At 46.5% G+C, this 142,507-nt stretch overlaps 4 protein-coding genes across 15 annotated transcripts in view; 1 reads left to right on the forward strand and 3 right to left on the reverse strand.

The window, feature by feature from the left end:
• Positions 1–14,746: 14,746 nt before the first annotated feature.
• Positions 14,747–31,957, reverse strand: CASP3 (caspase 3). Of its 3 annotated transcripts, none has more exons than XM_079779502.1 (7): positions 31,795–31,957; positions 24,821–24,888; positions 22,633–22,757; positions 19,029–19,157; positions 18,011–18,186; positions 17,619–17,739; positions 14,747–16,468 (listed from the first exon to the last, which is right to left on the reverse strand). In XM_079779502.1, exons 2-7 carry the CDS (start codon positions 24,871–24,873, stop codon positions 16,239–16,241), a joined length of 834 nt encoding a protein of 277 aa, XP_079635628.1. In that variant the 5' UTR covers positions 24,874–24,888; positions 31,795–31,957; the 3' UTR covers positions 14,747–16,238. The 3 variants fall into 3 exon arrangements, with proteins under 3 accessions (XP_079635628.1, XP_079635627.1, XP_079635626.1); XM_079779501.1 differs by having other exon boundaries at positions 31,778–31,937; XM_079779500.1 differs by having other exon boundaries at positions 31,773–31,937.
• Positions 31,958–32,158: 201 nt separating this feature from the next.
• Positions 32,159–74,194, forward strand: PRIMPOL (primase and DNA directed polymerase). Of its 6 annotated transcripts, XM_079778910.1 has the most exons (15): positions 32,170–32,248; positions 33,113–33,187; positions 35,503–35,569; positions 37,044–37,282; positions 40,060–40,157; positions 41,876–42,005; positions 43,965–44,112; positions 49,753–50,049; positions 59,968–60,130; positions 62,329–62,417; positions 65,331–65,420; positions 65,498–65,606; positions 71,430–71,512; positions 71,592–71,642; positions 73,935–74,194. In XM_079778910.1, the coding sequence occupies exons 4-15, from the start codon at positions 37,103–37,105 to the stop codon at positions 74,180–74,182; spliced, it is 1,686 nt and encodes a 561-aa protein (XP_079635036.1). In that variant the 5' UTR covers positions 32,170–32,248; positions 33,113–33,187; positions 35,503–35,569; positions 37,044–37,102; the 3' UTR covers positions 74,183–74,194. The 6 variants fall into 6 exon arrangements, with proteins under 6 accessions (XP_079635035.1, XP_079635038.1, XP_079635039.1 ...); XM_079778909.1 differs by lacking the exon at positions 33,113–33,187 and having other exon boundaries at positions 32,159–32,248; XM_079778912.1 differs by lacking the exon at positions 33,113–33,187 and having other exon boundaries at positions 32,159–32,248; positions 65,334–65,420.
• A 447-nt stretch (positions 74,195–74,641) lies between these two features.
• On the reverse strand, positions 74,642–95,654 carry CENPU (centromere protein U). Of its 2 annotated transcripts, none has more exons than XM_079778916.1 (13): positions 95,542–95,654; positions 93,778–93,826; positions 91,954–92,071; positions 88,880–88,985; positions 85,938–85,998; positions 85,290–85,439; positions 82,994–83,060; positions 81,398–81,506; positions 79,117–79,195; positions 78,858–78,905; positions 78,290–78,351; positions 77,031–77,187; positions 74,642–74,779 (listed from the first exon to the last, which is right to left on the reverse strand). In XM_079778916.1, the coding sequence occupies exons 3-13, from the start codon at positions 92,003–92,005 to the stop codon at positions 74,666–74,668; spliced, it is 1,005 nt and encodes a 334-aa protein (XP_079635042.1). In that variant the 5' UTR covers positions 92,006–92,071; positions 93,778–93,826; positions 95,542–95,654; the 3' UTR covers positions 74,642–74,665. The 2 variants fall into 2 exon arrangements, with proteins under 2 accessions (XP_079635042.1, XP_079635041.1); XM_079778915.1 differs by lacking the exon at positions 95,542–95,654 and adding an exon at positions 95,276–95,369.
• A 9,304-nt stretch (positions 95,655–104,958) lies between these two features.
• Positions 104,959–142,507, reverse strand: part of ACSL1 (acyl-CoA synthetase long chain family member 1) — a 61,213-nt gene continuing 23,664 nt past the window's right edge. For 3 of the 4 annotated variants that reach the window (XM_079778455.1, XM_079778457.1, XM_079778456.1), the window contains exons 3-21: positions 134,994–135,108; positions 131,392–131,456; positions 128,068–128,169; positions 126,187–126,286; positions 125,833–126,011; positions 121,685–121,717; positions 121,484–121,535; positions 120,858–120,931; positions 118,788–118,865; positions 115,740–115,874; positions 114,298–114,432; positions 113,565–113,660; positions 112,631–112,703; positions 110,888–110,976; positions 109,828–109,944; positions 108,280–108,423; positions 107,026–107,127; positions 106,851–106,922; positions 104,959–106,547 (exon numbers count right to left, since the gene is read on the reverse strand). In XM_079778455.1, the coding sequence (XP_079634581.1) occupies positions 106,407–106,547; positions 106,851–106,922; positions 107,026–107,127; positions 108,280–108,423; positions 109,828–109,944; positions 110,888–110,976; positions 112,631–112,703; positions 113,565–113,660; positions 114,298–114,432; positions 115,740–115,874; positions 118,788–118,865; positions 120,858–120,931; positions 121,484–121,535; positions 121,685–121,717; positions 125,833–126,011; positions 126,187–126,286; positions 128,068–128,169; positions 131,392–131,456; positions 134,994–135,108 (1,902 nt within the window). In that variant the 3' untranslated portion in view covers positions 104,959–106,406. Of the gene's footprint in view, positions 106,548–106,850; positions 106,923–107,025; positions 107,128–108,279; positions 108,424–109,827; positions 109,945–110,887; positions 110,977–112,630; positions 112,704–113,564; positions 113,661–114,297; positions 114,433–115,739; positions 115,875–118,641; positions 118,720–118,787; positions 118,866–120,857; positions 120,932–121,483; positions 121,536–121,684; positions 121,718–125,832; positions 126,012–126,186; positions 126,287–128,067; positions 128,170–131,391; positions 131,457–134,993; positions 135,109–142,507 lie in introns of all 4 variants that reach the window. The other variant, XM_079778458.1, reaches the window with a different exon arrangement.

Here is a 142,507-nt window from a genome sequence, read left to right on the forward strand (position 1 = left end):
TCAATAGAAGGGGCATACTTTAAAAATAGGTCCAATTACAAGTTAAGTAGAGAATGGTTGAAAGTATGGTTAATAAAGCAAACAGAAAAAAACTTAGCAAGCAGCATTGTGAAGAGAAAATACCAGTAAATGTGGGGGCCTGAGCTCTGGGTGTCTTTGTTGTGCAAAATGGAAGATGGAAGAGAGGCTATACGCATTGACAAATTTCAGTAAAAAGGAAACTGAAATATATTCATCCTTAGTAGATGAACAAAAGCAATAATGCTTCATATTTGGGCAACTTTGGTTAAAAGGAGGGAAGCAATTTTGAGCTATTTAAAAAAACAATTGACACTAAATTAGGCCAAAATTTAGGATTAATTTAATTTAATTAGGATTTAATTAATAATTTAGGGGAAAATATTACCCAGAGGGGAGGGAGGTTGGGAGACTGGGTGAAAAGAGGTGAAGGATTTAAGAGGTACAAATTGGTAGTTACAAATAGTCACTGGGATGTAAAATTATTGCACAGGGAATATAGTCAGTAATAAGATATTGTAATAACTGTGTATGGTGCCAGGTGGGTCCTGGAAATATTGGGAGGAACACTTTGTAAAGTATATGAATGTCTAACCACTATGCTGTACACCGGAAACTAATACAAAATAATATTGAATGTAAACTATAAATGAAAAGTAAAATTATAAAATTTGATCCACCTGCGTTATCAGGAAAGCGAACCATGTGATGTTTGCATCTATTCCATTGGCAAATACGAAGCAGTTTGACAATACCCAACATGGAGAGATTGTGGATCAAAAAGATCACCTCTCTATTATTTGGTGAAAGCTGACATTAGAACAACCCCTTTGGAAAGCAGTTCAGATAATCTCATGACGTCGAGCATTTTCATATCTTATGGCATAGTAATGCCTCTGCTATAAGCTGTAGAGAAACTCTTGTCCATGCGTACCAGGAGACATTAAAAACAAAAACTCAGTGCCATTCATGATAGCTAACATCTGGAAATAAACCAAATGTTCATGGATAGGAGACTGGGCAAATTAACAGGAAAATGGGTAAGTTTTTGAAAAACAACTAAGTAATATGTAAACAAAACATGTTTTAAAGCAAGGGAATCATAAACATAAACTCAGGATAGGGGTTACTCTTGGGGAAGAGTGGATGTTAGTAGTTGTTAGGGTCACAGTTCTAGCCCTTGGGTGTGTGGTTGGTTCACAGGTGATCACTGAATTATTCAAATACATTCAAACATATTGACATATGGGCCCAAGCACAATCAAGGATGAACTATCAACCAAGATATGCTATGAACCAAGGATTATGATGAGCCCATTTTGTGTACGGAAGTCATTTTAAAAAGAGAGAAAAGTACAATAGAAGAGAATTCTTAACAAATGGAATATAGGGCCTCTTGTCATTTTTCTTACCCTGTAATTTTCTTTGTTGCCTCTTTAGTAAGGTTTTATTTTAAATTTGGTTCTTCATAAAATATCTCACCTTTGGTTTTTTAGATTCTTAAATATACAGTGTTCCCTATTTGTTAGTATCCAGGTGAGAAAGTTCTTTTAAGCATTCAGCTTCTTCAGCATGTTCTAAGTATTATTCAGTATTATTATTTCCTGCCCAATTGTAACTCTCATCTACAGGCATGCTACCCTACAAGTGTTTGGGGTGCTTTTTCATGCAGCTAGGATTGGATGAAGTGCAGGTGTCTAACAACACAGATTCGTCAGTGGCTAGCACACCAATCTCTCAGTTGCTAGTTATCTCTGCATTTTCCACTGAGTTGGAAAGGGAAAGTACACTGTGAGAAGTTAGACGAGTGTGTTACCCATAACATTTGGGGACCTTTGTTTTTTCACCTTTGGCTGCATAACCGTCACACATCGCATCTCGGGTGAAAGGCACTTGTATTACGGGGACTTTCCCTTAGTGCCTTGTGGCACATGAGAACAGATTCTCCATTTAGAAGCATTTAAATATTTGGTATGTCAACAAGACAATTAAAGGAATAAACTGGTATCTTTTAGTTTCTGAAGACAAGACCACAGTGACAGTAATCAGATTAAGATATGGCATCTAGCCCTAACTGATTTGGCTCAGTGGATAGAGCATCGGCCTGCGGACTGAAGGGTCCCAGGTTCGATTCCGGTCAAGGGCACATGCCCAGGTTGCGGGCTTGATCCCTATTAGGGGGCATGCAGGAAGCAGCTGATCAATGATTCTCTCTCATCATTGATGTTTCTATCTCTCTCTCCCTCTCCCTTCCTTTCTGAAATATATATATATACATGTATATAGGAAGAATCATTTAAAAAAAGATATGGCATCTAGAGAGGGTCAGTCTTAGTCTTTGAGAGTGAATCCCCTTTACTTCCCTGTCATGACTCACGGACAAGACCAGAAAGATAGGGTGGAACAGAGGAAACAAATAGCAAACACCACGGTGTGTGTGTGTGATCACTGTCCTGTGCTGCAGGTACTTGTCCTGGTCCCTACACCTGACTTCTTATTGACAACAGGTAGGTTGAAAAATGTCTCCTTGTAGATTTCCTAGGATCATTCCAATTGTTTCAGGATGAACTTACCTACGGTTCATGAAGATTGTTGAACAACATGGGAACACAGGTGGAAGTTTGCTCCTTGGCAGGCCCAGGTTAGAGGAGCAGGCCTGTCCTTTGTCCTTGGATCACCCTTGGGACACATCATGATGCCACCACTGATCTGGAACTTGGTGGAGAGTGGGTTAGCACTCTCCTGTGCCTAGGAGAAAAAGATACCTCAACAGCAAAGTTATAAAATGAGTGGGACTGCTCACGGTGGGAGGCAGGAGTCTAAGATGTAAGAATTTCGTGCTTGACAGCCATATTAGGTAGTGAGGCTTGATAAAATTAATGTGAATACTGATAAACACAATGGTATTTCATGATCATCCAGATCAACTGGTAGGGCCTCTCTTACTTGTGAATGAAATGTCACATCTCATATGTATTGTTATGATACAATACAATACCCTTTAAGCCATGTATATTCTGCCAGAAGTGCCCAGAAGACTCAAAGTTCTACAGATTAATATTTCACATAGGGAGCGTGCCAATCTTTTATAAGCTATAGATTTTATGTTCATAAGAGCTATGGGCAGGGTCAATTTTAACACGTATTATGGCAAGGTTATTTTTCAAAATGCCATTTTGATATCTTACTATTCCTGTTGGGTCTGGATGATGTGGGTGGTGGAGGCATTGTTGGTGTCATACCATCTTATAAAGAGTCCACTAACTCTTCAAGGGCAAGGTTATTTCAAACTTTGGAGGAGAAAGTCTTTGGCAACCTTTGCTGACAGGTATTTGCATATGAGTTGCTTCTACCCACCCTGAAAAGGTACAATTACTAAAGCGTGTGTTTATAAGGGTCACGTTTTCTTTTGAATAGACTGAGTCTGAATAATTATAAACAAATAATCCTTCAGGGAGAAGGATGAGCTGCCTTCTTTGTCTTTAAAGTTTTTCTCATAACGTGGGTCTGAAAAATAGGGCAGTTCTTACAGTACTGTTGATTTTGAGCTACCCTGGCAAAACTGTGGCACATGTTATCATGTGTAATTGTTCTTGGAATTCCTTCTTCATTCCTGTGTGCTGGGCCATGAATTAAATTAATAGTAAGTGGAAGTAAATCCTTTGGCAATACCAAGTGGCCATCTAGGGAAGGCCAAAGAAAACTGGGTACAAAGTCACCCTGACGGTCTGCTAAGTATTTCCCCCTTGAATATAGGGTGTCAGATAAGACTGGTTATTTAAAAAACAACAAGAATCCACTCTGAGAATGAGGAATAGCAAAGAGTTGTATTAGAAATACAAATATAATAGTCATAGTAATATGGAGGGACCTGGAGAGTATCATGCTAAGCGAAATAAGTCAGTCAGAGAAAGACAAGTATTACGTGATCTCACTTACATATGGAACCTAGTGCACAACAGAAACTGACAAACAAAGATCCAGAAACAAAAAAGCATGCAACAGGCTGAGCATCATCAGAGGGAAGGAGGGGGAGGGGGAGACCTCAACCAAAGGACTTATAAATGCATATATGCATAACCCCTGGATGTAGACAATAGTGGGGTGAAGACCTGGAGAGGGGATGGAGTGGAGAGGAGGGAGGCCAATGGGGGGAAGAAGGGAGATATCTGTAATACCTTCAACAATAAAGATAAATTTTTAAAAAAACAAATAGAATAGTCACAGGAGACAGTAATGTAAGGACCATTTGGCAATATTAGCTGCTCCAGAAGTGAGGCACCCGGATGGTTTTATAATCATCACTAGCCATGAATTACCCCAAAGCATAGTCAGCGTCACTTAAAATGTTAACAGTTTATTATTATTATTATTATATTATTACTAGAGGCCCGGTGCACAAAATTCGTGCACGAAGGGGGGGTGTCCCTCAGCCCAGCCTGCACCCTCTCCAATCTGGGACCCCTCGAGGGATGTCCGACTGCCCGTTTAGGCCCGATCCTGGTGGATATAAACAGGCAGTCGGACATCCCTCTCACAATCCAGGACTGCTGGCTCCCAACTGCTCACCTGCCTGCCTTCCTGATTGCTCCTAACCGCTTCTGCCTGCCAGCCTGATCACCCCCTAACCACTCCCCTGCCAGCCTGATTGATGCCTAACTGCTCCCCTGCTAGCCTGTTTGTCCCCAACTTCCCTTCTCTGCCAGCCTGGTCACCCCTAATTGCCCTCCCCTGCAGGGTTGATCGCCTCCAACTGCCCTCCCTTGCAGGCCTGGTCCCTCTCAACTGCCCTCCCTTGCAGGCCTGGTGCCTCCCAACTGCCCTCCCTTTGGCATTCCCTAGATGGCCATCTTGTGGTGGCCATCTTGTGTCCACATGGGGGCAGGATCTTTGACCACATGGGGGCAGCCATATTGTGTGTTGGAGTGATGGTCAATCTGCATATTACTCTTTTATTAGATAGGATTATTATTTTAAAGAAAAATCCATACTCACTTGAGGAAGAGCAGGCTCTGATGCTTGGGGTGCCTTTGCTGACCAGGTCGGTGTGGGCCCTTAATTTTTCCAAGGTGTTTGGCTTGAGTTGGGTGGTTATTGACTAAAAGTTCTCCGTCTTGCTTGGCTGCCCCTTTCCTGGTCATGTGGCCAGAGAGAGCAGGCTTTTGTGGAGGCTTTATTTTTTTGGTCTGTGCCCATTGGCGTTTCTGGGTTGCTGGCCTCTGATATTGGATCCAGGATATATGAGACCGAAAGAAAACTCAAGGAACCCCCTGCCATGTCGCTCCTGGGTTCTGAGTTCGCGCCCCAGTCTCCCTTCCCCTATCCACTTTGAAGACCTTTGTATATTTGCTTTATTTATTTTTAATTTTTTAAAAAATATGTATTTTTATTGATTTCAGAGAGGAGGAGAGAGAGATAGAAACATCAATAATGAGAGAGAAACACTGATCGGCTGCCTCTTGCATGCCCCACACTGGGGATTGAGCCTACAACCCAGGCATATGCCCGTGACCAGAATTGAACCCAGAACCCTTCAGTCCACAGGCTGAGCCAAACCAGCTAGGGCCATATATTTGCTTTATAATGTCCAGGCTTTCTAGCTACACTTAGAAGGAGGTCAGGGGAAAGTACATCTACCCCATCTTGGTCCCTATAGTATTTTTATATCAACTAAATAGGAATCCTATTGGAATTGAGAAACAGCATAACTTTCAGATATCTCTAGAGACACACAGAGTGATCTAGATCACAGTTTTCTCCAGAGGAAACCTGCACCTGGACCATTTTAAAAAAATTAACTTTATTTGGTTTAATATACAAAAATGAATATTTTACATACCATTGAATACATTCATTTTAAGATTACAGTTTGATGAGTTTTAACAAATGTATATACCTGTGTAGCCATCACCATCATCAAGGTATCAAATATTTTCACTACACCCCCCCCCTCCCGCCATCATTTTTTGTGTTCCTTTGCGGTGGATAGAGCTCTAATCCCTGCCCTAGGTGAGTCCTGACATGGCTTCTCTCATTATAGCTTTGTTTTTGTCTGTGCGAATCCTTTCTTTAAATGGAGTCCTATAGTTTGGACTCTTGTGTGTGGCTTCTTTCAACCAGCAAGATGCTTCTAAGGCTCATCTGTGTCGTAGGCATCAGAAATGTGTTGAAAAGTCACCTTTTTATTGGTGACTGCTATTCCATTGCACCATTTTACCTCAATTTGTGTATTCACTCACCTCCCGATGGACATTGTGCTATTTCCATTTCAGGTCATCTATAATAATAAAAGCATAATATGCTAATTAGACCGGATGACCGTCTGAAAGACCTTCCGGACGACCCTCTGGATGACCATCTGGGACCACGCTATGACACCCACTGGCACCAGGCCAGCCAAGGTGGGTGTGATTCAATTGGTCGGGAGCCAAGCCATCACCCTGTGATCACCCCACAGAGGGAGGCCCGGGCTACCAGCCAACGGGACGATCAATCGGGGGGCTCCATGAGTGCCCCAAAGAGGGAGGCCCAGGCCACCGACCAGCAGGCTGTGGCGGGTGGGCGGGGCCTCCCTCTGCGAGGGAAACCCAGGTCCTGGGTGCCAGCGGCCGAAGGGAAGCCCATGTCGGCAGCCAGGGGAAGGAAGGCCTACTCTTGCACGAATTTCGTGCATCGGGTCTCTAGTAATGAATAAAGGTGCTGTGAACATTCAGGTACACATCCTTTGGTGGACAGACATTTTCATCCTCTTGAATAAACACCTAGGAGTAGAATGAGCGGCTCCTACAGTAAGTGTCTATTCGCCTTCCTAAGAAACTGACAAACTGGTTTCCCAAGCAGCTGGCCAAGTTTGCATCACCAGCAGCAGTGCATGAGGGTTCTGATGACACCATAGCCTTGGGCTCTGGCTCTGGTCCATGCTACCAGCACTGGTGAGGATCGCTATCGTGGTTTCAGTGCTAGGGTCAGCCAATGGCACTTCTTACCAAACCAGCCCATTTCGGCTCTTTATTTTTAAAAAAATATATTTTATCGATTTTAGAGAGGAAGGGAGAGGGAGAGAGAGATAGAAACATCAATGATGAGAGAGAATCATTGATCGGCTGCCTCCTGCACGCCCCCTACTGGGGATCGAGCCCGCAACCCAGGCATGTGCCCTTGGCCGGAATTGAACCTGGCAATGCTCTAGCCATTGAGCCAAACCAGCTAGGGCCCATTTCGGCTCTTTAAATTCCCTTTGAACTGAAGAGCCGGGTCAGGTCAGGCTTAGGGATCTTCCCTCCCACACACCAGAATCACTCTTCCCATTTGACTTTTGAATTCTGGAATTTGAATCTAGCAAGTCTGTCTCAAGCCTAACCCCAGGCTTTCTTTAAGGGAAAATTAACACTGCCTGCTGTGAGTAAGAAGCTTTGCCGGAAAGAGATGCAAGCATCTCTTGGAGGGTGAAGTAGTAGAGACCAGTAGACCAGCCAGGTAGCAATAATCTGGGTAGGAAATAATGAACGAGTTAATTTTTTAGCGGTTTTAATTCTAATGAGCCTTGAAAGACTTGTAAATTACTTATTTTCACAAAAAGTGGTTTGTCCCATGGAGCCTATTAATATTAAAACAAAAATTTTTTTATTGCAAATGAGAAAAAGGCTGTACACAAAATAAATATTCCTTGATGAAGTCCATTAATTCAATGTCAATTAATTTGAAAATAACTTTTACCAATCTTTCCCTTTACAGTCATGCAAGAAATTAAATTTTATCTGGAAAATGCCTCAACCCATCCAACACTGGCTATTTTTTTTCCATTTTCTAGTTGTTACCTACGCATTAGATCACCTGCGAGGGATCCCACTCAATTGACATGTCTCTTCTTAGACAGCCAGGCCCAACAAGTCCGTGAAAATTTTAGTCAAGACAAATTCTGGTTTACTGCAAGAGGCCCAGAGCAGGGGCCGGACGAGTTGGTTCTGAACCTTAGTTTCCCCATATTTAGATTGACAGCGTTTCTAGAATCAGATCTCAGGCCATGTATGACCTGCATTCCTCTGCATGCACATCACAACGTTCAGACGTCTGCAGGGCAGAGAATGGAAAGGGTCTGAGATGGTAAGAGATGCTCACTCCTGGGCAAACTATTTCCCAGGATAGTCTTCTTTCAGGGCGCGGTATCCGGAATTTCTGCTGTGATTCTGCAGAATTATGTTAATCTCGCAAGAAGAAAAATCACCTGGCCAATTTTCAAGTGAGTCAAGAGCTGACTCACAAGGTGTCTGCCAAGCGTTACTCACCCCGTGTTAAGACGAGGCCCACACTTGAAGGCCTGGTGTGACACTGGAATAAAAGGCTAATCAGCTCCTGCCCTGGCCACTAAGTCAGAGTCCTCTGATTTGGGGTAGGGGGTGACCTGTGGAGGACAGTACCAGGGGGAGTCACTGGTGTCGGTCTCAGAAGGGGCCCTACTCCTCAGCCCCTTGGACTTGGGTTCTGCAAATGAGAAGGGACTGGTGCCGTTTCCTGCTAGAACTGATACCGAATTTTTGGACTGGAACCCGGGTTCTTTGTCCGCCAGAACCGAAGAATGAATCCAGGAACAGAAAGTGGTATAGCAAAGATGGAGATTTATTGAAAAACAAGTACAGACTCCCATGTGTGTGGGGGGGGAAGAGTCCCACAGAACAGACTCCCATGTAGGGAGGGGGAGAAGGGTCCCTGAACTGACTCCCACATGGGGAGGGGGAAAACTCCCTAAACTGACTCCCACGTGGGGAGGGGAAAGAATCCCACTGGGTACCTCGTCCCAAAGGCTTATAAAGGCTGCAGATCCTGGTGCCTTGATATCCCCTCTGATTGGTCACTATTCCCTTAGTCTGGTTACCATAGTAACTCCTGGGCTCAAAGGTTGAACCCCACATGGGACATGTGAGGCTCTCCTGGCTTCCTTCCTTATTGTTTTCCTATTCCCTTTGGGCTTTCTTCTTCTCCTTCTGAATGAAGGGCTTCCTTCTCTTTATTTTGTAAATATAGACCTTTCTTGGCCACTTCCAGTTCCCTTGTCTTATGGAAATATACCTGTTCCTGCTTCCTTGTCTTATGGAAATGTAGCTGCACCTGGCTTCCTTGTGTTATGGAAATGTACCTTCTCCCAGTCTGCAGCCCAGTGCTTTTTCCCATGGACCCCAATTCTAAAAAAATCCCTAAGCCTGCCTATGTTCCCCCAAAATTCCTGCTTCAGAACCTGGAAGAGAAGCTCGCACAGTGCCCTCTCCATCATGGTGGCCGTAGAAAAGGCTGCATGGTAAGTAGGTCTGAGGCATGCACCCCAGAACAAACGTGTACCAAGCGTATCCCAAGAGTGTTAAGAGCAGGCCCTCAGAAGCTGAGCAATGCTAACGGAGCTGGGCCTGGAACCTTTGTTGTCTGTGGGAAGTAGGGTATACCAAGGCCCATAAGTTGACCTGCTTTAGAATTGGCCAGAATCATTCCTATTTGTTAAGCTATTGAGTCAACAAGTCTCCTTTGCTTTCTTTTCTGACATATAAATAGAGTTTAGGAGGCTGGCCAAAGGTAGGTGTTCTGGAACTTTCTTGGACTCAACTTACTCTTATTGACCTGAAAGGACAGGAAGTAGCCTCTTATCAGATGTTCCCTGTTTATACCACCCATCTCCCCGACAAACTCCCCTAGGGCATGAAACATGTCTTTTATCTCTACAGTCCTAGCACCTAGCATAAGGCCTGGCAAAGAAATTGTAAACTCTCAATAAATGTTTACTGAATGAAAACTTTAAATTCTCCAGGGATTTACTGTATGCTTAGGGCTAAACTTGTTGACATGACTGCCATAGTCAAAGTTCAAAGGGGCAGCAATAGAATTTGGGGAACCGGCTAGTATTGTAAGAAATATGAATCACGCTCTGTTAACCATGATTGTTTTGTTCTGATTAAAAAAGGCACATTCCACCCTGGCTGGAGCTGGAGATGCAGCCTTCCTCCCCATTTGGAGCTGCCTATTATCATGGAAAGATTAACAACTTGGCTGCAGAAACCAGAATCGCCAGCCCTTTGAAGATCCCCAGCCCCTTTTGCATACCTGCAGGCCTTTGCAAACCTCCAGCCTGCTTTACCTGTGAACTGCCCATCTGGCACTCCCTTTTGCTATTTCCTGTGTAACCCCAGTCCTCCCATATCACTGAGCCCTTTGAAGACCCCTAGGCCTTTTGCATATCTGTAACCTGCCCTTTTGCCTACTTTTCCTTTGTGCTTTTGCCATGTAAGCAGCTGGCTTATGGGGGGCTGCAGAGCAGATTTCTCCCATGCTGCCAGCAGTCCTGGAATAAAAGCTCAATATGATTCACCCCTGAGTAGTGAGAGGCAGCACGGACCCATTGTTTGTCAGGTGACAAAAGGGGTTCTCTCTCAAGGTGGCTTAGCACAGTCGTTAAGTGGGAAGATCTTATCAATAAACTCCGGGGGTTCAGATCCTGACCCTGCCACTGACTGCACTGTGTCTGTGCTCAGCTTACTTCATTTCCCCCCTCTGAAAGTTGGGGACACCTCATAAGGTTGATTACATGAGTTAATATTTAAAACCACTAGAAGTGTGGTCGCAAATCTGAGAGCTAGGTGTCTTGATAAGTAACTAGTTTCCCTAGTTCTACTGACATTTTCAGTGACGGCAAACTGACAGATGCCTAAAGAACCTACCATGTTTTCTATAGTGCTTTATTTGTCAACTTTTCCACCATTATCTTTTAAAATTTTGTCATGTCACTCCTACTGGAAGGAAAATGTTATTGCCCCCATTTCAGAGAAGAAGCTGGCGTTTATGCTGGGAAAGAGGTAGCTAGTCAGCCAGTTTCAGAGCTGATGCGAGTCAAACTACATGAAACCCAACAGAGGCAGTGTAATGTGGGAGGTGATGTGGGGGATGGGAGAATTGAGTTGAAATGAACTGGGACTGTTTTGTGAAAAATATTTCTTAGTCATAGTTATGAAAAATGACATAATCCCAGCTATTCCAGAGGAACTGCCTTGCATGTCTTGTTCCTTGAGTCTTGACTGGGCCAGACCTTTGGACTGGGCTAAAATCAACATTGTTTTACAAATCATTGTTTGTAAATCCTGCAGGAAAGCAGACATCCTGACCAAAGGACTCATGATTATGGACTGACTCTCTATCTGAAGATGGAATCAGTAACCATTGCATCGGGCCAAAAATAGCTCAGCTTGTTAGCACGAACAGGAATTCTTTCTTCTTTTCATGTAATCATTCCTTTCCTTTTCAGTTGAACATAGTTTGCCTGTGTGAGAATAAACAAATCATCTTTTCTGTCAAAGAACAGTTTAGACAGCTGCCATTTTGGACTGCGTGACTTGGCAGCCGCCATGTTGGCCGCATGGCTTGCAGCTCCCCTGGGGGCCACCATCTTGAAACAGCAAAGGCCAACCCCTCCCTTTGAATGAGCCAATTGCAAAAGACTGTGTGCCTGAGCTCCAATCAAGAGCAAAGGACAGGTCACATGCGTCAGGGATTATAAAGCCGAACAGCCTGCCTGCTTTGTGTGCATGCGCTTCCAGACCATGTGTGTGCACCCTTCTACGTAGAAATAAATATGTTTGCCTTGCTGCCTGGCTCCCGAGTATGTTTTGTATTCTACCAGGACCCCTGACTTGGGGGGCTCGCCTTATTTCTAACACCTGTAAGTTTCACATGATGAAACATGGGCTGCCCAACAAATATAACCCCTCCAAATATAGTGCAGATGTCAACTCAGAATTCCCTGGATGCAATTTGAAATCATGCCCCTCTCTAACTGAGGTAGTTGTGTAACAGGGTAGTGATTTGATGGGACATTTACTTCAGGGTTTGAACACAAAGTAGATGGCCTAAGGCTCTTAGATAAACTTTCACAATAAGCTTCCATCAGTGACTTGATGAGTTTCAAGAAGAAGTTTGTGAAGGGAACCCATAGCAAATTATTTCAGATTTTTAGTGGTTAACTTTAAGGATATGAATGCATTATATAGTGGCTCTGAGTCTAGCCTATGTTTCTTTTTCATGTTCTCATTGCATATACCAAAACATTGTTTTGATTCAAACATAAAGGGTAGTAGATTAGACAATGGACTCTTTCAACCTCTCAATTGCACTCTTTGCTTGAGGGTGTATTAGCAGATGGGATGAAATGGGGGAGAAAACAGGAATAAATCAGGTTCTAATTTTGTACTTACATTAGAAATTCAAATGAAATATAAAAGATTTTGATTGACTTGAACATCAGAGAGATATACCTGGAAAGTTCATATTAAACTTCTCACATGAAAGATTTTTCAAAATACTTTTGTTTCAGGAACCAAGTTGATCAAGAGGAATAATGTATCCAAAGTAAAATAGAAAGATAGAATCTGTCCCAAAAAACCCCTGATTTTTGATATTTGCATAATTTAATTTTGTATCAGCCTGGTTTGCAACAAGAGAGTGATGAATCAGGCTACAGCTGATATGCATAGTCAGACAAATCTGATCTGCCTCTTGCTCCGAGGTCTCCAGGTCATAGAAGGGAACAGAGAGCCATGAGATTGTACAGATACAGAACAAGATTTGGGTACACACACTGCCTCCACCACTTGCCCCAGGGGTAGGCCAACTCATTCTCACAGATTTATAAACAATAGAAACTCTCTAAAGACATCCCTTGCACACTTTATTTTTCAGTCCTCTCCATCTCAATATGCATCAGCAACAATGGCTCTGAGGTAAATGCTCAGATTAAAACATAGCAGCATTGGCTGGAAATAGGGAACTACTATTTCTACATGGTGCTCTTGACTCTATTATGTTCTGATTAAAGTTGGAAATATAAAAAGGTTTTGAGCAGAATCATCAGTTAGCTTTATAAACTTTAAAAATGGGCAAAAGCTTTGGAAAACTTAAGGGCCTAGGAAGAAAAAGTATAAATGAACAATAGGATCTGGAAATATTAGTCAACTCACTTAGAGGATTGTTAGATAATATTAAATATGCATATGTTAGTTTCTTTCCTTGGCTTCCTCACTCTATACCAGTGGTTCTCAATCTTTCTAATGCTGTGACCCTTTAATACAGTTCCTCATGTTGTGGTGACCCCCAACCATAAAATTATTTTTGTTGCTACTTCATAACTGTAATTTTGCTACTGTTAATGAATCGTAATGTAAATATCTGTGTTTTCCGATGGTCTTAGGCTCTACAGCAGTGGTTCTCAACCTGTGGGTCGCAACAGCTGCCATTTTGGACTGCATGACTTGACAGCTGCCATGTTGGCCACATGGCTTGCAACTTCCCTGGGGGCCGCCATCTTGAAACAGCAAAGGCCAACCCCTCCCTTTGAATTAGCCAATTGCAAAAGACTGTGTGCCTGAACTCCAATCAAGAGCAAAGAACAGGTCACATGCGTCAGGGATTATAAACCCGAGCAGACCGCTCGGTGTGCACTTCCAGACCATGTGTGCGAACCCTTCTATGTAGAAGTAAAGATGTTTGCCTTGCTGCCTTTTCCCAAGTATGTTTTGTTTTCTACCAGGACCCCTGACTTGGGGGACTCGCCTTATTTCTAACACCCCCATCTGACAACAGAATGTCATCAAAATTGAGGATTTTTGCCAATCTGATAGATGACAGGTGACACCTTAGTTTAATGTGCATTTCTCTTATTACGATGGAGCCTAACCTCTTTACCTGGGTGTAAGAGACACTTGGCCTTTCTCTGTGAACTGCCTGTTCACGTCCTGGTCCATTTTTCTGTTGAGTTGTTGGTCTTTTTATTTTTTACACCTAAGACTTCTCATATAGTAGAGATTAGCATGGGCTCAATTTTCTCAACACAGTACAGAACTATAGCCTTAAAAGTCTTTAAAAGTTATTCATGCCACTCCTTGGAAACAGGAATCTCCTATTCCCAATCAGGAGAATTTTATTTAGTTTTCTGACTTCAAAGTAATATCTATTCACTATAGAAATATTGGAAGAAGTCCGGAAGGCGTGGCTCAGTGGTTGAGTGTTGACCTATGAACCAGGAGGTCAGGGTTGGAGTCCTGGTCAGGGCACATGCCCTGGATGCAGGCTTGATCCCCAGTGTGGGGTGTGCAGGAGGCAGCTGATCAGTGATTCTCTCTCATCATTGATGTTTCTATCCCTCTCTCCCTCTCCCTCTCTGAAACCAATAAAAATATTTTAAAAGAAAGAAATATTGGAAGAAATTTAAAACAACTATGCTCACACTTTCTTACATTCCTTTTCTAAGTACGTAAAATCGAAAGGGACCACCTTCCCTGTCACAACAGTGACCATGGATGATTTCTGGCGTGTAGCCCAAGTTCTATTTCCCCCTCTACTAGCCCATACTTAAAACTTATGTGGTGGAAAATGTTTCATTTCAGCAATATCCTTTCTACTGTTACCTTTCCACAAAGCAACAAAACTAACAAAAATATGGCCATATTTAGGGGTTGTGGTTCTGCAAACCTAGTACCCTCGTGGCCGTGGTCATTTTAGGAACAGAGCCTCCTGCGAGGGCCGGAAGAACAGAGGTCTGCTTACCTACTGCTCATCTGCCACCGTCTCAAAATATCTGATTATAGGGTCCTGCGGCATCCTCTCTGGCCCTTCCAATTGAAGCTATTAGTTAAAAAACATTTTAACTTCAATTAGTGGCACAACAACGAAAACAACAAAAGACGCTTGACCATGTTGGTAATTTTGTTAGAATTTATATTTTGAAATAAAAATTCATAACTCTTTACAAAATCATCACATAGGAACACACTTTAAGATACTGTTACATGCTGCGTTTACTTAGAAAAAGTTACAGACATAGTAAAAAAAAACCTGTCATTTACAAATGTGAGCTGCTTTCTTTGAGCAAAAGGAAGCTTGAGAATGAGAGCCAGGCCTCCCGAGTGAGGAGCTGGAGCCCGCCTCCGGGGCGGGGCGGGGCTGCCCTGCTCCCTCGCCTTGTTTCCTGGGCACCAAAGCGGGAAGACTGGAGCCTTCTCAGTCCTGTGGGCCATGGCCCTTGCATTTCGGAGAGCAGTAAGCAATGATAACAGCACTGTTTTCCTTTGATCGCAGACTTCAGCAGAAAAGAACGCGCTCAGGTATTTTACTACAGAGGGCGCTCCGGTTTTTGTTTGACTCTCATCATCTTTGGAAAGCTTCCATCTCAGAGTTTCTGATTTGGTTCCGTGTCTTGGAGAGCCCTCCTCTGGGACAGTCTCCACGCACACAGCCCTTTTCCTGGAGCCGGAGCCTTCGGTCCTGCCTTCATTACACGGGCTGTGCCGTCTGTGCTCAGGCCCAAACCACCTTGTACTGACAAAGGGCCCCGCACTGATTTACTATGTCCTGCTCACATTTCACGGTTTATCACATCAGTTGTATTTTAGTATGTTCCCATGGAATGTCTTCCATTCACGATGCTATCAGCTGGGTCTGCTTGGGTGGGTTTTACCTAACAGGTCTTCAGGTTGCTCAGGGACAAACTGGGAGAACCTGCTAGCTGATGAGCTGCCGTATAGCACCTTAGAGTTCTAGCTCTCTCTCCTGCTAGTAAGGATGCATTCAGCCTTAAAAGTGTCAACTTAGATTGCTCACACTTTCAAATAAAATATTTAGGTTCTTTTTCAATATTAAACATGATTTTTTACAACAAACACATGTTCAGCATAAACATTACCATATGCTCCGATAAATGGCCTACAAACACAGCTAATAGATACCAATTCCAAAATCAAGGTCCTCATGCCTTTGACCATGCACATGGCCCCTAGATTCTAGGACACATTATTCCATCACCACACATTATTCTATCATCATTTCTATAGTTTGACGAAAACTAGAATGCATACTCTTAAATGAGAGCATATCAGTATCAATGAAATTCGTTACTCAATGTTTAATTCCATAATTACTTGAAAATTCAGAGCATAGCACCACTAAAACTTGCTAATTGTCAGAGCTTTTAATTTACAATCAGTTCCTCTCATAATTGTACCACTACCATTTATTTATTCCTAATTAAATTCAATTTCAACTACCCGATTCTGAGTTTGAGGTAGCGTCATAGTGGCTCTATTGCTATGAAGGTATCCCCGGGAATACCAGAGTAGATTTAACTGAGGGAAGACACAATATAAAACCATTTTCCCCACTTGGCAAACAAACTAAAAAAAAAATCATACATTTCTTTAGTGATAAAAATACAGTTCTTTTGTGAGCATAGACACAATGCACGGAATCTGTTTCTTTGCATGAAAAGTTGAGTCAAAGGAAAAGGACTCAAATTCTGTTGCTACCTTCCGGTTAACCCGAGTGAGAATGTGCATGAGCTCCAGCTTGCGCGAGTACTGCTTCAGCATCGCACAGAGCGACTGGATGAACCAGGACCCATCCTTTGAATTTCGCCAGGAATAGTAACCTACAAGGCAAACATAGCCAAAGCACCATGGGTATCCGATTCTAAATTACCACATAACCATGAGGGTAAAACACGCACAAACTTCCATCTGTATTATTAGCCATCAAAAGGAAAAAAAGTAAATAAATGACAGGTTTGGTTTCGGGGAAATGATGCTGAGGGGAAAGAAAACAACAGAAACATGTGTTTTACACACAACGCTGCTTTCGACCAGGAAACAGAAGAAACGGGGATGAACTTGACCACTGAGTTGCTGAGAGCTCTCCTTCCGGGCTTCCTCCCAAAGGGGAGAACGGGTGAACACGCAGACGAAGGGGCAAAAGGCTCATTCTGAGGAGCACGGTCTTCAATCAGACTATTGGTTTAGCCAAGAAATAAACTGCTTATGTAGGCACACATGTGAGTGTCCTAAATTTGTCTACAGGGCACCCGAATAAAGTGTGATACACTCATTACAGAGTATTAAAGTCCACAATGGGAAACAGTGTGTTTATTGTACTTTTTTCAGATTAACTATTGGGTTCATTGCTTTTAATTTAGAAGTACTTTACTTGGAAAAATGCCTAGAGGTTAAAAAAATCATATTCGAAAACGTAACTCTGTCTAAAAATACATTTATCCTGTACTTCAAAACTCTGAGATAGCCTGAGTTAGTTGAATAAATAAATAACTGTACGCACAACAGTTATTTACATGATGATATGTGCAACACATAAACAAAGCAGAGGCTAATAACCTAGTTGTGTATCATTTACTTTATTTCTTTTGCCTCATTCCACTTCTACCCTCCAAGTACGACTCATATTTAACTTTTCAATTTCCCATCTTCCAAAGAATTCCTGGAAAACATACCTCTCCCCTATTCCAAGAAGTGGGTGAAGCGCTGAGTTGGCCTGTATTACAATACAGTATCCTATCTGGCATTAGGGTCATGAATGACACTGTAAGTTGCTTTCTTATAGGTGTCTATTTTCTAGCCAAACTTGGCTAAAAACCACTTTTTGAGACCTTTCTGTGGTCAAGGTACCCTAAAACACAAACAAGTTAGCTATTTTTTATGGATATCAAAATATTGACAGCCTCTGGAACATACTCTCCATTGTTTAAACCGTACCGGTACATGTAACATTTAGGGTTTGTGACTTCTTACCAGGTGCTGTAGAATACGCATACAAGAAGTCTGCCTCCACTGGAATTTTCTGACACGCCATGTCATCATCAATATTACTGTCAGTCTCAATACCGCAGTCCAGTTCTGTACCTCGGCAGGCCTAGCCATTAGAGAAGAAACATTTATTTTTTTAAAATGTGTACACACATAACTGATTTCTAAGAAATGTAAAAGTTGATGTTAATTATGCAGAATCTTTTTAATGCAAGTCTAAAATTAAGATTCATCTGTATCTCCTAGTGGTAATTAAAATGAATAAGAAAGTAACAATAGTTCAGTAGCTTCAGGGAAAATTCCTTTGGCTAATACACAATTGAGTGAATCAATCCCCAATACATCCTCCGTAGCCAAGTTGCTCAGTTATAGATTACCTGAATAATGAAAAGTTTGGGCTTTCCAGCTAGACTTCTACAGTAATCCCCTCGGAAAAAACTTGTTAATTTTCTCAGGTCAACAGGTCCATTTGTTCCAAAAATTATTCCTTCGTCACCATGGCTTAGAAGCACGCAAACAAAACTGCTCCTTTTGCTATGATCTTCTTTAGAAACTGGAAAAATGTTTACAAATAAGAAAACAAACAAACAAAAAACAACACAACTCTATTCAACAATCTCATACATACTATCTATAATAATAAAAGTGTAAAATGCTAATTAGAATAGATAGCCAATCAACCTTCCGGATGACCTTCAGGATGAAGCCGGGGCTGGGAGGGCCGAGACCCTTGCACGGATTTCGTGCATTGGGCCTCTAGTATGGGAAGAAGATGATGAAACTGAGAACAGAACTAAGAGATCATCTAAACCCAACTCGGGGCACGAATAACTCTGATCTTGCCTATATAAGACACATAGAGTAGGATTATGCACAGTATAGTTCTACAATTCTTCTGTTTTATTATTATATGTACTAGAGGCCCAGTGCATGATTTAATCATGCACCTGGTGCACCAGCGGGCTGGCTGTCCGCCGGTGCACCAGGCCTTCCGAAAGCCTCCGGCGTGGCGGAGGCTTTCTAAAGGCCTTGTGCCGGAGCAGACAGCCGGCCAGCTCCCCCGCTTTGGCTTTTGATCGCGGGGGAGCTGGCCGGCTGTCCGCCGGTGCACCAGGCCTTCCGAAAGCCTCAGGCGCAGCCATGACACAGACGCTGAGCTCGCGGCGCCATTGGTGCCAGGAGCTCAGCGTCCTGCTGGCCCAATCAGCTACCCCGGCCACCCTGAGTCCCGCCCCCTGCACCTCCTGCTGGCCCAATCGTGGGCGTAGCAGAGTGATGGTAATTTACATATTACCATTTTATTATGTAGGATAATTACAGCTAGTCCTTGGACAATAAAATTGTCCTTGGATAAAACTGGACAATGAAGGCATTCTTTTATTAATTACTTCTTACCGCTGCACATCAGTTCCACAATTTCCTCCCGGGTAAGATCATTTTTGTTCCTGACTTCGTATTTCAAGCTCGTGAATGTTTCCCTGAGGTTTGCTGCATCGACATCTGTACCCGACCGAGATGCCATTCCTTGGAACAGAAAGCATTACTTTTATTTGGATTTTTAAAAAAAGATTAACTGCTCTGAAATGAAATGAACTTTTCAATAATTCATACAATTGACAATAATCCACAATAAATTCAATTATTCTTATCACAGTGACACAAAGTCGTTTTAATTTCTGAGCACCTGAGACGCTTCCTATGTGAGCTTTCAGCGTGCCATAGTGTAAGCAGACGCCAGTGTGCTAGAGTCACCAGGATGTCTTTCACAGCTGCTAGACGGTGACAACAGAAACAACTCAAATGCCTAAAGGGCGATTTGGTTACATACGTTATGACTCATTTATATAATGGAATACTGTGTTGCCATTAAAATTACTGTAGACAAAATTTTGCCATGGGAAATGGTCATTCCTTAAAAAAGCCTAAAGAATAATAAATAATTTTTTAAAATTTTATTAATTTATTTATTTAGTTGTTGTTAATCCTCGCCCAAGGATACTTTTTCATTGATCTTTAGAGAGAGAAAAAGAGATAGGGAGGAAAGACAGAGAGAAACATCAATGTGAGAGAAAGTAGCCCCAACCAGGGCCTGGGCCAGGGAGGAGCCTGCAACCGAGGTACGTGCCCTTGACCGGAATCGAACCCGGAACCCTTTGGTCCACAGGTCGGCACTCTGTCCACTGAGCCAAACCAGCTAGGGCAATAATAATTTTTTAGAGAAAAAAATTATATGTATCTAAAAATACATACATCTCACACACTGAGAGGAACTGTATTTCTTTGATTGTATGTTCCCCACAATTTTAATATACATCGCTACTTTCACAATGTCTTTTTACGAAATAAAAAATGAAAACACAAACCATTACCAAATGATACTGCTCACCGGCATTCTGCTATGGGCAATCTCCTTTAATCCTTCCACCCACCATGAGACAGTTACTACAACTGGCTTCATCTGTCCAGATGTAGGACACAAACACACAGGAGCTCAGTAGCAAAGCCAGTGTGAGGCCTTGACCCAGGGTCCTGGGCTTTCATCACACCTTTGTAGCACCTTCCCCATAAACGTACAGTTTGATTGTACCAGGCACTCAGATGAAAAATGCTAAAGTGTTGGAGGGAACACACCTTAGAATTGATTAAAATGAAGATGCATGAATGGAAAAAGAATGTCTTTATCTCCAAAATATTATTTATGAGTAGTGTAATTATGAGTGATTTTAATTTTTCTCTTTGACTCATCTGAAATTTCTATTGTGGGCATATATTATTTTTATAATTTCCAAGGGGCTTTTTAAAAATTTTTAGAGAGGAAGAGAGAGGGAGAGAGAAATATCGACGTGAAAGTGAAACAACAGGCTGGCTCCCGCACGCCCCCTACCCGGGATGAAGCCGGCTACCACAGCATGTGCCCCGCCCGGGAATCAAACCTGCAACCTTTCCGTGCCAGGGACAATACCCAACCAACTGAGCCACACTGGCCAGGGCTGATTTCCCCAAGGTTTCACCATTAGAAAGGACATGCACTGTGTGACAAGGTGACCGAATTCTGGTCCTGGTTTGTGGGCACCAGAAGAGAAAACATCAGACTGCCAGAGATTGTTGTGAAAACCTGACCTTGAAATTTCAAAGCAGAAAAGAAGCTCACTCTGAGGCTAAAATCAGGCTACTGGTCTAAGTGTTTTTTAGGGAAAAAGTGGAATGACAACCTTTTTTATAAAAGCATAGGTTCAATGGAAAATTTTACAGGAGAAGGGAATCATTACTAGCAATGTGAGGCACAACATCTAATGGCTGAATGTGGCATCTCAATTTATAGCCAATAAAGGCAGTAAATATGGTGCCATTCAGGCTTAGACATCTATTTTCAACTGATCGCTCCTCACTTCTATAGCACACCTAACATCAAATCCTGCTTCTCTTTCCAGTGTAATCTCACTTCTTGCCATTTTCACCACCACACTGGATCTGCTGTCTCTAGTGTCTTTAAATAAAAATTAATTCTAATATGATTTAATATGCCAATTCAAAGAATTATCAGAGCATCAATTTATAGGTGAAAAAATTGACAAAAATAGCCAAAATGTTCATTCTTATGGTCAATTTTGCAAATCAAGTGAATGGTATATTTAGGGTGTGGAATATTATATAATCATTAAAATATCAGATACAAAAATTACAAATGCTTATATTACAGTAAGTGGAACAAGCAGGATACAATGTTGCTTGCGTATTATGAATAAAATTAAGCTTTGAAAGAAACTGTCAAGGAAAAAATAGCAAGCAATGTATCACGATGTTAAATAGCTTTTTAGGATTGTGAGGAATTTTGGTTTTTACAACTTACTGTTCTAATCTTCTAAAAAAATTCTGAAAGGTATGATTAGATTCAAACTGTACACCATAGAGGCCGAGAAGGGGATTTAGTGATCATGCCACGTGAACCTAATAGGAGTTTCAGTACAGTGTTGGAGGTGGAAAACAGAGAATACCAGTTTAAGGGGGTTGGAGGGAAGTGAAGATGGCAAGCTTAAAGCACAAGTTTTTAAAATGTAGGGAAGGAGACAAAAAATAGATCCAAACTTACGAGGAAGCAGGACAAAAGAAAGGTCTCATTGAGACGGGGAGTCTGTCACCTTTTCAGGGAAGAGGAAAAAGTCAACGGCACGTGAAGACACGGGGAGTGAAGAAACTGGGAGTGGGCTCAGAGCTGGCTGGGGTCAGGCGCCAGGGCTGAGGCCAGCTCAGCCACTAAGTTACCTGTGGGACTCTGTGCAGGGAGCTTAACCTTTAGCATCTAAGAGTGGCTACTTTTCAGGGCTGCTGTAAAAATTAGGTGAGACAATACCTCTGAGGTACCCTGCAGTTCCTGGAAAGGAAAAACACTACTACTTACTATTCGTTGTGATCCTCTCATTAGCATAAAAGAGGGGGCAGATGGATAAGGAAGCAAGGGCTACAGAAGTCAGGGCAGAGAGGCCTACATCCAGCTAGGAGGCTAGGTGTTGGAAAAGGGAGAGATTTTGATGACGGTAGAAGATTAGCTACGGAGGAGTTCACCTGTGTTATAGAGCCTGTAGCATCCTGCTCTATCTCCACTTCAGGGCTATTCTGTGTCATCTATATATATCTATATATATAAAAGCCTAAGCGACCATTACGACGGAACGACCGGCCGGTAGTTATGACATGCACTGACCCAGACCTTCCTGCTGGGGCCCTGACAGCCCCAAATCTGGGTCACCTGCACCCCAGACCCAGACAGGAGGGAGGAGGGAGCCTGATTCCTCGTGGAATCAGCCAACCTCTCTCGCCCTCCCATCCCCAGCCCCCATCAGCCCCGATTGCCGGCCAGGCTGAGGGACCCCACCCGTGCACGAATTCGTGCACCGGGCCTCTAGTAGTGTAATAACATCAATACTACCTTTTACATTATGCCAAATATAAATGGTACAAATATTTGAAGAGTTAAAAAAAATTAGGTCATGATACATACCAGTATTTTTATCGAAGTTCTTATTATTGATTATTATACATAAGCCCATTTCGGGATAATCCATTTTGTAAGTATTGTCCAAGGATATTCCAGAGTCCATTGATTTGCTGCCATGGAAGGGCTTTCTGTTAGGAAATCAAGCAACAGTTTACAAAGGTTGCTGTTCTCATTGATACAACTGTATCGCCCATAAGCACAGTGAGCATTTGTAGAATCCCTTTCGCAGAAGAGGAAATGACCACCACGAGGCTAAGTGAGGTGCCGAAGGTCACTCAGATGCCGTGTCAGCGCCAAGGCTGAAGGTATGTGTTGGCCTTCAGAGTGCAGGCTTTTAATCTCTATACTCTGCTTTCCTCTGAATTTTACTAAAATTCCATCAAATACATTTTTCACTTTAAAAAATTTTTTGTAACTTTGTGAAATAGTTTATCTTTCAAGGTAAGAGTAAGATCTTAAAAATTACCCTGAAATGATAGGAAACCAACAAAAGGCAGCTATGACTCAAAGCACAATATGTATCACAATTCCTAAATTGTTCCTTAAAACCTATGAGCTGAACAAATTAAAAATTTATTAATATATAGAATCACTTGCAGATAATGGAAAATACTCGTCTGAAGGCCACTTATCCAAAAACCTCTATTATCCAGACCAGGGCCAGTCAACTTTTCCTCAAAAGGGCCAAATACTAAGCATTTTAGGCTTGCAGACCACACAGTATCTTCGGCAGCTACTCCCACTCTGCTGGTGAAAGTAGCCCAGGGTGATATTTAAACAAACGGGTGTGGTTATGTTCCAATAAAACTTGACCAAGAGTGCAAGCATGACCCCTGGTCTAGACCGGGAATCAGGAAACAACAGGTCTGGGGACAAACATCGGTATCTACAGTCCACGCACTCTGCACTTTATCTGAGAGCACTGTACATTACACACCGCTCTAAAAAAGTGGTTGGGAAAAGATTAGAACAGTAAGTTGTAAGTTAAGGAAGTCAAGGTCAAAAACAAACGATTATATTTAACTCAAGGTGAAGATCCCGCATTTTACAGATAAGGAAGTTCAAACTCTGAAAGCTGAGTGACTTGTTGAAGGTCACACAGATAATGGATCCCGGAATTAATTCTCCACCACCTCCTGCTGCCCCTTAGGGTACATGCTCCTCTACAGGCAATAATAAAATAGCTAGACTGGTAGGGGACGTACTGATAAACAGCAGAGACTCAAAAACCTTAGGAACATGATGAAACATACCACAGGATCAAAACAGACCTAAATCTATTTTGGGCTCCCATGCAATTTGCTATTAAATTATGTTCTAGTATGATATAAAAAGATATGAAAATGTGTAAATCATTTTGAATGGGTTTAAAAAGAAATTAAAATCCTCTAAAATGAGATTATATACCAAAGTTTAATTTCTAGGAAAATCCCTTTACTAAACAATCATAGCTAAATTCTTATGGGCAACCTGTTAATAGTATTGCTGTAATACTACTATTTAGTACTAGAATTAGTCTGTAATTCCCTGAATGGTCCAGAATAATAATACTGGGTCCCAGAAATAAACTTTTAGAATTAAAAGTATCACAAGAGATCCCAAATAGATAATAAAGACATGAATTAAGAGTGTTTGAGTTTTATCTCTTTCCTTTCTCTATCTGCTGGTTATTGGAAGCATTAACACACAGAATATCCCAAACAGAAAGAATGAGAAAATAAAGGGTAAAAGATAATCTATAACTAGGCAATTTTTCTCCAGATTGAGAACTGGCATTTCACGTTAGCCTTAAAACTCATAAATAAACAGGAGGCCAAAAACACCCCCCCCCCCCCCCCCCGCCAACATGAACCCTCTCACCCTGCAGAGCAGTTTGGGGAGGGTCAGGAGCCTTTGAGTCCTGCCTCTCCTGTGAGGTCCCTCCGTTTCCGGGACGGGGCTTCCGAGTAGGGGCACAGCAGTGGATGTGGTCTTTCCCTCCCGGTTACCCACAGTTCTGGGAGATCTTTGTTTTAAAGAGGAGACTCGGGGGAGAGGTTAACATGCGGAAAGCCACACAGCTGTTGAGGCAGAAAGCCAAGTGGGTCTCTCCGGCTTGGCGCCCCATCCCCTTTCGGCTTCCCCACTCCTCGGAATTTGCTGTATCACAACCGTCTTCCTCTCATTACACGGATCCCATGGAAATACTCACATGTCCGAATTCCTGATGGACTTAGAATCCACTGAGTTTTCAGTGTCCTCCATGGATACTTCTGTTAACTAGAATATAAAGAAAACAGAAATGAGTCTAAGTCAGCCACTATACGATCACTGCCTTATATTCATTATTCCAAAGATTATTTCTCCAAGTTAATGCATAACATGGACATTTCCACATCAGGTTGCCACTCCTCCCTCTGCTCCCTCTGCATGGATAAAGGTTTCTGTGAGTCGAACCTGAGAATAATCCTTTGTAAAGGTGTGTGTAATGCAGCCCATTACTCCCTCAATCTCTTTTTCTTTTTTAACTGAGGAAGAGTAATTACAGTTTTACACCGAGATCTAAATGACAAGAAGGCTACCAGTTGGGGCTGTCCTTGCTGGGGGAAGGACCAGCAAGCACAGAGGTCCTGCAAGGGCCTGGTGTATTCATGGTCAGGAAGGCCAGTTCAGACAGTGCACGGTAAAGGGAGGGAAGGCGCGAAGGGAGGTTACGCAGGAAAGGCGAGATCACACAGGACCTTCGGAGCCGAGGGCAGCTCCGGTTCTGTCCTGGCGGCCAGGGGACACCACGGAGTGTTCTCAGCACAGGAGCAGCCGCTGTAAAGGCTGGCAGAGGCACACAGGCCAGCGGAAAGCCTTCCGGAATAGTCCTGGCAAGTGATTATGGAAGTCTGACCTAGAGCTGAACAGTGGATAAAGGCAGTCAAGAGGCTGGAACTCAGGGACAGATCAGGGCTGGAGGAATACTGGGCACTCCGGTACTTGGAGGGTTCCTAGAGGAAGTAGGCCGAAGAGAGGTGGTGGTGGTCGGGGGTGGCGGAATATGGTGAATGTGGGGTACCAGAGCACGCGGAAGTCTTTCAAGGAGGGTTGCGCTGCTTCAGATCTTGCTAAGAGGTCAGTTCAGAAGAGGTCAGAAGACCATTGGCTTAAAGTCATGCGCACAGTGGGGGTTGTTAGGAAAAACTGTCCAAGACTTGGAAATGGGCAAAGAAAATGACTCGATCTGATTTCAGTGTGGTGCTGGGCACTGCCTTCAGGAATCTCGGGGACGGTCTGGTTCCCTAGGGTGTCCTAGCTCTACTTTCTGATATCAGAGATGAGACAGTTTTGTTTCAGGAAGGTAGTTGGTGGCTAAAATAAAATAACAACATGAATTCTTTCAGAATAGGATTTATAAGAGAGTCTAATTATTTGAGAAGGATTTCTCAGGAACAAACACTATAATATACTTTGTTCCTTCATTATTAGTATCTGAGTAATATATACACCGAGTGGCCAGATTAGTATGTGTTCAGAGATCATAATAATCTGGCCACTCAGTGTATACTGCAACAGCATCAGTGGACCTTCATACACTATGAAAAGATTAGGTAACGGTAAATACAATCCTCATTGCTCAGACAGGGCACATTTGCTCTCTCACTGTCACCATCTGCTTTTCCCACAGGAAGGCACCAGCCCCACTCCTGGGAGCAGGGCCCTCTGCCTGCAGGAGTTGGTGTCAGACTCGGCATTACCTCATGGCCATTAGCTAATGCCTGGCTGCATGCAAGCTGTGCCGGGGCTGGTGATCTCATCTTAGGAGGACAAAAAAATTATCCCCCATGGGAAAATTTAATGCCCTCGATACTAATAGGAGTTTAAGTTCTTAGAACATTTTCAGCTGACAAAACATAAATAGGAAAATATACAGTAGGGGTTTTAAAAACATATCCTGGCACAGCAGTGACTTAACACTATTTGTTTCTGTCATTATGTAATTATTTCCATCAATTCAGGATATTGATGGTATTAGGTCTCGGACAAGTTCTAAGTATGTCTACCAATTGAAATGAGACAACCGGAAATCGGGTCTTAGAATCTCAATCTCCTCTAGTCCCTATATCCTTTCAGCACTTAGCACTAAAGCTACAAGAGTCAGATCTTCAAAAAGTAAGTGCAATAAGAAGTAAAGCAGAATTAATCATCTACAGAGTTAAGGCAGAGGAATAAAAGTTAATTTTTTTTGGTAAAATTGAAATTTTGACTTGAAATTATGAAGTATTAAAATTTGGACGGAAAAAACGAAACCCTGGTATTAAAATGAATAGTTAGAAAGTGTGCTAATGGTAAAGGTTTCAAAATGAGATATTAAATTAGTATAACCAGTCTGAGCGATTCCTACCCAGCTAACGTGTCACCCACATAGGCTGTTCCGGGCCTGGTCTCTGCCTTAATGGGTTTTAAAACTCAAAATGACACATAAGAAATAACGCTGCTCACTTTTGAATCATCTCCATGAATATGGATCCCTTAAAAAAATTATAAGGTTTACCAAAACAGCTAGCCAAAGAAAAGGTCCGAAAACCACACTGCCTATGTCACTTGAGTGTTGGGAACAAAGTGTTATGTAATAACAGTTCCTCTCTAGCAGGCTCATCCGGGCAAGACTGGGGGAAGAGGCACCGTTACGTATAGACTATCTATTTACGTATTTCTGGTCAGTCCTTCGAACCATGCTGAGGCATGATGATTCCCACTTCATAGTTCAGTCAACTGATGCTTAGAGCAGTTAAGCAACTGAGAAGTGCAGAGCCAGGATGCAAACCAGGATCTGTCTGTCTCGAGGGGCAGACTCCCGCGGGTCCACACAGCTTAGTCACATACAGGAAGGGTAATACGATCGATATTTCCAGGGAAGGCAACAAAAATCCCTCACAAGAAGCTCTAATCCCGAGGAGACAAAGGCATAAGTTACATGGAAGAAACGGACTGCAGAGACAGGGAAATGGTACACAGTAGCCCGGGTGGTGTGGGTCAGTGGTTGAGCTTCGACCTATGAACCAGGAGGGAATTTGGAGGGAAAAAACAAAACCCTGGTATTAAAATGAATAGCCAGACCGATTCTCGGTCAAGGCACCTGCCTAAGTTTCGGGCTTGACCTCCAGTAGGGGGCGTGCAGGAGGCAGCCGATCAATGATTCTCTCTCATCATTGCTGTTTATAATTCTCCCTCTCCCTTCCTCTCTGAAATCAGTAAAAATGTATTTAAAAAATAGTACATAGTAGGCTTACTTTAATTAACAAAGGAAACAGAAATGATGGTTAGGGTGCTTCTGATGCATCTGGGTTACTTACTTCTAAAAGTAAAATAACCCATTTCATGTTAAGCAGCCAGAATAAGTCATGAAGACACATTTTCCAATCTTGGTTTCTCTCTACAGGAACCCTCTGTAAGAAGGATTCCTGGAAGACCATGCCTCTGTCAAAGAACATGAAAAACGCCAGGAGTGTATTTATTACCTGCCAGGGGGCAAAGTCTCAAAAGCTGTCACGTTTCCAGATTTAGTAAGTGAAACAGAAAGAACATACTCTGCACAGTAGTTTGGATAAGATTTCTGCTATAATGTGCTTGAGGTTCTGTTGAAATTGTTTCCCATCTGGTCTCTGAATTTCTTTAGGGACTTATAAGAAGCACCCAAACTGGATATTGTCACTGGGCCTGGCAAAGTTGATCTTTTAATATTTATTTTATAATTCAAGGTGAAAACACACCACCGGCAAATAAAATTAAATACAACAAAATTAAGTTTTCGTTGTGCCCTACAAACAAAACCCGAAAAGAAAGACTAGCGTGCTCCCCCACTTCAAAGCCACAAGCCTTGCAAGGGGTCTGTCTTCCCCTCTTCTGAGGCCCTAAGATAGTATTTTTGGGGGGACAAAGGGGGAATGGGAAAGTCCTTGCAGACCTAAATATGTTGTATGGCATCCAGGCAGAGTGAAGGACCTTGGATGCCTTTTATAAAAATCACAGATCACCTAGAAAGCCTCCTTCCTCCCGCTGAGAACCACTCCTCCGTAGAAGTAGAAGCTGATTCAGGTTTACAACCACCTGCCTGCCAGAGCACGTTTGACACTGAGAAGCTAGTCTCAGGGCCACTGATTCATTTGTCCGATAATAATCTGTGTGCAGAGTTCTGAAGTAAACCCTGAGAGTACCGAGTAATGGGGAAGACCAGGATCCTATCCCTATGTGGGACTTACACAATGCTCACTGGTATTCCAAAGTGGCCCAACAAGGCAGAGGCCAGACAAGGTCACGTTTGTGTCAGACAATGTCATCTTATTCCACCCTAATTCAGAAGCTCTGTTAGCAATTTGAAGGCAAGAACAAAATAGGCAGAGAAATAACATTACATAGAGATTTACAAAGCATTGTCACAGATACTGCATTTTATACTCACAACCACCTCATGAAGCATGTATATTACTTATGCCTAATTTATGGGTGAGCTGGTCAAGTGCAGCCCTTGGGATCTGGCCTCAGGTCCTCTGACTACAGAGGACCTATTCCCCAGCCCCCTCCATTACATTCATATTTGTTAAATGTGTACAAAAGAGTATCTAACCGTCTAAGAATTCCTACATCTTTCCTAGCCCCACAAACACCCGTCAGTGCTCCCATCTGTGAAGCAGAGCTTAAAAAACTATCTAATAGTAGGCACCAGAATGGACTTAATGCCATTCATGAAAATAAAGACTGCTTTCTAGCATTAGAAGGGGGATGAAGCCGTAAGAGATTGTTAAATTAGGTTTGATAGCAAAACAGCAAAGAAGCACTGCAAATGTCTTTATCACATAAGATATCAGTCTTTTTAAATGGCAGAGGCAAGGCCTTTTTTTCAGGATAGTAAAAGCAAACCTGATTTAATGAGGTACAGAGTTTCATCTTTTTTACTGGGAACAGGTTTTATTGCCAAACTCCAATAAACTGTCCATTCATTCATTCATTAAAATACGTTATGACTTTCAACAGCCTTCTTTTGCAAAAGAGCAGAACAGAACCAGAGCTCAAGCACTAGGTTGTGATAGGAGTGATTTAAGCTTTACATTTCATTCTTAGAGATCATGTATGTACAACACATTCAAACTGGCCGAGCACACTTTGATACAGGCTGGTCTCACCACCGTGCTCAGCACCTGTTCCAATCTCGCACACTCACATTGTTACAGCCACTCCATATTTCACCTCTACCATTCCTTTCTGATCCACATCTTTTAATTTGCTAAGTCATCCTGAAACAGAAAGCTTTTCTGGATAGGGCGTACCGGTAATAATTAGAAAGCACAAATTTGCAGGGTGGACAGTTCCAGGCCCTGGTATGGGAAAAAAACAGTAAACAAGCGACTGCAAAGGATATGACTCTTTTCTTAGGAAGTGACACGTTGCAAAAGGGACACATAATGGGAAAACTTTGAAGTGTTTAGTAAGAATGGAAACATACATAGGGGTTCCTCAAGCAAATGTGATGTGATGGAGGGAGAGAGGGAAGGCCCAGTGTGTCAGGCAGAGAACAAGTATGAAGATCCCCATGGCTGCCCTGGCCTGTTTAGCTCAGTGGATAGAGCCTCGGTCTGTGGACAGAAGGGTCCCGGGTTCGATTCCCGTGAAGGGCATGTATCCGTGGCAGGCTAGATTCCCAGCCCTGGTTGGGGCTGTGGGAGGCAACCAATTGATGTGTCTCTCTCGGTCTCTTTCCCTCCTTTCTCCTCTCCCTAAAAGTCAATGGGAAAATATCCTCAAGTGAGGATTAACAAAAAAACAAAACAAAACAAAAGATCTGCCTGGCTATGTAGAAAGTGAAGAGGCCCTCTAAGCAAAGATAAGGTGGGGGAGGGGACCAAGGAGCCTACCTGGGCTTGGCTTTGTTAAGAGACTGGGTTTATCATTCGGGCAAAGGAACGGCTTTCTAGGTTTTTATTTTGTAAAGACCCCTCAGCCTGTGCTATCTAGAATAGGGGGCGCGGTGGGGGAGGGCAGCAGGTCTGGAAGTATGGAGGAGACCTGTAACCAGGGGAGAGCCTAGGGGGGCTGAAGCCCGGGGTAGAAAGAAGTAGACAGGTCTAGTGGGCATGCAGGAGGCCAAGGTGGTCTGGCGGCCAACTGGGGAAGGAGCTTAAAAAGAGCTGCGAAGACTGGTTCCTGGTTTGTTGGTTTGGGTGTCACAAGGAAAGCAGCAGCTGCCTTGAGAACAAGACACGCTTTAAACAGAGTGACCCTCTCCTTCCACACGGCCTGGGAGGGGGGTGGGGACGGGGGCGGGTGAGAGCAGATGGGGGTGGGGTTCAAAGCAGCTCCCAGGTGACTTTGGCCTTGGATACAAAGCCACAGGGATGAATGAGCTGGGAGGATGGATGCACGAGGTCTCGAAAGGCACAGGAATTTAAAGCTTCAAATTACTTCGCGGGAAAACTGAGTCACACAATTAACGCGAGAAAAACCTAAGCCCGAGATAGAAAATATCCGAGACCACAACCCCAGTCCAATAAAGGGAGGAGCAGCCCCAGGGCCGGCGCCGCATCCACCGCACCACACCCGCCTCCTGCCCGGCGGCCTCCTGCCCTCTGGGCATTGTTTCTGGCCGCCCATCTCCCTCCGCACCTCCCCGACCCAAAGCTCAGCCCGCAGCCCTGGCCACTCTCCCTTCCCAAGCATCCCGCTGCCCCCCGCCCCGGGATCCAGCCTCCTGCTGCCCGGCCTCGGCCCCCGGCCCGGCCTCCGAGGCCTTCCCCCCCCCCCCCCCGGCCCCCGGGCTCCGCGCCCCGGGTCCAGCCTCCTGCCTCCCGCCCGCCCGCCCGCCTCCTTACCCCTCACCATCGGCCTGGCCGCTCCTGGCCCGGCCTCTGGATCATCGGTCCGGCCTCCACACCCCAGCCCGGCCTCCCCCCTCCCCCCACCCAGGCCGGGACTCCTGCTCCGTGGGCCTCAGTGCAAGTCCTCGCAACCCGCGTCGTGGCAGAACAAAAGATCCGCTGCCCGGCCCGAGCCCTTCGCCTCCGTCACCCGGGAGCCGCTGCAGGCCCGAGCTGGTCCCAGAGGGGGCGCTGGGCTTGGGAGGATGGAGGGAGCGGGCCCAGGACTGCGGGCCCCGCGGGAGAAGGGGCGAGGGCAGCACTCACCGCACCTCCCGCGCACAGCCTCCGCACCGCCCGCGCACAGCCTGCGCACAGCCCGCGCACAGCCACCGCAGCGCCGGCTCACAGCCTCCGCACAGCCCCAGCCTCCGCACAGCCGCCTCTCCGCTCCGTCTCTGCGCGGTTTACGCGGCGAGAAACCAGCGTCCAGATACCGAGCTGGGCCCCGCTGGCCCCGCCCCTCGGGCCCCTCGGGCCCCGCCGCCTAGCTAGGCCCCGCCCCTAGGGCCCCGCCAGCCCCGCCCCTCGGACCCCGCTGGCCCCGCCCCTCGGGCCCCACCGCCTAGCTAGGCCCCGCCCCTCGGGCCCCGCCCCCGCCGCTCTCATAGGCTCGCGCGCCCCCCGCCTTCCTGCCCCGGATGCGGTCCCCGCGCGCAATTTGAAGACCGCACTGGGGCCTCCCCGGGTTGCGCCGGCCGCCGTGGAGGCAGGGCCTTCCGCCCAGGAAGCGGGTTTCGGAGGTAAAGGGAGGTGACCCGAAGGCTGCGTGGGGCCCCGGGGGCAGAGGGAAGGGAAGCCAGGCGGGCCTGACGCCCGGGCTGAACTCCGGGAGGAAGGGAGCGGACCCCGACCCGCCCTGGCATCCTCTCCCCCTCCCTCCCCCCCCCCCGGGTTTCCCGCCAGGTTTGGGTCTGAACGCCTTCCAGGCCTCCATGCCAACGCGCAGTTGTTTTCGCTGAAGAACGTACCAGCGCGTTGGACGACGAAGTTCAGAACCAAAATTCAAGGGCTTCGCGCCATTCTGACACCTCAGGGCTCCCGCGTCGAGAACCAGCGGGCCCGGCGCGGTTCGGGCCCAAGTCAGGGCCTGTGTTTTGTGCGTGAATTTAGGTCGTTCCGTGCATGGCTGCCACTTGTTGAGTGCTTGTTCTGCGCTCTTACACGTTCACACATTTTCTCATTTTGTTCTTTCAACCACCCCCGGAGGTGTGACTCCCATCCGCACTCAGGCTTCACAAAGGTTAGGTGGTTTGCTTTCTGTCACAGGAGTTCCGCTCGGGCCCCAGAGTGAACTTGGGGTCTTTCTTCATCCCCCCCAAATTGAGAGGGGACCAGGGTGTGGCAGTCCTTTTTTCGTTGCTGCAGGAAGCCCGGAGACTAGGACCCACGCCCACTCCTGACCGTGGTTCGCACACAGTTATTCCCAAGGGAGGCGCTGGTGTATCAGCCCTTGGCTGTGCCCAGACCTTCCCCGTGCTAAGCTTTCTTACCGAAGCGATGCTCCAGTTAAAGCAGCAGTTTTCTGTTTTCCCGTAAATGATACTGATTTACTTGGTCTTGTGGCTGGAGGCACCGTCTGATGGGTCAGTAATTTCTTTTTACAGAGGGTCCCACAGGTGGCAGGACTTGACCTGAGCCCTGAAGGGAAAGACTTTGGGAAAGGCAAGTGGGCGTGGCCGGTGAGTGCAACCACAGGGCCGTGGGCCTGGGAGTGGCCAGGTGCAGGGAGTGAGAGGTCATTCTCATTTATTAGGTGAGAAGGCTGGGCAACAGGACGTAAACGGGGTAACTGGTTGAGGGCGAGATTCTGGAGTTTGGTCTTCTTGCGGTAAACCAAACCGTACATTGAGTGATGCTCTGGGTCATGAAGGATGTCCCTATGCAGAGTTATGAAAATGGATGTAAGGGTGATGAGTCTGTTTGGATGGGAGACCCTCTGGAGATAGTGGAAAGAAGGAACTGGGGAAAAGGACCGTGTGTTGTATCTCTAATAGGAGATTTTTGGGAAATTTAAATAGGAGTTACTTCTGTTCAAGCACAGACCGGTGAAGCAATTGACGTGGGGAAGACCCGGAAGTCAGTGAATTAGTTTTACTTAACTTCTTAAGGTGTTATTCATCTGGAAAGCAAATTTCTATAATACTATTACTGAGAGTGAATTTTAATCACATACTTTATTTTGAAAACTTCAGCCGTGGGAGACATAACATAAAATGTATTCCAAAAGGCCATAAAAGGATTATATTAAGAAAACATTGCCCAATACCAGAACCTTACTAAATACTAGAACTAGAACATAAATGCCAGAAAACACAAAATACTGATGTATCTATTCTTGGGGCAGAGGGAAAAACTGGAGTTGGGGAGTAAGAATTGGCTTGTGATTAAACAAACAAACAAGCAGGAAAACTGGGTGGGGCAGAGCCATGCAAGGCAGGCCTCAGATCTCCCTCGGAGCCAGTTGTCACGAAGCACGCGCCCCCTTGTCCAGCTGTTCCTGGGTACCAGGCCATCCAGTGGCACAGCGGGCAAGTCTAGGCATAAACCGAGGAAAACCGGGCTGTTTAGCATGTTTGTCTGTCATCTCTCTCCACCCCACTTCCCACTTCCCCTTCTCCAGAACCTACAGTTCCTCTAACCATTTTAGCATAAGCTAGCCTTTTATCGAGGCTGACCACCTTTCGTTGTAAAATCAGTATCAAACACCATTAAATAAAAACTCTGGTGCAATGTGTAGAAATAAATATAGAGCTCTTAAAGCCTACTAGTTTAAAGTGCAACAAATACTTTTCTTTGGAACTTGGAAACCTAAATAAAAATAGTTACAGTTCCTTACGGTCCCTATGTGAAAAGGGGTTTTGCTGTACAATGATGTAAAAGTAAAACAGAACTCTTTCCCCACCAGGAATGACAAGTGTTTCTGAAATGGCCCCGCAGAGGCTAGGAATGAGGAATACGATATCCAAAACCAGAATGCCCGATGCATTCCTGCTCTCCGTGGCCTCTGCTGGGGTCCTCCAGCGGGAATATCCCAGCCCAGTTGTCTTCTAGCCCTCAACCCAGCTGTTACAAGTTTCAAACTGTGCAAAGAACATGAGGGCGTCCTCTATAATAAAGAGCTAATATGCTAATTAGACTGGATGGCAGACCAACCTTCTGGAAGGACCAGTGGGTGGGGCTGAGAGGCCACTGGGGCTGTGAGGGCCCAGGCCCTTGCATGAATTTTGTGCATCGGGCCTCTAGTAACATACATTGAACTTCTCTTTTTTTCTCTGTTGACATTCATGGTTTTCTCAGTGCAATAAGTGCTAAACTGGTTTTCCACTGTGACTCCATGACTTTCAAGTATGACACAATCCCATGGTCATACCAATAATTTTACAAAATCAAAAACATTTTTTGTGAAGTCAGTGTCCCACTAAGTGTGAACATCCGCATGGTTATTCCTCGTCACTTATTGGCTAGGTACTTGAGTTGTAATTCACATCTGATTGCATTCTGTGTTTATTTTCTTCATTAAGTAATCGGCGGGCTTTATTAAAAGTCAGATTTCACAGAAGAAAAGTCGGTTTCTCAACTAGGTTGTCTAAATGTGGGGGATTTTTATCTGTATGTGAAGCAGATTAAAGTGAATTGAATACTCAGAATCTAGCAATAAGGAGTCACACCACTTTGTATTGAAAAAATTAAAGTAGTTTTATTAAAAATATCCCCATCTCTTCAATCCAAAGAAATTACATTCCTTTTCTAAGCATATCAGTTATGAAATTTATGTTGATACCTTTAGAACTGTATTTCTGTTCTTGGTTTATAATTTATAATTTTCATGTGGATTAGCTGTAACTTGGAGAGAAGAATCTTTCTTAGGTCTGTTATGTTTGAAGTCAGATTGGAATCTATGGATAATAACTTTTTTATTTTTTTTAGCCATGTCATGACATTCATTCCTACCCTCTCTTAATCTTTTAGGGTGATTCTTTTTTTTTTCTTCCAGGGAATACCGTGAGTTTGTGTTGTCTCAGAGTTTTCTGCTAAAATTCAAGAGACTATTTATCACCTTGGTAAGTACAAGTACTAGAAAGACAGTGCCAAAGGTAAATAGGAATTTTACCCTCAAATATTTTAGTATATGTTATTATTTCACTTAAACTAATATACCGGTTTTCAGCAGAGACAAATGATGATATAACTGTTATTAATGAAGAGGGAAACTATATGAGTTATGTATTTCTGTATGAAAACCAGGCCAAAACTTACTGGCTTTAAAAAAAACAAATTTTTTTTACAGTTCTGTGGGTTGCCTGGGCAGGTCTTTAGCAGGTCTCACCTGAATTTAATTGGGCTTACTCAAGCATTGAATTCTGATGATGGTTGGATAATCCAAAATGGCTTAACTCATATCATCTGATAGTTGGTGCTGGCTGTTAGCACCAACATTCTCCTCCAGATGGCTTTTATCCTCTTCTGAGGCTAGAGTTACAGCATGACAGTCTCAAGGAAGGGACTCCAAGATAGCCAAATTCAATGCAAAGCACTTATTAACCCTCTGTTTGCTTTACATTCGTTGATGTAACATGGCCATAGCAAGTCACATGTCCAAGCCAAGTCAATATGGGGATGGGCTTAGATGGCATCTCTTGATGAGAGGAATGGCAAAGAATTTGTGGTCATTTTCAATCTACATACCGCTCCCCCTTCCCATACACACACACACTCACACACACGCATAACCCTTCTAAAAACCTGTTCCTTTTCCTTTGTAAGTGAACCATAATCCCAAATTGGAAAAGTGTTGCCTGATTTCTTATCTTGGTGTGGTTAACATGAAAGCATTGTATACAAACCAAAACAAAACAAATGTCACTAATAAACAAGAGTTAAAATGCAGTCATTCACAGTCATTAAATTAACAGACAGAAGTAAAGATTTATTCCTTTTTAAAATCATCCTTATGATTGCTACAGACATTTCAAAGCAAAACTAGCCAATATTACATTTCACTTTTATACACTGAGTTTTCCTCCCAACGAGGAAACACAGTTGTGTTGAGAGCATTGGAGAGAAACAGAAGAAAAGGGAGCTAAGAACTGCACCGTGGAGCCTAGGAATGAACTCCACACTAAGAATGATGGCCACGGTAGGAGCACCAGCCGGGGAAGGAGGAGAGCACTTGATGCAATAAAATGGTCATAATAGAAACCATAATGATACAAAAACACACCTACATGAGGCCTTGTAATTTACAAAACGTTGTCATAAGTCTTTTGTATCTATCCTCAAGGTAACTACGTAAAATATTAAAAAAGAGGTTGGTTCCCATTCTGCAGGTGAGGAAGATTCAGGGAGCTTGTCCAAAACCATAGCATTGTTAAGATATGAGAGCCAGGATCCAAAGGTTTCTAATGACCAGCTGTTCTCTTTTACAGGAAAACTTCATGCAAGACATCAAATAGAAAGCAGAGCAGGAAATGAGTTTTGAAGTTTTACCAAACTATATATCCTCAACCAAGACATTGGTGTCCTTGTTTGTTTTAGGTGTCATTGACAGCCATCTTACATGGGATAGGACTCGGTCTCCCCACACGTCTGAACCGATGAAGAGAAGATGGGAAGCAAAACTGAAGCAAATTGAAGAGCGAGCATCCCGTTACGAAAGGAAACCCTTGTCCTCAGTGTACAGGCCCAGGCTGTCAAAGCCAGAAGAGCCACCCTCTATTTGGAAACTGTTTCCTCGCCAAACGCAAGCTTTTAATTTTGTTAAGAGCTGCAAAGAGGTAATGTTTTCATTTCCTCCTTGTTTTTAGAGCTACTGTAACTTAAGATTTCTAAAAGAAAAAAAATGAAGTTTGTCTTTATTTCAGGCCACATATCAACCAAAAGAATTTAATTGTGGTCTTAGTATCACATGATTTAGGAAAAACATCGAGTCATTAGCCATTTCCTTTATATTAATAATGAAAAGGAATGACATGTCTAGTGCCAATTAATTTTTAAAGATTGTAATGACATGTAAATGAAGGCGGTGCTTTGAGGAAGAGTGGCCATGTTTATTGACTGAAAAGTAATAGAATGAGTTTTTAAGAGTAAAACTAAAACAATATTCGCAGAAATACAAGAAAATGAATGAGTGGCGTATGAGATTTTTTTAAGGACAAAATTAGGGAAAGGAGAATTGAATTGAAACAGAAGGAAATGAAAATGTCTCAAATATTATAGCTTACATTTAATAAGCTCTGGAACGTAAATCCTAGTGCCAAAGCACACGTGTGTTTCTTTCTACTCTCCGTTTGTGCTCGGGAGTCGTAGAGGGGGTTTATCGTGACAGTTTCCAACACATTGGGCAAGTGGGAAGAAGAGCTTGCAACGTGCTAGCCTCACAAAGGATGTGGTGCTCAGAAATAACCCAAATCAGATGTGCTTTACACATCATTTGTTCTAGGGGCATTCGGGGAATATAAAGAAGTACAGGTGACCCTTGAATAACAGGTTTGAATTGTGTGGGTTCACTTGTTCCTGGATTTTTTCAATATTCACAAAAAAATGAATGCACTTTCTCATCTTTATACTGTTCCTAATAACATTTTCTTTTTGCTAGCTTACTTTATTGTAAGAATAAGGAATATAGTACAGGCATACCTCAGATATTACGGGTTTGGTTCTAGACCACCGCAATAAAGTGAGTTTCTCTCAATAAAGCTGGTCGTAATCTTTTTGCTGCTGTAGGGTGTTGCCTTCAACTTGTAAGACACACATCTGAAGTGCAATAAAATGAGGTGTGCCTGTACATGTACAAAATCTGTGTTAATCGACTGTTTTTGTTATTGGTAAGACTTCTGGTCACCAGTAGGCTATTAGTAAAGTTTTTGGGGAGTCAAAAGTTAGACACAGATTTTTACTATATGGGTGTTGGCGCCCCTAACTCCTGCATTGTTTAAAGGTCAGCTGTGTAATGAAAAGATGCATATATGAAATCTAATATAAATATATTGTGGTTCTGATAATTGATGCTATATAAAAACTCAGTGCTAGCCCTAACCGGTTTGGCTCAGTGGATAGAGCGTCGGCCTGCGGACTGACGGGTCCCAGGTCCGATTCCGATCAGGGGCATGTACCTTGGTTGCAGGCACATCCCCAGTAGGAGGTGTGCAGGAGGCAGCTGATCAATGTTTCTCTCTCATCGATGTTTCTAACTCTCTATCCCTCTCCCTTCCTCTCTGTAAAAAATCAATAAAATATATTTAAAACAAACAAACAAAAACAAAAAACTCAGTGCTAAAAGTTTGTTTAACCCTTTGCGCAGTCGCTTGCTTTTTTTCAGGATTCCTGCTACCGATGCTAACCGTGTCGAGTCACACTCGACATCCGAGTGCAAAATTAAGACAAGGCCCCTTCTTTGCCTTGTAAGGAGAAGCTCACTCAGATCTTAGCAGAATAGTTTGGGAAACAAACACTTTTCATGCTTATTCTGTGTAAACCAAATTCAGGTGTCAGAAGTTTAAATGCTGACAGATTCATTTGATCTTGAGTTAAAAAAACATAGAGGAGTATGGTTGCTGCACTTAAACAATTAACAGTCTATAACATTTATTTCAGGAAGGTTTTTAATAGGGTCAGGCCACTTAGTCCTCCTATGTCTTTTGAAAATGGAAGTTTAGTTTCTTTAGGCTCAACAGCTACCGTTAGCTAAAAGGGGACAGAGGAACTTGAGTTTTCCTTTATTGGAAGAAACTCTTTATGGCAGCAGACACAGCAGTTATACCAAGTGCCACAGCAATTAACTTAAAAAAGATTGGTTTCTCATAGAAAAGACAATTTATAGTTGCTTGTTAAAGTTAAGCATTTTAAAACTTCCTTTAAGCTTTTAAGATTAACTTACAAATATTCCATTTAAAAATTGTTTTCCATATGTTTTTAAAAAAATATATATTTTATTGAGATTTTACAGAGAGGAAGAGAGAGGGATAGAGAGTTAGAAACAATGATGAGAGGGAAACATCAATCAGCTGCCTCCTGCACACTCCCCACTGGGGATGTGCCTGCAACCAAGGTACATGCCCTTGATCAGAATCGAACCTGGGACCTCCCAGTCCGCAGGCTGACGCTCTATCCACTGAGCCAAACCGGTTTCGGCGTTTTCCATATGTTTTTATATGTACTAAAGAATTATTAATTTTATCTCAAATCATTTGTGATGTTTAGTTTTAAAAAATAAGTTTAATTTAATAAATTAGCAAATACAATTATAATAGGAAGTCAAACTAGACTGATTGAAAACTGATTTTTTTTCCTTTCTTTTAAACTTGAATATTCTAATTTGTATCTTAAATATGCATTACTTGAGTGACTAAAAATAAATAAATACAAATAACTAGATTTTGATTGGCATAGATCTGGTGATTATTTTTCTTGTTTTTAATAATATGTTTAATAAAATGTTCAAATTCCAGTGTTTGACAATTTGAATAGTAAAACTCTTTATGGACATTTAATAGCTATAGTTGACTTTAGATTTTCATTTTATTAGTTTTTGAATTTTTTTGATTTTACAAAGGATGTTCATGTATTTGCTTTGGAATGCGAAGAGGGCGATGGACAACGTATTTACCTTGTAACAAGCTATGTTCAACTTTGGTTTCATTATAAATCCCGGTAAGTACTTTGTAAAGGACAGCACATTAAATTACATTTTCTGCATCTAGTAATGTTTGTGAAATGAATTCAGACTGAATTGGCTTTGATAGTTCTCAATCACATAATTAGTTACTATCCATTTACTATTAGAATTGAATTCTGGAGCTTCCTTGTCACAACATTGAATTATCTTACCAGGTGCTGGGAGAAGAAAGTGTGTGTGTGTGTGTGTGTGTGTGTGTGTGTGTGTGTGTGTAGGTTCTGTACTACATGTGCCCCATGATGACACAATTCCCTCATCACTTTTCCTTGTTCAGATTACTACAAACTTCATATTTGTGTAGGAAACCATCCACGCTTCATTTAGCACAAGTTATCCTTTCTTTATCAAGTCAGCCTCTATTTTTTTTTTAATATATATATTTTTTGATTTCAGAGAGGAAGGAAGAGGGAAAGGGAGAGAGAGATAGAAACATCAATGATGAGAATCATCGACTGGCTGTCCCTGGATGCCCCCCACTGGGGATTGAGCCTGCAACCCAGGCATGTGCCCTAACCTGGAATCAAACTGTGGGTTTGTAGGTTGACACTCAGGCACTGAGCCACACTGACTGGGCTCAGCATCTGTTATTAACCCTGTTAAAGTCAGACTTCTGGGTGCCAGCAAAAACGTTAACTGCAAACATGAGCACTGAAAGCTCATTCAAGTCAGCTGATTCTGAATGTTTTAAACTAATTTTTAAAATATTATTTTCCTAATGAAAATATGTAAATTTAAAAATCCTATTAAAAAAATTCATGGAATCCCAAGAATATGTAATTATGGGATTCCAGTGTGAGAAACTTTTCTCAAATAAAATTAGCTTCATGGTGACACCAAAAACAAATATAGAAGTGTTACATAATATCAAAATCATATGTGAATAAAACAGTATGAAGTGGACCATATTTTCCAGTTAAATAATATTACAACATGTGATTGTTACATCTTGTTTGTTGGAAACTCTTAATACTGTGATCTATGAACTTATGGTGAGTTGTTCACTTCATCATGTTTTTGTTATATCACTAGAGGCCTGGTGCATGAAATTCGTGCATGGGTGGGGTCCCTAGGCCTGGCTGGTGATCAGGGCTGATCTGGGCCAGGCTGGTCAGGGCCGGGCTGGAGAGGAGGCGACGATTGCCAGGCCGGGCATGGAAGGAACTGACGCTGGATTCCAACACCGCCATCGTTGGTGCCATGCGGTTCCCCGCCTCACCCTCTTCCCTCACCGCTGCGCCGCCACCGTGGCAGGCGGGTGGCAGGCCGATTGGGGCCTGCTGGCTGGCCGGGGTGAAGGACAGAGCACGGGAGGTTGGCTGCTGGCCCCAAGGAGGGAGCCGGCCCTCGGACCCCCTGGGAAAGGGGCTGTGTCCACTGCCACCCACCCCCTGTTCCCCGTCCCAGCCTGGGGGCTTGGGGAGGGACCGGAGGAGGTTGGCCGGCTGGGGAGGTTGGCTGTGGGAGTGCACTGACCACCAGGGGGCAGCTCCTGCATTGAGCATCTTCCCCGCGGTGGTCAGTGTGTGTCATAGTGACTGGTGGTTCCAGTCATTCCGGTTGCTTATGCTTTTATATATATAGATAGTTATATGTAATTAAAACAGCTAATATGGTATCTTGAGATATAAGATCAAGTTCTATGATTTAAAAGGTATAAGATACAAACCTAACAATCATGACATATTCAATTTAGAAGACATCTCTTACACTGCTATGAAGTCATTCCTGAAAATGCTGTTTGCAAGCTCTATTTTGATCTGGAATTTAACAAACTTGCCAATCCTGGAGCTGATGGAAAAAAGATGGTTGCATTACTCATTGAGGTAATTTACAGACTCAGGTTTTTTTCCTTATATCTATCTGTCTCTCTTTATTTTCATTCATTAAGTGAATCTAGCCTATGTAATATATAGGGTGTCCCCCCAAAAATATATATACACTCTAACAGCTGATAACTAACTTAATTTTCACTCATTTTCAGGTTTAACTGATTTGAAATAATGAGTGAAGCTAGACTAAGCTTTGAACAAAGAAAATTTATCCTATAGTGCCACTAGATATTTTTTTATGGGGATACATAAAAGATAAAGTTTATGGTACCAAACCCGGCAATAGCTGATGAAGGTGCACAAATACCAAACAAAATTATTTTTGATGTTTGTGAGTCCATTGCTTTGTGTTATCAGCAGTGCCTGGACCAGAACAGTCATCAGTTTGAAAACAGGCATTGACAGAAAAATTATTCATTTCTGTACATTCTTTTAAAGTTTTTTAAAGTTTTCAAATGAACTGTATGTTAATAAACACTGATTTTATAATCATTCCATACTTTTTTGGGACACCCTGTGTAGGTTCCATGTTTCTCTTCCTGTTTTTTGCTACTCTTACTTTTGACATTTATCTCTTAACATTGCTTCTCTGAGTAAACTTCTAAAAAGGAGGAAGTTCAGTTTATGTTCATATATTTTTTAACATTACTATATCCAGTAAAAAAAAAAAGAAGCATTGAGGACAAAGTGGCAGTTGAGGAATTTTGTGGATTTTTTTGTTTTTGTTTTTAATTCTCTGGCTAACATTATAAGTAGCTGGCTCTGGTCAAGATTAGGCAAAGTGAGAATTTATTGAAGAGGGTAGGATCAGAGAGCATGGGTGGGGGGGTGCTATAATAATGCCAGAACAGCATTAATAAATGCTGAATTTGTTGCATGACTCTTGGGTAGCTGGGCGCTTGGCAGTTTACAAACATTTTAACCCTGCATGTTTTAGTAACTGTTCTGCAAATGAGAAGACTGAGGCTTCAGGAGAAGCAACTGGTCCTATAGCTACATGGCTAATGCTTTGATACACGTGCCAGGCACTGTGCTAGCTCTTTACCCTCGTTTTCTCTTTTCCTCCTTACAACAGTCCCGGAAGTTAGGGTCTAGTATATCCCATTTTGCAGTTGAGGAATGTAAGGTTTGCACTTGACCAAAGTCACAGAGCTGTTAAGTGGCAAAGCCAGAACTCAAACCTAGATCTTTCTGACTCTGAATCTTGTGCTCCTGACCCAAGCTTGTTGCCTTACTATCCTATATCCTATATAATCTTATATAATAAAGAGGTAATATGCAAATTGACCATCATTTCAACACACAAGATGGCCGCCACAAGATGGCTGGCAGGGGAGGGCAGTTGTGGGCGATCAGGCCAGCAGGGGAGGGCAGTTAGGGGTAACCAGGCTGGCAGAAGAGGGCAATTGGGAGGGACCAGGCCTGCAAGGTAGGGCAGTTGGGGGCAATCAGGCCTGCAGGGGAGGGCAGTTAGGGGTAACTGGGCCGGCAGAAGAGGGCAGTTGGCGGGGACCAGGCCTGCAGGGGAGGGCAGCTGGGGGGGACCAGGCCTGCAGGGGAGGGCAGTTGGGGGCGACCAGGCCAGCAGGCGAAGGCAGTTAGGGGTGACTTGGGCAGCAAGGGAGGGCAGTTGGGAGCGGTCAGGCCTGTAGGGGAGGACAGTTAGGGGCGGCCAGGCCAGCAGGGTAGGGCAGTTAGGGGCAATGGGGCTGGCAGGGTAGGGCAGTTAGACGTTGATCAGGCTGGCAAGGGAGCTGTTAGGGGGTGATCAGGCTGGCAGGCAGAGCGGTTTGGGGGTGATCAGGCTGGCAGGCAGAAGCGGTTAGGGGCAATCAGGCAGACAGGCGAGCAGTTGGGAGTGAGCAGTCCTGGATTGTGAGTTATATTTGTACCAAGATATTTTAATTTTGCTCATGAAAAACATTTAAAAATATTTGTTTCTTGTGTTTTTAGCATGTTTGTAAAGCACTTCAAGAGTTATACAGAGTTAACTGTTCAGCTGAAGATGTTTTCAACTTAGATTCTAGCACTGACGAGAAATTTAGCCGCCATTTAATATTTCAACTCCATGATGTGGCGTTTAAAGATAACATTCATGTCGGTAAGTATACTGTTTTTTATTTTTTATTTATTGTTTTTAATATTTTTTATTGATTTTTTACAGAGAGGAAGGGAGAGGGATAGAGAGTTAGAAACATCAATGAGAGAGAAACATTGATCAGCTGCCTCCTGCACACCCTCTACTGGGGATGTGCCCACAACCAAGGTACATGCCCTTGACCGGAATTGAACCTGGGACCCTTCAGGCCACAGGCTGACGCTCTATTCACTGAGCCAAACCAGTTAGGGCTGTTTTTTATTATTTATTTATTTATATATTTGTATTGATTTCAGAGAGGAAGGGAGAGGGAGAGAGATATAAACATTAATGATGAGAGAGAATCATTGATTGGCTGCCTCCTGCACACCCCCTACTGGGGATCGAGCCTGCAACCCGGGCATGTGCCCTGACTGGGAATTGAACTGTGAACTCCTGGTTCGTAGGTGATGTTTAACCACTGAGCAACACTGGCCAGCCAGTCAAGTATACTATTTTTTAAACAGTCATGGAGCTATAGTAAAAGGTCATATTTTCCTTTTTTTCTTAAGTTGTGTAAATATTTATTAGTTTTTATGGTTGTTAACCTATCCTAAAAAAATGAAACATGAGTTTTCACGATTTTAGGCTTTGCCTTTAATTCTAGACCTATCTTCCTATTCTTGACACATTTTGGACACATCAGGATATTCTTGGTATTGGTGCCTGTGGGTGTAGATACTGGGATGGCCATTCATGCCCTGGTACTGGTTTCTGCTGCAGCAGGCGTCATGCAGAAGTTTTCTGGTTGATACATGAGAGGCCTAATTAAGGTCTGACTCGTGAGACCTCAGATCTGGATTTCTGACCTTCGCTTCCGCCTTCGCTTTTAGTGCCTGAGAACTGGGGCTTGGTTACCAGGTTACATCTCGAAGTCTTGTTTATTGTTCCAGACCACACCTTAGGGTTCATAAGGAATCTAGATGTATAAACCTAAAAATGTAACCAGCGTACTTGTTTCAGGATGGTAAATATGGAAATAGAGTCCCAGGTGTAAAATGAAGTCAGTCCAAAGGGGAACAAGTGGGCAGAATGGGAACACAGAAAACCAAGGTCTGAATAGAAGTCACAATCCTGAGTGTTCATCCGACAGGACAGAGCAGGCAGGTATTCCTAAGTTCAAACAGCAGGCCATTGACTGAAGTTCAAGGAACTGGTAACCCATTTCAGATCGACAGGTGCCTGACAATTTCCAGGGTAAAAGACATGAACATAGTCACATAAACACTGGTCTGTAAGTCAGGACCTAGTGTACGAGGTGCCCAGGGCTCCTTATTTTCCCCTGTGTTTTGTTAGCTTAGCTGTACATTGATTCTCTGGTCTCTCATTCCTCAGGTGGTAGTGATTGTAGAACCCATCCTTGTCCCCTGTTAACCTTGATGGTCATTCCCTGTCATGGCTCTAGTTATCATCTCTGTGTTGATGACTCGCAAAACTTTTTCTTCAGTCAAGGTTATTGTTCTTGACACCAGGCCCATACAGTCAGCTTCAAACTCAGCATGACCAAACACCTCACCTTTCCCCTAAAACTTGCTGTTTCTCCTGTGGTGGGTATATCGGTGAGTGGTGTCTCCATCCATCCAATTACCCAAGTAGAAGTGGTGTCACCTTTGACCTCTAGAGGCGTTCCAGCGTCCTATTCAGTCAGCTAGCTAGAGTGATATGTTTGTGCCCCCGGAGTGCCTCAAGCCCTGACGGATACTACGCTGCCTTCCGGAGAAAGCCCCGTCTTGTTTGCACAGTGAGATCCCCTGTCCTTCAGCCTCATCTCTCGGTACTTGGCTCTTCTCGCTCTACTGGGCTCCTGCTGGGCCATGTTTTCTCCAGTCCGGGCCTCTGCACTCTCCGATGCTGCTGTCTGAAGGGGCCTGCCGCCAGCCTGGTGTGTTGAGACAGCGTAGAAATCCTCACCGGAGAAGCCTCTTCTGTGGAGCCCTGAGGCTAGGCTCGTGTTCCTCTGGGTTGCAGGACTGCCCAGTCCTGCCCAGCGCTTGTTGCGTCAGAGCGATCACCACTTCCTGAGGCAGTTTCCTGGTGCTTGTGTTTGTGTCTGTTCCACCTAATGTTTCTTGAGGGCAGGGAGAGTGTTCACTATGGTATTTTTAGAGCTTATTACGTAATATCTTTATCAATAACATTAATAATGGGATAGTAGCAGAAGCAACAATAATAAGTATTAGCAGGCATTTAATAACTTGTTGAATGGATGACAATATTAAGTGGGCTCTGCTGTCAGGTGTGGAGAGAGTCCTAAGCAAGCTATTTCCTTGATGCCTGTTTACTCTTCATAGTCGGCTCTGACTCTGCCACAGGCTAAATTGAGATGTGTTGCTAGGGAAGAAGGGAGAACAGAAGTGTGACATGATTAGCAGTCTCTACTACATGTCTCTTCTGAAAGCAGGTGCATTCAAGCTGGGCTTAAAAAATGTCAGCCTGTGGACGAAGGGAAGCAGGGCTTTGCTGTCAGAACAGCATAAGCAGAGGGTAGAGATGGGCATCGGTGGCTGGTTTGGGGAGCACCGGGAGTCTAGTGTGGCTGGAGAGGCCTGATCAGACCACAGGTGCTCTCCTGTGAAGTGATGGACCGCCAGTACCAGGGATGCAGGGATCGTGGATGAGTCCACATCTCCCCTTCAGTTCCCTCCTCCACTGTATCTCTTGGTGACATTTCTAGTCCTGTTGTTAGCCTTTCAGAAAGGCGAGTTAGGGTAATCTAAGAGATCACAAAATACTCGCAAAATGCGTACGTTGGATCTGTCTAAAATGCTCTCCTGCCTGCATGCCATAGCACCTAACATTTCTGTGATTGATACATTTTTTTGAATTATTCCCGGCCATAAAATTGTCCCTGTATGAATGATGATGTGTGGTGATAATATTGGGGAAGGGAAATCAAAAGCAGAGTAGTTTCCTGGATTCCCGTATTAGTATTTATGTCAGTTACACTGTCACATCCTGGCCCCGTTAGCTCCCTGCCAAAGGTCAAAGGCCTGCAGGACCTTCTGAGCGCTGCCCTGGCGCCTGGTTCTGAGCCAGGGCTCCACTGCTCTTAGTGCAGCCCACTCTCAGGGGGATGTCATTCTGCATTTCCAGGAAAATTAACTCTGTCCTTTTCTATTTGTACTAGAGGCCCAGTGTACAAATTAGTGCACGGGTGAGTCCAGCTGGCCCGACCCCAGTGGGCGGATCGGGGTGGACCTGTCAGGAGGAGGAGATGACGGGAGGTTGGCCAGCCAGCCTGCCCCGATTGGGGCCCAATCAGGGCCAGGCCAGGTGTGGGGAGGGGCTATGGGTGATTGGCCAGTGGGCCCCACCCCTGATTAGGGTGGGGGGGCTGATTGGGGGCCAGCAGCCTGGGGGAGGGGCCATGGGTGGTTGGCCGGCTGGACCTCCCCCTGACCGGAGTGGGAGGGCTGATCGGGGGTGGAGCTGGCTGTGGGGAGGGACCGTGGGCCCATCAGGGTGGTGGGGGCCCATCATTGGCGGGGTCATCTGGGGGGAGGGGCTGCAGGAGGTTGGCTGGCTGGCCCTGCCCCCTATTGAGGGGGGGTGTTCAGGGGCAGAGCCAGCTGGGGGGAGGGGCTGCGGGCTGATCGGGGTGGGAGAGGCTGGGGCCGCGGGAGTTTGGTCCCCCTCCCCCCCATTGGGCTGGTTTGCTGGCTGTAGTGGGTGTCATAGCCACTGGTCATTCCAGTCATTACGGCATTCCGGTTGCTGGCTTTTTATATATATAGATAGATTGCTCTGTTGTCCTTTGACATATGCTTTCACCTCACTCAGTGCTTACCTAATTTCTCCTAATCCAGAAATAATCGTGTCTGTATATGATTGCAAGGATCAAATGCTTTTGCTTTCATTTTGATGTTTAGTGTTTATAAGACAGTGGATTTGTTTCTTTGAGTAGGGCGGTAATTAAGTCTAATTTGGAGAAAGATTTTTTAATTTAAAGCATGTATATCTTGTATAAACTTAAGGGTTCGCGCTATCTGGTAACTAAAGTCACAAACTAAGACTATACCAGTTCTAAAGATTAAAATTAAAAATTTTTACAGCATTGCATTCTCTAATCTTATTATATGAAGCAGCTTTACCAAACTACTTAATTTTATGGTATAATAAATAATAAATGACAGTTTAAAGAAGTTCCAGCTTCAGACGGATGAATCTCAGAGGGGAAGGGGAGTTGGGGAGAGAGTAACTGGGGAATTTATATACATATATACATACCCCATGGACACAGACAATAGTGTGGTGAAAGCTTGGGAGGGGAGTGGGGTAGAGGGGGTCAATGGGGAAAAAGCAGGGGCATCTGTAATGTGTCAACAATAAAGATAAATTTTTTTTTAAAAAGTTCCAGCTTGTCATACTATCTGTTCTTGGGTAAAGATAGTACCACTGATACTTAGAGCTCTTAGACTAAACGTGGAAATATACTAAATGTATTTTATTGTTTTAGTTCTGGACTTTGGTTCAGAGGCCACGATCATCAGTGGCCAGGTCCGGGGAGAGGCGGGAGAGCATCAGTGGACTGCTGGCTGTGCGTGTTGGTCCTGGGGCCTGCTGTGCAGCGACAGGGGAGAGCCAGCTCCTGAGAACCGGGCTGATGTCCTGACCCGGGAGAGCATGGCAGTCTGCCAGTGTTTCTGTGCATTACCTTGGTGGCACCATTCACTCATGAAAACTTTTCATTCTTTTTGGGGGACAAGATTTCATTCTTTTTGTAAAGAAAAAAAACCTTTCATTCTTTAATCGTTGATTGTGAAGATACAGTTTACTCAATTTGTATTAATAAAAGTTGTGTGGGGGTTTTTTTTGTTTTGTTTTTTTTTAAATATATTTTATTGATTTTTTACAGAGAGGAAGGGAGAGGGATAGAGAGCTAGAAACATCGATGAGAGAGAAACATCGACCAGCTGCCTCCTGCACATCCCCTACTGGGGATGTGCCCGCAACCAATGTACATGCCCTTGACCGGAATCGAACCTGGGACCTTTCAGTCCGCAGACCGACGCTCTATCCACTGAGCCAAACCGGTTTCGGCAAGTTGTGTGTTTTGGTGAACATTAGGCTCAGTCCTGTATTGGCAACATTGACACATCTCAAATTAACCTTCTCCTGTAAGATGTTTTTTTTTTGTGTGTGTTTTTTTAAAATATATTTTATTGATTTTTTACAGAGAGGAAGGGAGAGGGATAGAGAGCCAGAAACATCGATGAGAGAGAAACATCAATCAGCTGCCTCCTGCACACCCCCGACAGGGGACATGCCCACAACCAAGGTACATGCCCTTGACCAGAATCGAACCTGGGACCTTTCAGTCCGCAGGCCGACGCTCTATCCACTGAGCCAAACTGGTTTCGGCTAAGATGGTTTTTTTTACAAGTGACACAGGTGCTCAGTCAATGGGGATTGAAAAAGTTCAAGATTACACAAGCGGAAGAAAGTAACAGGAGAGGCATGTTCCAGTTTGTAGTAACAACTCAGTGCTAAAACCAAAAATAAGAAGGAGCCTTGCTGTGTAAAATTGGGTAGATTTGGGCCTAGATCTTAGGTTACAGTTTGTGAAAAAGAAGAAATAGATTAATCATAATTTTTTTTCTTTAGGTAATTTTGTGAGAAAGATTTTGCAGCCTGCTTTTCATTTGATTGCCAGTGGAGATGATGAAGATGATGGTGGGATTCCAGAGACAACCGGCCAAGCATTTTCCCATTTTTCTGAACCACCAATTAAACAAGGAATTTCCTGCAGTGAAATGTCCACAGATAAGGAGATTGGAGAGAGCTGGACATGGAATTCAAAGGCACCGGAGAGGCCGGGGTCCGCGGAGCGGAGCAGCCCGGACCTCTCCTTCTTGGTTGTGAAGGATCCTGCAGGGAAAAGGCGTCTCTTTGTGGATCTAGGTGAGTAGCATCAACAGCTCTGTGAGACCGTCCTGTGCACTGCTGTGAGGGACGAGTCCGTGCCTACTGTCACCCGAGGGTGCTTGCTGCCACCCCTGGTCCACAGTGACCGTGGGGTCACCAGCGGAATGTAGGCAGGGAGCTCGGGTTGCTGTTCAGAGATCTCAGGGAGGTCCCTGTGGGACGTAAGCGCCAGGCTTAATAGGACAGGGCAACATTTTTTTAGAAAACATTTTTATTGAAGTATAACATTCAGACAGAAACACGCATGATTCGTGAGTGTAAAGGTCAGTGAGTTCCCACAAAATGAGCAAGCCTGTCACCACATCACCCAAGACAAGAAATAGAAGGTGACCAGGACCCCAGCACCTCCTCCATCCCCTTCCAGGCATTACCCCTCCTCCGCAGAGCTAATATCTAATCTACCCTCTAATACCAGGGAGAGAGAAAGAGAGAGAGAGAGAGAGAGAGAGAGAGAGAGAGAGAGAGATATGCTGGATGTTTTGACGCCTCCCTCTTTTCTGAGATTTGGCACCACAAATCATCACTGTCTTGAAAGCTCTCCCATAGTCTCAGACTTTTTCCCTAACACATTTGTCCAGCTTTTCTCCTTATTTATTTAGGAGGATTGCCTCCAAAATACTCTAGTTTGCTATTTCTGGATGTGGCATTCTTTCTTGCCATCTCCAATTTATTTTAATTTATGTGTTGCTTTTGCTTACATCTGGTAAAATGTAAAATGAATTTTTAAAAAATATATTTATGTATATATTTTTGTCCTTGAAGGTGATTTTATTCACCTTCATTTTATTATTTTTTTGAATTAAGATATAATTGACATACAACATTAGTTTGAATGTACAACATTAATTTGAAGTATGCAGCATAATGATTTGATATTTGTACATATTGTACAATAATCACCACAGTGAGTCTAGTTGACATCCATCACACTGGACATAGTTACAGAAATTTTTCTTTCTTGTGATGAGATCTTTTAAGATCTCTCTTAGCAGCTTTCATATGTATGATACAGCATTTTTTAAAAACTATATTTTTATTCAGAGAGGAAGGGAGAGGGAGAGAGAGAGAGAAACAATAATGAGAATCATCGCTCGGCCTCCTGTACACCCCCTACTAGGGATTGAGCCTGCAACCCGGGCATGTGCCCCTGACTGGAACTGAACCCAGGACCTTTCAGTCCATAGGCTGACGCTCTATCTACTGACCCAAACCAGCCAGGGCACGATACAGTATTATTAACTATAGTTGCCATGCGGTACTTACATCCCCAGGACTTACTTATTTTAGAGCTGGAAGTGTTTATCTTTTGACTTCCCTTTACCCACTTGGCCCACTTCCCAACCAAGGCAACTACCAGAAGTGGCTGTTCTCTGTAGCTATGAGCTTGGTTTTGGTTTGGGTTTTTTTAGATTTCACAATATAAGTAAGATCATTTGGTATTTGTTTTTGTCTGACTTATTTAGCATAATGTCCTCAAGTCCATACAAATAGTCACAAATGATAGAATTTCTTTGTTTATTTTGGCTGAATAAAATTCCATTGTACAGTAGTCCCCCTTATCTGATGGTGATATGTTCCAAGACCCTAGTAGATGCCTGAAACTGGATAATACTGTACCCTATGTATATTATGTTTTTTTCCTATACATACATACCTATGATGAAGTTTCATTCATAAATTAGGCACAGTAAAAGCAACAATAATTAACAAAATAGAATAATTATAACAATATACTAAAGTTATGTGAATGTAGTCTTTCTCTTTCTCTCAAAATATTTTACTGTACTGTACTGTACTCACCTTTCCACTTAAATGAAGCACTGTCTGGCTTTTCTTTGCCAGCATCACTGCTCTTGTTCTTGGGGTCATTATTATCCTCCTATATAATAAAAGGCTAATATGCAAATCGACTGACCTGGGAAACGACCAGTCGCTATAACGTGCACTGACCACCAGGGGGCAGACACTCAATGCAGGAGCTGCCCCTGGTGGTCAGTACACTCCCACAGGGGGAGCACTGCTCAGTCAGAAGCCGGGTGAGCGCAGCGGCAGTGGCAGGAGCCTCTCCTGACTCCGAGGCAGCGCTAAGGAGCAGCGAGCAGGTGGGTGGTGAGGAGCGATGGCTCCTGGACTGCGAGAGGGATGTCTGACTGCCAGCTTAGGCCTGCTCCCTGCAGGAAGAGGGCCTAAGCCAGCAGGCAGACATCCCCTGAGGGGTCCCGGACTATGAGAGGGTGCAGGCCAAGCTGAGGGCCCTCTCCCCCCGGAGTGCATGAATTTTCGTGTACTGAGCCTCTAGTATAAAATAAGGGTCAGCTGAACACAAGCATTGCAACTCTGCAAGATGATCTGATAACCAAGATGGTTATAAATGACTAATGGACGAGAAGTGAAAGGGATGATTCATGCCCCTTGCAGACTGAAGCAGGATGGCGTGGGATTTCATCATAAACTCAGAACGGTACACAATTTAAAATTTATGGATTGTTTATTTCAGGAATTTTCCATTTCATATTTTCAGAACATGGTTGACCACAGGTAACTGAAACTGCAGAAAGCAAAACCTCAGATAAGGGGAGGTTACTGTATATATGTAGTTTGTTGGAGGAGTCTTTAAAGCTTTTTACACATAATATCACATCATCTGCAAATAGAGTTCTTCCTTTCCAATTTGGATCCCTTTTATTTCTTTTTCTTGACTAATTTCTGGGTAGGACTTTCAATTCTTTGTTGAATGGGTGGTGAGAGTGGGCATCCTTGTCTAATTTCTGATCTTAACGGAAAACTTTTTAGCGCTTCCTTGTATAATGTTAGATGTGGGCTTGTCATATGTGGCCTTTATTATGTTGAAGTACATTCCCTCTGTATTCACCTTGTTGAGAGTTTTAACCATAAGCAGATGTTGAATATTGTCAGTTGTTGCTGCTGTTTGCATTTATTGAGATAGTCATATGATTTTTATCTTTCATTTTGTTAATGTGGTATATCATATGGTTTGTTTTTTGGATATTGAAGCATCCTTGCATTCCTGGACTAAATCTAATTTGATCATGGGGTATGATTCAATATAATGCATTGTTGAATTTGGTTTGCTAATACTATTTTGAAGATTTTTATATCTATGTTATCAGATATATTAGCCTGTAATTTTGTTTTCTTGTGGAGTCCTTGTCTGGTTTTGCTATCAGGATGATGCTAGCCTTGTAAAATGAATTTGTAAGTGTTCTCTTTTATTTTTTTGGAAGATTTTGAGAACTATTGGTATTGATTTTTGTTTGAATATTTGGTAGAATTCACATTTAAAGTCATCTGATCCTGGACCTTTGTGAGAGGTTTTGGATTACTGATTCAATCTCCTTACTAAGTAATCGAACATTAACATTTTCTGTTTCCTCATGATTCAGTATTAGAAGAAAGTTCCTAGGAATTTATCTATTTATTCTAGGTTGTTGGCATGTGATTGTTGTAGTCTCTTATGATCTTATGATCCTTTATATTTCTGTAGTATCAGGTATAACATCTCCTCTTTTGTTTCTGACTATTTAAGTCTCCCCTTGCCCATCCCCCTCCTCATCCCCCCAGCCAACGCATGAGTCTAGCTAAAGGTTGTCTTTATTCAAAGAACTGGTTCTTGGTTCAATGATCTTATCTATTATTTTTTTAGTTTCTATTTCATTTACTAGTATATCTGCTCTGATCTTTGGTATTTCCTTCTACTAACTTTGGGCTTTGCTTTTTCTTCCTTTTTTAGTTCTTTGTCATGTAAAGTTAGGTTGTTTAAGATTTCTGTTGCTGTTTTATTTTATACTAGAGACCTGGTACGCGAAATTCGTGCATGGATGTGTGTGAGGTGGGTACCTCAGCCCGGCCTGCACCCTCTCTCAATCCGGGAATGCTGGCTCCTAACCCCTCACCTGCCTGCCTGCCTCATTGCCCCTAACCACTCTGCCTGCCTGATTGCCCCTAACCACTCACCTGCCTGCCTTATCACCCCTAACCACTTGTCTGCCTGCCTGATCGCTCCTAACTGCTAGCCTGCCTGTCTGATTGTCCCTAACTGCCTCTGCCTGCCTGCCTGATGCCCCTAACTGCCTCTTCCTCGGCCCCCACAGCCACGGCTTCATCTGGAAGGACATCTGGAAGGTCATTCAGCTCTCTGGTCTAATTAGTATATCACGCTTTTATTATTATAGACTAGAGGCCCGGTGCATGAAATTCGTGCATCAGGGTATGTCCAACTGATTGGGCCTAAACCGGCAGTCAGACATCCCTCTCACAATCTGGGACCACTGGCTTCTTAACTGCTCACCTGCCTGCCTGCCTGATCGCCCCTAACTGCCCCTGCTGGCCTGGTCACCCCCAACTGCCCCCCCTGCCGGCCTAGTCACTTCCAACTGCCCCTCCTGCTAGCCTGGTTGCCCCTAACTGCCCCACCTGCCGGCCTGGTCACCCCTTACTGCCCCCACCCTGCCGGCCAGGTCACCCTAACTGCCCCCACCCCGCCAGCCTGGTCGCCCCTTATTGCCCCCCATGTTGGCCTGGTAGCCCCTCACTGCCCCCTCTCCCCCCCGCCGGCCTGGTCACCCCTAACAGCTCCCCCCCCCATGGGCCTGTGTGCCCCACACAGCCTGCTGCTTGGTCGTTTGGTCGCCCCTCACTGTCCCCCTGCCAGCTAGTCACCCCACGCAGCCTATTGGGTTGTCGGTTCAGTTACGATGGTCGCTTAGGCTTTTATATACGCTGAGTGGCCAGATTATTATGACCACCCCATCAGTACTTCGTTTGGCCACCTTTTGCCTTCAATACTGCGGTAATTCTTCTTGGCATTGACTCCATGAGATGTTAAAAGGTGATGCAAGGAATCTGACACCGTGCCTGATGAATAGCACTGTCCAGTTCTGTGAGATTTGATGGTTGTGGAACCAGCTGCCTGATAGCTCTTTTAACTTCGTCCCACAAATGCTCAATTGGATTGAGATCGTGGGGGCCACCTAAGCAAGGTAAAGTCTCCCTCATGTTCTGGAAACCACTCCTGCACAATACGAGCACCTGGCATGGCGCATTGTCTTGTTGGAAGAAGCCATCTCCATTGGGATACGCCATCAACATGATAGGATGAACTTGATCAGCAACGATACTTAGGTATGTTGTGCTATTCAGACGTTGTTCCACACGAATTAAAGGGCCCAAATCATGCCAGGAAAACATGCCCCAAACCATAACACTGCCCCCACCAGCTTGAAGCGTTGTACTCATGCATGTGGGGTGCATGCTTTCATGCAGTTTCCGTGAAATTCTCACTCTGCCATCTGCATGATGCAACTGGAAACATGATTCATCAGACCACATGAGTTTTTTCCAATGCTCGACTGTCCAATCCTTGTGTTCCTGTGCGAATTGGAGACGTTTTATCTTGGTAACTGCAGACAGCAAAGGTGTTCGAACAGGCCTTCGGCTTCCATATCCCATACGATGCAGTGTGCAGCTAATTTGCCTACAAACGTCAGATGGTCATAATAATCTGGCCACTCAGTATATATAGATTTTTATTGATTTCAGAGAGGGAGAGTGAGAGAGAGACAGAAACATCAATGATGAGAGAGAATCATCAATTGGCTGCCTCCTACATGCCCACCCCCGACTGGGGATCCGAGGCCACAACCCAGGCACATGCCCTAACTGGGAATTGAACCACAATTTCCAGATTCACAGGTCGACATTCAACCACTGAACCACATGGGCTGGGTGAGATTTTTGTTTCTTGAGGTGTAGGCATTTATGCTACACTTCTTGCACTGCATTTGCTGCATCTCATAAGTTTTGGTGTGTTGCATTTCCATTTTCTTTTGTCTCGAGGTATTTTTTTTATCTCTCTCTTGAATTCTTTGTTGACCCTTTGGTTGTTCAAATAGCATGTTGTTTAATCTCTACGTATTTGTGAGTTGTCTAGTTTTCTTTTTGTAATTGATTTCTATTTCATATCATTATGGTTGAAAAAGATGCTTGATATGAGTTCAGTCTTCTTAAATTTGTTAAGACTTGTTTTTAATGCATGATCTGTCCTGGAGAATGTTACATGTGCAACTTGAGAAGAATGTGTATTATGTTGCTTTAGAATGCAATGTTTTGTATATGACTGTTATATTGATCTGATCTAACATGTCATTCCAGGCTGATGCTTTCCTATTGATCATCTTTGGGATGGTCTATTCATTTATTAAGAGGGTATTAATGTTCGATACTATTATTGTTGTGCTGTATATTTCTTCTTTTTGGTCTATTAGTATTTCTGTTATATACTTAAGTACTCCTTTGTTGGTTGCATAAATATTTACAAATGTTTTATCTTCTTTTTGGATTGACCCCTTAATTGTTATGTAATGCCTTGCTTTGTCTCACCATAATCTTTGATGGGTTTTGGGTTTGTTGATTTTCTTTAATGGTATGTTTAGATTTCTTTCTCATTATCTTCTGTGTATCTACTCTAGATTTGTGCTGTGTGATTATTATGAGTTTTACATATAACAACTTATAACAATATGTAGCAAATTGGTAACTAAACTTTGAATGCATTCTAAAGTTCTATATTTTTACTATCTCTATGTTTTTGATATCACAATTTACATTTTTTATTTTCTAGATCCCTTAACTAATTATTACAGTTAGCTGCTTTTCATACTTGCTTTATAAGTGATTAATTCACTACTTTTACTACACATATACCTTTACAAGTGTAATTTATACTTTCATATGTTTTCCTATTATGAGTTAGTGCTCGTTGGTCAGCTCTAAGAGGTCCCTTGAACATTTCTTGTAAGGTTGGTTTTGTGGTGATGAACTCCTTAACTTTTGCTTGTCTGGAAAACTACCCTTTAAAATGAATGAGTTTGCCAGTGTTGGGGAAAGCCCCAAAAGTCTAAATTCAAGATGGATTCTGAAGAACTGACACGTTGCCTTATTCAAATTCATAAAAGCTTTAATAGGAGAAACACATACAGGGGCAAAGCAGCGGCTCCCAGTGGTGGTGGGCTGGGAAAAATCCACACCCCTCCCAAGACAGAGTTCCCTTTTTAAAAAATATATTTTTTATTGATTTTTTTTTTTTTTTTAGTTATTGTATTCCTCTGCTCTGTGAATTATGTCTGATACTTTCTTGTATTTTCTATCTCTTTGTTCAAGTTTTCACTGATTGACGCTCAACCACTGAGCCACGCCGGCCGGGCTTTTATTGATTTTAGAGAGGAAGGGAGAGGGAGAGAGAGATAGAAACATCAATGATGAGAATCATTGATCTTGATCGGCTGCCTCCTGCTCGCCCCCTACTGGGACCGAGCCCACAACTCTGGCATGGGCCCTGACAGGGAATGGAACTGTGACCTCCTGGTTCATAGGTCAACGCTCAACCATTGAGCCACACCGGCCAGGCCAGAGTTCCTTTTTAAAAGGGGTTAATGCAAAACCAGATGATGGGTAGTTGTATAAACCTCCCAAGAGAACAAAGTATCACTTCCTCCTCCTCCTCCTCTTCCTCTTCCTCTTCCTCCTCCCTTTTCCTCCCTTTCCCTCTCTCTATCCCTTTCCCTTCTGGGACTCCTGTAATGTAATGTTAGTCTGCTTAATGTGGTTCCCTAATCCCTTAAACTGTCTTTACCTTTTAAATTCTTTTCTCTTTTTGATTCTCTGGGTGATCTGATTCTCTGCCCTGTCTCTAATTCACTGTTCTCTCTTCTGCTTCATCTTCTCTGCTGTTGAATCCTTCTAGTGTCTTTTTCAGTTTAGTTATTGTATTCCTCTGCCCTGTGAATTATGTCTGATACTTTCTTATATTTTCTGTCTTTGTTAAAGTTCTCACTGTTGATCCATTCTCCTCTGAGTTTGTTGAGCATCTTCATGATCATTACATTGAACTCTATATTGGGTAATTAGTTAATACATTTCGGACCAGTAGTTTTATTGCTAGCTTTATCCAGTGGCCAGATAAGTTTCTATTGAACGAGTACAAAAAAAGTTTTATATAAATGTTAAAGGCACGCTTTAAAATTAAATACCCATTGCATTTTGAAGTTATTTATTACATGTTCTTACAAGCTAATATCTTTTTAAAGAATTCTCGTGGCTGGCCATAAGCCTTAACTCTTTGCACTCGCTTTTTTCTCGATTCCTTTATTCTAATGCTAACCGTGTCGAGTCACACTCAACATCCGAGTGCAAAAGGTTAAAACAGAAAACACGAGAATTCTCGTGATCCGTCCGCAATGTGTTAATTTCATTAAGTTTTTTTTTTTCCTTAAGTTTTATCTGGTTCTTTCATTTGGAACATATTCCTGTGTCTTCTCATTTTTCTTAATTCTTTGTGTTGGTTTCTATGCATTAGATGAAACCGCCACCTCTCCCAGTCTTGAAGGGTTGGCTTTGTGTAGGAGATGAACGTTCTGGTTTAACCCTGTTCTGCCCTGGCTATTGTCTATCAAGCCTTCGTGATTGCCCAAGCAGGCTTTTTAAAAAAAACTCTAATAACTCCCAGTAGTTGAGGGTGTGCCAGAAACAGTCTGTGTCTCAAAAGGGAGCATCATAGCACCTAGATTTATGCTGATTGGAAGCCGGACCCTCAGGCTGCAGCTTTTAAAGGATGCTAATAGACACAGTCCTGTCCTATGGGCTGGAAGTGTAAGCCCCAAGGCCACCAGAGCCAGGCAATCTGGAGGTGTTTCCTGAGCAGGAGTCACAAAATCAGGTGCTGGACGAGTGTATGAGCTCCTTTATGGGGCATGCCAGTGAGCTGTAGCGAGGTAGAGGAAGAGGCAAAGATAGTGTCCCCTGGCTTACATTCTCTGGGAATAGCTCTGTAGCCTCAAAATTGTGTGTCAAACCTGAAACCTGCAACTAAGGGGGAAGCTCTAAGACAAGCAATTAAGACTCTTTCATAGAAAAGCTGTGTTTCAATCTGCTGTCTGTGCAGTGCCCTGGGGGTGGCAGCCTGCCAAGAACTGCCTCTCCAATTGTTACAGTCCTGTGGGACCCACAAACGCAAGGCAATCGAGGGGTGCCCCCTGAGTGGCAAGTGGGGCCCCAGACGAGTGTAGAAGCGCCCCTCTGGGAGATCGTGGTGCTCTGGACACAGCCTGAGAGCACAGAGGAGTGAGACAGAGGGCGTGCCCAGCTGGCACCTGCTGAAGAAAGAAAGAAGAAAGAGGACAGAAGAAAAGGTGGTGCCAGTGGCTTTAACAAGGCAGAGGGATGGCAGGAAGATGGTACCCACCAGCCTCCATCCCCAAAGGGTGTGTGAGCAGGCCCCGCACCCACAGACCAACGCTTTAAATCTGCAAATGGGTTTCTTGCACATAAAGTGGTGCTTTTCAAAGGGCTGCTTCCGGCCCGGTGGGTGCGTGTACCTGTGAGCCCTTTAAGAGCCATGCCTGTTGGCCACGGCCCCGCAGGTTTCATGTCTGTGAACCCCAGGTGATCTTCGAAGCCAGGTGTTTGGGAGGTTTTGTTTCTCAATTGCTGGTCTAAAAAGTTGGGGTTCCCCAGGAGGATTTCAGGGTTCCACACTACCCCCTCCCCCATGTGGTGGGTTGCCCTTCCAGGAGTGGGGTTGCGGTGAGAGTGTGTCTCAGCCTTTCCTGCCTGTTTTGATGTGGCTTCCTTTCATTTTCTCTCTGTGAAGGGGGACTTCCACCGGATTCTAGGTTTTTTCCAGAGTTCGTTTTTCTATCTATACCTGAGGTTCATTGTGACCACAGGAAGAGGTGAGCTCAGGGTCTTTCTAGGTTGCCAATGTGAATCAGAACCGTCGTTTCTTCTAAAAATGCTATGCAAGTTAATTTCACACTTGCTGACTATAAAAACAACTGAAAACATGCGTTCATACTGCTTTGTTAATTTTTTATATAGGAGTTTATACAAGAAATAGAAACTTCCGGCTGTATAAGTCATCAAAAAAAGGAAAGCCTGTGGTGTTGGAGGTCGCTGAAGATAACAGGTTTTCTCTTACACAGTCAGAGAACATCTCTGAAGAGGAACAGTATTTCCTCTCTTCTCTGGTCAGCAATGTCAGGTATGTAGTATCAGAATTAAACCATTGTGTATTCACGATTATTACACAGTGAATGGCATTGCACAGCACTAAAATGTAAATTGTGTAAATTCATTCTACCTTAAAAAACAAGTAAGTCAGTTCTTAAAATTCTAGGTTACTGTTTTCTTTTGTCTATTAACTGAAACATAATAGTAAAATTTATTTTCTAACCACATAGTATTCTGTGTTCTTTTATAATTATGTTTTATATATTTTTCCAGTTTTTCTAAAATGATGAACATTTCTTTCTTTTTAAAAAAAAAATATTTTATTGATTTTAGACAGGAAGGGAGAGGGAGAGAGATATAGATGAGAAAGAATCATTGATCGGCTGCCTCCTATACGCCCCCTACTGGGGATTGAGCCCGAAACCCAGGCATATGCCCTTGGCCGGAATCGAACCTGGGACCCTTCAGTCCACAGGCTGACGCTCTATCCATTGAGCCAAACCAGGTAGGGCTAAAATGATTAACATTTCTATAAAGAAGAAAATAAAAATAGTTTTATTGCATTTAGAAATATAATTACTATTAACATTTCATTTTTTCATATATGCACATACATATATAATTTATGTAACTCCATCATTTAAAAAATATTTGTTGAGGTTATATGGTATGTCACCTGTTTTATCCACTCAACATATTCTGAATATTTGCCAAGTTAATAGTTTGCCAGCAGTTAATTATAAAACTTTTTATACCTATGTAATTTTCCATTGTATTGATATACTCTAATTAGTTCTATTGTTGAACATTTGATTTTACATGTTTTGGTCATTTAAAAAAGTGTGAAAGACATCTTTCAACAGAAATATTTGCCTTTAGCCCAGCCAGTGTGGCTCAGTGGTTGAGCATCAACCCATGAACCAGGAGATCACGGCTTGATTCCTGGTCAGGGCTCCTGTCTGGGTTGTGAGCTCAATCCCCAGTAGAGGGATTGTAGGAGGCAACCAATCAATCACTCTCTTTCATTATTGATATTTCTATCTCTCCCTGTCCCTTCTTCTCTCTGAAATAAGTTAAAGAATATATACATATACTGTATATATATTTGCCTTTAATCCCCTTAATTCTAGGCTTGCAATTTTTGTTAGTCCAAAGCACTAAATTACCTTGTTAACTTGCTCTTCCTTTGCCTTTCCCAGATATAATCTTAAAGAGAAACTCCATATAACTGAATTTTAATAAAAATGTTTAAATTGTTTGCTGTAGGGAAAATTGTGTCTGGATTGTTAATGTGCAGCAGTCCCAAGGAAGGTGGGGAGATGGTTGCTTTTCTTCAGATGTTTCTGGACTGTTTGAGTTCTTCCATAACATATCTCAGAAGTAATGTCAAAGATTACCTTTAAGTTTCCTTACCTTTAAAATGGAAATAATGTTTACATCTGTCTTAGGGAGTTGTTAGGATTAAATAAGTTAAAACTACATACAAAATACTTATGCAGTGCCTGGCACATAGTATCTGCTCAGTAAATGTTGTAGTAGTGGTAGCAGTTTCTGAGATCTGGAAGTAGTATGGGAGTAGTGTAAAATTGTATGACAGTTGCTGCCCCCAGTTGTTGGTACCAGAATAAGATCACATTCTATCATGTATGGAAAAGCAACATAGGGGACCTCTGATAGATACAGCCTGAAGTACCCCATTTCTTTTGTAGCTTCAATATTAATTTCACAGAAATGCAGAGTTCTACTGAATTAGAGCTTCCTTTGTTGTCTTTTGTGTATCCAAGTAGAGGATTTCTTTCTGAAATTAAAGGCAAAATTCTTTACAGTTATGAATGCATCTTTTATTTTTGTTAATTTCAATCCATTTTTCCCTTTGCTGCCACCTGTCTTTTCCTTCTCTTTTCTTCCCATTATTCACACTTTTAAATCGTTGTAACAAACATTTCAGAGGCTCTGTCTGTTTGAGGAATTACACTTCCTTCCATCCCTTCAGCAGCCTTGGAGTCCTCGGCTCACTCTGCAGGAAAATGTTTTAAGTGATCACCACACTCTTTTTATGTGGGTAGGATTGGTGCTCTTATAGGCAAATGTGGCATAAATGTCCTGGCATAATAGCTCTTGAACAGAGGATTTTAATATGGAATTCTTTGAAATTGTTTCTTTTCTGGTAGCTATGTCTCTTTAATTCTAATATAATATTATTTTGTTTCTTGAACATATTTTCTTCAGATTCTCAGATACTTTACGAGTACTTAGATGTGACGCATCCGAGAATAAACAAAAACAGGCTGGGCATTTTAATAGTACCAGCACTTCAGGTAATTTTACAAAAATAATTTTCTATGAAAATTTAAGGATGTTAAATCTGTTTTGACTTTAAAATCTTAAGTCTTATATATTCATATTTATTGATCTTTTAAAATGAGTTTCTATCCAAAATGAAAATTAAAAAGAGATATTTTAAAAAGCGTATTCACTAATTTTCATTTATACCATTTTGGAAAAAACCCTACCAAAGGAATATATGGCTTGTATAAAATGAACACATATTAAAATAAAACACCTACCAGTTCTCTTCATCTTCTGTCTGCAAAGGGATGACCACTGTCAGTAGCTTCCTATTTAACCAGGAGGGTTTTTCCTGTATTTCCAGTAACATGGAGAGCATCTCATTCTTTTAATGGCTGCAGTTTCTCATGAAAACTATATATTCTTCATTCCTATACTGAAGAACATACAGGGGTTTTTCTAAGATTTCCTACATAAACTCTCCAGTGAACATTTTTATATACATATTTTGGGCTATTATTATTTACTAGAGGCCCGGTGCACAAAATTCGTGCATGTATTGGGGCCTTCTGGCTGCTAGCCGGGGCCTGCCTTCCCCAGCTGCCAGCTGCCGGCCGGGACCTTCCTTCGTTTCATGCCACCCCCTGGTGGTCAGCGCACATCATAGCAAGCAATCAAACTCTGTCTCCTAGTCTAATTCCCAAGGGGACACTTTGTGTATTAGCCTTTTATAGTATACTAGAGGCCCAGTGCACGAAATTTGTGCATAGGGGAGGAGGGGGGGCGGGGTGTCCCTTAGCCCAGCCTGCACCCTCTCCAATCTGGGAGCCCTCTCACAATCCAGGACTGCTGGCTCCCAACTGCTCGCCTGCCTGCTTTCCTGATTGCCCCTAACCGCTTCTGCCTGCCAGCCTGATCACCCCCTAACCACTCCACTGCCAGCCTGATTGATGTCTAACTGCTCCCCTGCCAGCCTGTTTGCCCCCAACTTCCCTCCTCTGCTGGCCTGGTCACCCCTAACTGCCCTCCCCTGCAGGGTTGATCGCCTCCAACTGCCCTCCCTTGCAGGCCTGGTGCCTCCCAACTGCCCTCCCCTGCTGGCCATCTTGTAGTGGCCATCTTGTGTCTACATGGGGGCAGGATCTTTGACCACATGGGAGCAGCTATATTGTGTGTTGGAGTGATGGTCAATCTGCATATTACTCTTTTATTAGATAGGATATTGGCCTGGTGCACGGGTGGGGGCCAGCTGGTTTGCTCTGGTGTCCCGGATCAGTGTGGGGGTTCCCTTGGGGCGTGGGATGGCCTGGGTGAGGGGCCTGTGGTGGTTTTCAGGACAGCCACGCCCCCTGGCGACCCAAGCGGAGGCCTTGGTATCTGGAATTTATTCACCTTCTACAATTGAAACTTTGTATCCTGGAGCGGAGCCAAGCCTCCTGCTCGCTCCGTGGCCGGCAGCCATTTCTGTTTGGATTTGTTTACCTTCTATAATTGAAACTTTGTAGCCTTGAGTGGAGGCGTAGGCCAGCCAGGGCAGGCGAAGCTTGGCTTCTTCTATCGCCTTGGAAACCCAAGCCTCTCTCCTACTTTCTCCGTGGCTGTAGCCATCTTGGTTGGGTTAATTTGCATACTCGCTCTGATTGGCTGGTGGGCATGGCTTGTGGGTGTAGCGGAGTTAGGCTCAATTTGCATATTACTCTTTTATTAGTAGGATAGATAATAGTGAAAAACTGAAAACAATCTAAGTGTACAACAAAATGGGATTGGTTCCATAATGTAAAATTCTCTGAAGTTATTTAATTAAAATTTACAAAGTCTATATAATATGGAAAATATCCAATTATGATATTAAGAGAAAAAGTAGACTCAACTTATATGTTGAGGTATGATCACAACTTTTAAAAAAGATGGATAACCTATTACATGACTAACAGTTATTTCTAGACATTGTTTCGGAGTTTGTTTCTCTTATTTCTGCTTTAATATATTTCAGTTTTCTCCAATCACGTGTATTACTTTTGTAACTGAAATACAGGCTTTTAGAAAAGTAGATTATTCTATCTTTAAATGTTGAATGAGATTGTAAATAAATTATTTAAATTATTCCAGTAGACTCTTAGATACAAAATGTAGCTGAATTGTCAGTGCCCTGCAGCTAAAGACCACCAGAGAACACACTGTGTTGAGCAAGCTGTTTATTACTGGTCACAGCGATGGAGAATGCACACCATGGAGCCATGGGCATCTCAGTAAAGGGTGTTAGGATTCGGGCTTGAGTTAGGGGCTTTGAGGAGGGCCTATCAGGGAGAGTTCTATGATGAAAATCTTGAGAAATCTTACCTAGAAAGAAGGCAGACTTTAGGGAGACTAAAGCTGTAACTGGTTAAGAAACAGCAGTTAACTATATTAGACAAGATAAGCTTGTATTTGATCATTTCTGTGGCTTGGAAAACGTCCGTTCGTTTTGTCTGTGTTCAGACGTGGTTACAGAGTGTTCATTTTTGTCTTGAATCATCATGGCCACAGAATGACCGCATTTGATGCTGAAGCTGTGTGAAATAGTTTGTGATGAGTGAACACGAGGGCTGAGCTGTGGTGCCCGGCCACCTGGTAGCCACACCCAAGCCTACCTCAGAGGACCAGGCCAGCTCCTGGGTGGAAGGGACTGCGCTTCCTTATCAGAGTGAAGAAAGAAATTGATATGATTATTACATGCTTTTGGTAATAATTAGTTGACATTTTGCTCAATTGAGAGGTTTGAATTTTACCTGCTTCCTGGTAGGATAATAAAAATCCATGACTGATTAGAAGGAACATTGCAAAAAGGGGTGAGTGGGAACCAAGGGGGAGGAGGTAATCCAAAATTATACCAAACAACTTCAATCAAAACTTCTCAACTTTTAACGATTATCATTTATAATTAATTTTTCTCTCTGTTGCAGTAGAAAACATTGAAGGTTTTCAGGGCTCACCCTACCCTGAAATTGATCAGTTTGTTCTTTCTTTGGTGAATAAAAATGGCATTAAAGGAGGTAAAGATAATCTTATTCTTTATTAGCTGTTTTATGATAGAGTAAAAATGCCTTTATAAACATTATTTGCATTTTAGGGATTCGGCGTTGGAACTACTTTTTTCCAGAAGAATTATTGGTTTATGACATTTGTAAATATCGCTGGTGTGGAAACATTGGAAGAGCCCACAAGAGTAATAATATCATGTAAGTAATATTGTTTATTCATAAGTTCTACATTTCTAACCAATATTTTTAATATTTATAATTTTTAAAGTTGAAAATATAAAAATGATTATTTTTATAATCTATATATATAAAAGTCTAAGTTGACTCGTGCATGCACGATACATAGAAAGTTCTCCCTGGTGCCAATCACGCGTGTGTGTCTTGATCTGTCATTGTCAATCGTGAATTTGGTTGACACTTCTATTTGCCCTTTCTCTTTATATTCGCCCTTTCAGGATAATAAGGATAATATATTCGCCCTTTCTTCTAATTAACTTCCTTTCCATGTGCACAAATTCATGCACCAGGCCACTAGTTTAGTTGTACCAGGCAGTCCTCAGGTTACATCTGATTCGACTTACATTGTATCGTGGTTACGTCGCCATCTCCCATTTACAATATTTATTTTTTAAAAAAGTTCTGTCATTTCGACGTATGTGCTTTATGTTTTTTATTATTTATTTACCACAAGTAAAGGTCAGGAATTACCTTTCTTTTAAATGTGTTTTACTGTTTCACTTCATTACTGCTGTATGTGCTTCATGTGAGTGACATAGGTACTTATGTAGGTGGGTTCCGACTTATGGCGAAAATCGAGTTACATTGCACCGAGGAACAGATCTCTGACATTACCCAAGGACTGCCTGGAATTCAATTTATATTTAGTTTGTGTCATAACATTTAATTTGAATATTTTAATTACAACCTTCCACCCAGCATCTATCATCTTAATTTGTACTTTATTTGGTAAAATAATCTAATAGATAGTATAACCTTGAGAAGACTAAGGTAGGATGCAGTGGGGCTAAACGAAACGAGATAGTAGATGATGAACAATGGTGGAAGATCTCTCTCCTTCTGTTGCCGTTGGCCCCTGACACCTTACTGAGTCTAAAGCTCAATGGAACAAATTTGGACAAGAAGGAAACTTCTCAGTGTTAAGAGTTGGAGTGAAGGTTATGTTTACGTGTTCAAGACAAAGAATGGTATAGAAGGAAACCACTATTTACTGAATGCTTGATGTCCATGCCAGGCCCTGTTTTAGTTTTAGTTTTCTTTTTAATCCCCTGGCAAAGGAGAGGAAGTTAAGGATGAAGTAAAACCAGAAAAGAATTTTAAACAATAAAAGGATATGTTTAGAACAGGGATAGAGTAGAAACCCAGTAGTTATCTCTATATATAAAAGCCTAAGCAACCGAACAACGAAATGACCGACCGCCGACCAATCACTATGACGTGCACTGACCATCAGGGGGCAGACACTCAATGCAGGAGCTGCTCCCTGGTGGTCAGTGCGCTCCCACAGCCAACCTCCTGCGGCTGGCCAACCTCCCATGGTCCCTCCCCCAGGCCAGCTGGCCCTGATCGGCCCCAAGGGCTGGCCAGGCCGAGGGACCCCACCCGTGCACAAATTCGTGCACTGGGCCTCTAGTGTTATATAAGAAATTGTGCTGTTTATCTACTTACTGTCAGAGCTGAGACCTCTGTATGTCCAGCATATACAGCACATGTACCAGACATGAGAACATGTCACATAGCAGGAGCTGGAAAGCCAGAAAGCATGCTGCGAGTGATTCTGTGCTGTACTGCACACGTAGTTTAATTCAGTAAACAACTTCAAAACGATGCTCAATACACAACACTGTAACATAGCAAAACACAAAGGAAGATATCACCCCTAGTCCTAGAACCAGTGACAACTATGGTTATGATTTTGTTGTATCTTTCTCGTCTTTTTCTATGCATATAACTTTACCAGAAAATTATCATCCATATATATGACCATCTTTTAACTTGCTGAAATTGTTGGGTTGCTATATATTTCTTTCTGAAGAATTACCAGTATTATGTATCCATAATCTACTTTTAGTTAACTGTGAAATACACAGAAAAGTGGCTCATGTACATGCACATTTTACAGACTAACACTTGCCACTCCTGCCCCCCATTGGAAGGAGCAGAACTTGCTCAAACCTCAGAAGCACCTTGTGGGCCCAACCCCAGTTTATTCCTCTTCTCTGGACCTCAGAGACAATAGCTATTATCCTGAATTTTGTGTAAGTTTTTCCCTTGCTTTCGGAAATTTTCCCCCATATGTATTTATATCTCGAAACAATATATTATTTCATCTTAGCTGATTTTTAACATTATGTAAATTGTATCCTTTGACTTGCTTTTTGGTCAACATTGTATTAGTGAGGTTCATCCATACTGCATGTAGCTATTGCTCACTTCTGCGTTATTGTAGAATAGGTCACTATATAAATATGCCAGTTTATCTCTCCTATGGTCATGTGGCTTTCTATGATGAATAATGAAGCTACACATATGCTTTTGCATATTGCCTAATGCACATGAGTTTCTCAGAATATATATCTAAAAATAGTTGCTGTCATAGAATATGCACGTATTTAATTTTACTAAGTAGTAATTATTTTTCCTACTGGCCATGCTAATTTATACTCCCACCAGCAGTGTTTTCAGATTTTCTACTGCTCCATATTCTCACCAAAACTAGTATCATTAGGTTTAAAACATTTGGGTTGGCCAATCTGGTAGGTGTAAAATATTGTAGTTTCATATGAATTTCCCTGATGACTAGTGTGAATTTGAGGATTGCATTGTCAAACCACACTCAGGAATCGAGATTCTTACCGAGTGTCAAGCTTTACTGAAAGATCCAAGGAATCAGAAGCACAGGTGAAGCAGACTGAGGCCGGGGACACCTGGCAGGTCTCCCGGGCCCTTCCTGCACTGATGCTCTCTGACTCAGGTTAAAGGCTGAGGCAGAGCCCGGCCAGCATGGCTCAGTGGTTGAGCATCGACCTATGAACCAGGTCATGGTTCGATTCCCGGTCAGGGCACATGACCTGTTGTGGGATCGATCCCCAGTGTGGGGCCTGCAGGAGGCAGCTGACCGATGATTCTCTCTCCTCATTCATGATTCTATCTCTCTCCCTTCCTCTCTGAAATCAATAAAAATGTATTAAAAAAAAAAAAGCAAGCTGAGGCAGAAGTGAGCAGTCACCGCACAGAACAGGGAGCACCGAGATGGTGAAACATCTACATGTTAGACTTAGTTACACAGCATGTGACATTCTCGGAACGGTGCCTCATAATCCATGGACTAGGTTCAGTTGCTATATGCAGAAATCAGAAACGTCTTGCAAAGAGCATTCTGTGGATAAGGACTCTGCCTAGCAGACAGCATTGGTCCAGAGAGGTTCCCAGACTTGGTTCAGGTGCCCTTAGATTCTTGGTAATTTCTTCACATTGATCCGAGGCCTAAGAAATACCTACATTCTGTTCATGAAATCGTTTCAAACAGCTTCCAGTATTTGCCCCAACAATTTGGTAGCTTTTTGAAAAAACAATTTTCATCTATTGAAAGGAAGTACTTTTCATTTTTTATTGAGGTGTAATTGACATATAACACTAGTTTCAGGTATACAGCGATTTGTATTTGTATACATAGCGGAATGATCACCACAGTAAATCAGTATCTGTCACCATAGTTACAAAATTTTTTTATGAGATCCTTTAAAATTTACTCTCTTAGCAACTTTCAAATATGCAATACATTATTCTTAACCATAGTCTATGCTATGTTATATCCCCATGACTAATCTATAACTGGGAGTTTGTAGCTTTTGACCCTTCTTTAATACGATCACTGCTAAGGGGATGTGTGTCCTCCTGAGCATCGCATAACCTCTTAAACATTGGCATCGGGTCGGACACTGCCATACCCACCCCCACCAGTGTCTCCTTCCACATTGATGTTTATGGTACTTTTATCACAGCCACACCAAAAACCCCACCTCTCCAAACACAGGACACCAGGGAAGGGATGAAGGGTGATGCAATAGTAAAGCCCTGAACTGCAAGCAGGTGCAGGGTGCTTGGCAGATACCTTGGCACCGTTTCCCTAGGAAAATGTAAATGTCCTGCTTTGCCACGGGCTCTGGTTCCTGGGACCTGCAGCGTTGGCTGTTCCTAGGAAGCCTGTCACTGGACTGTTTCTGAGGCAGTCAGACTGGCTTGCCTGCATTTTTCTCTCCTGGGTTCATGTCTGACTACCATGTGGTGGAATATTAGCCATTTAGGTTTCATTTTCTGTGAAATGTGGGAAGATTTTACACTACTTACATTTTAGTGGTTATGGGATTGTTTTAGTTTGCTTTGTTTGGTATATTGCTATCTAGTATTTTGGCTACCAAAATTTTCAATTTAACTGGCAAAAATGCATGATATTCTTCTATTTTTAGTGTATTTTACATTTGTAGTTACATCTGCAATTTCTAATAACTTTTGTGTGTATACCTTATTTACTTTATCAATCTCACAAGAAATTTACCAGTTTTCACATTTTGGCCCTTTGTTGATTTTTAAAAAATTTTGTTCTTTATTATTTCCTGCCTTTTATTAGGATTTATTCTATTGTTCATTTTCCAAGTTAGTTACTCATTTGTTCTAGCCGTTAATTTTTGTAAATAAGCTTTTAAGATCTGAAAACTTTAGGTCCATTTCACATATTTTAGGATGTCTTTTCAATTCCACTCAGTTCTAACCATTTACTAATTTCTACCATGATTTCTTTCTTGGGTCAACAACTGGTTATTTACAAGTTTTTAAATGTCTAATTCTGGGTTTTTAGTAGCTATCTTCTTATTTCTAAACTTGCTTTGTGATCAAGGAACATGTTGTATGAATGGGTACTTTTAAATTTAATAAGATTCACATTGTACCTAGCAGTCAATTTTTTTTTAGCAATTTTTATAAATGTTATATAAAGAGCTGCTTTTAATTATTTGAAGCAGTATTCATATATAACTATTATATCAAATCTGTTAATTGCTTTTTTAAATTTCAGAGAGAGGATGGGAGAGGGAAGAGAGAGAAACATCAATGATGAGAGAGAATCATTGATCAGCTGGCTCCTGCATGCTCCCTACTGGGTATTGAGCCGGAAACCTGGGCATTGTGCGCCCTGACTGGGAATCGAACTATGACTTCCTGGTTCATGGGTTGACGCTCAATCACTGACCCACACTGGCCGAGCTGTTAATTGCTTTTTATTATGTAATTCAAATTTCTTATATCCTGACTGACTGGTTATTTGTTGTGTCACTTATCAAAAGAATGTTTTTTTAAAATCTCAACTTATGGTAAAAGGTTTGTTTATTCTTAAAATTGTCAATTTTGCTCACAAGCAGGATGGGGCAAAAGTAGGTTTACAGTTGTGTGAAACACCGAGTTTACTATTGTATTATTTTCCATATGAACACTGTAAACCTACTTTTGCCCCACCTGTACTTTGAAGCTATCTTAATTGGTGGGTACAGAGTGGGAAATATATTTTTTCTTGGGAGATGTGTGTGTTTTTTCCCCTCAAGTCCACTTTGTATGATATTTTTGGCAATCACAGTTTTCTTTTGCTTAGTATTTTTTACTTTTTGAATTTTTAAGTTCTCTCCATCTTTAAGAATTAGCATAGCTCTCATAAAGAGCATGTAGCTGGCCCTAACCGGTTTGGCTCAGTGGATAGAGCGTCAGCCTGCGGACTCAAGGGTCCCAGGTTCAATTCCGGTCAAGGGCATGTATCTTGGTTGTGGGCACATCCCCATTAGGGGGTGTGCAGAAGGCAGCTGATTGATGTTTCTCTCTCATCGATGTTTCTAACTCTCTCTCCCTTCCTCTCTGTAAAAAATCAACAACAAAAAAAGAGCATGTAGCTGAATTTTATTTTTTATCTATTCTGGCTATTAAGTAACTTTTTTTGTTTTGTTTTTTACCATAAAGGATTTTGGTTGATCTGAAAAATGAGGTTTGGTATCAAAAATGTCATGACCCCATATGTAAAGCGGAAAACTTCAAATCTGACCGTGAGTTATTAAATCTGACATTTACCACAAAGTGAAGATTAGATGGCTATGTTAAACAGTTTCACTCTTTCTGATTCAGGTTTTCCTTTACCTGCTGAAATATGCCTCCTGTTTCTTCTCAAAGAGGTAAGTGCAGATTTTAGTTGCTCTCCTGACTAGTCCCTGGTTCAGCGTATACATGAGCTATGAGTAGTGTCCAGTTTTTACACGCACCGTGGGAAACGAGTTGTCCTGCCTGTTCATTCAGCGCACCTCATCCTTTTGCGCTGCTCCATAAGAAGTTGTAGATATCTATTAACCAGTCCCGTCTGTTAGAAAAGTGTGTTTTGCTCTACAAAGTATACAAAAATGCTCATCTTTGTGTTTCTTTAAACCAAATCTGTAGCAAGAATTTCTAGAAGTAGAATTATGTAAAAGGGAATGTATACATTTTAAATTTTGGTAGATTTGCCAAACCAACATTTTTCCTTTTAAAACGTTCTTACCCAAAATAATTTACATTCATTGTAGAAAATACATAAAAGTCAAAAGGGGGGAAAAATCACCCTCAGTTATATATAGCATACAGGTGATGTAAATGTTTTGGTATACGTGTTTTACACACACACACTCATACTCATATACACTGAGTGGCCAGATTATTATGATCTCTGAACACATAATAATCTGGCCACTCAGTGTATATCCTATATAATAAAAGGCTAATATGCAAATTGTCTCCTCGACCAGGAGTTTGACCAGCAGGCAGGACGGCCAACCGCCCATGTCCCCTCCCCCAGGCCAGGCTGGCCAGACCCCACCCGTGCACGAATTCATGCACCGGGCCTCTAATATATATATACATACATACAAACATACACTGAATGGCCAGGTTATTATGCGTTCAGAGATAATAATCTGGCCAGTCAGTGTATATACACACCACGTACACACATATATTGTTTTATAAGCTTTTATTCTTAAACTATCAGAAGTATTTTCAATAACACACATTACCAAATTGCTCTCCACTTCAGGTTATGAGAGCACCTGAATACTACCCTACATTTTTGCCTTTTAATCTTTACCAACCTACTTTGCAAGAAAGTGTTATTTTAGTTGTTTTCGTTTATATTTATTAATGAAGTTGAACTTTCTTCAGATTTAATAGATTGCCTATAACTGTCCACTTTTCTTCTATGTGGTCTTAAGTACTCTTTTGCCATGTTATCTTCTAGACTTTTTATTGGTTGGTTCCCCCCCATCTATTAGCCTTGTCCTTGAGTGTTATGGCTAGAATAAACGTTACCCAATATAAGCTAAGTAAGTGCTTAGAAATGTAGAGTCTCATTCTTGGTCTCTAGAAGCTGGACTAAATAGCTGGTAGCCAGAGTCTCTGATAAATTAATTTTTAAAAAATAAAAAAATAAACTGCCTCTCAGAGGAAGAATATCATCCTTGTTTTACCTGGAGTATTATTTTGAAGCATGTGTATGGTTTCAGGGGGTCTGCTTATCTAGTAAAACCTCAGAAATGCCAGATGGAAGTACTGTTGGTATACAGCATTACCCCTGTTGTATAAATTGTTTCGGTTTTAAACTTATGTCTTTGTCATTTGGGGCTTCTGTAACCACAGACCAGGTGGCTTCTAAACAGCAGACATTACTGCTCAGTTTTGGAGGCTGGGAAATCTCAGATCAAGGTGCTGCCTGATGAGGGCCAGCTTCCCGGTCAGAGATGCAGCTGTTATTATGTTGCACCTGTTTCTACGTCCCACGTGGCAGAAGGGAGCGTTCTCGGGGGGGGGGGGGGGGGTTGTCTCTTAATAAGGGCACTAATCCTATTAATGAGGGCTCTACCCTCATGATGTAATCAAGTCCCAAAGGCCTCACTTCCAAATACCATCATGTGGGTGTTGGGGTTTAGCAGCCGATTTTAACAAATCTCTTGAAAGGAGGCTGCAAACATCAAACCCTTCACCTCTTAATATTTAAGCTTGTAGCTGGAGAATAAGGGCATTTTATTAAATTCAGAAAATTAATGTTGGTACAATATTGTTATCTAATATACAATCCAGTCACATCTTTAAATAGAGAAATAAGTCTGTTCAGATAGCAGATCTACTTTTCAGTTTGCCTTCAGCTGGGCTATCCACTTTTTAAAAAAAAAATCAACCTACCCCTGCTCTCGTCCGCCTGTCTTTAGTGAACAGGAGGTACTGCAGGCATTTGCAGTGTTTGCGCAACAGTGACAGCAATATTTGAACGAATGAGTTCACTCTCAAGGTGACGGTATCAGAGACAACACCATGTAGCATATTCACTTGAATATCTGCTGTACTGGTCTTACACCTTAATCCAACATAGTTTGCTCCATGAAATCATCACAATTCTGAATGAAGTCAGTGTTTTCTCCTCTCCCGTCCTTCCCTTTGGAACTAAAGAAGAGTTTACAACACACGAAACCATGAACGATGGGACCCAGGACCCACATGTGCCATCATCTAGTGCATCGTCAGGAGGTGTGTGCTCTGACCCTGACTGGGACAGTGGCCTTGATGATACTTATTTCCTGGAAGCGACTGAAGATGCTGAATTAGCAGAAGCTGCAGAGAACAGTCTTCCCAGTTATAATGGTGGAGTGGATGAAATTCCTGACGAAGTAATTGTGGAAGTATTACAGAACAGCTAATTAACTATGGACACTTATAACCAGGTTGTAATTTGCCTGAAGACAGATTAAATTACAGTAACTTGTTAAATCTGTTTACATCAACTTAGTTTTATCATTTTGCATTCCAATTCTTGGTTTTTACTGAAAATTAGATTCAGTGTACTTAAACTCAGTAGAAATCTCTTACTGATTAACCAGTTAGTCTGTATACACATCAGGTTAATTTTGTCCATGTATAGGTTAAAAGTCTTTATGGCTACTGGGATTTAGTGTCAACATTTTAACTTATCACTCAGGACACTAACCTGGCAAGTTAATTATGTCCGCTTGAACTACTGTACAAACTGGCGACACAGCCACACACCTGCCTGAACAACTAGACACGTTTACTTTCTTCCATGTGTCCAGGAGTGTGGCTGCAACAATAAGTAGGAGCTTTGGAAGGCAGCAGAAGCGTGGGACTCATCTTTAGCCAGGCAGGCATGTTTTAGCAGACTGGTCTCATTTCTGGTCAAGGAGTTTCTCCAATTGATGGTTGATATTTTGCAGGTGGCTCTCAGCTCCTAAAAGAGTTCTTTCTTTGAATAACAGCGCTGGAAGGCTGGATGAGTCATACTGTTGAAGGAAGATAATTTAGATGAACAAATACTAATAACTTTTATATTATAACCCTATTTGTTCCACATAGCTCAAATGCCAATTTTAATAGAGCTAGCCATTAACTCCTCCTCCTCCTCTTTTGAGGTAGGATTGTTAATTTTGTTTTAACCCATTTTCTTAGGACATATTGATAAACAGGTTTCAAGGGAACTGTTCTGTAAGGCTTGAGTTGACTTCATACCAGACCAGTTGTTCAAAGAACTGTGGCATTTGAATTATGGAAACAAGTCGCTAGATCTTGTCCTGTTGTAAGCAGAAAGTGTAAGCAGATTTACTTTCACTGTAAGAACCGATGGAATGAGCACACCAGGCCCATAAAAATGAAAGCTCATGAGGGAAAACAAGCCATCACCTGGAGAAATTAAAAGTTGCCAATCCAAATTTCTTAATGATTAAAAAAATTAGAATACAAACCCAAAATAAAATAGAAAACAAAACCCAACTATTTTAAAATAATTAAAGCCAAACTTCATGTTGTAAATTATATCTATGGGAGAGGAACTACATTCCCCTTACAGAATTTTATAATTATGATTGTTGTTTAATGTGATTTTCTGAGAAATGGAAATTGAGCAGAAAAGCTGCCAGACTATACCATTCACGTAATGGAATTAAGTTACATATTTGAGAGCCTAAGCTACCAAGAGGCACCTGCTCTCGCGGAGGGGTGAAGAAGAAGAACTAACATTTGGTACTAGAGCTTTAGTTTAGGAAAAGAGGTAAGCTATATACCCAAGTATCTATACTCTATAAACAGAAAGGACAGGCGCTACAATAGAAACAGTAGTGTATTCAAACAAGGTAGAGTCATTCTATCTCAATTTCAATTTCTCCACGTTTAGTAGTTAAATCTCCAACTACAAATGACAAGCTTTAGACTAGTTGGGTACTGTCACAGGAAAAAATATATAAAAATGTTCTATTTCCAGATCTCTAACCTATAAATAAACCTTAGGTTCAGGAGAATTAACTTTTAGACCAGTGTCAAAACCTAAAATTGGACCTGGCTGGGTGGGTCAGTTGCTTGGAGTGTCATTCCATACCCCAAAAGGTTGCAGGTTCAATCTCTGGTTGGGGCACATATGGGAAGCAGTTGATTGATGTCTCTCCCTTTCTCTCTAAAAATCAATGACTATATCCTCAAATGAGAATTAAAAAACACACACCTTAAAATTAGAAGTGAAGAATAAAATATGATCATTAGCAATATGAATATAATATACATATACATAAATTTTCTTTTTGAAACAAACATTCCTATTAATATGAACTGGTTCTCATAACAGTAGCAAAGTCTGCAGCAAAAATCCAGAAGCAACTATATAATTTATTAAAACTATCACACTTTCTCCTTTATTTCCTTTCTATATTCTTCAACTTCTAATATTACACCTACCATTTTATAGGATAATGACTTGTTTTTCAGATAAAAACATACTACAAACATAGGCCTGTCTTTAAAATATGTCTGGGTGATCTTATGATGATAACAATTATAATAAAGCCTAGTTGTTCATTTGAAATTTGTACAAACAGGTTACTTCCCTGAATGGGATTTGGTTCTCCGAAATGTAAATCTAAATATATAAAAGCCTAATATGCAAAGTGTCCCCTCGGGAGTTCAACCAACCGGGAGTTTGATCGCTTTCTATGATATGCGCTGACCACCAGGGGGCGGGGCAGCGAGGAACAAAGGTAGGTCCTGGCCTGCACTGCAGCCGGCAGCCACTAGGGACCCTAACCATGCACGAATTAGTACCTTTATAAAATAGGTGTTTCAGGAGTCTTCTCTATTCCTCTAGTCTTAAACCTACCAGACCTGAGGCCCTGAACCTAACTGTCCCCTGTACCTGGGCTCCTGAGCATTAAAGAGAAAAAATCAACATGATATAGAAAAATGTTAGTTACATGCAAACAAGTGGTTAGAATAAGATGGAACTTGGAGACATTGTAGAAAATAGGTACTAGGCAAAGTACCAAAAATTAGGTACAGCGGTATAGCGGCAGATTCGGAAATTACCGAAAAATCGGTACAGCTGTCTGGTAGGGTTAATAGCTAAAGCAGCAAAGAACGAACACATTTTCAAGGATTTAGAGTGATGCTGTTCTGAGTAGACTGTTATGCTGCATCTTCGTTTCTCTTTCTCAAGTCCTCGCATGCAAGGCCAGCTTCTGCAGCACAGTGGAAAGTCAACACTGAGCTTACCGTTTCCTTCACATGTGGTTGTCTCTCCTGAATATTGGAATAATCTTGATGAAGCTGCTTTAAATTAGATAAGAAATACGCTGCATTCTTCAGAGAAGATTTTCTCTCCTTAAGTTCATCATATTGTGTTTGTAGTTGTTTCAGCTGTGGTTCTAAACTAAAGCGAGAAAAAAACACACAAAACACAACTCAGGCTCCTGCTGCCTTCTGAAGCTCCTCCTTATTGTTGCAGCCACACTCTTGGACACGTGTAAGAAAGTAACCGTGTCTAGTTGTTCAGGCTGGTGTGTGGCCGTGTCACCAGTCTGACTGTACAGTAGTTCGAGAGGACATAATTACCAGGTTAGTGTATGAGCCCGAGTTGTAGGTGTAATGACCGAAGTTAGAAAAAACGGGCGGTGGACTGGATAGTTTAAGGCATCTTTGGCTCTGAAATTATGAATGTGTGGAAGATTCTAGATTTTCTATTTAAAACTCTGAAATACGATGCGCAATGAAGTCCACAGAAGAATATGCCCTATATCAGCGGTCGCCAACTGGTGGTCACGGATCACTGGTGGTCCGTGAGGTCCGAAAGGTTGGTGACCGCTGCCCTATAGAGCCTAAAACTCACTTTTAGGGTCTTGGGAACTATGGAATGAAAAGCCTCAGGCGGGAATAGACGGGCAAAAGCATGGACAGAAAGTCTTCTTTTTGCCCTTTCTATCAAAATCTTGTCCATGTCCAAGGTCCAAAAAAACCAAGGCGGGGGGTGGGGGGGGAACCCCAGTGCCTGGATGAAAAACGTGCGGCCTTGGGAAACTGCTTTCTCTCGGTGGCTTACTTCCCAGCTGGGGAATGGATCTGCATGAGTGTCACCAAGGTACATGCTGCGACAGTAACGTTAACCGTGAACACGCACTTCCTGCCTATTCATTCATTCAGTTCTCACAGCTCTGCGAGGTGTAGGTCTTACCCTTATTTACAAAGAAGGCACAGGGCGGGAGGTTAGGTAACCTGCCCGAGGTTGCACAGCCCGTAAGTGGCAGAGCCGGGATTCAAACCCCAGACAGTTTGGTTCTAGAGTCTATGCAGCCCAGAGCGGAGATCGGATGGCAGAGATCAGTGCCGGATTCTCCTTTGCTAAAAGCGTCTCCGATGCTGCAGCTTCCAAGCTCCAGGCAAACCTGGGATGTAGGCAGCCCAGCAGCAGATTTTCTAACCCATGGACATGTCACAATCCTTCTAGGTCAGTTCTCAGGCTTTTGATGGTCTCTTACCAAAGCAGTTCATCCTGGACTTCAACCAAACGCTGCCTTTTCTTTTCAATATCTGAAACCGTCTAAGTAACAAAAAGTCCTTTATTAAATTAAGTCCATAAATATTTGAGTGCCACCAAGCATACTGTGGTACAGTGGAAATACAGTGGGAAACAAGACCCCATTCTTTCCATCTTGGAACTTTTCGGGAAAAGAGACGTTACATACAAACAGTATGTGATTACAACTTCTGACACGTGCTCTGAAGGAAAGCTGCACAGGAAGTGAGCTCTCCTGACCCTCAGCCCATGTTCTCCCAGGCTGTCCGCTCACCTGGGACGTGGGACAGCTCTTTACTCTAAAGGCTTTGCTTTTTCACATCCACAAAAGTGATAAATACGCATTACTCAACACCCATTTTGGGCTTCATAGCCACTTCCCTTCCTTAGTGTGCACTAACAGTACTCAACCACAAGATCGGCAGATAAAAGCCCGACTAAAAAGATAAAAATCTTATACAAACGGAAGGTCATAAAACCCAGTCAAGTCTCTACTCGGCTACATGAGTTTCTAATCACAAGTGATTTACCTTAGCATTCCTCCTCCTCAGAGTTTTCAACATCTGGACTTCCGCAAGCTACACGAAACAAAATACTGCATGACATTTTCCACAATTAAATGTTTGTTAGTTTATAATATAATCACATTTATTTTAACACATGTGAAACTGCTAATTCCAATGAGTTCTTTCCCACACCGCCAGCAAATGCAGTCCTTCCACAGTATCTGTATGCTGCCTCCGGACTCGTAAAAAAGATTTAGACCAAAAAATGTGTTGGTGAACTTACCATTTTGATGAGTTCTTCTTTCATACTAGAATGAAATTTGCCGACTGCTTCCTTGCAAATGTTAGATTCTATCTTTTGTCTGTAACAGATTTTTTTAAAAAAAGGGATCAAACTAGGTATCATAAAAGGATTGTGAAAAAGTGTGTTTCATTTGCTTATCACATCAACACAATTTTACATATAGCATTTTGAATATGTAGGATGGCATGATCAGTCCTCCTCAGGCTTAAAAATACTGGAAATGGCCCTAACCGGTTTGGCTCAGTGGATAGAGCGTCGGCCTGCAGACTGAAGGGTCCCAGGTTCGATTCCGGTCAAGGGCATGTACCCTGGTTGCGGGCACATCCCCAGTAGGAGGTGTGCAGGAGGCAGCTGATCGATGTTTCTCTCTCATCAATGTTTCTAACTCTCTATCCTTCTCCCTTCCTCTCTGTAAAAAATCAATAAAATATATTAAAAAAAATACTGGAAATGTCTCAACACAAGAAAAAGAACAGGCAATATTTCCCCCTAAACCCTCGGGCATGTGGTCAGCTACACAGCCTGACCCTGGCCATGTCTGCAGGTGGGATGTGGACTGCAGTCTTCCTGCGCCTGGTCCAATGGCCAGCAGACTTCAGCCCCCTTCCCGCCTGCTAACAGCTGGAGGAATACTTGTGTAACACGTCTGGATTGACCAACAAGTAAGGAGCCAAAGCCAGTGTCCCATTCTTCGAAAACTATAAAGCAGACCCTGAAAAAGAAACTGGCTCGGGACCCTGGGACAAGAGAGAAGAGCGCAGTCTCCCAGCCTGGCTTCCCCATGGCGAGTGGCAGACGCACAGGGACTGAGTCAGCAGCAGACACGGCCAGGCTGCAGCTGGCCTCCTGCTCGGCCTGGGCCAGTGGTCGGCAAACTCATTAGTCCACAGAGCCAAACATCAACGACTGAAATTTCTTTTGGGAGCCAAATTTTTTAAACTTAAACTATATAGGTAGGTACATTGTTATTAGCTTAATTAGGGTACTCCTAAGCTGGCCTTTGCTAAAAACTCAAGGGGCCAAAGAGCCACATGTGGCTCATGAACCGCAGTTTGCCAACCACTGGCCTGGGTACACAGGACACTGTAAAGTGTCCTTGTAATTCTTCAGAAGCGACGAGTGCACAAGAGCAGGCCTGCATCTTTCATACAGATCTTTGTATCCAAGTTCTCAGGAAATGCGTGTTAAGTATTTCTAGGGCATTAGAAGACAGTGAAAGAGGAAGCCCCAGACCTCATTCCCCACAGGGAAACCAACTTAGCAGCTATATCAGGCCCCAAAGCCTTTCTGCGCATTCCCAAAACCACTTAAAAAGTCCCAGTATGCCTGGCAAGTTCAAGAACAGCCACACAGAAACACTTTCAATAATGACAGGTAACCACACAGTGGCCAGAGGACTTGAACACTGACCCGACAGGACCTAAGAACCCTTTACAAACACTCCACCCCAAAGCAGCAGAATACACGTTCTTCTGCAGCGCACACAGAGCATGCCCATGACATACCACATGTGAGGAGGCAAAATAAGCCACCAGTTTAACAAGATTAAAATTATACCAAGTATTTTTTTCAGGCCACAATGGAATAAAACTAGAAATCATTAGCAAAAGGAAAACTGGAAAATTCAAAAATATATAAAAATTAAACAACACAGTCTTGAACAATTAATGGGTCAAAGAAATACCAACGGAAAGTAGAAAATATCTTGACACAGCCACAGCCAGTTTGGTTCAGTGGATAGAGCATCGGCTGGCAGACTGAAGGGTCCTGGGTTCGATTCCGGTCAAGGGCATGTACCTCAGTTGCATGCTTGTTCCCCGGTCTGGTCGGGGGGTGCGTGCAGGAGGCAACCAATCCATGTGTTTCTTTCACATCAATGTTTCTGTGTCTCTCCTACTCCCTTCCACTCTCTCTAAAGATCAATGGGAAAATATCCTCGGGTGAGGTTTAACAAAAAAAAAAAAAAAAAAAAAAAAAAAAGGAAGAAAAAAAAAGCCTATTTAAAAAAATGGGTATCACCAGCCCATGAGATTTGACAACATATTTGAAATAGAGGGTTAATACAAAAATATAAATTAAAAAGGCACATATTTGGATATAAACATACTACTAAATAATACACAGGGTTAAAGAAAAATGATCATGGAAGTGTAAAAATCTGTAAAACTAAATAATGAAAATACTACATATCAAAAGCTGTGGGATAAGCCAAAGTGGTATTTCAAGGGAAACTGGGCACATATATCGCATCAACACTTACTTATACTCGGGGAGGATTTTCTCAAATGCTGACAAAACAACATCTAAGTCCATGATGTCACTGCTTTTCTTTCCTTTTAGACACCAAATATGTGCACAGGCAGACATGCCTAGAACATTAAGATAAACCAATGTAATATGTGGATTACCAATAATTTGGCTCTAGTCCAGGGCTCTGCCAGCCTACAACAAAAATCATCCCAACTGCTCACTAGCTACAGCTGCAGCAGCACATGGAGGAGACACACTCACTGCTCCTACCCCCGTGCAGGTCCCAAAGCCCCGTCTATACCGTCACCCTAACTGCTGTCTCCGTGGCTCCCCCACTTTCATTTCCGATGAAGCAGCCCGAAGCAGCTGCCTGTTCATCACTGTGCTGTGCCTTTATTTAATCACCTAGCACCACTGGTCCAGAGCTCTTCTCTCTTAGCCATACTTTCTTTTTTACTCTACTTAATAGGCCACTTCTTGATCCCAAACTGATGCTCAGTGTACTGATTTAGACACTTGTAGTTATATATACACTAGAGGCTCGACGCACGAAATTCGTGCAAGAGTAGGCCTTCCTTTCCCTAGCTGCCGGGACCTGGGCTTCCCTCGCAGAGGGAGGCCCCACCCACCTGCCACAGCCTGCCAGTCAGTGGCCTGGGCCTCCCTCTTTGGGGCGATCGTAGAGCCCCTGATTGATCGCCCCGCCAGCCGGTGGCCCAGGCCTCCCTCGGCAGGGCGATGGCCGGGCCCCCAACCAATCACATCGCACCCGCCTTGGCTGGACTGGCGCCAGTGGGTGTCATAATGTGGTCCTGGATGGTCACCTGGATGGTTGTCCGGATGGTCATTCCGCTGTTCAGCCATTCGGCCGATTTGCATATTATGCTTTTATTATATAGGATGTCAATCTCTTTAACAAAACTACAGCACATTCTTGAACAAAATATCTTCTAAAATGGCATTGTAGAATACTTAGGATATAGTGAAATATGATGATAATATCATCCCATTTCAGATGAGAAAAGCTCAATAAAAGTATTAAAAAATACAGACAAAAAACATGGTAGTTATTTTGGGGTGATGGAATTATAGATGATTTTATTTTCCTTATATATTATAAATTTTCTAAAATAATTGTTTTTATAACAAATATATATAACTTTTCCTTTAAAAAAAACTGAAGTAAATAGAAAATACTTTATTTTCCTCTGAAACATTTTTCAATAAGCTTTTTGGGTGAATAAAAATGATGCAAAATAAATGGATGAGTCTGAGAAAAGTTATGCTAAATGAAGGAAGTCTTATAGAAAAAAATCACATACTAAATTATGTCTGAAATGAGTATATCTATATGATGAAAAATTAAAATGGATTAATGGATAGCTGACAAAGCAAAAAGAATAAATTTTAATAGAAAAATCTAGGTGGTGAGTATATAAATATATATTGTAAAATATTTCACCTTTGCTATTTGTTGAAAATTTTCATGATAGATGCTGGGGGAAAAAGTTACTCCAAAGGCACATGTTTTTAACTACTGTAAGGAATTAAGGATTTTTAAATGGAATTATTGAGTAGCTGTCAAACATAACCCACTCTTCTGTACCTGAGTCCATAGCTTCGCTTCTTGATTTCTTTCTTTTGCCACGAAATGCCTTCTTTTTCTGAGTTTTCTACAAAAATAACACAGCAAAGAATTTTACTTAAGAAAAGTTTTTTTCTTTTTTTGGTGGGGGCGAGTATGAGTATAAGATTTATTTGAGACAAGCTCATGACAATTGCTGGGAAGCACGTTCACAAATGCCGTTTTCTTTTTCTTAAGAGGATTAAGACAGTGTTATCAAACACTGTCAGTTATTATTATAGCCATAATTCTTATTTACTTCTAAGTTAATATTAGTGAATTCTATAAATTATCTAAATTGATATAAGGAAACACTGAAAGAAATTAAACTGTCTCCCCCAACCCCCAAAAAACAACCTTCCAGCTGGTATTTAACAATGGTTGCTTTGGAGAAAGTTGAACTTTTATTATTTAAGAGAACGTGTGGAATCAGCTGTTTCCAGGTTACGATAGAGTAACAGCTCTTGCCATAAACAACTATAAAATGGGGATAGGGTTGGCAATTTATTTAGGCGTTGGACACTAGGCAAAAAAATCCCAAGAAACTCAGAAATTGAACCAAAAAGCACATAACTAAAAGGAAAAAGTGCTTGGTTGGTGTTTTAGTTTCTTGTGGCGGCTATAATAAATTACCACAACTTAGTGCCTTATTCTCCAGCAGTTCCAAAATCAATTTCAATGGGCCAAAACCAAGGTGCTGGCAAAGGCATATTGAGAGCTTAATCAAAAGATATTACATGTCTCCAGTTTCTTGGGATCTATTCCTAGAAGTGGGATTACTGGGTCAAATGGGAGTTCCATTTTTAATTTTTTGAGGAAACTCCATCCTGTTCTCCACAGTGGCTGCACCAGTCTGCATTCCCACCAGCAGTGCACGAGGGTTCCTTTTTCTCCGCATCTTCGCCAGCACTTGTCATTTGTTGATGATAGCCATTCTGACCGGTGTGAGATGGTACCACATTGTCGTTTTGATTTGCATCTCTCAGAAACACCAATCAGAAAGGATATATGCACCCCTATGTTCATAGCAGCACAATTCACCATAGCTAAGATTTGGAAACAGCCTAAGTGCCCATCAGCAGATGAGTGGATTAAAAAACTGTGGTACATCTACACAATGGAATACTACACTGCTATAAAAAAGAAGAAACTTTTACCATTTGCAACAGCATGGATGGAATTGGAGAGCATTATGCTAAGCGAAATAAGGCAGTCAGAGAAAGATAAATATCACACCATCTCACTCATTTGTGGAATATAATGAACAACATAAACTGATGAACAAAAACAGATCCAGAGACAGAGAAGCATCGATCAGACCATCAAACCTCAGAGGGAAGGTAGGGGAGGGTGGGGGTAAGGGGGAGAGATCAACCAAAGACTTGTATGCATGCATATAAGCCTAAACAATGGACACAGACAACAGGGGCATGAGGGCATGAATGGGGGGGGGGGGGGAGGGGAGCTATGGGAGGATAAGGACACATATGTAATACATTAATCAATAAAAAAGATATTACATGTCAAAAATCTTAAAAGAGAACACATATGTCCAAGAAATCTTGTAGCAATTTTTTTCTAAATGATCAAGGGCGCACACAAAGGTTTAGCTAGAAATTCATCAAAGCACTTACAATTTTTAAAAATGCAACCAGTCACTAGACAGAAACTAACTATACTATGGCCCTCCCATGAGTACAATAGCATGCACTCATTAAAACAATGAATGACGAGAACATGGTCCTACTTAGAATGAGAGAAAATTAGTAAAAAACTGAAGGTCAAATTTGGGTGACAGAATTGTAGGATATTTTATCTTCCTTTCCATACCTTATAAATACTCTAAAATAAAAATAGTCTTATAATAAAAGACATAAAAAGTCTCTTTTAAAAACTGGAGGAAAGAGAGAAGTGTTTTATTTTCCTCCTAAACATTTTTTGTTGTTAATCCTCACCTGAGGATATTTTTCCATTGATTTTTGGAGAGGGTGGTAGGGAGGGGGCGAGACAGAGAAAGAGAAACAGAGATGTGAGAGAGGCACATGGATTGGCTGCCTCCCTGTACACACCCCACACACCTGACTGGAATCTATTCCAGCCAGGACCCTTCAGTCCCCGGGCCGACGCTCTATCCACTGAGCCAAACCGGCTAGGACCCTCCTAAACATTTTCCAGTCAACTTTTCTTTCTCGCCAAGGAAATGGCAGACGCTCGTACCAGTCGACTTTCTGTTGCCAGGTCTCTTTCTCACAGAGGAGATGGCACCAGGGGGCCCTACCTTTTTAGAAGTGCCAAGCTCAGCTGATTTCTCCGGAAGTTCTGAAGACGACGCAGCTTCAGGTTGTTGGCTACCTGTTTTCTCGGCCGGCTTAGCCCTTTCACTGCAGCGCTCCGGTTCCTCACTCACGGGCTCGGGTTTTCCTCCTCGCTATGTCAAGAAAACGGCAGTACGGCTTTAGAAAACACAAACGCTTACCATTCTCATCGTTAACAGCAGCTAACCATCAAGCCCACACTTCCCATTTCTAAACTTCAGGACGGGACAGGGAGATGACATGATCGTGGGTAGGACAGGAAAAACCTCGAGGAAAGAAAGCTCCGAACACTGCCAGCACATCGGTCTGCTTTTGTAAATCACAGCCTAAACACAGTACATGAACGTTAAAACTGACAAGGTACATGGAGATGAGACCTCTGTCATGGAAAACACGGAAGACATAAAAACATTTCACTTACTTAAAAAGGACCTTCTAAAACAAAATACGCTTCCTCTATGAAAAACACTGTTACAGAACTTTGTTTTATCTGCATCTAATTTAACAGGATATGAACTATTTTATGGAACATTTTCTCTATTGTCATCCAATCTAAGTAGGATATGAACTATCTTAAAAATTAAGGTAGAAAAGAGAACACTCCAACATACCTTTTTTGCACTCATTTTTACAGACTCGTTTTCACTTTCTTCAATTTCAGAAGTGTTCGAACTGTACCAAAGAATAAGCCATCAATATCTTGCACACATTTCATTTTCATTCACATGTTTTAAGTTGCTTGCCCAACAAGAAAATAAGCTCCATTTAGTGAAATTTCCCACCTGTCATGGGTGGGATGCCACCTGCCACATCAGTTTATCCCTTGGTAGGAAAGTACTGTTGAGTGTCCATTACAGCAGCACCTTGTGGTCACATCTGAGAACTGCACCCTCCTCCAAGTTAGCACGCCCAGGTCTAGCACTCAGTACAAAAAGCAAACCTGTGCACACCAGGCCCATCACTGGGTGAGATAAGTGGGATACTCCTTTTGTCCTTAGAAAAGTAACCCTACACTTCGGGTGATAAATGAGTTCTTTCATTTTTTGCATTCAACACAACAAACATTTAACACCCATCTCAATGAGCAGAGCACAGAGAATAAAATTACTTTAAACATTCAGAGTCTTCCTTTAAAGGTTCCCTGTGTGGCAGGAAGACCAAAGATAATGCTAAGTGATGACGTAGCAAGCAATGGCCAGAGAAGACGAGGACAGATGGTTGGGGATGAGGAAAGACATCACAGCTATGACACTTGGGTTGACTTTTGAAAATACTTTTCCAGGCAAAGCACTAGAGGAAAGGGTATTTAAGGTGGAAGGAAAAGTAAATGTAAAGCATGGTGGTGAAACAGCTGGCATATTCACCGATGTGCTGTGACAGAGAAGGTGATGCTAGGGAATGTGACCAGGGAGATGGCCACACAGCCAGAGCGTGCTGCTCGGACCGCCCTCAGCTGGTCAACAGCCGGCGGCGGCAGTGCCATCAGGACCCACCTGCACACGCTCCTCTGCCCACTGCTCACCCACCTAATGCCACTCAGCGCCACGCCCTCCCGAGTGATTTGCCAGTGACTCTTGGTTAGTACCTCCGGCTCCATCAGCTCCATGAAGACAGGATTATGCCCATTTTGAGTTATTAATACAGAGCCTGGTACTTAGTCAGTGCTCAATAAATGCTTGTTGGAAAAATGCCAACATAAAAAGCTACCATTTGAAAGTTTACTATATGCCAACCTGTTTTATTTATTTATTTATTTATTTATTTATTTTTAGGTCAATGCTCAACCACTGAACCACACTGGTCAGGCAATTTCTTCTTCTTCTTTTTAAAATATATTTTATTGATTTTTTTACAGGAGGAAGGGAAAGGGATAGAGAGTTAGAAACATCGATGAGAGAAACACGGATCAGCTGCCTCCTGCACACCCTACTGGGGATGTGCCCGCAACCAAGGTACATGCCCTTGACAGGAATCGAACCTGGGACCTTTCAGTCCGCAGGCTGACGCTCCATCCACTGAGCCAAACCAGTTTCGGCTGATCAGGCAATTTCTTACACATGAGGATAAAGCTAACATTTCAGTGTATGCTTATCCAATCTCTTTACACAAGCAATATGTTCATAAAAAATTAAAAAATGAGATAATACTGCAAAACTTTTTATCGTATGTCAACCTGTTTTAAAAGCCTGAGAGGATAAACTGATCTTGAAACAATCGTGAGGTAGGTTGCATTATTATCCCATTTTCCTTATGAAAGAGCCTAGAAGTTAACGTCTTAGGCCAGTGGTCGGCAAACTGCGGCTCAAGAGCCACATGCGGCTTGCAAGCCGTGGTTTGCCACTCTGTTGACTAATGAGTTTGCCAACCACTGTCTTAGGCAATGTCTGACCCAAGGTCAAGTACCTCACAGTGGCAGAATAAGGATTTGAACCGGCACAATGGGCTGAGGCCCAGTCGCCTTAACCACGACACTAGGAATAAGGAATGAATCCAAATATTCACTGAATGCCTATCATGTGTCAGGATCACGTTCCAGGCACCCGGAGAACAGCAGTGAACAGAAAGACGTCCTGCTTTTTTAAAAAAGATACTCCTATTGGGGAGACAGACAATGAACAAATTTAAAAACGAACATAAAATATCGGTTGGGTAGAGATAATAATATAAGAAAAAGAGCAGCAAAGATGCATTGGTGAAGAAAGGCGGTATTTTCTACGAGTTTTATCCAAGCAGACCGCTGTGCTGACACTTTTAATCTACAGGGAAGCACAGGAGCAAGCGTACAGATACACAGAGGAAGAGCAGTCAGGCCCGGGCCTGGTGTATGCGAAGGCCTGAGGTGGTGCTATGTGAGCATTTGAAGTTGACATGATCCGAAGGGAAATAAGCCAGCCACAGAAAGACAAATACTGCATGACGTCACCTATATGAGGGATCCAAAATAGGACATTCACAGATTCAAAGACCGGGATGTGGTTGCCAGGGGCTGGGGACGTGAAGTGGCATGAAGTTTCAGTTAAGTTCTAAAGATCTGCTGAACAGCACTGTTCCTATAGTTAACCCACTGCACTGTACACTTACAGATTTGTTAAGAGGGTAGATCTCATGTTAAGTGTTCTTATGAAAATAAGATTTAAAAAAAAATTTTTTTTAAAAAGAAGCCAAACAACATTACTTCAATGCTATTTTCTTTCCAGAGATACACCTCCCAAAAAATGACACAAAGTTTAAAAATGCAGGACAGAAAAAAAATACTAAGTAAAAAAAACATTAAAAAAGAAAAAAATATTTTAAGATCAGCAAGGAGGTCAAACCAATAGGTTATCCCAGAATGCAAAGATGGTTTACTATAGTAAATCTATTCATATTGGTCAAATGAGTAAAAAACATAAAAGAACACATAATTCTCCAGAGATATGGAAGCATGGAACAGACCGATGAATCTCGGGGCGGGGGGGGGGGGGGGGGGAGGTGTGTGGAGGTCCCATCTAAAAGAGCTCAGAAATCCCATTAACCATGAATAAAGTAAACAAGTGCTGGAATATAAGCGTACCTTCTTTTTGCTTCTTTTCCTTGCGGAGTTAAAGGGATAAATGACCCACAGTGCTTGGAGAGCTCAGCTTCATCAGTGTAGATAGCAGTGCTGTGCAAAGGAGGCTCTACAAAGATTATTAAAGTGCAACATTAAAAGTCTGCCTGGGCAGGTTTAAGGTTGTTCCTTTACAATGGAGCACAAAGTAATTTTGTTTAAATGGCTAACAAAATAAATTACACCACCTACTTCCCAAATGTTTTTGATCTCACACCTCAACAATGAAAAATGTAAACCATCTCATTCATAAATACACATCAGATTAGCCATCAGTGGACATCTACACCTACACTACTAAAAGAAAAAAATGCAACTTGACTGTACCTTCGCTAAGCTCACAAGCCACGCCCACCAGCCAATCAGGAACGAGTATGCAAATTAATCCAACCAAGATGGCTGCAGCTACGGAGTGAGCAGGAGGCTTGGGTTTCCCCGGCAATGGAGGAAGCCAAGCTTCCTGCCCACTCTGGCCGGCCCTGACCTCCGCTCAAGGCTACAAAGTTTCAATTATAGAAGATAAATAAATCCCAACAAAAATGGCAGCAGTCATGGAGCTGGAGAGAGCAGGAGGCTAGAGTTGCCCCCGGCGATGGAGGAAGCCAAGCTTCCCACAGCCCTGGCCTGCCCTGGCCTCCACTCAAGGCTACAAAGTTTCAATTATAGAAGATAAATAAATCCCAGATACCAGGGCCTCCACTTGGGTCGCTGGGGGGTTGGGGCCGGCCTGCAAACCACCACAGGCCCCTTGCTCAGGCCGCCCCATGCCCCAAGGAAACCCCCACCCTGATCTGGAACACCCTTCAGGGCAAACCAGCCAGCCCCAACCCGTGCATCAGGCCTCTATCCTATCTAATAAAAGAGTAATATGCAAATTGACTGTCACTCCAACACACAAGATGGCTGCCCCCATGTGGATACAAGATGGCCACCACAAGATGGCCAGCAGGGGAGGACAGTTGGGAGGGACCAGGCCTGCAAGGGAGGGCAGTTGTGGGCGATCAGGCCAGCAGGGGAGGGCAGTGGGGGAGGAATCAGGCCTGCAGGGGAGAGCAGTTGTGGGGGACCAGGCCTGCAGGGGAGGGCAGTTAGTTGTGACCAGGCCGGCAGAAGTTGGGGGTGACCGGGCCTGCAGGGAAGGGCAGTTGGGGGGGACCCAGGCCTGCAGGGGAGGGCGGTTAGGGGTGACCAGGCCTGCAAGGGAGGGCAGTTAGGGGCAATCAGGCTGGTAGGGGAGCAGTTAGGCATCAATCAGGCTGGCAGGGGAGTGGTTAGGGGTAATGAGGCTGGCAGGCAGACATCCCTCAAGGGGTCCCAGATTGGAGAGGGTTCAGGCTGGGCTGAGGGACACCCCCCTTCCCCCATGCATGAATTTCGTGCACCAGGCCTCTAGTTTATCAATGATCGCCTGTATCACTGTTCTTGCATGAAAATGCCTCAGTGAGAGGAAGGATAATTATAAACAGGAAGCCGGACATTCTCTCTCCTCCCCTGATGGAACCACGCTCACTGCACTATCAATACTGAGTGCTCAGGGTGGGCACTCAGTATTCGTGACTGATGGCCCTTCAGGAGGGACTCCAGTCCTCCCTCCCTCCCTCCCTCCCCTCCTCTCTCCGCATCGCTAGAGCCTTGAGCTGACATAAAAAGTTAACCCGAATAAGGAACAAGATGTAAGAGGAGACCGAGTGGCCGTGGTGGAAAGGCACAGACGGAGATGCTGTGCTCAGGAGAGGGCTCACAGGAGAGCTGGCAGGGTGGGGCTCAGGGCAGGTGGACTCGGGGAAGGAAGCTGGTGGCCGTGGTGGTGGAGCTGAATGGCGGCAGAACGATGCCGACGAGAGCCAAACAACCATTTCTTCATGCTCAAATTTTAGCATGACAGTGCAAATTTGCACATCTTTTCAAACAGCTGCTTAAATAATGAACTTATCATCAACGGCACCATTTTAAAGTCAGCAATATACTTTGTATTGGCCTCCTCTAGGCAAAGAGATTTACTGCTGGGGATAACAAGGAAAAAAAGAGAAATAGATCAATCCTGAATCTCCCTACAGTCATACAAACTGGTCTCTTAGAACTCAACAATGAAAAGATAACCCCACTTTCTTTTCTTTTTCTTTTTTAAAATATATTTTATTGGTTTTTTACAGAGAGGAAGGGAGAGGGATAGAGAGTTAGAAACATCGATGAGAGAGAAACACCGATCAGCTGCTCCTGCACACTCCCTACTGGGGATGTGCCTGCAACCAAGGTACATGCTCTCGACCGGAATCGAACCCAGAACCCTTCAGTCCATAGGCCAACGCTCTATCCACTGAGCCAAAACGATTAGGGCCGTGGTCGGCAAACTGCGGCTTGCGAGCCACATGCGGCTCTTTGGCCCCTTGAGTGTGGCTCTTCCACAAAATACCGAGTCTATTTTGAAGAAGTGGCGTTAGAAGAAGTTTAAGTTTAAAAAATTTGGCTCTCAAAAGAAATTTCAATCGTTGTGCTGTTGATATTTGGCTCTGTTGATTAATGAGTTTGCAGACCACTGGGGTAGGGCGATAACCCCACTCTCTGTGCCATTTCCGGCCTCTGGAGTGGGCAGTGATGCGGACAGAACTGTCCCTCCGGATACACCGCTGGGCAGCCAGGCACCAGCCCGCTTCTCCCACCAGGACAGGGACGCTCTCCCTGGCTCTCTGCAGCATCCTCTGCCTCGCTGTGTTTAAGAAAAGGGGAAAGTACCCCCCTCTTCTCCCTAAACCCAAGCCCCTTACAGACACTATACGAGGCTGCCTGATATGACTGGCTGAACAGATGCTGCTAGAGGAGTTCTACTTTGATAATGTCTAATGGAGTTCTTAGTTCCAATGTACTCAGATGTGAGAAAAATTCATTCAAATCACCAAGACTGCCCAGAACATTATATTCATATGCAGACAACTGAGTTTTATATTTGAAGATATTTCTATCTTTTTATTACTAACCAGCCTGAATGCTATTGCTTCAACTACTTTAAAGTTTTTAGGATAAAGGTTTGGAATACTAACCAAAGGATTCATAAGGTTCTTCATCTTTCTCATTGTCACTCATCCTGCCCATGCTCGAGATTCCAGAATTCTCAGAAAAATCATACACGTCAGTGGGCTTGTGGGGCTGGCCGGCTTTCTAAAAGGGAATGAAGTCAGTCACTGAATTGGCTTTACGAACAAGAACAGCACAAAACTGATCGACTTATTAGCAAGGATACCCCTGCTATCGCTGCGGCCTAAAGAAGCAATTCTTCACGCTCTGGGAGGGGGTTGGGGGGTGGAGGAGGGAGACACACAGACTCCTCTGACCATCTAAGACAGGAGCCGGCACACTTTCCCATGAAAGACCAGAAAGTAGTGACATCAGGCTCGGCAGGCCGCAGCGCCCTGTGACGGTGACTCCGTGCGGCATTAGCGTGTGAGAGCTCGGGGCAGCGCAGGGAGAGTAAGCGTGGCCGTGCTGCCATAAACTTCACTATGGACACTGAAATCTGAATTCATACCATTTTCACATGTCATGGGCTATTTCCTCCTTTATTTCAACCATTTAAAAGTGTGAAAACCAGCCTTAGCTTGCAGCACTAGACAAAAGCAGGGGCCCACGGTCCATGGTTTGCCAACTCCTGATCTACAGAAAGTGACGGCCTCGACCCAGAACACCCCACAGGTCTGAAGGGCCATCCACAGTTCTGAGGACTCCTGATTGAAGCAGAATCCAGGGTTTGCAATTCAATATACTAATAAGCCCATGAAGTTTGCTACCCAAAATCCTCACGAAAGATCAAACAGAGAAAATGAGAAAAACTTCCATAGTAGCTCTGGAAAACGAGTAAATTCTGGAAGATATAAACAAGATGGAGTAAAGCTGACAAAACAAAAACTTGATCACTGACAGACCCGCCCCCCCCCCCCCGCCCCCCGCAAATTATTCAAGGGGTGTTTGGGATGGAATGCCAAGAAGAGGCAGATCCTCCACCCTCCTGAGGCTAAGGGGCCCAGCGCACAGCTGCCTTCCACGGGAGGGGAGGTTGGGGAGCTGAAGAAACCAATCCAGGCACTCGGGACTTCAGCTAAGGGGGCTGGGAGCAGGGTGGCAGAGCTCAGAGAAATCCACCCGCACACTGGACTTCAGGGCAGAGAGCAGAGAGCAATCCATGCGAAGAACAAGCACCCTAGGGCTGCTGGGAGTGGAGAGCTGAGGCACCCCTGCAGGAGCATCCCTCTGTGGGGGCCTTAGGGCAGCAGGCAGGAGACCACACCAGACAGACAGGCAGCCAGGGCGGGACAGAGAGCAGAGAGGACTCCCTGACCGGCACCCTGAAAGCAGGCACCCACCACCCCTCCCCCCTCCGTTCCTATGTCTTAACGTGCATTGCCAATGCCAAACGGACAACCCTGGAAAGTAGTTTGAAATTGGCTAACAAGGGTGTTAAAGCAATGTCCCTGCCTTTATCACAGTTAACTAAGACCCTACCTTAAAGTAAAGCAATAATGTAGACTAAGTGGAACACTGTGAAACCATACACAGTTGTTTAAAACTATAATACAGAGAGAAATGGCCACAAAGGAAAACAGCAACATACTACAGAAAGCTGTATACTTTTAAACAGCGCCAGTTATCCAAATGAAAATAAAACCAAGCTAGGTCGGGGAAAAGATCCAAAGCGTTAAGGATTGTCTCCATTACACTGAAAGCGGCAGGAAGAGGGAAACACTGTCACTACCACGGATCACGGAGCTCACCCAGTGCCTCTCCGTGGCTCTGAGGCGCCCACCAAATGTCAGTTATCTGTACTGTCCGATAAGAGGAAAATCGCATGAAAATAGGAAAAGGCAACTTACACCTCCCGTGGAACGTGTTCTTCCTACAGTGTTCTTGGAATATCTCGCACTATTAAACAGCAAAACACACACACCAAAGTTAGAGAATAGTTTTAAAATAACTGGGAAAACACCATAACTTGCAACCCTTTCCAAACATTTTCTTTCCAAATTCCATTTCTCATTCCTTGCATTAACAGCGTGCACCCAATGAAGTTCAGGTGATGACAAAACTGTTTTAGAAAGCAGGGCCCCCATCGCACCAGCATTTTGAAAAAGGACATACAAGAGAATAAAAGGCTGCACTGGACACAGTGTGTTCCTACACCTTTGGTTACATATGAGCACGTGTGCGTACTGATTGTGATGTTCCTGTTAGTCGAAGTAAGCAAGAAGTTGGAAGACTGATGAAAGCAGTGGTTCTCAAACGCCCAGCATCAGACTCACCTGGAGGGCTAGTTAAACCGGAGGGCAGGGCCCCGCCCGCAGTGTCTGATTCCCGAAGTCTGGAATGGGGTCTGCGATTTGCATCTCTAACAAGTTCCCGGTGCTGCCCACGCTGCTGGGTAAGGAACCCCACTTGGAGAACCGCTGCTTTCTCTGGTTTTCAGACCCAAAGGAGACAGAACAGGGTTCCACTTCATGATATTTAACGATGTGGGGGTGCAGGTGAGTTAAGTGACTTACCATGGTCACAGTCAAGTAACAGAAACAGGAGGAGAAGCCAGATGCATAGCTTCTTAACCTAAACTCTTCCCACTGTCTCTTGCCTTAACTGTGCTCCCCAAAATGGTCGTTTCTTTCTTACCTTTGGCAAGGGGGTGTGGGGAGAGCCGAGATTTCCAAAAAATGGAAACCCCTGTGATACTATATGTAAAAGTTCTGCTGTATGCACACCAGTGCATTTTGGGAGGAGGGATGAACAGATTCTGTGAGTCTCAAAGGGAAAAATGTTTACAAATAAGTACATAAATAAAATAGTATATATAACACATAAATAAAAATGTTATATAAAAAGCGGCAGCTTTGTCGTCCCCCCAAGCCCAACCACGCCCGGATGTGGTTCAGCTTTAAGATCTGTGGTTTGTGTTACAAAACAACAGCAGCAAGGGCTTTGAAAAGAAGACTGACTACTAGCCAGAGCACACGCCGCAAGAACGAAATGCCTGGCAAGGAGCAGGCACTCCGTATGTGTTGGATAGTTTGTTTCCAAGTGTTTTGCGTCTACTTTACACTCACCCACACAGAGTAATGCTAACACTAGCTACCATTCTAGCCTGCGCGCCCGGCAGTTTTAAACCGTAACCCCATTTAAGGCTCACGGCTAATCCTATGGGGTGGGGGTTATTATTCCCATTTTACAGACGGGAAAACCGAGGCCCTGAGTCACACGGAATAACTAAGCAATGGTAGAGCCAGGGCGCCTCGCTAACAGCAGAGCTGCCAGAGGCACAAACCGCGGGAGGACGAGAAGATAACACCGGCCTCGGGCCTGCGCTCCCGGGGCCGCAGCACTTACCCCGCGCCTCGCCGGGTCCGCACCCGCCCTGCAGAGGCCATCCCGGCCACCGCCGCTCTCCCAGCTCTCGGAGCCCACGAATCTCCCGCCAACACCCGCGCCGCTCCGAGCAGCCAATCCGGGAAGAGCGCACGCGCACGCGCACGTACCACGCCCCGCCCCCGTCCTTATTGACCAGCGTCCCCAGAGCCCCGCCCCGTCCTAGAGCGCGAGGGAAAACGCGGCCTGGCATACAACAAAATGCGGAGCTGGAGTCCACGTCTTACAACCGGCTGCTGACGGCCCCGACGCCGAAGGTTTGCCGAGCTTTCCCTCCGACCCGCGCCTGCGCCAATTTTCAGGGCTCCGCGGCTTGGGAACCGGAAACGGGAGGACCCCGGCCGAAACGTCAAAGGGCTCTCAGCCCAGAGGCGGATCCAAACCCTGGGCTGGAGCGCCTGCTGCTGGGCGCCTGCGCAGTCGTCTAGTGCAGCGCGAGGCCGAAGGGGCTGGGTTTGACCAGGGCGTGAACTGGGTGTGTTTCTTCATTCATCAGTGGGAGGACCTTGCAAAACAGTGATGCTGGGCCCTCATCACACCACAGATAAAAATGAACTCAAAGCGGGCCAAAGGCTTACACCTAAGAGCTAAAAGGATGACAGTGTTAGGAGAAAGCCCAGGGCAGAGCCTCATGTGAATGACAGGTGATTGAGCAATGATTGCTGGGATGGGGCGCCCACGCCCAGTTTGGGGGGGATGGAGACGCACCGCGGTCCTGGCAGCGGGTGGCTGTGGAACAATGCGAGTGAAGGTGCTGAAGTCGTGCCTCCTCACTGTACAGCGAAAAGTGGTTAAAATGCTAAATGTTACGTTAGGTATATTTTACCACAGTAGAAAATTATGAACGTATTTCATGCATACAGAAGAACCTAACATAATGTCAATATAAAAAGAAGCGCCCATGTACTCACCACTGGGTTAGGAAATAAAGCATTATCACTCCTCCCCAGGATAAATTTGATCAGTCCCAGGCTTTTCTATCTATCAAGCACATATCCCTAAATGATGGGTTAATTATTGTATGTTTCTAAACTTTATATGAACATTTGGTATGTATGCTACAAGTGCTCTTTCTTTTTTAAAAAATATATATTTTATTGATTTTTCTTACAGAGAGGAAGGGAGAGGGATAGAGAGTTAGAAACATCGATCAGCTGCCTCCTGCACACCCCCCACTGGGGATGTCCTGCAACCAAGGTACATGCCCTTGACCAGAATCGAACCTGGGACCCTTCAGTCCTCAGGCCGACGCTCTAACCACTGACCCAAACCGGTTTCTTACTCAAAGCTATGATTTATCCACATTGCTGTACGTGGCTGTAGTTTATTTTCATTCTTTGGAATGCATTACATAAATATACTACATTGTACGTATCCACTCTCCTGGGTACGGATCCATCAGTTGTTTTCAGTTTTTTGTTTGTTTTTTGCTGTTACCACCATGCCGCACTAAACAGTCTTGTGTGTTGCAGGGTACATGTCTAAGAGTTTCTCTAAGGAGAGACTCAGTAGTAATACTTCACCTCGTTATTTAAAGGCATTTTCAACTTTACATGATAATGCCAACTTTTACACATTGTTGTGTAGACAACAATTTACACCCTCACTAGCAGTGTATAAAAGTACCCTTGGCTCCATATACTTGTTGATACCTAGAACTTTTTAAGACGTTCACATTTTTACCTAACTAGTGAATTGAAATAGTACCTATTGTTTTTTTAAATTTGCATTTCCCTGGAGTTGGTCATCTTTTCTTTTTTTAAAAATTCTCACCTGAGGATATTTTTTCCATTGATTTTTAGAGAGAATGGAAGGGAGGGGAAGAGATAGAGAGAAACATCGATGTGCCAGAGGCACATTGATTAGTTGCCTCCCCTAGATACTAGTATAGAGAAGGGCTTATCATTTCTTATTGCGCCTCTGCTTTTTTTCTAGCAAGCTCTCCTGTTGAATTTTCTGTTCAGCATGTGCCCACTAGAGGGCAGATAAAGAACGGGACAGGAGATTTGAAAATGTATTTGGAGGCCAGAGCTACTGGTGTGCAGACACTGTAAATATCAGTTCAAAGTCAGTTCAAGATGAATAAGACTCGATGTCTTCAATGCCCTTGCTCAACTCATTTCCCTCCTTCTTGTGCATTATCTTCTTCCCTAATTGATCAAATCCATTCCTGTAAGTTTCCTTTAAAAAGAGTATGATTTTCTACTATGAAAGAGAGAACAGTTTACCTCTCAGATTTTTTTTTCTTTTTTTAAAAATATATTTTATTGATTTTTTACAGAGAGTAAGGGAGAAGGAGAGAGAGTTAGAAACATCGATGAGAGAGAAACATCGATCAGCTGCCTCCTGCACACCTCCTACTGGGGACATGCCCGCAACCAAGGTACATGCCCTTGACCGGAATCGAACCTGGGACCCTTGAGTCCGAAGGCTGACGCTCTATCCACTGAGCCAAACCAGGTTGGGCTACTTGTCAGATTTCTTGACGTTGCTTTTTAACTTTCTACAGTCCCGACTAATGACTGGTACATGGGAATAACCCGCCAATCTTGGCAGTCTTCCTCAGGAAGAAACGAAAGGCGTTATCTGTTGTAAACAGACCAACGGCTCAACATCTGTGATTATGATGCAGCAAAACAGACTCCCCGCTCCCCGGCCGGCGGGCCAGGGTGAGGCCGGGAAGGAGCCCTGTGCCGGGATGTCCCCTTTAAGGAAAGAGGAAACGGAGTTCAGAAAGGACGTCCTCTTCGGCGTCCCTGAAAGCTGGAGGGCAGGAAGGTTTTTCCACTGTCGCCCACGGCAGGGACACGAGAGGGAGATGCCTCCACGGGTCACATGCTTTTGCCACCTCCCTGGCTCTGAGCGACGGGTCCGCTTGTTTGCCCTGTAACTCATGCACTTTTTCCAGACCTCGCTGGCACTGCCCCTGCCAAGCTGAGATCACATGGCTAAATCGGTCTGACTCAGTCACATGTCTCAGATTCCGTTCCCAGCGCCCTGCAGGGCTGGGGCTGGGGCAGGGGTCCCGGCAGGTGCATTCCAGCAAATTCCAGGACTTCTCCAGCCAGGGAGTAGCTGACTTCCAGCCTGCCTGGGAAGTAACTTTACAGCTCAAATGAGCAGAGAAAATAAACTAAAAGGACAGCCCTTTTAAACTATTTTCTTAAGAAAAGCAGGGAGGAGGGGGTCCCAGAATAAGGTTTCTACAGTAGAGACGTGTCTCCGTGACTCTCACTCAAGCGGTGGTCGAGAACTTTCCTAAAAGTTTTCACCCTCTCGGTGACCTTGCTCCCAGGACACCCCGTTTACACAGGCAGGCGTGCGGCTGGCCTTGTGCAGAGTCCCGGGCAACTCCGGTCTTTACTTCAGGGGTCCTTCCTGCTCAACCAGGAACCGAGCGGTGGGAGGCCCATCAGACACTGACGAGCTCAGGGCAGACAGGCCTCCCGAACCCCGGGGCACAGAGAACCTTGGGGTGACCTTCTCCGGGAGGACGGAGCTCCCCCACTCTCCGGCTGCTGCCCTGAAACACCCAGGCTCGCTCACTCTCCCCTTTGACCTTGCCACAGGTAGAGGGATCGCTACCACCTCCCCCCTCCACCGCACACCACTGAGCTCCCCGGTCAGAGAAGGCTAGAGGAGGTGACACCCACATTGTACCTGCGATGAAGGAGGAAGGAGCCAGCCAGGCCAGGGAAAGAGCGTGCTCCTGGGAGAAAGCCTGCACCGAGGCCCGGCGGGGAGCATTCTGGGAGCTGGAAGCTCAGTGTGGCTGGGACAGAGTTGGGGACACAGCAAAAGATGAGGCTAGGGCCGTGGTCGGCAAACTGCGGCTCGCGAGCTACATGCGGCTCTTTGGCCCCTTGCGTGTGGCTCTTCCACAAAACACCACGGCCTGGGCGCGTCTATTTTGAAGAAGTGGCGTTAGAAGAAGTTTAAGTTTAAAAAATGTGGCTCTCCAAAGAAATGTCAATCGTTGTACTGTTGATATTGGGCTCTGTTGACTAATGAGTTTGCCGACCGCGGGTAGGGAAACAGCAGGGCCCCCAGCTCCTTACAGTGTTAGCAGCGCCCAGAGCTTATTCGAAATGCAGAGTTTCAGGCCCGAGTCCAGAATGACTGGATCAGAACCTGAGCCTCCCGATCCCGGGGGGGCGGGGTGCACAGTAAGTTGGAGAAGCCCCCCGCCCCCCCCCCCCCTCCACCTAAGACCTCAGCGGCTCGGACTCAGCTCTCGGAAGCCTCTGAATGACAGAGCAGGGGACCACGGGGCAAGACTGTGACTCAGAAAACCATTGTTGCTTGAGTCTGGGAAAATGAGGGAGCTCCTGGGACCCATCCGGACAAGGAGGTCAGTCCAGAGCGGGTGCCGCCGCCCAGCAGGACCCGGCCAGCGCCCCTCCGGGGACAAGGGGCGGAGGGCAGTGGCCGGAGCTCACGGACAGGGGACAGGCAGCAGGCGGTGTCTGGAACCGCCCAAGGCCCGCCCAGGACAGCTCAGCGGGCGGGGCGGGCTGCGGCAGAGGCAGGGCGGAGGGAGCAGTATCGGGGGTGTGGGAACCCGGGCTCTCAGAAACGGGGTTCCTCTGCGTCTGCACGCTGCCTGATGCAGAATGTGAGCCGACTGGTTTCACACGCGCCTCCCGTGTGTCCCGCGCGCGTGGGCGCCCCTGCAGCCGGCACCGACGGCACGCCCCTCTCCCCCTTCCATCCCAACAAGCCACGGCGAAGCAGGAGGCCTGCCCCGGGTTCCTGGGGGGATCGCAGCAGCCTCAATGGTCAGCAAGGACACGTCCTGTCAGGGAAACCTGACAGCAGAGGTCCGCCCCCCTGAAAACCTCGGCAGCAGAGAGTGGCCAGCACGGCCATGCAGCATGTATTTGTGGGAACCCCACCTGTTCCCAGCCAGGAACAGAGCCCCTCTGACCCCAAGACGGGGCTGAGAATTCCCCAGCAACACACACCATCCGAGCCTCAGTGCGTGCGGGAGCGAAGGCGGGGGTGGGGGGGTGGGGGTTGGGGATCTGATGTCTCCTGTGCTGGATGGGCAGGCAGTGAGCCACGGGGGCCGCTCCCCAGGGCCCACGCTGAGCGGAGTGAGTCCGTCCGAACAGCCGTGGGCACCCGCTCCAGCACAGGGCGTGGGGCCAGCTGAGCTGAGCTGGGCAGCGCTGCTGGGAGACCCAGTGCCCACCCTCTTTCCATGTGGGGAGGGGGAGGAGGGAGGGGGAGAGCAGGGGGGGGCGGCTGGGAGGCACTCGGTCTGCTCCTCTAACAGACCCACCGCCCTCCCCTCTCCAGGTGCTGCGGGCCCTCCGGCTCTCGGGCCCCTGCTCTGCCAGCACTGGGACCGGCCAGCTTCCCTTCGGCTTGTGCTGCGTGGACGTGGGATGAAGACACGGAAAGGCAAGTCCCGGCTCCGGGTAGTTCCTCTCCTCCCCTGTGGGGACTCGGCCGGTGAGCAGGCGTATTCGCCCTGGAGGGCTTGGCTGCCCCTGAGGACTAATGGCAACACCCCGATCGATCGGGGCTCAGGATGCTCAGGGCGCTGGGGGCACCACGCCTCCGAGAGGAAGGACAGCAGGCCGGGGCGCGAGGCTGGCGTCACGCAGTGCAGCTCGGCCACCCGCTTCCTCGTCCATAACAAGGACAGCACTTCGGTGGGAAAAAGATAGAGGCTCCCCACTGTTCCCCCCCGCCCACGTCACCAGGATCTACTTACACCTGTGCGTACGCACCTCCACATCCCCCCCCCCCCCGCCCCCAACACACACACATTGTGATGGAAGGGATTCCCAGCTCTCCCCCTCCCAGGGGCAGCCTCCCCGCTTTTCTGCACAGTTTCCCTTATCTCTCCCTCCCTCCCTCCCCCCACACACTCCCCAGGACCCTTCTCATGGGCATAGCATGATGCTGTGGTCTCTCCCATGTCCCGTCTTAAACACCTGCACCACCAGCACACAGGAGCCCGCCTCTCAGCCTCCCATCTCTCTCAGGGCACCATCCTTTCCTCTAATGTCCTTCACAGGAAAACTTCAAAAAAGAAAAAAAAGGAGCTGTCCGCCCTTCCCCGACTCCGGTTCTGCCTCCGCCTGCTCCACCAGGCTCATTGCCAGCCCAGCAGCCACTCCTGCCCCCACCGCATTCCCCCTCCCGCGGCCTGGGAGCTGGGGGCGTAACTGACCCCCCGCCCCGCCCTGAGCGCTTTCCTCTCTGGCTCAGGGAGCGCACACCCTGGTCCCCGCTGCTCCCACAGGCCGTGCTCGCTCCCTGCACGGCTCGGCTCCTCCTTCAGCTTCGTTCCAGTACCAAGGGCACCAGGGCTCTGCTTGGGGCCCTCTTGTTGGCTGCCCGGGTGTCCTGGAGCCCTGGTCCCGCTGACGGCCCCTGCCCCTCCGAGGCGTGGTGAGAAGGACATGAGCACCTACGCGAAGAGTGCGGCGTGGCGTGTTGCCCACAGCAAATCCAGTCCCTTCCGAGGGGCCTCGTGAACCTGCCGCCTGTCTGTGACCGGCTCTCCCCCTGGCTTCCTCGGGAAGCAGAGCCGCTGATCCTACCAAAGTCTGGGTCCTTAATGAACTGGGGTTCCCAGCGTCACCGAGAGCAGCCACGTGTCACTTTGGATGAGCCAGACCCCGGACCACACGTCCGTGCAGGGGTCGGAGCCCCTGTGGGACAAAGACCAATCCTGAGGAACCCAAGCCTCTTGCCTGAAGCTCAGCGGCGCCGCTGGCACCAGCAGCAGCCAGTGACACGTCTGGTCAGCAAGTTCGCGGCCAAAGGCAGACCAGAGCGTCCACAGCCCGAGGCCGCGGCTGTTCTAGGCCAGGCAGCCTGGCTCCAGGCCTGCCCGGGCCGACACGGATCAAACGGCTGGCGTGCCCCGGTGTCCTCGTCTGTGAAATGGGACAGTGGTCGCATTTGGCTTGGGGGGTTGTAACATGACATGGGTCATCTGTGTAAAATGCTATGAATAGTGCCTGGCATGCAGCAACCCTCTACACCTCTTAGTTCTTGGTCTTATTCCAAGGAATCTAATAACTGAGAGTGAGACGAAAATATGTAACTACCAAATGCCAGATATACTTAAAAACCAACCGTATTTTGGAGCTGAGACAGTGAGGGTGTGTCGCGGCTGGGCTGCAGGGATGAGCTCAGGACAGCAGGGCGACTTCGGCTCCATCCGCACCTCCCACCTGGGCCTCTGGGCTCAGGCTGTGCCCCAAGCCGCTGAGAGGCAGTTCCTGCAAGGAGCTTAGCACACAGGGGCCTCGTTCCTCTTTCTGTCCTGGCTGGAGAGAAGGTCCGAGACACAGACCACGGGCTTTGGAGGCGCAGTTTTGATTTGGGGGGTGGAGGACCATCATTGTGCTGTAGGGCAGCGGGCACTGTCCCAACAGTGCACCATGGAAGTTAAGATCCGGGAAGGGCCCAGCCAGCGTGGCTCAGTGGTTGAGCGCTGATCTATGAACCAGAAGGCCAGGGTTTGATTCCGGGTCAGGGCACATGCACGGGTTGTGAGCTCGATCCCCAGTGTGGGGCGTGCAAGAGGCAGCCAATCAATGATCTCTCTCATCATTGATGTTTCTCTCTCTCTCTCCCTCTCTGAAATCAAGAAAGAAGTATTTTTTTAAAAAAAGAATTGGGAAGTATTTAGGGATTAATACTCGTAATATTTAAAGAACTCCTATAGCTCAATAAAAACAAACAACCCAATTTTTAAAATGGGCAAAGGACTTGGGCATTTCTCCAAAGAAGGCACACAGATGGCCCCTGAGCACAGAAAGGACACTCAACTTTACCGTCACCACGAAAATGCATCCAAACCACAATGAGACCCCACTGTACACCCATTAGGGTGGCCGTTTGTATATATTAAAAAACACAACAAAACGCAGAAACCAACAAGGGTAAGTGAGGACGTGGAGAAACTGGAACCCCAGCGCACTGCTGATGTGAAATGTGGAAAACGGTATGGCGGTTCCTCAGAAAGAGCAAACACAGAATCACTGTCTGATCCGATGACCCTATTTCTGGACGGATACCCCAGAGAAATGGGAGCAGGGTCTGAGACGGCAGGGCCCACCCATGTTCACAGCCGTGTTAGTCACATCAGCCAGAAGGCGGAACCACCGCATGTCCACCCACGATGAGTGGATCAACAAAACGTGGTGCACACACACAGTGGGATATTGTTCAGCCTCCGCAAGGGATTGCTGGCACGTCCCACAGCACAGACGGACCTGGGGGACGCCGTGCTGAGGGAAGGAGGCCGGTCACTGACGGACACAGGCTGGACGACCCCGTCTGTGTGGGCACCTGGAGAAAAAAGTCCGAGTCTTGGAGGCAGAGTAGCCTGTGGCCGCCCAGGGGGAGGGAGGAGGGAGGAGGGAGGAGGGAGGAGGGAGGGAGGTTCCAGTTCTGCAAGGCGAAGGGAGCGCTGGGGACGGACGGATGGCCCTGTTGGCTGCACAACGGTGTGAACACACTTCATGCCACTCAAAGTGATTAAGGTGGGAAGTATTATGTGTATTTTACTGTATACTTTTTTAAAAATACAGTGTTTATATCAGCTTCATCACACAGAGGGATTTTGTTTAAAAAATTCAGGTATTTGTTCAAACAGGCCTTGTTTAATGAACACCTGCTCGTTTCCAAGTGCTGAGTTGGTGCAGAGAGAGGGGAGAGGAAAGGCACGAGGGAGAGGGGAGAGGAGGGGAGAACAGACAAGAGGAGGGTGTTGACACTGAGAGAAAAAGGCAGAGGGACGAGGAGCCCCAGCGGAGATGTGCACGGGGCTCGCGCTTCAGAGGAAGAAGCCGAACATCACACCAAACCCCAGGTGGGAGGGCCGAGGGGAGACGGGGTTACACACAACACGCTAAGAAATTCCAAGGGGGAGACTGGCTTACACACAACATGCTAAGAAATTGAGGACAGCCTGGTGGTGTGGCTCAGTGGTTGAATGTCGACCTATGAACCAAGAGGTCACTGGCTTGATTCCGGGTCAGGGCACATGCCCAGGATGTGGGCTCGATCCCCAGTCGGGGGCGTGCAGGAGGCAGCCGATCAATGATTCTCTCATCATTGGTGTTTCTATCTCTCTCTCCCTCTCCCTTCCTCTCTGAAATCAATAAAAAAACAAAAGCAAAAGAGAAAAGTTTTAAAGAGAAATTGAGGGTTGGTTAATTCACACCAACGGAGAGGGACATCTTTACAAGGACAGCGTAGGACAGGGTTAGAGGGAAGGACACAGGCGAGGCCGCTGCTCTCCGAGGCCAGTTCTAAGCCGGGGAGAGAACAGTCCGGGGCGGACTAAACAGCAGAATCCGGCCCAGCACGGAACCACCCCTCCAGCGGCATCTCCTGAAGGGGCTTTTCCAGCAAAGAGAGCATTTCCAAGGCGATGCTTCCTATTCCCACCACAGGCTTCTTCTCCACACCCCGCAGGCCTGCAGCGGAGCTGTGCACCACGCATTAGGGGAGGCGGGAGGAGGGGGTCAGGGAGAGGAGGGGGCTGGGGAGAGGAGGGGGAGGCGGGGTGGGGGTGGGGAGGAGGAGGCAGTGTCCCCAGAGGCCCAGGGCCATGCCTGCTGCCCCAATGTCACTCCCGACCTGCAAACAGACGCTCCACTCCCGTGAAATGCAGAAATATTTATTTTGGTTTCCTTCATTGGTTTGGAAATTCTGTTTTGGTTTATAAAACATAGAAAGAGCCAACACTTAAAGCAAACATTCCAAACCCCAGGTGACGAGTTACTGACGTCTGTGCAGTGAGGAACACACACTCGGGTTAGGCTACGGAGAGTGCCACACGACGGGACGTGAGTGCCACGCCTGTGCTGGGCGCCACGCGTGCCCACACCCAGAAGCGGCCGCTTCGAGTGCGTGACAACTGACTCCGGCCGCACGTGGCGGAGGATCGTGGGACGTGAAATGCTGCTGTTTCCCAAATTAACTTAAAGGGGTCCCGGGAGGCGTGGCTCCGGGGAAGCGAGGGCCGGCCTTCCACCCGAGGATTGGAGGATTCGGCTGCAGAAACATTTCACAGGAGCCGGGAAGCGTGATGGCAGGAGAGCGCGTTTATTACCGTCCATTTCCATTGGTGGCCGCGTCTATCCGCTCCCTTAGCGCCTCGAGGACACGCCTTGCCTGAGAGTTTACTCTGGGGAAGAGCCGGTTAACCACAACGTGAACTTCTGACACGAGAACCACAGTAAACCCGCGGGCCATCACAGACAGGGTGCTCGGTGGAGACGACGTGGACAGGTGCTGAGGCGTCACAGTTGAGCGTGGTCTCGCCAGGGGAGTCTTTCCTTCTTGAAATGCTTGTCCTCGCGGTGGAGGGTAAGGCAGATGTTCTCACAGCCCCGGGGATGGGGGGGGGGGGGGGGAGGGCGGAGAGGAGCCCGAGAGCACGCTGCTCCGTGGGCGCCCGAACCCACGCGCCCTAGGAGCGCCCGCGCCCGAGACTCAGCGTCCACACGGTCCCGAGTCGGGCCATCCTGCCAACAGGAACGACAGAGTCGGGGAGGAAGAGCAGGTGTTCCAGAGGCCTCCATCCGAGGGGCGTGAGCCTGTGTGTGTGTGTGTGGGGGGGGGAGGGGGGGCAGGGAGGTGACAGGGATCAGACCATTTCTGGTCCGCGTGTGACAGTCTCTGGCCGACGGCTGTCCGTGAGGGGCAGTCCCTTCCAGGGCGCGGACGCTCCCGGGCAGCGGCAGCCGCGGGTTTGCAGCAAGCAGCAGACATTCAGAAAGAGCAAGTCCTAGTCCCTTGGTGAGAAACACAGGAGACAGAAGTCCCACGTGGCCGTCTGCCCCGAGGAAGTCGCGAAGAACCCAGCACATGTGAAGTTTCCCTTGACAACGGTTAAGGCTCGTTTTGGAAATGGTGTGTCACCACAGGGGCGCACGGCCTGCCCCGCCGGGCGACGGCCAGGCAGGTCCCACGTCCTCTAACGTTCCTATGACAAGAACCCAGCGCACACGTCACACGGCGCCCTCCCTGTGCTCTGCAGCCACATCCCAACGTGAAGGCCACCAGGAGAAGACGGTGGAGGTGTGTGCTTTCTTCCCAGCGCCCCTCCTCCTTAAGCCTTGATGGTGGAATAAAGTTCGTCTATCTGTGACCTGAAATAATTCCGAAGTTCCGGCCTTTTCGCCTTCATCGTCGGGGTCAGGAGGCCGTTTTCGATAGAGAACAGTTCAGGGTGCAGCGAGATGCCTTTGACCTGCCAATCAGCAAGGCTATTTATTACGGGAGGAGGGGCAGGTGAACCCCAGTCCCACAAGCACCTCAGCCCCCAGGGGATCAAGGCCCTGATGCTGGTCCCAGCCACCCTCTCGCCTCTGGCCCCCCAACCTCTCACCAAGGGAAGGGCGGCATTCCGAGGACAGAGGTCAGAGGTTCCCTGACCTCCAGGAAGAGAGTCCGCCCTCCGTTAGAGAACCCCCTCCCCGCCAACCACCCCATTACCCTCCTCACCGCACCCCCCCTGTGTGTTACAAGAACTGAGGCACTTCGGGGGTCTCACCTGCTCGAATGTTTTCAGGCCGGACTCCTTCCCCAGCCGCACCAAGTCCTCCAGGATGGCCTTCTTGACCTCCTAAGGAGACGGAGAATGAGACGCAGCCCGGGGGGAGGGCCCCCCCCGGGGGGAGGGCCCCCCCCCCCCGCCGCGCGCACCCGGCCCTCAGCCCCGCCCTTACCTTGCTGCGGCACAGCTCCTCGAAGGACCCCGCCAGGCCTCGCTTCCCCGCCCAGCGGCCCAGCGTCTCCACGTCGGGGACCACGATCGCCACGAGAAAGGCCTTTAACACAGACAGGTGGGTTACTACCTGGCCTGACCCCCATGTTCCAGCATCGCAGACCCTGGGGACACTGACGCAGGCTGCAGACCCTGCCGCCAGCCTGTCCCCGGCCAGGACAGAGCTCCTGGCTCTAAGTCCACGGCAGCAGGAATTTCATGACCACGTCCTCAGAGAACCACTGGCGATCAAAATCTAACAAGACCCTGCTTTTTATTTACTTTTGTGTATATCTTTCAAAAATAAAACAGGGTCAAATAGGCAAACAGGTGGTAGAGAGCAGGAAATAAATAACAAGTAGCAGGCATGGTAAGATTCTAGGTCAAAGGAAACAGGTGCTTTCTTTTATGAGAAAAGATTCATATATATATATATATATATATATATATATATATATATATATATATATAATTGACTTTTTACAGAGAGGAAGGGAGAGGGATAGAGAGTTAGAAACATCGATGGGAGAGAAACATCGATCAGCTGCCTCCTGCACACCCCCTACTGGGGATGTGCCTGCAACCAAGGTACATGCCCTTGACCGGAATCGAACCTGGGACCCTTCAGTCCGCAGGCTGATGCTCTATCCAGTGAGCCAAACTGGCCAGGGCGAGAAAACATTCTTCTAAAGCTACTTAAGAAGCTCCAGTTTATAAAGCGGTTGACCTTCAGGGACGAGGTCCCCTTCTCTCCCTTGTCACCATCTGCCTAACATTTTGGCAAATAGACGTTTCACTACAACACTGACCTTGGTTTTCAGCTTTCAGTACATGCTGGCTCACTGCCACCATTGGCTCACAGATGATGTGGGGGGCAGATCATAAATGAGTCGGGTCAGTAAGTTTGAAAACTCTAAACTTTCGTATCATCCATGTCAACATTTCCCTCAGAATTAAACTGGGAGCGTGTTTCCACCCACTCCCCAGTATCCTTCCTCCAGCCTCCCTGGGTACACCAGATGGCTCCGGGTAAAATGAAAATGTGGAAAGTGAAAGAAGAAACTTTTCTGAATGAGAAGCCCCGACAGCGAAGACCACCAATGCACCCGTAACGTTCCAGCAGGTCAGGCGAGAGAGCCGCCCACCCGTCGCACTCGGCCCTGGGGACAGGCCTCGCCACGCCTGGCGTCCGAGCCACGGCTCGGAAGGCACCTACCTGCAAGCTCTCTCCGTGGACAAACACCTGAGCCACAGGCTCGCTCCGCAGGTAGATGTTCTCGATCTTTTCGGGCGCTATGTACTCTCCTTGTGCCAGCTTAAATATGTGCTTCTTCCTGTCGATGATCTTCAGGGCCCCATTCTGTCCACCAGAGAGGAGGGCGACGAGTGGCCAGGCTGCCCCCGCCCAGGGTCACACCCTGCACAGGGCGCTTTACGGCACCCTCGTCCCGTCCTCATCACGCCCGGCAGGGTCGGTTACCATCGCGTTTTACAGAGAGGGAAACTGAGGCTTAGAGAGACTAAGGACTTGCCCAAGGCCACTGAGCCAAGCAGGGAGAGAGGGGCGATGCGGCGGAGCCCATGCTCACCCACAGGGGGCTGCTGTCAGTGTGGCCAGCTCCGTGCAGCCTCTTCCTGAACCAGGGACACACAGCTGGCTCCCCCCGGCCCCCAGTTCAGCTCCGAGAGCAGAGACGCAGACTCGCCCTCCCACAGAGTAAGGGCTCAGTAATGCTTCCCACACGACAGGGTTTGTCCCTGTCCCAGGGCTCCTGGCCCTTCGGGAAGCGTTGGTCACCTGCCCACATAACACTGTGGCACCCGGAATCTCCGGCCAGACCAGCCGAATGCCAGCAGTGCCCCCCGACTTCCACCCATCCCCACCAGGGGCCACTGCAGCTTCCGAAAGGTCTGCTGGAAACTTCCAGGCTCTCCCCACCCCCACCCCAGCCCCGCCCCATCCTCCAACTCCGCTTTCAACAGGAGCCTCCAGGGCACAGAGGTTCGGCTGGCTAGAGCCAGCGCCAGCGCCAGGCTGAGAACCGATGCTTAACCCTCCTGAACCCGGGAAGAGGGACTTAATTTGTTCCTAAAGAGCGTGGGTATCTGAAATCTGAATTAATTAGGGAGGCCTTTTTCAACTCAATACAAATGTCACAGCGTTAAGCACCTTGGATCTGTAAGAATCAAACAATACACCATAAAAATTACATTAGCTGTTTCAGCGTTTGCAGTTAAACACTGTTAATGACTTTCAAAGGCAGCGGCTGTTACTGCAGCAGCAAAACTGGCCAAATCCCCGGGTGCCGCGTCTGCTAAGCCTCCCGCTCCTCAATGGCGTCTGGGATTTCTCTACAGTAAATGGCTCCGATACAAGTAGAGAGGCGGCGGTCTGAGCTGTGAGGTGCCTGTCCTCTTAAGAGGAGGAACCCAAGAACCCAGGTGTTCAGATCCTGCCCTCGTTCCTGGCGGTCAGCCACGGCCACCTGCTCACCTACAGCCTGGCCAGGCACAGCGCTGACCGGGAAAGCACAGCTCTCTGCACGTCACACGAAGCAGCAGCCAGAACCGATGGCATGTCTGCCATCATGAACCTCTCCGCCCAGTCCCGTGAGGCTCCTGCACCGCTTGCTAAGGGACAGGCCTGCCCCCACCCCCGGGACAAAGGGAGGGAGAGCCAGGGGCCTCCGGCGCGTGGCAGGTGCCCGGCAACGGGGCGTGCGCTTCCCTCCAGGGCAGTGACGGGAGGCGACCGCGCGCTCACCGGCAACCATTTCCCGATGTCCCCCGTGTGCAGCCAGCCGTCCTTGTCCAGCGCTTCCGCCGTTTTCGCCGGGTCCTTCAGGTAGCCTTGGAAGACGTTTGGCCCCTTCACACACACCTGAGGGGAAAGCGGGGTGGGCGGGATGGAGGGGTCCGGAGGGGCACCTCCGGATAAGAGGAGCAGCACGGCTGACCCGCACCGCAGGCACCACAGCGCCCGCTGGAGGTGTGTTTGGAAGCTGCGCAGAGAGGAGACCGGGGAGCCCTCGGCACAGGAGACACTCCCTTAGGGCCTGGGGCCTCTGTCGGGGGCTGTGGACTCGCGTGCTGCGGCCATCGTTCCCCACAGTGGGCCAGTCCTGATGCTGTGCACCCCAGACCTGCCCGCCCGCGTGTCAGCCACCCCTCAACACCCGGGAGGTGGCCCGTCAGCAGCATCCACAGGGGCTTCTCCAGAGAGAACCCGGACGTGTGTGTGCGTGTGTGTGCGTGTGTATGTGTGTGTGTGCGCGCGTGTGTGCACGCATGTCCCGACCTTTAGCAAGAAGCCCTGGATTCCAGGACCCGAGGGTGCTGGGGCGCCTCCAGGGCCCCACTTCCCTGTCTAGGAGCCTCAGCTGCCGTCCAGCTGCAGGGCTAATGCTGCTCTGGGCTCCGCTCCAAGCTGCTGGAGGGCGCCCGAGGGGACGAGATCCCTCTGAGGTAACCAGCCCCTCTCCTCCCAATCCCCCAGCCTAGCGGCAGCGACTCACAGGCAGGCGTCCAGGGCATTGAGGCAGGAGCTGTGCCAGGACTCAGGCCACGGAGCCTTTGCGAGCCCCTGGGCCCCCGTCCCTAGCATGTCTGGCAGAAGGAGGCATTAGCGGCCCCTCCCACCCGCCCCTGGGAGCTAAACAGAAATGACTTTCAGGAAGAAGCTAGTCTGACCCAGGACCACCAGGGGAATCACGCTCAGTGGCTCAGAGGCCCTGGTGACACCGAGCCGGGCAGGGGCACCGCACTTGTCACGCCGGCTTTCCAGGAAACAGCAAGGACGGGAGGGACGGTGGGCCCTCGCTCACCTCGCCCTCGCCCTTGGCAGCCAGGTAGTTCATCTCTTCCACGTCCACGAGCTTTATCAGATTGCAAGGCATGGGGGCCCCGACGTGGCCTGTGTGCAGTGAGAGAATGGTCAGTCCTGGGGCTGGGCTATCCTTAGGCCAAATCACGGTATGACAACAGGCCTGCTCCCAAGAGCAGCTGGCACGCACTCCGCTTCCTGCATTGCAGCCCGACTCCCCTGACAAGTTCATTTAGGCCAGTGGTCGGCAAACTCATTGGTCCACAGAGCCAAATATCAACAGGACAACGACTGAAATTTCTTCTGAGAGCCCAATTTTTTAAACTTAAACTTCTTCTAATGCCACTTCCTCGAAATAGACTCGCCCAGGCCGTGGTGTTTTGTGGAAGAGCCACACTCAAGGGGCCAAAGAGCCGCATGTGGCTCGTGAGCCGCAGTTTGCCGACCACGGATTTAGGCAGTTACTCCTAAAAGAGAGGCCGTTGGAAACGTCCAAGTCTCCAGGGACCTGTCCCAGGTGTGATGCCCTGAACTCTTTTCCAAAGTGCGAACGATTTGGGTGCTGATCTTCAGGTCTCCACGGACACCTGGAGGCGAGCTGTCCACACCCGCTCCCCGGGCCCCTCTGGTCCCAGGCCCGCCCCTCTGCCAGTTCTCTGTGCGAAGAGAACACAGGAGGCCGTGGTTCTTCTCTCACCACCACCCTGCCGCCCCCCACCCCCCTGCCCAGTTCTGGACCCCCATTTCCTGAGTGTGGAGGACCAGGCTTTATGTGGAAGTTTATGAAGACAGGACGATGCTTCTCTTTACAGGGAACTGAACTGCCTTGCCAAAGGCTGGTGGGGTGGGGTCTGTACCCCACGCGGAAGTGACAGAAACTAGATATGTTGCACAAGCACTGAGTAATTCTCCCTACGTGTTAATCACTTCAGCTCACAGAGACCCCTATTCCAAAGCCAGCAGCTGGCAGGGCACCAGGCGTCACCATGAACGCCATGGAGAGGGGTCACAGACTCGGTGCCCACCGAGCAGATTATGCTCCTGGGTCATGCTGGACGCTCGAGTCCCTGCCGTACCTGGTGGCCCTATGGGAACACCCACACAGGCCAGGGACTGGCTCACGCAGTGCAGAGCGCCCCGGGTGGGCAGGGCCGCACGGGAGGGTGTGGCCAGGCTGGGTGGGAACCCTGGCCCCGGAGCAGGATTCCGTGCCAGTTCTTACCCGTCATTTACATGCTTTTAACCCACGACCCGTCGTCCCCTGAGCGAGCAGGACGTATCCCACAGGGACGTTGTTGGGATGAAATACACGCCATGTACATCTCAGGCCCCAACAGAGACCCGCATCCAGGACTGGGGCCGAACCCACTGTTTCTGTGTTTGCTTCCACCTCGTCCCTCTGGGAACAAGGACCTGCCTCTCTCTCTGCAGCCTCACACCCAGCACAGCACACACGGTGCATTTAACCGGTCACCGCAGAGCACTAGCCCCAGTCAGTTCCTGGCAGGCTCTGTTGGTCTGAACCCGCTTGGAGGCAGCGCCTCCTGCAGCCGCCGCCTTCCGGATCTGGGCCGGTCTCCCCGCCACCCAGCTCTGGCGCCCTGATTCACAAGCCTGTGTCCCCGGGGCCTCGCGGCTGAGACACGGCACTCGGGGGAGGAGGTGGAAGGACCAATGAACGACGCACTCGATCCCACTCCGAACAGCAGGGTGTCCACAAGGCCTGTCCCGCCAATCACCGTACCTGCCGTCCAGTCTCCCGGGATGGACAGGGAGCAGCCGGCCGTGCACTCGGTCTGTCCGTAGCCTTCGTAGAACTGGGTCACAGGAGAGGAAACGTGATTAGAAGGGGGCGCCGTGGCCGGACGTGCACAGAAATTAAGTTCCCCTGACCCCTGAGAACGGCCCCCGGGGTGAAACCTCTTTGCATGTCCTGTTTGGTAAATTCATTCGGTACCACGACGTGCTTTCTTATGGCACCCAGACGTCTCCACCCTCACGCCAAAGCCAGCCCATCCACGTTCATTGTCTACTCTGTGACCGCGGAAGGCGAGGCAGGACCCTGACACGGAGGACAGTCCCCTGCACACGGGCCACCCAGGAAGGCACGGCTTCGCCAGCTGGGCCCCCCCCCACACACACACACCGCCACGTCCTCTGTGTCAGCCGGTCTCTGCTGTCTCCTGCCCCCTGAAGGCAGGCTCTGGTGTGCGAGTGGCTCTCCCTTACCACCCCCACACCCTCCTGCCTGACCCTCAGACAGCGCCACACAGTGTGGACACAAGCGCGTGGCGCTGCCTGGGGTCAAACATACCCACTTCCTCTCTAAGCAGCCTGGGAATAAGGGGGTGGCCTAAGCAAAAATCAGACAGCCCGGCCGGCGTGGCTCAGTGGTTGAGCATCAACCTATGAACCAGGAGGTCACGGTCCCATTCCCGGTCAGGGCACATGCCCGGGTTGTGGGTTCGATCCCCGTGGGGGGCGTGCAGGAGGCAGCTGATCAATGATTCCCTCATCGTTGACGTTTCCGTCTCTCTGCCTCTCCCTTCCTCTCAGAAATCAATAAAAATATATTTTTTTAAAAAAGAAGACCCCCACGGGAGAACGCGAAAGACTCTGGAAAGAAGACCCCTGGGCAGGACGAGGTCTGAGACCACGGGCTGCGTGGAGCCACTCACCTGACAGCCGAGCGCGGCTCGCAGGAACGTCAGCACCGTGGCCGACACGGGCGCGGCCCCCGTGATCATCAGCCGGACCTTCCCTCCCAGGTTCGACTTCAAAGACAGGCAGAGAGAAAGGGTTAAGTGGCTGGGAGTCGGCGGGCTCCTCAAAGACACTTCCACGGCACCCCGCCCCCGAGCCCCCAGCTCTCTGCAGGCACCCTGTCCCCGAGCCCCCAGCTCTCTGCAGAGATCCACCGGCGGTCGGAGAGGAACACCCAGGGGGTGTTTTTCCACCCGACACCGTACCATTTGTTTTCAGCTGGGATGGAAGTAAGTCCACACCCCCTCTTGCTGGTATCTTAAGGGATTAGAACAAGAGTGTGATGGATCTGTGGCAACTCCCACACTTTGGGTATTTTTTAGACATAATGTTATTGTCACTCATGCCTAAAAAGTTACCTCAGGAGTGACATTCTTGTTCCAGAAAAGTAAACCCAAATGGAGAGTAAGAAAGGCTACAATACCCTGGTTCCTTTTCCATGCTCGATCGCTACAATCCTACTGATCTATCTTGGATCCTGAGCTTTGTGTAATGGCTTTGTCCTTAATGTTTAGCCACGTGCCAGAGTTAGTGACAAGGTGTCATTCTCCCTCTTAGCGTCACATGTCTCTTTCAGGAAGAGCCCTCACAGAGACCCCGAAGCCCCAGTCAGTCCCCAGGACCAGGGACAGGGAGTCGACCCGCCACCTGTATTTTGCGGAAGATCAGCTTATCCCACAGGCTGTTGTTTCTAATGATGCCACTGCGCAGCTCCGCTTCTTTCCTCTTGGAGGCGAAGTCCAGGAGCCACCGCTTCAGCGTGGTGTTTGCCTGCCCAAAAATCTACGGAGTCAGGAAAGAAGGAGGCGTCACAACTCCTAGAATCGGGAAGTCAGATAACAACAAGTGCTGGGGATGGTGTGAGGACACTGGCCCCCAGGCCCTGTGGTGGAAATGGAACAGGGTGCAGCTTTAGAAAACCGCTCCTCAAACAGGTCAACAGAGAGCTACATGACCCAGCAATTCCGCTCCGTGGTATCTGCCCAAGAGAAACGGAAACACCTGTCCACAGAAATCTGTCCGTGGCAGCCCTATTCATAATAGCCAAGAAGTGGGAACCACTCAAATGCCCATCAATGGATGGATGGACAAATGAAATGTGTTGCATCCATACAGTGGAATATTATTTGGCTGTTAAAAGGAATGAAGTACAGATACACCCTACAACCTGGAAGAACCTTGAAAACATGTTAAGTGAGAGATGCCAGTTACAAAAGAACACACATTGCATGATTCCAGTCATATCAAAGTCCAGAATAGGCAAATCTATAGTTTCAAAAAGCAGATTATTTTTTGTTTAGGGGTAAAGGCGGGTAGCAGGGTGGAGGATGATTGCTCAAGGGTAGGGAAAGGGTTTTTTTTGAGGTGGTAAAAATGTTCTAAATGGACTGTGGGATGGTCGTAGAACTCTGTGAATGCACTGTACACCTTAAGTGGGTAAATTGTGTAGAGCTGTTTTTAAAAGTTTTTTCTAGAAGAACCATTAAAAAATGAGTAGGTTCTCATAGATGGCAGGAGCCATGCCTCAAAATAAAGAGCACTACATTGCCCAGTCCAAACTCACTGTGGAGACGGCCCGCCCCCTGCTGACCCTGCCTGGCTGCGTGCTCCACGCTGTAAGGGCCCTGCAGGGGGCTGGCCTTCTCCGTCCCTGGTTTGGCTTAGTCACTCCTCTCAAGGTGGCTGAGTAATATGTTACATGTACACGGAGCTTTCCAATTTATAAAACCGTTTCACAGTTACTGTGTTCATGTGATGCAAAAAGCAACTTCGTGAGACAGACAGCAGGTGGAGGAGGCAACAGTCCACTGTACAGGTGAGAAAACAGAGGCTCAAAGAGTTAATTATAGAAATAAAATGACTTCCCACCTACACCTCATTCGCCTTCATGTTTATAAGTGTGTTAACATGTATTTTCTCCTTAAAAACAGCTCTGCGAGGTAAATGTATTCTGGTCTTACAGATGAGTAAACTCTAGTTCGTGAGACTAACTGGACTGTCCAAGGTCACACAGAGGTGCCTGGCCAAGCCTGACTCAAGCCCAAGACTCGGGGTCAGCCCTCGGCCTCTGCTCTGTGCTTGGAACTTACTCTGTCGAACATCCGGTTCAGCAGCCTCGGGACCACGGGGAAGATGGTGGGTTGAAGCACTTTGAGGTCATCCATAAGCAGCCTGATATCTCCTTGGAAAAATCCTATTTTCGCCCCGTGGCACAGCATCACACACTGGAGGGGGAAGAACACGTGACCAACACTGCAGCACTGCAGTGGGGGGTTGTGTGTGTGTGCGCACGCACACACACACACACACACACACACACACACACACATGGTTGTAGCATTTCAGGGCAGTTTCCAGAAATCTACATTTAAGGCAGCTTTTTAAAATCGGTTCTTACATCCTTCAGTGACTGTACAACATGGAAATGGGGCATTTCTCTGGGTCATCCTGAAGATGAGCACCTAACAGAAACTAGGGTATGTTGGTTTGGGAAGGATCACAGAGGTTCTGCTGTTAACTGAATGACACGGTATTAAAGAATCCAAGTGTTTTTAGTCTCTCAGGCACTTTCGGTCTGAGTTATTCTCAAAACAAAAGCTTAGCTACTTACCCACAGTCCAATCTTATCAGAGTCTCATTTTCTTTTATTTGAATACTAGAGGCCCGGTGCGTGAAAATTCATGCACTGGAAGGGGGGTCCCTCAGCCCGGCCTGCCCCCTCTCACAGTCCAGGAGCCCTCAGGGGTGGGAGGTGACCCGGTGATCAGGGGAAGGGAACGCCCCATCACACCTCTGCTGCTGCCACTGCCGGCAGCGCAAGCCTCGGCCGGCCCTGGTTACCTGTGCCTCAGGCGGCCCTGGGCAGCTGGGGGGCTTCCCTGTGCTTTGGGCCAGACCTGGGCGGCTGGGGGGCTGAGGGGACTGGGGGACTCCGGAGGCAGGCGTGCAGAGCATCCGGGCCCGCCTGGGGGCTGGCCTGGCCTTGCCGCGTGCCTGCCGCTGCGGCAGGGCTGAGGGGACTGAACACCACCATCTTTGAGGGTGTGGCAGTCAATTAGCATATTCCCTCCTTATTGGCTGTGGGCACCGCCATCTTTGAGGGCAGGGCAGTCAATTAGCATATTCCCTCCTTATTGGCTGTGGGCACCACCATCTTTGAGGGCGGGACAGTCAATTAGTATATTCCCTCCTTATTGGCTGTGGGTGCCATCATCTTTGCGATGGCATGAGGGTCAATTAGCATATTCCCTCTTTATTAGAGAGGACTAGAGGCCTGGTGCATGACATTCGTGCACTGGGGGGGGGGGCTGTCCCTCAGCCAGGCCTGCACCCTCTCGCAGTCCAGGACCTCTTGAAGGATGTCCTCCTGCTGGCTTAGGCCCGCTCCCCGCAGGCGGACATCCCCTGAGGGGTCCTTAGTGCTGCCGTGGAGGCAGGGCAGGCTTCTACCACCACCACTGCTCTTACCAGCCATGAGCCTGGCTTCTGGCTGAGCAGCACTCCCCCTGTGGGGGCGCACTGATCACCAGGGGCTCCTGCGTTGAGCGTCTGCCCTCTGGTGGTCAGTGTGCGTCATAGCGACTGGTCGTTCTGCCATTCAGTCGATTTGCATATTAGCCTTTTATTATATAGGAGGATAACTAAAAATCTCTAAAAAGCCACTGAATATGTTGCAGTTGAGACACTAGGACATCTCATACCAGTGTGGCTTGTCATTCAGCTACAACCTACTGCATGAATATTTTCCTATTGGATGCAAACTGTACTGGCAAGCCATGTGCACTTGGCAAGTAGTCTGCCTCTTTCAAATTTTAAAAAGAAAAAGATGATGCAATAGCCCAGGCCAGGTGGCCCAGCTGGTTAGAGCTTTATCCCATCCTCAGGGCATGTACAGGAGGCAACTAATTGATGGTTCTCTCTCTCTTCCCCCGCTTCCTATCTCTCTAAAAAAAAAAATCAATAAACATATTCTCAGGTGAGGATTAATAAAAAAATAAAAAAAATAAATAAAAATAAAAAAAATGATGATGCAATGGAAGGTCAAATGGTTCAAGCCTGAAAGCAGAAACCACTAGAAAGGCACACCAGGGTTCACTGCTTAAAAATGAAAGCTCAGAGGCTGTGTCCGTGTGTCCCGCTGCCCAGGCACACTCTAACACTACCTCCAGGTACACATGGCCCATTATCAACTCATTTGACCTCACGTGCTAAGCTCATAGCTCTCCTGAGGTGTGCAGGAGGCGGAAGGAAGACCGGAAGATGGGAGCTAAGATCCCTGGTCCTCAGGGGTGAGGAAATCCCACAGGGCGCAGGCAATCAAAGGGCGGAGCCTTGGTAATCACCTGTCACCAACACCTCACAGGGTGTGGCTCGTGGGTCTGCTCAATCAAGACTTGCTAAGTAAAGGAATGCTGCTCATTTCTCCTCTAATACAATCCCGAGGGGGCGGGCGGGGAGAATCAATGGGGAAAAAGGGGGACATGTGTAATACTTTCAACAATAAAGGTTTTTAAAAAACCATAAAAACGCACACACAAACAACAGAATACAACCCAGAACTGTCCAAGAAGGGAAAAAGGTGGCTCCTGGCCAGTTTTTAAACTAGTCACACAGTTGTGCACTGGGAGCCCAGGCAAAGGTCAAGGTCATCCTGCTTTTCCAAGGTCACTTAGAATTTTGGTGGAAAAAAAAGTCCTAAGCCAACTTGTGCATTTATGAACAAGAACAATAAAAAAACGAGACTTCTCACAGAGCAGAGGCCCTTACAGAATGGTATTCATAAAAGTTCTACTTTTATAGTCCATCTTTCTGGAATCATGTCCACATTCATATCCTTCAAAAGTCTGAGCTTCTAATTTTAAAATGAATGATTCAAGTTCAAGTAGCCAGACCCAGAAAAAAAAAATGATACTCTTTTAAATAATTAGCACCACTTCTAAAACGGGGCTCGGCAAAGAACTACGCATGGTGACAGTGTGAGGTCAAACTTACCTGCATGAGCTGCTCATACATGTGTGCAAGTGGTAAAAACGAAATGTGTGTGTCACTGGCATTCAGGCCAAGTACCTTCTGTAAAACACAACAACTTAGAACACAAACAAACAAGCAAGCAAGGAAAACAAAACTCAGTGCCTTACCTCGACAACTCTTTCAAACATATGGGCAAGAGGCAAGAAAGAGATGAGAGTATCATCTGGGGTGGGATTGACAAAGTTCTGTAAGCAAAGACACCAGCAGGCAGAGAGGCATTAAGATTCCAGTAATTCCCCACGTCCCTTAGAGCACACGATCCCTCAACACTCAGGAGAAAGGCTTAGGCTTACGATCTGCACTTATTTCTCACTAAGGAGCGAAGTGAAAAGCAATACCTTAGCTACTCAGATCGGGTGGAGGTCGTTTCTAATGACAAAGTGAATGCACTCGGGACTTTAGCCAAAATAAGAAATATTTTGTCCAAATTGGGATGTTAGGGGATCGTGAGCTCTAATCATTAATTATTTCAAAATTATAGTACCCCAGTACCCAGCAAGCTCAATTCCACCTAACGGTAAGAAACTTAAGATCCAGCACAACATAGGCAGCGTGTTATGTTGTGGAAATATGAGATCCAGTCCAACGTAAGACAGCATGTTATGCTGTACAGGGGAAGCGGGAGAGAAGGTCAGAGAAACTGGATTTCCAAGCTCCTTTTATCTACAGCACAAGCGCATCTGGAGTATTTTAGTTTGATCAACAGCTTTACCATAAAGCCCCCTTCACCCACGAAATACATCCCGGTTTGTTTAACGCAAACTCTAGGCTGGCGCCAGGGATTTGCTTTCCCCTGACGCGCGGATGGCAATAGGTCTGTGTCTGGACTGAGTGGGGACACCTGGTTTCCATGCTCGGCTCCTTGTGGCCGGCACAGCGAGGGTTTGCACCGGGTGCACGTGTCATTAGCCGGTCCGGACTGAGCACAGGAGTCCCAGAGCACGTGGGGTAGCCTGGACATGCCCAACCTGAGATCAATTTCATGCCAGGATGACCTGCATCCAAACCAGTACTTCTCTGTGGGAAACTGCCATGTGATAAGAAATCAGACTCGATGCTATTTACAGTTTTCGATTTTCTGATTTAGTGCAACACATCACCTGCATTAGTATGACCAGAGGTTTTTACGACGCTGAGAATGCCCCAGTAATACAGTATTTTAAACAAAGTTCTGTGACCATCTGTCTCACAAGCCACGGATGCACCTGAAGCTTTCGTTGAAGGCCCGCTAGAAAGGGAAAGGTGCTTTGGTCAGGCAGTGAGGGTTGACTCCTGGGTGGAAAGTATATCCCAAGGGAGGGGTGTGGGACTCAGAGGGTGTGAGTTTAAGTGCCAGTGAGATGGACCTTCTACACCGGCAAGATGCCCATTCTCCCCAACCAAGAGGCGCAGGCTCCTGCCACAGACAGAACCCACAGAGACCGAGCGCGCAAATTACGCAAACCGTGCCAAGGGTCTGAGAGAGAGGCTCACGCTGTTCAATAGCAACTTTCTAAAGCGCAGGTTTGAAATATACCCTCGGTGTCATGGACTGCATGGTGCCCACCCCCCCACCAGCCCCCTCCAAACTCATATGCCGAAGGCCTGACCCAATGTGACCATATTTGGAGATAGGGCCATTGGGAGGTAATTAAGGTTGAATGAGGTCATAAGGGTGGGGCCCTGATCCAAAAGGACCTGTGTCCTTGTAAGAAGAGGAGACACCAGAGACCTCTCTCAACCTCCTTGTGCACAAGAGGAAAGGCTACGAGAGGCAGAGCGAGAAGGCGGCTGTCTACAAGCCAGGAAGAGAGCCCTCACCAGAAACCGAATTTGCTGGCACCTTGATCATGGACTTCTAGCGTCCAGAACTCTGCTGTTTCAGCTGCTCAGTCTGGGCTCTTTTGTTATGGCAGCCCACGCAGACTAAGACACTTGGATAGCAACTGAAGTTCGAGGCTTTAGTCCTTCTGATAAAATGGAAGTCAAACTGACCATAAAAGTAATAACAACTCAAAACCTTCAGCAGCAGCTAACGTTTCATTGCCAACTTAAGGGAGTTATTTCCCCCCCACTGGGATAGGAGATACTGTAAAAGCACAACAGACTCATTTCTCCCCTGCCTTTACCACTTCCATTCTCGAGGCCTAATGCCAACCAGTGAACATGAAGAAAGATGGCAACATCCCAAAGTTTACCTCTGTCACTTTCACAAACGCAGAGGAGTCGCTCACTATGTTCCGATGAGTGATCATTGCTCCTTTGGGGTTGCCTGAGGAACACACGTGAGCAGAACCAAGTCAGAGGACAGAAACTCCATCCAAAAACGAACGACAGACACAGAGGACGCCCAGAAACCCTCCACGGTCAGGGCCTCAGAGGCCTCAGTGTCAGGTACACCCAGGAGAGCCAAATGTTGAGTCACATAAATTCCTGAGCGATCTGCAAGCCTTTCCATGAAACTCAGTATCGTAAACAATCTTGACTACGATGGGCAAATTTTGGAGGGTGTGTGGCAATAGGAGAAGAAAAACCAGGAGTTAGTTTGTATTTCTGTAAGTCACTGATACGGTTTGTGTCTCAGGATGATGGGTGACCTGTCACCTTCAATAAATGGTTGAGGAAATACTTGACACTCAGATTCTGAAAATGCCTCTCAGAGTGATAAGAAGATAGCGTCTCAACCACTTCCGTCTCTTCTGCCTTCGGTCCATCTACAGTTCAAATAACTCGTCCTCAAAGGAGGCAGGGAGTACACACTGGCAGGTCACTCAGAATCAAGTCCAGGCAGGTCACTCAGAATCAAGTCCATTGCAAAACTTACCTGTGGTTCCACTTGTGAAACAAATGACTGCAAGATCCTCAGGTGCTGGAGGCTGCAGCACATTAAAGAAGGAGAAGAAAGCGGCATAAGTCAGAACAGACAACTGTGAGCCATAACCCATCGCCTACCATTCCTGCTGGTCTCTGAGGCGACTAGCTAGTGGAACGCCAGGGGACGGTGGCGGGCCCGACAGACTCTTACCTTGGGCTTCTTCCTGTTGGCCCTTCCCAGGTCCTGAAGGAAAGAGAAAAACATCTCAAATGGACACTTTTCTCAATGTAAAGCAGAAGGTCACATCAAGTCCCTCCACCTGACTTCGCTGTGGGATTCACTGACGGCTGCTCAAAGACAGCATACATTTCTATTACACAAACTACGGCAACTTAAATCAACCTGAACCAAAAGACATAGCCGCTGCTCTCTGAAGCCACTGTCCAGACCCCTCTCTTACACAAGACTCTGTAAGTGGTATCAGGATGGCCTTTGCACTAGGATTTATTCAAAAGACAGGAATCAGAGTGTTTCATGATCGATCTCCTGGCCCCCACTCCCTGTTCTGGCCTTTCACGAAACCCAGCTCCTGACGGTCACCAAAGAGCTGGCTGCAGATGCTCAGCCCGGTCCCCAAATCAGAGCACAGCAAGGCACCTGCTCACCCCATTCTGCATAACGAACACCTCCATCCGGAGAGAGAGAGAGCCAGTCTGCAGGTTTCAGTGCCAGCCATTCAGAAGCCCAAGCCCCGCACTCCCCGCGTGGGGCGGAGAAAGGACCCGGGACCCTCTGACTACCAAACAGGCCGGGACGGAAGGGTTAAGGCCGCTCCAGAATGGACGTGAAGGCTACGAAGGACGGATTCGCCGTGGCCCGTCTGGCTCAGTAGTTAGAATGTCGGCCCACAGACTGAAGGGGCTCGGGTTCGATTCCGGTGAAGGGCATATACCTCGATGCCCAGCCTGGGTCAGGGTGCGTGCAGGGGGCGACCAATCGATGTGTCTCTCTCACATCGGTACTTCTCTCTCTCTGTCGCTCCCTCTCCCTTCCACTCGCTCTAATAAATCAATGGGAAAATATCCTCAGGTGAGGATTAACAACAAGAAGAAGGACGGGTTCATTTAGGAGCTGCTCCCACCAAGGGCTCCCTTTGACACGGGTCAGGTTACTGCATGAAGCAGTTTCTGTGACTTCAATCTCTATCAGTTTTAAAATGAACTCTGTATATTCTTTTCCCATGGAAATAGAACCGCGTCAGTGGGCACACGGAGTGCGCACACCTCGATTAATAACAATCACATGGGTGCGCGCAGGCCTCAGTGAGTTTCTGTCCAGCGCACAGTTTTCAACCGTTTTTCATCTTCTTTACATTTTAAGTTACATGCATAGCAGATCGCTGATTAAACACACGAATACTAACAGCCAAACGGAAGCCAACAAAAAACTAAATCAATGAGAATTCCCTCATTTTTTTCCCAAAATAATCTTTATCAGATCTAAATTCCCATTCATCCATTTAAAATTCTTACACAACTTCTTGAGATCCCTAATTCTTCAAAAATTGATATTAAATCAAATAAGCAGTAGTGATATGCAACTTAGCTCTCAATTTATTGGGAACTGTGATAGGCAGTTAGACAGAGAAAGGTTGGTGAGCCAAGTACAGAAACTCACCAGGGCAGAAAGCCCCGGTGCCTAGCAATGGGCAAAACCGGAAAAGCAAGGACCTCACCCCCAGGGTAACCTCCTCCCCAGCAGATCCTGGTCCAGCGTTTGGACCTCCTGGCCTTTCCTCCCTAGAGATAACGTCTAGTTGTACTTCAGCTCCAGGCCCAGAAAAGCAGCAAAACCAGACCAGCGGCACTGGATAACGACCCCCTGCCCAGCCCGCCAGCAATCAGTAGAGAGGGAAAGCTGGTGAATATTCTACTGAGACCCTCCCCTGGGACCGCCCCTGAACTCCCAGCCTTAAAAGCTGTTAGGAGGGAGGACTCTACATCCACACCTTCCCCTCCCCTCCCGGTCTCCTCCCCGCCCCCCAGGCCCTTTGTCCTTCCCTTCCTCTCTCCTAAGCTCCAGGCCCTTCTTTTGCCTCCCTAACTTGTTTCCTGAGCTCATTTCTTCCTCCTCTGTGGTTTTCTGAATAAATGCTCTTTGGTATTTGGTCTTGGCCCTGATTTTTTTCCTAGAACTCAAGTACAGAAGTTGCTGAACTTACTGACCCAACACCTGGTGCGATATGGCCACTTACAGAACCATGTTATCCAAACTAGTGCACTATTTGCCAAGAAAGCTTCATGGCCTGACACCTGTCTGATGTGATCATTTAGAAGAAAGCGCAGTAATCGTAAAAGTAAACAACTGCCATCTTTAGGATCCAAATGCCAAAATAGAAGAGCTGTAAACAGAAAACACTGAATTCGGTTAATGATTAGCACACTGTAGTTCTAAGAGTGATGAAATCTGCAACCTACTGAAAATGTATTCAATAAAAGACTGATGGATGAGTAGAGAACAGAGTGAGGGGCAAACATGTGATTACACAAATACATTAAAATGTTAATTGCAGACTTTTGGTGGGTACATGGCCATCTATAGTACTATTCTTTCAACTTATTTTCATGTTTTAAAATTTTTATAATAAAATATTGGAAAAAATGCAAACATTCCAAATACCAATATTTCTATTTCTGATCACACATAAATATATGGTAATATAAACGTGTTCACAATATCAGCCATAAAGCTAATTTTAAGTAAGTCTGTGTCGACAGGTGATTACTACAATTAGTGGGGGACACACGCTCAGGTATAAAAATGTCAATCACTATATTGTACACCAGAAACTAACATAATATTGTATACCAACTATACTCACATTTAAAAAGGTACGACAATAATGAAATCAACAGAGGTGTGAGGCGTCAACTAGAGATACATGTAACAACTTTTACAATAAACGTAAGCTTTTACAAGGCCAAGAGAAGTTCATTTCTTTGTGAGCAAAATTGTAAAACAAAATATGAATCAAATTACAGAGGTAAGTATAAAGCAATGTCTTTTATAAATAAGGACTTTAATATAAACTTTATATTATAATCTTCATTCATCCATCTACACTTTTAACCTTAAAATTACTTCTTTATCATATAGTAGTCAAAAAAGACAAAAAAATTCCTGTGTGTGTGTGTGTTTGTGTTGGGGTGGTTAGGGAGGAGGAGGAGATGGGGGAAAAGAGATTACATTATTATGAAAGGGGATGACAAGTGAAACAACCCAGTTTAACACCTATTGGCTCTTATGGACTCATGCTCCATACTGCTGTGTGTATGTGTGTGAGAGTGAATGTGTGAGTACATGTGTGGCTATGACTGTGTGTATGAATGTATGTGTGTGTTTCTGTGTGTGATGTGTGACTGTGAGTGTGTGTGTGTGTGTCTGAGTGAGGCAGGAAGCTCTGTTACAACAAATGACAGTTTCTCTCTGACGTCGAAGTTCCCCAGGAAAGGGTTGATAGATCCTTATTTAATATAGCCCCGATGCTTTACAGAAAACCATACATAAATTTTAAACCCTATTTATAACAGATCCAGGAAAGCACACAAGGTTTTCAGAAAGGGAACTGCTCACTCTACGCAGCCTATTACTTGCTGTGATGTGTACATACAAGGTCCCCCTCCTGCCTGCAACTTGGGATTGAACTCTAATTTCCAAGCCAACGGGGAGAATCAGCTTCTCACGTGAGCTGATGCCTAACAGCCAATTTCAGTGTGAGCCGCACTCATTTTCCCAGAATGGTTACCTTTAACGTTGTAATGAATGTGAATCTGAAGAAATTTACTATGAAAATAAACCAAATCCAACATCCCTGCTGGAAATTCACCAGGCCTCTACAAAAGCAATTTTGGGAAAAAGAATAAGGAGGCGGATGTCCATACCTGGCTCTGTTTTAGACACAAATCAGAGAGTAAAAGGCATTTAACCCTTTGCACTCACTTGCTTTTTTCTCTATTCCTTTATTCTAATGCTAACCGTGTGGAGTCACATTCAACATCCGAGTGCAAAAGGTTAAAGCCTAAAGAGGCACAAAGCTCAGTCCCTGCCTGCCACTGAACGCCACGTTTCCCGCCTTCACTGGCGCGGCGTGTCCGGCTCTGGAATAAACGGGTGAGCACTGCGACTCGCTGGAGGAGAGGACTCTGTCAGGTGGGACAGTGACTCCGGGCGTGCACGTGGAATTCTTTTCACACGAGGCAGGAGTTTCTGCTCCGTGTCGCTCATGGCTGAGGCACCAGCCAGGGCTGAGCCGGTGTGGACCCTGGGACCCCTCCAGACCTGGGCAGAGCAGGACTCACCTCCATGGCCTTCATGCTGATGATCTCCACCCCGCACTTCTTGCCGCGTTCCAACAGATCGCTGCCGTAGGAGTCCATGAGAACTACGATTTTAAGGCCGGGGGTCAGCTTATTTTCTACACCGTCCAATAGCAGGTTGGCCTTCTCTGGCTTGTCCACAAAAACCAGGGAGAGTTCAGCTGGAAAACAAGAGGCACAATGAGCAAGATGCTCTGGAAAATGAGCTTGACTGTATAATTTTTTAAAAGGTAGATGGACATTTAAATATAAAATCCCTTTCAAATCAAATATAGGCAAATGTCAATCACGGAATCTAACAAGGAGGCCAGTGTCCACCCACAGGCCACAACGTACCTTTGTTGACGATGTAAGTGATCGCTTCGGTTCCCAGGGTGTCATAGAGGGGAACGACCACCATGGAGTACGCAAAGCATCCCTGCTCAATGATCACCCACTAGACAGACAGGAAGGGTTGGGAGAGAAAACGACACATCATCACGGAACCACTCCACGGAGACCAACACTAGACCCAAAGTGCACCTGCCACTACATGCCAGGCCTGCGAGGGATTCACAGTGAGGACCAAACACTAGCCCCTGCTTAGGAGGAGGTGCCATTTGCTGGGAGAAGGAGGCAGCTGTGAAAGGTAATTAACAAGACAAGCCAGTGACTCGGAGCCCCGAGGGCCACCTTTCTGGGGGAGTAACTGAGCTGCCCTTTGCAAGAGCAGCACAATGTGGACAGATGGAGAGAAAGGCAAGGAGATCCCAAGAGCGGGGACTGCAGAATGAAAAGCAGGAAGGAGGTCAGTGAGCCACTGGCTGGCCTGGAGGTCCCTGAGGGAGTGGGGGCCAGAAGGCTAGCCGTGGGCGGGGGCAGGCCCCTGGCTCAGGAGGCGCCTGGCTCTGGTCCCCAGGCGAGGCACGGCCTCTGGGGCTTTCTCAGAGAAACAGTGACTGTGGACGGAGGAAGGTCAGTCTGGCTGAGGCGGGCACTAGGTGGGAACGGGGAAGGAGGGACGCACTTGTCCAACAGGAAAATTGCTCTGGCAGAATCTCCCCAGGATAGGAAGGACGTAAAGAAGTGATGCAGTAACTGGTCATCTGGTCTCCAAACTCGGCAGCCACAAGTCCTCCTTGACTGCGCTCCCATAATCCACTTGCCCTCTGACCACACTTAGCATGTTAGAGAGAAAGCGTCAACGTGTGGGGCTGTCTTTCTTTACACAGTACCTCGGAGAGGACCCAAGTCACTGCTGTACTTCGGTGCCTGGCACAGTGCCTTGGCATATAGCAGGTACTCAATAAACATTTGTCAAACTAACTCATAAATACAGGAAGAGAACTACTTCTTACAACAAGGACTGTGTGTCCTAACTGTAGATTCCTTATAAAAGTTCCCTAAAACAAAAATTGTGGGTGTGTTCATGTGAATAGGTTTCACTTCAAATGGAAGAAATCAAATTCCACGAGCCTGGAAATGACCCTGCTGCGGAAAACGCTGTCTTTCCCTTGGCAGGACATAAGACACAAAGGAGCCAGTCTAATTTATAGAGCAGCTGGCAGCACATGGGTTGAGCCAGCAAACCCTCTGGACACACGTAGGTCTAAGAATCAACTGGACTCCTTCAGGCAGGTGCGTGCCCTTTCGCACGGCAGCTACGCCATGCATCTGTTCACTCCCACCACCGGCAGCGCCTCCAAGACAGGGGCTCACAGAGGCGCCGTGGCTGGGCCCAGACAGCGGAACAGCACCCCGGGAGGCCACACTCAGGCCAGGCCACGCTGAGGCACTTGCCCCGGGGCCCGTGGTATTTTACGCTTCGTAACCTGAGAGGGAAAAGGACGTCCTTCAGAGAGAAAACGTGAGTTTGCCACGGACAAAACTGTATGCCAGTTTCTTTGGAAGTCATTAACGCTACTTTTCTAATCACAGAAGACTCCTTTGTTAGTTATCTGTTGGAAGGACTTTGTTTGGGAATCTGGTTTGAAAAAGCAGAGCCAATCGTGTTTAGTAAAGTGATTTCCCCCCTCCCACCTAAAGGCTAAGCAGGCCTTGGCTTGGGGTTTTACACGTGTAACTTTCTAAGGTGGAAGCCAAAGCCACATTCTCAGGAGAAGTCAGACCACAGATCTGGTCCCCAGCAGGGGCAGGTGTGGCCTGACTGGCTCTTCTGGCTGAGAACGCTCAGAGCCGCGGACGGACGGTCGGTCGGTCGGGGCTGCGGGGCATTACCTCAGGTCTGTTCTGGGCAAAGATGCCGATGTACTGGTCGGGGGCAGCCTTGAAGCCCTTCTGGATCAGCGCCGAGCCCACGCACTCTGACATTTCCGCAACCTGGAGTGGGAGAGAAGCAGCGCAGCTCAGGCCGGACCCCAGGAGCAAAGCTGGGGCAGCGGAGCAGCACGCACAGAAGGGGGTGAGCAGAGGCACCTTCGGGGACGCATCCCGAACAGCACGGCTTCCTTCCCGGGACTCACCCCTGACCTCACGGGCCTCCTGCAGAGCCACGGCTGCAGCCACAGGGCAGGGCGGCCCACCCAGGCCCGGTCATACTTCAGTTTTACAGAGTCCCGTCAAATTACAAAAGGAATACAGGGACGCAGATTTTTATTTTGTATTTATAAAGAGCAGCAAAGCAGCCAAAACTTGTCATTTGGTATCAACACAGAAACAGCAAGTTTGGGGAAGATCTTTTAAAAGAGTAAGAAAGTTCTTCTCACTGGGCTCTCCAATTCCATTCTTGAGACTTCATTCTTAGGAAATAATTCAATCTTAAAGGGAGGCTTAAAAATGTTTATGTACAAAGACATATATTTCAAAATTACCTGCTGGGGTGGGAAACCCTTTTTTCTGCCAACAGCCATTTGGCTATTTATAACATAATTTGCGGGCCATACACAATGATCAATTTAAAAATTAGCCTGCTATATTTGGTCAAACATTTAATTTACTAATCATCTGGTCTTGGCAGGGCCAGACCGAATGGTCCCGTGGGCCTATACAGCCCGTGGCTGGACGTTCCCCACCCCGGAAAAGTGACAGAACTCCAGGGGACGAGAGCCACGGCTGGGTTAGGTACAGATGCACGTCTCTGGGAAATGCCATACAGCGCGTACATATTACAGTTATGGAAACCACACCAAACTTAGAATATGTGCAACAATCCTAAGTAAAAATACACAACAATGCATATTATTATTACAACCAAATAAAAATAGGTAGGTTTATAAAAAATGAGGCAGGACTATATACTTGCCCCATCCTCTCCCCATTCCTGCCCAAATTAACTAAAAAAAGCTTTTAAAATCTTTAAAATTGGAGTTCTCTCCTTTCTTCTCAGGAGCGCTCTGGGCTCCCGCCCACACCACAGGGGGTAAAGCACGCCTATTGTTCCCAGAATGCGACCGGCTCTGCCACATACGCCCATCGTGGCTCTGCCACAGAGGGTGACGTTAGGATGCTAGTCACCACCACACCCCGTGGCTTTTCCCAACCATCGCTGGCACTACGGGACGGGAACATGGGACGTGCCCGCAGTGTTTGCAGAGCTCCCTGGGATAACATGCGTGACTTTCCGTCTCTAGAAGGAGGGTCCATACCTTTCTTCGAAAGGGGTTGCTGCCCTCAAAGGCCAGAACCCCCAGGTAGTGAAAAACAGACAGAAATGCACAAATCCAAATGGGCGTCCGGTGAGCCCAGTGTTTATGTCCACCAGCCCGACGAACAGGTACAACACAGAGGTGAACACCTTCAGAAACCCCAGTGAGCTTCAGTCTGCTCAGAAAAACCCAGCCTGCAGTGGGGTGTTCTCGCTTCCCGCAGACACGTGAGAGAAGCAATGTGGGAAAATATCGCTGTACGTAACGCGACACAGGTAATCCAGAAAGCACCTGAGGATGCTGCGAGGCCTGAGAACAACACGCAATGTTGTATGTGCAACACACACACACTGTCTTTGCACCACATGCAAAAAGGAGGGATCTCGAAAACTACTATTTGAACACTATTATTTGGCTTTGGGAAGGCAAACAAAACAGCAAAATCCATCCAGTCACGCTTCCACCGTTCTTGCCTCTTTGCCCTCTCTCTCGAGATACCCAAGCAAAGCCTTGGACCAGGCGTCCTCAAACTACGGCCCGCGGGCCACATGTGGGTGTTTTTGCCGTTTTGTTTTTTTACTTCAAAATAAGATATGTGCAGTGTGCATAGGAATTTGTTCATAGTTTTTTTTAAACTATAGTCCGGCCCTCCAACGGTCTGAGGAACAGTGAACTGGCCCCCTGTTTAGAAAGTTTGAGGACCCCTGCCTTGGACCCCGCTGATGCTCAGACGAGGGAAGGGAAGGACGCTGTGCGCTGGTATTGGGAGACATAAAGCCTGGCTCCTGAGCTGGCTCTGTGGCTCCTAACGACAACCCCTCCACATGCACACCCGGACGACAGCAACAGGCCCACACAGCCTGGAAGGAGGAAGGCTGCGTGCGCACGGAGGCCCAGGTGCCCGCCTGGAGCAGGGAGCACTTCCTGGCAGCTGCGCTGGGGACAGAGGCAGCCTGGCCGCCACCACCAGCTGCTCCTGCGGGTCCGCGGCTCCACGGGGACCGAGGAGAAGCACGGGCGTGTGGACTCATGGGAATCACGATAAAACTACAACTAAAGGGCAGTGTCCTCCTGCTCTGCTACCGGCCACTCACAGACCACTACTGACCAGCCGCACGTGGACGAGGTGGGGCTGCGGAGGGACACGCGTGGGAACAGCCAGGTCCCCGCGTCCTTGGTATTCACGATGAGCACAGGCGTGTGTCTGTGCGGCTGTGGGTGGCGGCCCTGGGGTGACAGGTCGCAGGGGTCCCACGCTGGCCAGGACGCACCGCTGAGCCCCACACCAGGTGGCACGGACCCCACTTCTGGCCCTGCTTCTGCCCCTAACCAGCTGGGACCATGGCCAGCCCATCCCTTTCTGGGACCCGACTTTCTCCTCTACAAATGAGGGTTACTCTGTATTGGGGCTTCTCACCTCTCCCAGAACCTCTCACGGCAGAGAGGAGCAGTCCTATCCCTCCACGGGTCTAGGGCGGAGTCGCCTGCTTCAACACATTTCTAGAATTTTATGTTCAAAATTATACTCTACTGCACAATGCATCCACATTGGTTCCAAAATACAGTGCTTAAGGTCTGGCCGGAGAGCTCAGTTGGTTGGAGCGTCGCCCTGATACACCAAGGTTGCGGGTACCATCTCTGGTCAGGGCACATATAGGAATCAACCAATGAATGCATCAATACGTGGGACAACCAATTGGTGTCTCTCTCTCTCTTCCCCCTGCCTCTCTCTCTAAATCAATCAATAAATAAAAAAAAATTAAGTACTTTGAACCACCAGCTAAATCGGTTCACTAGTTTTCCCCAAATCTTTGTGTCAGACTTCCCCATCCGGATGCTGCACCTTTATCCTAAAGCTCTGAGCTAGTCAGGCACATGCGTTCTGCAGATGGCTCCCAGAACCCACACACTGAACCGCTCCAGCTGTGCAAGGCACCCACAGAGCCCGAAAACTCACCTGCTTGTAGGAAAGCCATTCATAGGGCTGGTCTGGCTTCCGAGAGCCCAAGCAAGGGCCGTTATCTAAAAAAGGAGAAAGCAATGGGTGTAACACACATCAACAGCTCAAGTTGTAGTCCACCTCGTCCTACAGTCTCCGGTAGACTCTGGTGGTCCTCAGATTAGAAATAATGAGTTCAGGTGGGAAATAATTCTCCCTGGGTTTTGGTTTGATTTTTTTTTTTTGCTTGTTTATTTATTTCTATTTTGTTTCTTAAGTGGGACAGGAGAGGAGGAAATGAGAGGAGAGAAGGCATATGCAAAAGTTAGGAAATATCAGGATGTGTCCTGACTCCCACTTAGGTACCTAATAAGCAGAAAGACCCTTATTAATTATATGAATTATTCACACTAACGGCTAGCTCACTAATAAATACAATCGAAGTTATTTACATTTGGAATTATACATGTTCCTTTCTACAGATGGATCCCAAGCGAACTTTATGCTCAGCTGTAGTTGTGGGAGGGAAAGGCTACGTTCACCGGGGAAAAGCTGCCGCGTTCAGACGGTCAGAGGTGACCGCACACAGGAATGCGTCCCAACGACACCAGGTGTGCCAGCAGCTGTGTGTGCTGGGCCTGCGTGGCTCCTCCGGGGAACCGGACTGAAGCTGGAAGCGTTGTCACCTCCCATCCGACCGAGGCCTCTACACTTCCGCTCTGAGACCTAAGACATCTGGCTTCGCCATCCTCTGTTTGAGCCAGCTGAGGGCTTCCTCTCTGGGGTGGGGGCCCGGAGGAAGGGGGAGGAAAGGCAGAGCGTGGCCCGCTCCGGGCCCTGAGGAGTGCGGTGCGCGTGTGGGGTCCAGAGTCAGTGGTGAGGACTCAGGCCGTCCTGAGGCCCGGCTCCGAGGCCGACCTGACCAACACAGCGGAGAGTGCCCAGGGCCTTGTTCTCAGAGCCTCTTCAGCCCACAGGGGCTGCAATAAAGGCCCGGCTGCCGGGGGTCAATAAGTGGGTCCTGGGGGTGATGCACAGAGCACAGTGAACCAAACGGTACTGTGTGTGTGAAAACTGCTGAGAGAGCAGATCTTAAAAGTCCCATCACAAGCAAAGTCTGTAACTGTGTGGTGTTAACTACTCACTGTGGGTGTCACTGTGTTGTGCACCTGAAACTAACACAATGTTGTATGTCAATGTCATCTCCAAAAATGAAAAAGACCGACAAGTTCCACCAGATGTTGTTTTCAGGTGGAAAAGGAAATACAGTGGCCACAAGAAATAATATTTATTTACTCCTCAAGAAAAGGGGCGGGCCATCTACAGCCAGGGCCAATCAGGCCTGCCACCTGCTCTTGTAAACACACTTTTTGGAACGCAGCCCCACTCATTCCCTTACGTATTATCGAAGGCTGCAGCTGAATCGCTGAAACAGAGACCAGATGGCCCCAAACCCCAAAACATTCACTATCTGGCCCTTCACAGGAGAAGTTTGTGGATTCTAGCTCTAGAACAGTGGAGTGAGTCCCAGGCTCAGCTGGGGAACTTAAAATATGTACTATACCCAGGCCCTGCTAGCAACATTCCTGACATAATCGGACAGGGATGGGGCCTGGGCCTTAGTATTTTCAAAAGCTCCACACACCTCCCCCCCACCCCCCGGCCCATGACCCTGCAGTGCAGCTGGGGATGGGAACCACTGAACAGGGATCACAATCTTTGCAAACCGCGCCCCGGCACAGCCTTAAAATACCAGGTCTAAAAACTCCCGGCTGGCTCTGCCATCACTCAGCAAACTCCAACTATCTAGATGCTGGTCACGCTCTCCTGTGGAAGGCCAGTCTTACGGCAGCCTCGGAAAATTAAAGCTTGGAATAAAAAGCTCCTCTGGGGAAAGAAAAAAGAATAAAATAACCTGTAAAGCAACCCCCTTCAATCAGTGTAAGCTAAAAACACTGAACTTATTTTTCTTCAACTTCTCTGAAACATTCATATAAGTCCTTCATTTTCCAAGTAGGGAACGTGACCCCCAAAAGTTACGTGACTTAACATCAGGGGACACTCAGAAGCATGACGTAAGTCTCCATCCTCCTAGATCCGTGGTTGGCAAACTGCGGCTCACGAGCCACATGCGGCTCTTTGGCCCCTTGAGTGTGGCTCTTCCACAAAATACCACGGCCTGGGCGAGTCTATTTTGAAGAAGTGGCGTTAGAAGAAGTTTAAGTTTAAAAAATTTGGCTCTCAAAAGAAATTTCAATCGTTGTACTGTTGATATTTGGCTCTGTTGACTAATGAGTTTGCCGACCACTGGCCTAGAGGAAGCCCATCCTCTGCTAATAACGGGAAAAATGTATGTATATTTACACACATGTGTGCTTTGTGGTGGTGGTAAATGACACACACACACACACACACACACACACACACACACAGGCATATATATATTTTTCATGTGCCCTTACGTTAGGCTGATCTACCTTCTATTTATCCTCATAGACAAACCCTTACCCTGATACTAACTCTGAAGAAACCTGTCAATTCAATAATCTAGAAGTACGCTTGCTTTCTCTTTAGAGTGGGGCTTAATGAGTGTGCTGCAGGAATACTGGGGAGACGCAGTGAACCCAGAGTCCAACTTGCCAGTGTCAAGGAAAAGCCAGCGGCACCTCTCGCGCACACATCACAGGCAGCATGTGGGGGACAGAGGGCAATAGCACCACAGTGTGTGACCCACGGAGATTACGGTCTAACCGCCCACAGATTTAAGTAAAGCGTGGACCCCAAGGACCATTTCTAGGGAGGAACCTGGAGCAAGCAAAAGCGAAGAGACTAAAGCAAAAGGAGGGGTGGGGGGTGCTGAGGGGTGTGTGCCAGGCTGTGTCGGTGCCGAGAGAAGAGACGGCTGCCCTGGTCGAGGAGCAGCGCTGACGGGACGGAAAGGAGGCGGGTAAAGGGTGCGGATGCTGGGAGGGGGCGGGCAACACCGCCCTGAAGGAAGGGGATGGGAGACGATAGCCCAGGAAGGCGTTACAGAAAAGGAGAAATGCAGCCTGAATTCAGAGGGTTAGTAAGAATATGCCACGTGCCCTGGCTGGGCGGGAAGAACAGGCTCCGTGATGGGTGGGGAGGGGAGGCACAGAGGCTGGCGTCCTGGGAAGTGCCCGTGACGAGCTGGACGAGGGCTGGGAGGGAGGGCAGGTGCGGGACATCGGGGTCTCTGCGGCCACGGTCAGTCCCTAAGGGCCGGCCCGGCTCCCCAGTGCCCCTGATGGAGCACTGCTTCCTCGGGACGCCAGCATTCATTCCTTAAAATACGAGTCTCCTGATCAAGAGCTTTGAAAAAGACCGGCCCAGGCCTGGTGAGGCGGGTCTGGTGACCGCAGGGAACGTCGGCCCACAGTGAGCGAGTGTGCGGGTGACTGTAAAATACACGGCTCGCTGAACACGTTTGTACGTGGAACCCACGCTGCTGCCACAGGGACCGTCTGGAGGGGCCGGTGGGCGCTGGGTCTCTCTCTCTGGAGGAGTCACGGAGGCGAGGGAGGCCTGAGTGACAGGAAGAGGGGTCACTCCTGAAGGGAGCCCTTCAGCGTCAGCACAGAAACTCAGTCGGTGCTTACTCGACACGTGGATGCCCCTCTGGAAGCCTTCGTATAAGGTTCTGACGTCGTCATAGAAATACGCCATGGGCTCGTCACTGTCCAGGAGCGTGGATCTCCGCGCGCCATCGCTGCCCTACGGACACAGACAGACAGGTGAGCTCGTTAGAAGAAAGCATTAAAACAAACAGCCTGACGTGCCCGCCCTCGACCCCAGGGCCCTGGGGAGCAGCTGCCAGTGAGCGAGCGGTGCCTGCTGAATGCCCTGAAGGGAGGGAGCGGCAGGGGACCCATCCGGGTCGGCTCGCAGGGAAATGACGTGCCGTTCGGTCTCGCTTCCATACGTCATCTGAAGTATGTTTTACCGAAGTATAGCTGACCATGTTCTCTTGGAGGTCATTTCCACTGTTCCCTTTGCCAACTGCACTGCACTTCGCTGGGAACTTTGGTTTCTCAGAGCACCTGCCAGTTGCGATCATCGGCTGTGAGACGCAGGAGGTGCAGACCCGTCTGTGCACGTGTGTCGCGCACACTCACAGCGACGCAGAGCGGATGCCGCGGTGCGCCCTGCTCTGGCTGCCCTCACCCGCTGGCTCAGTGAGCACACCTGCCCAGCAGCCCAGTCACCTGACGGGGCAGTTGTTCTCACCCTGTGAGCTGCTGCGCCCTCGGGGCCACAGACACTGCAGGGGGTCCAGATACAAGCACTGAGGAGTCAAAGGTCAGCTCCTGTGGGGCCGGAGCCTGCCATTCTGTGTAACTCCAGAGCGGGGCCTTCACCGCTGCAAGGCCAGGAAACCCTTTCTTGGGGAAATGAGACGGACGGTGCCAGCAAGAAAGGACAGTTCAAAGGGGGGAGGAGTCGCTGCTGGCTGGAGGTGCAAAAGAAGGAGACAGGCAGGCCTTCGCGAAGAAGAGGCAAAGGCCTGGGTCTCGGAGAGCAGACGGGCTGTGCAGGCAGAGCTGGTGGGAAGAGCCACGTGGAGACCCGCCCTCAGGTAACGAGGGCCAGACATGTTTGGGTGGGTTCCTTTTCTTGTTGTGTTTTTTTAAAAAAATATTTTTTAATTGATTTCAGAGAGGAAGGGAGAGGGAGAGAGAGAAACATCAATGATGAGAGAGAATCACTGATTGGCTGCCTCCTGCACGCCCCCTACTGGGGATCGAGCCCACAACCTGGGCATGTGCCCTTGATGGGAATGGAACCGTGACCTCCTGGTTCATAAATCGATGTTCAACCCCTGAGCCACACCAGCTGGGTTCTTGTTGTTGTTGTTTCTTTAAAGATTTTTAACATTTTTTAAAATTTTATCTTTTTAAATACATTTTTATTGATTTTAGAGAGGAAGGGAGAGGGAGAGAGAGAGAGAAACATCAATGATGGCAGGGAATCATTGACTGGCTGCCTCTTGCATGTCCCCCACTGGGGATTGAGCCCGCAACCCCGGCATGTGCCCTTGACCGGAATCGAACCCGGGACCCTTCAGTCCGCAGGCCGACGCTCTATCCACTGAGCCAAACCAGCTAGGGCTTCTTGTTGTTTTTTAATTATAATTCTTCTCGCCTCCTCCCACATGCTCCCTTTCCTCCCCTCCAAGTTGTCATTCACATGGTGAAAAAGTTCTGAATAACACCAAGGACAAAATGACTGGCCCCTCTTCCCAGTGTGCTGAGTCTCTTCCGGGCTTTCTCTGTGTGTTTACATTTATATGCCTTCTTTCAGTCTCCACTAGGCGCTACATATGTGTATTTCAGTCTTGATCCAAACCTGCTAATGATTTTCTGGAGTAAATATCACCCAGGCATATATCCTATCTTCACACACTCTTCTCTGACTTGGCAGAAGCTTTCTCGTACCTGTAGGCACGGTACCAAATATAGTTAGTAATTTAGAAAGCAAAGCAGTTATTCTTCGTGTGCACAAAGATGGAAACAGAATCACGTGTCATTATTGCTTCATCGCTAAGTCTGTTTTCCCTTCTGTAAAATGGGGATACCATGTGTCCATGTCCAGGGTTATTTTTAGTTAACTACAACTTTCCTGTTTCCTGTAAAATATGAACATGTAGACCGTGACTCAGACACCCTATAACATGCCCTAACTACAGTAACGGTCCTTCTTAGCCAGTATCTTTGCTACAAACAATATTCAGATTAGAATTCAGAAGCAATTTTGTGGCTTTATTGTTAGATTCAGAAACCTCTTCAACCCAGGAAGCCACCAAAAGACCCAGGGCATCGTGAGGAGGCAGGAAGAGAAGAGGGACGGGGAATGAAATGCCAGAGAATGGGGAGAAGAAAAGGCTAAGAGGAGGAAGAGGCGTGAAAAGCCTGGTGCCCAGGAGCCCTCTGCCTGAACAAAGGCCTCCTGGCCACGCTGCCTGCACCGCGGGGCCTGAGGCACAGGCAGCCTGGCCTCCACAGGGAGGGCCTGCTGACGCTGCTCAGTGTTTTGTCTACAAAAGCCATGCCCCCCCCCCCAACTCCCCCCATGCCCTCTGCTGAGTCGTGACCACACCTGTCAACTGCGAGATGAGAATCAGGGGATAAGACACAGAGCTTGCTCTGGAGGAGCCTGACGCGTGTCCTTACGTGACCTGAGGGGCTCCAATGAGCACGGCTGAGCCAAGAGCAGGGAGGAAGTCAGAGTGAACAGACAGGAGCAGCCTGGAGACTATAGGCCTGGCTCGCCCTGGAGCTGAGGCCTCGAAGGATGACCGGGGGATGCACTGCCCTGGTAAGAAAAGCATCTCACCAGCCCTTGGCCAGATCCCCCGGATGAGAAACTCGGGGGCTGGGGCTCAGCAAGCCCTCCGAGAAATCCTAAATCCACGCGCAAGTGGGAGGCCTGAAGGTCCCCAGCAGGGAAGTGGTGACGATGGGTGATGCCTGAGAGAGAAATCCACAAGGAGCGTGAGCAGTGTGCAGAGCAGGCGGGGAGAGACGGGGGAAATCCACAGCCATGGGCCTGGTCTAGGGCGGCGGCATGTGGAGATGGGGAGAAGGTGGGTGCTGCAAGCACGGAGCCCAGTGGATGGGATTGGCAGGCAACTGTGTGTGGAGAAAAGAAGGGAGAGGTGGAGGACTGAGAAGACAGTGCGTCCGTTTTATCAAAAATAGAAGACTGGGAACTGGGGGTAGGTTTGAGAGAAGAGATTAAGCTTAGCTTTCGATATGTGGTGACCATATCCCTTCAAGATAGGTCAGCTTCCCAAAGTTCATTTTGGGAATCCCTGCTGTAGGATATGATTTGATAGCGAACTTCTGGCTGAAGAATTCTGCGGTGAGGTTAATTTTTTGCTGGTATATAATCCTCAGGACTTTGAGAAACATGGAGGTGAAACAGTCAAGTCGAAGTTAAAGGAGTTAATGATATCCCAAGTACCAGGAAAGCCATCCTCTCAGCAGCATACCCCGAGGACAAGGGATTTCTTGTTGTTCTGGTTAGCAATTAGAAGAATTAGCTGAAGTCGGAAGATGAACAGCACATGGGTGCCATGCCAACGTAAGGCCTAGGGGAGGAGGGGGAAAGGCCGCATTGCCACGTGGCTGTGTGGCACGCTCTGTAATTCCACGGGAAGAGATGGAATGAATTAGGGGTGGCGGAGACCACGCAGCACGATCTGTCGCTCTTGAAATGACCACATGTTCCTGTAAAGATGCATTTTCGATGTGCACACACGTGGCCATGCTTCCTGAGCGAAAACGCTGCATGTAAACGCGAGGTGTCAGGACCCCGGTCACTCCCACACGGGGCGAGGGATTGTGGCTGCGTGGTGGGGAGCACGTTTGTGGCCACTGGACTCAAAACACCTGCGTGTGCCACAGAAATCGAGCCATTTCAAAAGCCGGGGGTTTAATTCTTGGGTTATTCAAGCGCGCGTGCCTATTTTTAGGACCGCCCACTTAAATAAATTTAAAAAACTTCAAATTTGGCCTTCTGGACCTCTGATATAATCTGCAGATTGGGGTTGGGGATGGGGGTGTCAGTTTTGCTCAAGAAACAGGGTGAACTGAGCAGCTAACCCCAATCAAATGTTCAGAAATCAGTAAGACTGCGAGTCAGGGAGGGTTAGGGGCCTTTTATTTCTTCTGCTGTGCACTTCTTCCATGTGGCCATATAATTTTCCTTACCCTGCTCTGCCCCCTAAGGAGAGGGTGGGGGCGGGGCAGGGAGAGGAAGAGGGACACAGGGCAGAGGTAGGAGGGGAAGGAAGAGAGAGCAGAGGAGGAGGAAGAGAAACCGGTAACTTCTAAAGAGACTGTCGAAGACTTGGCTGGATTTTAATGTTAAATCCATCTGGGCGGGGGGCGGGGTGGGGGGAGGGGGGCACGACGGAAGCAGCAGGTGGAACCACAGTCCCAGGGAGTAAAAGTGACTCATTCTGTCCTCTTTCCAGGATCCTCCAGCACTTCCATCCCATAGACGCTCACGGCCCAGACCACCGTCACCTGCTTCTCTCTACCGACAGGCACACGCTCCTTTTCCATCCAGGGACCTGCAGCGAGGCGTCCGGCCCCAGGTCTCATACCCAGCAGCTCTAGATCTCTGAAGTCAAACCAGGGCCTTGAAGGGCCAGCCCACAGCGACCCTCCCGCCACACGTCCTGAATGACAGTGGACAGGACATTAAAGGCATACCTAGGCTCCCCATATGCTGAGCCGTAAATGCCACAGGGTAGCCCTGAACCCTCAGATCCACTATGTCCGCTCAGCATCTAACCAGCTCACTTCCCGAGATCCCTTGCACCCAAGCGAGCACAGAGAGGGCAGGACCATCACAGCGACAATCTACACCAGCTCCGGCGCTGCCTGGAGCGGGCAGGTGAGTGCGTCCTTACTGAGCGCCTGCTACAGGCCAGCCTCTTTGCAGAGGAGAAGAGGGACCGAGGGGGGGCTTTCTTGCTTCGGTCCCACATCCAAAACATGGGGGAGCCGATTCAGGCTCCGCTCCTCGGCCGCCTGGTAAGTTATGAGACTTGTCTGCGCTTCACAAGCAGGTTCAGAGCCAGGCCCAGACCACCGCTGCCTGCCTGGTGATTTGGCTCCTCAATGCTCTCCCCAAATCCTCCGAGCCTTTGCCCTTTCCATTCTCCGGTTCCCAACTCCCCGCGCTCCCACTGTCCCCATCAGAGGATTCCCTTAGGGATGGGGAGGCTGGCAGGATTAACAAGCTGGTTCTACGCTGCTACGCACACCTCGGCCTCAACCACCCTCAGAAGGGAACATAGTACCCCACCCCTGGGAAAGGGGAGAAAGTTTAGAGCCACAAAATCCAAATTCCCACACACACACCCTGTCCCATACACCTGCCGTTTAGAACGCGTGAGGCGTCCCTCGCTCCTGAAGCGAAGGCTGCAGGGCCCAGGGCCCAGCGCTGTGCCTTGCGGCCTGAGAGAGGTTGGCGTGACCCGGGATTTGTGTCCAGAGGCTGGGAACGCTCACGTCCGTCGCTTTCCACTTGGCACAAGTTGAACCTGCTTCGGGGAGGCTATTTTTAAACTTAGTAAGCATTACAGCCCTCGCCAGTTTGGCTCAGTGGATAGAGCGTCGGCCTGTGGACTGAACGGTCCCCGGTTCAATTCCGGTCAAGGGCACGTACTTGGTTGCAGGCTCCTCCCCAACCCTGGCCCTGGTCAGGGCTCGTGCAGGAGGCAACCAATTGATGTGTTTCTCTCACATCGATGTTTCTCTCTGTCTTTCCCTCTCCCTTCCACTCTCCCTAAAAATCAATGGAAAAATATCCTCGGGGGAGGATGAACAAAAAAACAAACGAGCATCACAGCCCACATGACAGCACACGTGCTCCCGGCTGGATGAGGTCGGGAAGTGGCATCATTTCTACAAAATGACACTGTGTTTTCAGACCTGCTTCACCGTATTCCCATGCAGTGACCTTGGGCGTTTCTTCCCGGCTAAAAGGAACCCAGGATGTTTTTTCTAAAACCATCCCCCTCCCTGCTTGGAATTCCTGAAGGCAGCGACTTGGTACTTCTGTGGCCTGGTCACGGCTCCCAGCTCAGAAACTCCCCCCCAGTTCTCTGTACCGCCCGCCCCTCCCCTTGGAGCCCATCCACCCAAAGCCGCTTCCCATGACCAGCGAACCCTCTACCACCGCATTCGAAACACTAGTCGCTTTCAAGTTAGCGGCCAAGTCCAACAACACGGGGAAACCCAGTTGTTCCCTACAATGTGAGTTTCGTAAGAAAAAGTAAGTTGGCCAGGTTTTCATCATTATTAAAAAGCCCCAGGTTTTAGGAAAGGTGCAAAAGTTACCTACCGGTATAAACGTGCTGATGTCTGCACACTCCCAGAATAACTCATCTAGGCGAAAACTCCCCCTAGGTACCCCCTCTCCAGCCCCCTGGTTCCCGGCCTGCCTTGTTGAGGGTGTAGGGTGAGGAGAAGGCCCCCCGTCTTCACTCCCGTTCCTGACAGTTTCTGATCCGATGTCCCATATGTGCAGAACCCCAGACCCCGTTTCTGACCTGACCTGCCCCTTTTCCTCCTCTCACTTCCATCACCGCCTTTAGATTCATTTCCCTGCGCATCCATTTTCAGAAGAGCCCGCTCCCAGGATCAAGAGCTTTGGCCACTGACCCTTCACATTTATCTAGGAAGACCCAAATTTTCCCTCCTGTCCTTATGCATGGCCCCTCCAGCCACAGGTGTGATACGTAACTGCACTGCGATGAAGGCAGCGCGCCCGGGCTGTGCACCTTCCACCGACTGGCCGGTGCAGCTCCCCCCTGGACGGTGGTTTGCTCAGGTGCACAAGTGAGGGGTGACCGAGGAGACCCTGACAGAAGAAAACTGGCATTCACTGAGCACTTCCCGGGGGCCAGGGAGACCCCTGCGTATCTCCACGCGGTCCTCTTAACAACGTGCGGGGGGAGGCACTGGCACCCCGGTCTCCCAGACGAGGAACCTGAAGGTCAAAGAGGCGGGAGCACTTGCCCACGGCTGCCTGGTCCAAGCAGAGCAGCGGTCCGGCCTCAGCCACCGCTCTCTGGCCGGGTCCCTTCCAGCTCCAACGTGCTCTCCTGCGTCCCCACTGCAACCGCCGTGGTCTGTGCCCTGACCTCCCTCCTGGTTTCCAGTCACCCCAGGGAAGATCATCTTCCCTGGGGGCATGGGGACCACAATCCCAGAGAACAGACTGAGACCAGCTAAAGCTGGGAAATTCCCATGGCCAGTGCGAAAGTGATTGGGGGGGGAAAACAAGCACAAAAATTTGCCTCTGTCGTCTGCTCAAAGTCATGGAGCAGCAGCAGCAAACTCCCTTTGGAGGATGGAACCCTTCCCTGACCCGGGGAAAGGCGGCCCTCACCTCCCTGCTGCAGGCTGGGGAGCTGACACAGTTCTCTAAACAGGATGCTGAGCAGGCCACGCTCGCACATTTAAAGGCAGTGGATTGCCCGGCTGGTGTGGCTCAGTGGCTGAGTGTCGACCTATGAACCAGCAGATCACCATTTGATTCCCAGTCAGGGCACATGCCCGGGCTGTGGGCTAGATCCCCAGTGAAGGGAGTGCAG

The sequence above is a fragment of the Cnephaeus nilssonii genome, assembly GCF_951640355.1.
Source record: "Cnephaeus nilssonii genome assembly, chromosome: 8".
Lineage (NCBI taxonomy): Eukaryota > Metazoa > Chordata > Mammalia > Chiroptera > Vespertilionidae > Cnephaeus > Cnephaeus nilssonii.

Bases quoted from the DNA above. Each gene is read 5' to 3' on its own strand.
- CASP3 (XM_079779502.1), bottom strand. From the start codon at position 24,873: ATGGAGGACACTGAAAACTCAGTGGATTCTAAGTCCATCAGGAATTCG. The intron at 22,758-24,820 runs GTGAGTATTTCC...ATTTCCTAACAG, and splicing joins TCCATCAGGAATTCGGACAT to AAAGCCCTTCCATGGCAGCA. The intron at 18,187-19,028 runs GTAAGAAGTAAT...ACATTTTTCCAG, and splicing joins TGTGGAACTGATGTGCAGCG to TTTCTAAAGAAGATCATAGC.
- PRIMPOL (XM_079778909.1), top strand. From the start codon at position 37,103: ATGAAGAGAAGATGGGAAGCAAAACTGAAGCAAATTGAAGAGCGAGCA. The intron at 42,006-43,964 runs GTAATTTACAGA...TTGTGTTTTTAG, and splicing joins TGGTTGCATTACTCATTGAG to CATGTTTGTAAAGCACTTCA. The intron at 65,421-65,497 runs GTAAAGATAATC...TTTGCATTTTAG, and splicing joins TAAAAATGGCATTAAAGGAG to GGATTCGGCGTTGGAACTAC.
- CENPU (XM_079778915.1), bottom strand. From the start codon at position 95,316: ATGGCCTCTGCAGGGCGGGTGCGGACCCGGCGAGGCGCGGG. The intron at 92,072-93,777 runs GTAAGTTGCCTT...ATTCCCTTTTAG, and splicing joins GAACACGTTCCACGGGAGGT to AAAGCCGGCCAGCCCCACAA. The intron at 81,507-82,993 runs GTACAGAAGAGT...TTAATGTTCTAG, and splicing joins AAGCGAAGCTATGGACTCAG to GCATGTCTGCCTGTGCACAT.